The 135,820-nt window shown below is 47.3% G+C and overlaps 3 protein-coding genes, 1 long non-coding RNA gene and 3 pseudogenes across 4 annotated transcripts; 4 read left to right on the top strand and 3 right to left on the bottom strand.

Annotated features, from left to right (window-relative positions):
- The first annotated feature begins 3,388 nt into the window (after positions 1 to 3,388).
- Positions 3,389 to 4,022, top strand: LOC123160217 (uncharacterized). The gene has a single exon (XM_044578026.1). The coding sequence runs from the start codon at positions 3,515 to 3,517 to the stop codon at positions 3,845 to 3,847; it is 333 nt and encodes a 110-aa protein (XP_044433961.1). The 5' UTR covers positions 3,389 to 3,514; the 3' UTR covers positions 3,848 to 4,022.
- A 19,291-nt stretch (positions 4,023 to 23,313) lies between these two features.
- On the top strand, positions 23,314 to 23,674 carry LOC123156760 (uncharacterized). The gene has a single exon (XM_044574938.1). The coding sequence runs from the start codon at positions 23,348 to 23,350 to the stop codon at positions 23,672 to 23,674; it is 327 nt and encodes a 108-aa protein (XP_044430873.1). The 5' UTR covers positions 23,314 to 23,347.
- A 13,632-nt stretch (positions 23,675 to 37,306) lies between these two features.
- LOC123163037 (uncharacterized) lies at positions 37,307 to 39,356 on the bottom strand. Its single transcript, XR_006481680.1, has 3 exons — positions 38,958 to 39,356; positions 37,719 to 37,875; positions 37,307 to 37,530 (listed from the first exon to the last, which is right to left on the bottom strand). It is a non-coding gene; the product is annotated as an uncharacterized lncRNA (long non-coding RNA).
- A 472-nt stretch (positions 39,357 to 39,828) lies between these two features.
- LOC123158541 (uncharacterized) lies at positions 39,829 to 41,829 on the top strand (annotated as a pseudogene).
- Positions 41,830 to 42,549: 720 nt separating this feature from the next.
- Positions 42,550 to 84,883, bottom strand: LOC123158540 (AAA-ATPase At3g28580-like; annotated as a pseudogene).
- A 1,184-nt stretch (positions 84,884 to 86,067) lies between these two features.
- Positions 86,068 to 93,196, top strand: LOC123158539 (uncharacterized). The gene is made up of 9 exons (XM_044576482.1): positions 86,068 to 86,539; positions 90,045 to 90,186; positions 90,274 to 90,676; positions 90,754 to 91,191; positions 91,282 to 91,574; positions 91,653 to 91,917; positions 92,037 to 92,556; positions 92,678 to 92,865; positions 93,167 to 93,196. Exons 2-9 carry the CDS (start codon positions 90,047 to 90,049, stop codon positions 93,194 to 93,196), a joined length of 2,277 nt encoding a protein of 758 aa, XP_044432417.1. The 5' UTR covers positions 86,068 to 86,539; positions 90,045 to 90,046.
- Positions 93,197 to 127,935: 34,739 nt separating this feature from the next.
- LOC123158538 (AAA-ATPase At3g28510-like) lies at positions 127,936 to 132,905 on the bottom strand (annotated as a pseudogene).
- Between the last annotated feature and the right edge of the window lie 2,915 nt (positions 132,906 to 135,820).

Genomic DNA, 135,820 nt, shown 5'->3' with positions numbered 1-135,820 from the left:
GCCGAGGGGGCCGCGGGCGCCAACATCGGGGGCGACGGCGCCGCGGCTGTAGGAGGCGCCGCATGCGGGGGGGCGCACCTCAAAGCCGGGGGCGGGCCAAGAGTGGCGTGCGAGGGCCCTGGGAGAGGTGTCGAGGAGCCCGCGTCACCGATGGTGGGAGGAACAACCGGAGGTACCTGCTGAAACGGAAACACATGCTCATCAAAGTAAACGTGCCAGGAGGTGAACACACGGTGGGAGACGGGATCATAGCACCGATATCCCTTGGAGTTACAGGGCTAGCCGATGAAGATGCAAGCGACAGATCGAGGTGCAAACTTGTGAGAAGCAGTGTCAGCAGTGCTGGGATAGCAAAGACACCCAAAAATGCGCAAGTCGTCATAAGACGGGGGCGTACCAAAGAGAAGATGGTGAGGTGCGTAGTTCCACCGTGGGCGGCAGGGTCGAAGGTTAAGAAGAAGTGATGCAGTGGCGAGTGCGTCCGGCCAGAAATGAGGCAGCACGTTGGCATGAAACAGGAGCGTGCGAACGCAGTCATTCCGAGTGCGAAGGACGTGTTCGGCTCGACCGTTCTGCTGTGAAGTGTACGGGCATGTGAGGCGGAAAACGGTGCCGTGATGCGCCAAAAAAGTGCAGAAAGCAAGGTTGTCCAACTCTTTTCCATTGTCCGTCTGAAGCGCAAGGATGGGACGCCCAAATTGCGTGCGGACATAGGAGTAAAAAGCCGTCAAGGTAGAGAGTGCATCCGACTTTCTGCGCAAAGGAAAAGTCCACACATAATGAGAATAATCATCAAGAATGACCAGATAATATAAATAGCCCGAGTTACTAGGAACCGGAGAGGTCCACATATCGCTATGAATCAACTGAAAAGGAAAAGAAGCAATGGTGGTGGAATTATTAAATGGCAGGCGAACGTGTTTGCCGACTCGACAGGCATGACAAGTGTGATCCTCGATCTTATTGCAACTGAAACTGAAACTTCTAAGAATATGACGAAGTGTGACGGGGTTGGGGTGACCCAAGCGAGCGTGCCAGAGATCAACTCTAGCGGAAAGAGCGACCGGTGCGGTGGTGGTGGATGAGGGCGAATGCACCTGATAGAGCTCGTCAGGGCTGTCACATCGGTGAAGTACCATCCTGATTTGAGCGTCCTTGACACTACAACCAAACTCGTCAAATTCAACAGTGACAGGATTTTCACGAGTGAAATAACGAACGGAGATAAGATTCTTAATAAGATGAGGAGACGCGTAGAAGTAGAAGGAAAAGAAGTGTGCCCAACATGTCTGATCGGAAGTGTGGAACCGTCGCCGACAATGATGCGGCGGTCGGTGGAGACAGAAGTGAAGGAAGCAAGGTTATCAGGATGGGCAAACATGTGAGCCGTAGCACCGGTGTTCATGTACCAATCACCACCTCTGGTGTAGTTGTTCGGCGTAGGAGCGGCATGCAGCCCGGTGAGGAGCACCGGGTCCCAGGGCGCCGGCGGCAGGATCGACGACGGGACGGAGACGCCATGGGAAAACCGTAACCACCGCTCAGCTGCGGCGATGGGTACTCTCCATACGGCTGCGGAGCCGCGCAGTACACATAAGGCGCAGGAGGGGCGGGAGGCCCGTACGGTATGGATAGCAGCCCCGGCGACAACTGCGGTGCCAGGTAGACCAAATGGTTCACCGGAAAAACTTGCTGGCCATAGGTGGCGGCCGCCCCATACGGCGGCGGGGCCGCGCCATAGGGCGCCGGCGGCGGGACGGTAGAGGCGCCGGCGGACGGGCCGGTTGACGCCATCGCTGGTCTGACGGCGGCGGCTGGGCGGCGGCGGTCGGCGTGCAGGCAGCGGCGGCTAGCGACATAAGCGGCTTCGAGTGATCTGGCTGGATAGTAGGCGAGCAGAGAAGCAGCAGCGACGCAGACGAGCGGACGAGCTGGAAAGAGGTGAGCAGCCGAGGCGGCTAGCGACAAGCGATGTACGTGTAAGCTAGCTAGTTGGCTAGATGAAAGCAGCAACCGTACGAGGTGGATGGAAGCAGCAGCCGTACGTGGCTAGCTAGATGAAGGCAGCAGCAATACGTACGGCGCGTGGGCGAGTAGGCAGTAGCTGCGATGGGAGCTAGGAAAGCTACAGCGGCGACGCAGCTAGGTTTAGGAGCGGGCGCGACAGGGCGCTGGCGGAGGCGGCGGCGGTGCGGAAGAGACGCGCGGCGGCGGCAAGGCGGAAGCGAGGTCGTAACCTAAAAAACTGATACCATGTAGATTATGTGAATTGCACGATGTATTGTTCTTCGTGCATAGGCACGTATATATAATGTATAAAGATGAGCCACGGACCTCAACTATACAAGGAAGTAGGAGACGGACCCAATACACAGTATGCACATAACACATATATTCAACAGTCTGCATGGAGAGCATGAGCAGGAGCAAGTAAACCAAACCAACGGCGCTTGCAGTTTCACGGAGGCAGGATATTTCTCTGCTCCGGAGTGGTGCACCTTTTGACCGAGCAGAGCACTCACTCCAGCAGAGTCGCCGCCGCCATCACGGGAGTTAAAAGGCAGACGTGGATCCTCGCCTTTCCCTCGATCCTGTCCGTCGGCCAGCGCGGACCGTACGAATTTCACCCGCCGGGAGTTTTGGTACCCGATTCGGCCGGCGTCCACATCGCTCGATTCGTTCTGCCTATACAAAAAAAAACACGGACGTCCTTTCTCCCCTTGCTTTCGGCCGTATGCTTGCTATCCTTTTTTTTCTGTATGTATTTCCTCCGTTCCTAAATATAAGTAGAGATTTCGCTATAGACTACATTAGGATGTATGTAGATGCATTTTAGAGTATAGATTCGTCCATTTTACTCCGTATGTAGTCTATAGTAAAATTTGTACAAAGACTTATATTTAAGAACAGAGGGGGTATGTATGTATATGATGAGAATTGAGAACGTAAGTTGACGGAGCTACAGCGTGAGCATTAGATGTTGATCTGAGAAAAACAGGAGAGAAAAAAGTGTCGAATTGACGCTATCGTACTAACACAAAAGTAAAAGCATGTAATGAATGATGTTTGTCCAGAACGAAGGTGAGCTGCAGCTGCCAGCTAAGCTTCCACTGTTGTGACCGTTGCCACTGGTCAGCATCCTGTGCGCGCGAGACAGCTTGCACGAGGACCGACCGTTGCCATCGCCAACGGCTCCGTATCCCCGAGACGTCCTCCAAAATCCCCGAAACAACCCTCACGTCTGTCCGTCTAAGCACACGCGTGCGCTACGGCGACAGCGGCTTTGCTTGCTTCCCCGCGTCGGCCTGCGCGTCTCCCGCCATTCACGCGCCGTCGCTGTGCTCTGTTCTTATCCGTCTTTTTCCACTCTCCCTATTTAGCCCGGCCTTCCTTCTCCATCCAGCCATTGCCAATCCCCACCTCCACCTCCGCAGTCTCCTCACACACACACGACATATCTTCCCCCCACATCTCCAGCCTCTCTCAGCGCAACCACCCCAGTGCCAAGGCAGGCATGGACGCTGTAGAGTCCTCCTCACCATACTCGCCGCCCTCACTGCGCCACAAACTGCGGACCACGGTATGCGGCTGCTTCGGCTCGCCGTCCTCTCCAGGCAGCGGCGGGGCGAGGCCGCACACCGGCGGCGGCAGGCCCAGGTGGAGGAGGCCCGTGGCGGCCGCGGGGGAGTTCCGGTACGACCCCCTGAGCTACGCGCTCAACTTCGACGACGGCGGCAGCGATGACGGCGACGCCGACGCGGAGGACGCCGCCTTCCGGCACAGAAACTTCAACTCGCGCCTGCCTCGCTCGCCGGCGCCGGCCTCCCGAACCGTCTCAATCGCCTAAACTGAATTGTACTCTAGTAGCGATCGTCCTTTTTAACTTTTGTAGCTTCCGTCTCTCTGATTTTCCTTCTTCTCTGAGCGAGACTGAATCACTACGTCTGTAAAAGCAGTTTATACGGCATCATCATGTACTTATACATATAAGAATCAATCAGGTCATTTTAATTTTCCAACAATTCTCAATGCAAGGCGACAGATACATGTACACCGAGCTGATGAACAGTGCACGAAGTTTAACTTTGGCTTGTCGTGTGGGTGGAATCATCTGCCGTCGCCATCCACCGTCTGGGCTGCGCGTATCCAACCATGTACGTGGGTGAAATGGTGCTGCAAAGGATTTATTTTTTATTTTTTCGAGGGAAGGTGCTGCAAAGGATTAGGGAGTACTAGCGAACAGTCCAAAATATCGAACCATGCAACCACACACACACACCAGATGAATGTGAAGGAGAGCCTGCTCCACTAAACTATCCGCTTGCATAGTTTGTCACGGCTCACGGGTGGACCTTGCGCGCTAAGAAAAATCTTCCTCTGCACTTCCCTTTCTTTCAGAAAAACAAGGGCGAACCACGAGGACTATACAACCGGTCTCGGCCTCACCCCAAGTTGAGTTCGGCTCGGTCGCTGCACATGCACGGTATCATCTATGTTGTTTCGCAGAAACCACTCTTCCATAGGATTACACTGTCTTCTTTTTTATTTTTTTGAGAATCTCGGGATTGCACTGTCCGGTATCCAACCGCGAACAAGGATTCTGTAGAAGGACAAGATATGGGTTGTGCAATCGCGATATATAGATCGGTGCACCAGGCACGTATATATAAGTACAGAGGTGTTCCACAACCTCAACTGTACAGAGGAAGCAGGAGGTGGGCCCTATACACAAACATATGCGTACACAATATACTCAACACCCCCCGTCACTGACGCAGAGACTGGAACGAAACTCCTCGAAGGTGGAAGTCGGCAGTCCCTTCGTCATCACATCGGCGAACTGTTGTGCAGTCGGCACGTGGAGAACCCGAATACTTCCAAGGGCCACCTGCTCGCGCACAAAGTGAATGTCCAGCTCAATGTGTTTAGTGCAGCGATGATGAACGGGGTTGGCGGAGAGGTACACCGCAGAAACGTTGTCGCAGTAGACAACCGTAGCCTGGGAGACGTCGTGATGCAGCTCCTGAAGTAACTGTCGTAGCTAGGTGCACTCAGCAACAACGTTAGCCACAACTCGGTACTCAGCCTCCGCGCTGGAGCGCGAAACCGTGGGTTGTCGCTTGGACGACCACAAGACGAGTGAAGGACCGAGGTAGACGCAGTAGCCAGAGGTGGACCGACGAGTGTCTGGGCAGCCAGCCCAGTCCGCGTCAGAGTAGGCCATCATCTCCAGAGAAGGGACGCCGTGAGGGTGAGTCCGAGAGTCATCGTGCCTGATGTCTACTACACAACCTTCTTCTTGTAGACGTTGTTGGGCCTGCAAGTGCACAGGTTTGTAGGATAGTAGCAAATTTCTCTCAAGTGGATGACCTAAGGTTTATCAATCCATAGAAGGCGTAGGATGAAGATGGTCTCTCTCAAACAACCCTGCAACCAAATAACAGAGAGTCTCTTGTGTCCCCAACACACCCAATACAATGGTAAATTGTATAGGTGCACTAGTTCGGCGAAGAGATGGTGATACAAGTGCAAAATAGATAGTAGATATAGGTTTTTGTAATCTGAAATAATAAAAACAACAAGGTAACAAGTGGTAAAAGTGAGCGTAAACGGTATTGCAATGATAGGAAACAAGGCCTAGGGTTCATACTTTCACTAGTGCAAGTTCTCTCAACAATAATAACATAGATAGAACATATAACAAGCCCTCAACATGCAACAAAGAGTCACTCCCACTAGTAGATAAAGGGGCTTTTGTCCCGGTTGGTAAGGCCCTTTAGTCCCGGTTTTTGAACCGGGACTAAAGGGTCGTTACTAATGCCTCTCCCCTTTAGTCCCGGTTCTTAAACGAACCGGGACTAAAGGCCACGGCCACGTGGAGCTCCACCTTTAGTCCCGGTTGGTAACACCAACCGGGACTACAGGAAATTTTACGATTATTTTTTTTGAATTTTTTTTTATTTTTTTTATTTTCAAATTTCTGAATTATTTTAACCTCTAATCACCATCCCTCATCACTGCTCAATTTATTCTCTAATCTCTAATCACCCCTCATCATTCCAAATCATCTAACATCCCGAACGGTCACCCATCCTCCCACTCCCCCAGCCTGAGCATGCTTAACTTCCGGGTTCTATTCTCCCTCGTTTCCAAGTCTGCACTTGTTTTTTCCTGACAATAGTAAGATGTCAATCCTATTAACCTTCAGAAATTTTGCTTGAGCATGAAGTGACACATTTCACTGTTTGAGTTTGAAACTATTGTTTTAAAAAACAATAATTATTTAGTAACACTAATATTTCTTGAATAATTAGTTTGACCATTGTTTCACCATTGTTTGACCACAGTTTGACCATTGTTTGACCACAGTTTGACCAGATTTGACCAAAATTCAAAATAACTGAAATAATTATTTAGTAACACTAATATTGTAGAATAATTAGTTTGACCATTATTTGACCACAGTTTGAAATTTTTTCGATTTTTTCCACTCTAGATCTAAAAAGGCCCGTAACTTTTTTTTCTGTTAGGTTTTTGAGGATTTTAAATTTGGATGTAACTTTTCGAGTAGATGATTTTTTATATAAAAAACTTTTTCATCCGAGTTCGTATGCAAAAGTTATGCCCATTTTACTAAATTCTAGAGAGATTTTCCAAATAAATCGAAATTCATATTTGTAAATTTTCCCAACAACTAGACCATATATCACATGGGAAACTTATTTTCTTTTATTATTTTTTTTGACATTTTCATCATTTTCTTTTTTTTTAAACTGAAAAGGCGATCCAGGGGAGGAGGGGATGGAGTTTGAAAATGCGACCTTTAGTACCGGTTCATGCCATGAACCGGTACTATTGCCTCAAACCCCATTAGTACCGGTTCGTGGCACGAACCGGGACTAAAGGTCTAACCCTTTAGTCCCGGTTGGTGCCACGAACCGGGACTAATGGGCATCACACCCTTTAGTCCCGGTTCGTGGCACCAACCGGGACTAAAAGGTCCAGACGAACCGAGACAAATGGCCCACGTGGCCCCTGGGCGCACGAACCGGTACTAATGCCCCCATTAGTCCCGGTTCTAGACTGAACCGGGACTAATGGGCTAACCCGGGGTGGACCAAAGCCCTCTTTTCTACTAGTGTCCAAAGCCACTAATAGCGGAGAACAAACATAGAGATTATGGTCGGGTACGAAACCACCACAAAGCTATTCTTTCAGATCGACCTATAAAAGAGTTCGTACTAGAATAACACCTTAAGACACAAATCAACCAAAACCCTAATGTCACCTAGATACTCCATTGTCACCTCAAGTATCCGTGGGCATGATTATACGATATGCGTCACAAAATCTCAGATTCATCCAACCAACATAAAAGTACTTCAAAGAGTGCCCCAAAGCTACTACCGGAGAGTCAAGAACGTGTGCCAACCCCTATGCATAGGTTCATTGGTGGAACCCGCAAGTTGGTCACCAAAACATACATCAAGTGGCACATGATATCCCATTGTCACCACGGATAATCACGGCAAGACATACGTCATGTGTTCTCATAAAGACTCAATCCGATAAGATAACTGAAAAGGGGAAATTCAATTCATCACAAGAGAGTAGAGGGGGAGAAACATCATAAGATCCAACTACAATAGCAAAGCTCGGGATCCATCAAGATCGTGCCATAGAGGAACACGAGAGAGAACACGAGAGAGAGAGATCAAACACATAGCTACTGGTACATACCCTCAACCCCGAGGGTGAACTACTCCCTCCTCGTCATGGATAGCGCCGGGATGATGAAGATGGCCTCCGGTGATGGGATCCCCCTCCGGCAGGGTGCCAGAACAGGGTCGCGATTGGTTTTTGGTGGATACAGAGGCTTGCGGCGGCGGAACTCCTGGTCTATCTTCTGTTCTGGAAGTTTTAGGATACGTAGGTATATATGGGTGCAAGAGGTACGTCGGTGGAGCTTCGGGGGCCCCGCGAGGCAGGGGGGCGCGCCCCCCACCCTCGTGAGCAACTCCCGTATCTTCTGACGTGCACTCCAAGTTCCCTGGGTTGCTTTCCTTCCAAAAATAACTTCTCCAGTTGATTTCGTTCCGTTTTGACTCCGTCTGATATTCCTTTTCCTCGAAACACTGAAATAGGCATAAAACAGCAAATCTGGGCTGGGCCTCCGGTTAGTAGGCTAGTCCCAAAAATAATATAAAATTGGATAATAAAGCCCAATATTGCCTAAATGGTAGATAAAGTAGCATGGAGCAATCAAAAATTAAAGATACGTTGGAGACGTATCAGTGCCACGAATGTAAAGGAGGATCCGCTTCACGAGAGTCCAATGGGAGTCACGAGGGGCGTGCATGTGGAGACACACCTGCTGAACAACATACTGAAGATCCGTTCTGGTGAGAGTCAGATACTGAAGAGCACCAACGATAGACCGTTAGAAAGGAGCATCCAACGTTGGCGAGCCCTCAAGAGCAGAAACCTTGGCCTTCATGTCAACAGGAGTAGCAACAGGGTGACAGTTGAGCATGCCAACACGCTCAAGAAGCTCATGCGCATACTTCTGCTGATGAAGAAAGAACCCGTCCAGGCGCCGAACGACCTCAATGCCAAGGCGCGGGGAGCTTGCTTGAGCCCGTAGAGAGACCGGGACAGCATACACACATGGCCAGGAAGAGATGCATCGACAAAACCGGTGGGCTGCTCACAATACACCTGCTCCTCAAGATGGCCGTGGAGGAAGGCGTTGGAGACATCCATCTGATGAACTGGCCAGCCTCGGGACACCGCAAGCTGGAGGACGGTGCGGATCGTGCCCGTTTTGACAACCGGGGCAAACATCTCAGTGAAGTCAACTCCAACGCGCTGTCCAAAGCCACGAACCACCCATCGAGCCTTGTAGCGCTCAAGTGTACCATCCAAGCGGGTCTTGTGGCGAAAAACCCACTTGCCGGTGATGACGTTGGCGCGAGGAGGCCGGGGAACCAGTGTCCAGGTACGGTTCCGCTGAAGAGCGTCGAACTCTTCCTACATCACCGCAAGCCAGTGAGGATCACGGAGGGCTGCGCGAGCGGACGCAGGAAGAGGAGACGGCTCCGGGGTGGAGGCGGCGAGGAGGTACTCATCGCTCGAGTACCGGAGGCTCGGACGGCGAACGCCGGCTCTAGCCCGTGTAACAGGGCCAGTCGGCAACACCGGAGCGGCCGGCGAGGCGGGCGGCGAAGCCACCGGCGTCGGGGCCGGCGACACCGTCGGTGAAGGAGCCGGTGAGGCTGCGGCCGAGGCAGCCGAGCCTGCAGCGCCCGAGCCCGCGGCGCCCGAGTCGGGGGCGGGGGGTGAAGGAGGGGCGCCAGCCGTGGCGGCGCCCGAGTCGGGGGCGGCGGGTGAAGGAGGGGCGCCAGCCGTGGCGTCATGGTCGGCCGAGGAGGCCGAGGAGGCCGGCACCGGCGTGGGGGCGCGAGACACAGCTCGTCCCACGGCGCGAGGACCGCCAAAGCCCGGAGGTGGTCCAAGAGCCGGGCGGGTCCGTCCACCTGACGGAGTCGCTGAAGGGCCGCTAGTGGCCGATGGTGACGAGGCGACAAGGGGTACCTGCTGCTAAAACGGAAACACCATCTCATCAAAGTAAACGTGTCGGGAGGTGAAAACACGATGGGACACGGGATCATAGCAGCGATAGCCCTTAGTGTTAGGTGGGTAGCCGAGAAAGATGCAGGCGACGGAGCGGGATGCAAGCTTATGAGGCGCAGTAGCGGCGATGCTAGGGTAGCAAAGGCAGCCGAAGATGCGAAGCTCATCATAAGAGGGTGGTGCACAGAAGAGAAGGTGGTGAGGTGCAAAGTTCCCGCGAGTACGACATGGACGGATGTTAATGAGGAGTGAAGCGGTGGCGAGAGCGTCAGGCCAAAAGCGCGGAGGCACATTGGCAGGAAAGAGGAGAGTCCGAACGCAGTCATTAAGAGTGCGAAGGATACGTTCAGCGCGACCGTTCTGCTTCGAGGTGTACGGGCAAGTGAGACGAAAAGTCGTGCCATGTGTGGTGAGAAGAGTACGAACAGCTAGGTTGTCGAACTCCTTCCCATTATCTGTCTGCAACGCGAGAATGGGACGAACAAACTGCGTGAGAATATAGGAGTAGAAGGCGGCGAGAGTGGATATAGCATCCAACTTGCGGCATAACGGGAAGGTCCACACATAATGCGAGAAATCATCAAGTATGACAAGATAATAAAGAAAGCCCGTATTACTGGCAACATGAGAGGTCCAAACATCACTATGAATTAACTCAAACAGGTACGATGCAACATGAGAAGAAGCCCTAAATGGGAGACGAGCATGTTTTCCGAGGCGACATGCATGACACGAGTGATCCTCGTTCTTATTACACATGAAAGAAAAACTCCGAAGTATATGGCGAAGGGTGGCAGGATTAGGATGACCCAAGCGAGCGTGCCAAAGATCCACTCCGATGGCGAGAGCGACAGGGGCGACGGAAGTGGTGGAGGTGGCGGAGTGAACCGGTGTAGAGCTCGTCGGGGCTGTCACATCGGTGGAGCACCATCCGCGTGCGAGCGTCCTTAACAGAAAAACCACATTCGTCAAATTCAATGATAACAGGATTTTCACGTGTAAGAGAACGAACAGAAACAAGATTTTTAATAAGCTCAGGAGAAACTAAGACATTAGACATGGATATTGGAGTGGAGTTAGACGGAAAATATGCATGACCTATGTGGGTGATAGGAAGAGAGGAGCCGTCACCGACGATGATGCGGTTGGAGGTATGGACGGGATAGGAGGTGTGGAGGTTACCGTGATAAGCCGCCATGTGGGCGGTGCCTCTAGTGTCCATGTACCAGTCGCCGCTGCCGGTGTAGCTGGATGGAGAAGGGGCGGTGTGAAGAGCCGGGTCCCATGGTGCCGGCGGGAGAGGCTGTGGCGATGCCATCAGGGGCAGCAGTGGCAGCCCGCCTGGTTGCGGCTGCTGGCCATAAGGCGCCGCATAGGGCTGCGGCGCGGCGTAGAACGCCTGGTGCGATGGTGGCCGGGCGCCGAGAATACCCGGGGCAGGGGCACGGGAAAGTGGCATGGAGTAGGCGTGCACAATGCCGGTCGATGGGTTCTGACCTGCGTACCACGGGGCCGGCTAATAGGCCTGCTGCGGCGGGCGGGGTGCTTCTCCGTGAGTGCTTGCGCCCCCCTTCTTGTTGCCGCCGCGACGACCCCCCCATTGGCTACCGTCTGGGGAGGCGGGAAGGGAGCGACCAGGGCGGGCGGGAAGGCGGGCGGGAAGGCGGGCGCCGCCTACTGGGGCGGCGTCGGGCGCGGCGGTGGCGGGGCTTGCCCCCGCGGGTGCCGGCGACGAGGGCGGTGTGGGTTTCGCGAGTCCACGCCATCCGCATCCAGCGCTCCTCCAACTTGAGGTACGCCACCACCTTAGCGAAGGTAGGCTCCGGGATGAGGGTGAGGTTGGAGGCGGCGTTCCCAAGATCCTCGTTGAGTCCGGTGGTGAGGGTGCTGATGAGGAGCTCGTCGCCGATCGTCTCCCAGAGATCACGGAGCTCATCGGCAAGCTTCTTGAGGCGCATGCAAAAATCATCGATGGACGAGTCAAGCTGTTGGCACCCATAAAACTCGCCGTGGAGAAGGACCTTGCGCTGCAGCCTGTTGTCGGTGAAGAGGTTGTTGAGCTTGGTCCAGACTGCGTAGGCGTCATCGTCGTCATCCACCACGTTGTGGAAGAGGTCGCTGGAGATGGTGAGGTAGAATCAGCGGATGATGGTGGCGTCGAGGATCATCCGCTCCTCGTCGTTGATCATGAGCGCCGAGTCGACAGTGCCGTCCATGTGGCCATGCAGGAGGTACCACTACTAGGGAAAACCTTATACACAGAAACTTAGCAGCAGCGTGGCTCAAAAAGAAGCGCTACTGCTAATTAGCAGTAGCGCGTGCAACGAAAACCCGCTACTGACACAGCGTTAGCAGTAGCGCGCTTGGAACAACCCGCGCTGCTACAAATATCGACCGACAGTGTCCACCCACCTCCATTTAGCAGCAGCGTGTTGTCACAACACGTGCTACTGCTAAAGTTGTAGTAGTAGCGCGCTTTTTCTGAGGTCGCTGCTGCTAATTTTCAAATTGGGCACACTGTTGGTCCCGGTTAGCAGTAGCGTGTGTGTGGAAAGCGCGCTGCTGCTACTTTCTTATCAACAGCGCATTTTGGGTCCCGTGCTACTGCTAAGCCGTACCAACCCATCACCTTTCCCCACCCGTCCTCCCCTCCCCCATCTCCTCTCTTCCCTTTCCCCTACCTCCCACATCCTCCCTCTCTCACTCTTCTTCTTCCTCAATACTTCTCCCCCATTACTCTCCCTCTTCTACCTACCTTTCTCTCTCTTCATTACTCCTAGCTAACTACATCACCTCCATTAATGCATCTCCTTTCTTTTTTTCCTTCCCCCTCCACTAGTTGAAGTTGTCTCCTTTAAAATTAGCTAGCTAGGTAGATGTAGCATTTAGTTAAGTAACCTATTTGCCCCCTAACTAGACCTATCTTTGTCAAGAAGAGATTTGTGCACTTTTGATCTCCCTACATCATCATCTCCACCGTGTGCTCGATCTCGAGATACAGGTGATTAAAATTTCATGCTTTTGCAAAATGGAAATATGTTTATGTGTGTGTGATATGATAATTGGGAGATATGATGGAAATTGTGTGTGTGGCATGAGTTGACGCCAAATTGTGCTTTTGAGTTGCCTATGTTTTGCCAAAATGTCGATTTATTTCTGTTTCAGCGAATTCCGGGCAAATTTTGAGCGTGAAACTGTTAGGGACTACCTCTAAAACTTCATGGTACAGAATAAGGACCAAGAAATTGTCCTCGTACCTTATCATCCAAAGTAAGTCAGTTCCGGACAAGCCTTTCATAAATTTCAATCATTCCTTCTCGCTCATATGGAGAATAATTTGAGGTGTCTTTTCCCCACAGCAACGGGCGCGCCGTCCTTATCGTTCTTTACACGGGAGTGTCCCACTCCGTGTATTTTAACCCTTCCAGAGACTACGAGAAAAAGGACTACACCCACATAATGAATATTCTAGATGATGCTCTCCAAGGCTTCAACATTAGAGGTGGCCACATGCAGATCAGGAAACAAAGGAACAAGAAGACGGGTTTCATGCATAAAACTAACTTCTCCTGCATCCATGTCCCAAAACCAAGCAAGAAGGATGGATACTACATCGTCCATCTCATGATTGAGTTCAGCAAGGATCACCAAAAGCTTCACATGACAAGCAGAAATGATGATCATATCCACAAGTGTCTAGAATCTCATGGAGAAGCTGATTATAAACTTAGAGATGACTTCCTTCGCATCCAAAGAGACATTGTGACGATCATCATGAAAGAAGTCGTCGATGAGAAGGGGATGGTCCACCACGGCCCTATATCGCGAGCTGACGTCCGAACTCGCATAGGCATGCAACGTCTAGACCTCACGCCGTTTAAGAAGCTAGGGTCCATCCTCGATGATATGGAAGGATGGAACTTCTAGTGATTTACGATGCCGATGATGATGATATGTGTTGGTTGAACTTGTATACTTTCTGTAGCGATGAAACTTTGTGATGTCCACGGTCCCTGCTGAACTTGCGTAACGCTACTTCGTTAGTTTGCGTACGATGACCTGCGTACCTCTAGTTAATTAGTTTGCATACTGTATGTTGCATCTAGTTGCTAACCCTTTCTTTTTCGTGTTGTTCTAGCATATTTTGTTGCATATGATTGTACATCCTCTTCATGAAGATGCATCTCTAATAGGTACCTAGTTTCTTGATGGCGAGATGGTAGTGCTATGTCGTGTACAAAGGGAAGGTTCCGGGGGTGTACAACGAGTGTCCTGAGTGTCAGGCACAAGTGAATGGGTTCTCGGGCGCCAGCCATAAGGCTTCAAAAGCAAACAAGAAGGAGAAGCTAGTTACTTGAGGTTCACGCTAGCGCGAGAGAGGACTCGTAACCGCCACCTCATGTACCGCATAGTTCCGCTCTCACTCATAGTGATAGCTATTCTCGCGTATACCTTTGTTTAGATGGATGACGTTGTAGTTGCAAGTATTCGAGACTTGCATGTATCGCTATTTTCGAGATGATGACAAGATGCCACTTTGTGTTGGATGATGATTATGATGAGACTATTTGTATGTATATGCTATGATTACATGTGGTCTCGCAGGCATTTGTATGTGTATCATGATGACATTTGTATGTGCTAAAGATTCTTCTATAAAGCCTGTTCAAATACAAAACAAATATGCAGGAAAAAAAACAAAAACTACTAAAATTAGCAGTAGCGAGTGGAGAAAAGTTAGCAGGAGCGCCACAGTAACAGCAGCGCGACAGTAGAAACGCGCTATTGCTATTAGCAGTAGCGAGCTCCCGAGAAGAACGCCGCTGCTACACTTGTATATCAGTAGCACGGGAGCGCACGCGCTGCTGCTACGGGTTAGCTGTAGCACCTTATTAGTAGCGCCCTGTCCCGCGCTACTGATATACCTAGAACCCGCGCTGCTGCTAGGCTTTTCCCTAGTAGTGTACTCATGGAACACAAGCGAAAAATACCGCTTCCAAGCGGAGTAGGAATCGGTGTTTTGATCAAGCTTCACCGGGACACGCTCATGGATGTTGAGGTCGCGGACGAGGGTGACATCGGGACCGGCGAACGGGTTTGAGACGGTGGAGGAGGAGGAGCTCACGGCTAGGGTTAGGGTTCGGGTCGCGGGACGCGGTGCGGCTTGGAGGTGGTGTGCGCGGCGTTGATGGTAGGACGGGGTTCGGGAGAGAGGGCAGAGGCGGAAGCTAGCGGCGTTCGGCGGCGGCGGCCTCGGGAAGAGGCAGCATCGGCGGAAGGTGGGATGGTGGAGAGGGGCGGCGGTAGCCAGCGGCGGCGGCGGCGACCGGGAGGACGGTGGCGGCGACGGCGACTGATGGCGGCGGCGGGGAGTAGCGGCGGCGGCGGCGGCGCGTGGAGGCGCGGCGGCGGCGGCGGCTTAAGGTTAGGATCATGGTGCGATAGATACCATGTAGAAGGACAAGATATGGGCTGTGCAATCGCGATATATAGATTGGTGCACCAGGGACATATATAAGTACAGAGGTGGGCCATAACCTCAACTATTCAGAGGAAACAGTAGATGGGCCCTGTACACAAACATATACGTACACAATATACTCAACAGATTCAAACGAAGGAAATGGGCTGGTGGCCCAGCCCAAGGGGGCCATTCATCCACCAGCCGGGCTTGTAGGCCGCGAATGGGTACTAGCTGGTTGTAGAGAGGAGAACTTGGCGGAGAAGAAAGGTCATTCGGTCGGCTTGTAATCTTAGAACATACGTGAGAGAGCCAAAGAGGTTGGGCGGAATTCCTCTAAAATGCAAATCCTATCTTGAATTCAATCCACCATGGCTATGATCCTATTGCTTAACTAGTAGTGCTAACAATCTGGTATTCAGAGGTGTGTCCTGGCACTGCCGGGACACATCCACTACACCCGCCACAAGGTTTGCCGGCGGCGAGAGGCAATCAAGGAGTTGACAACGAAAGGAGGCGCATTCATGATCTGCTTCGGAGTGGCTTCGATGATGACATTGATTGCAAGCTTGAGGATCGGCGCAGTACGACCATCAAGGAAGTCCGCAAGATGTTTGACGAAAATTCATCTAAATGATGGCCTCTTCGCCAAGCTAGAAGGAGTTCATGACGATCTCAGTGTCGACATTGGCCAGATCCACATCGATGTTGATGTTGATCTCCCTGAGAGTGCTCGCAAAGACTTCAACTCCTTGGTCTTGCTCACGACCTCGGAGCTCTAGAAGCATAAATGGTTGCGTCTTTGATGTGCTACGCCCCTCCATCAGCTGACTAACCGAGACCGGAGCCAATGGGCTACTATGGGCTCGTGCCGGAGCCCATGGGCTACACAACATTGTTGGTATAGATTAATTTTTCGTCTGTTGGGTTGAGCAGCCCCATTTTTCTTGCTGCTAGGGTGTTGCACTTAACACCATCTTGTCGTGTGCATCCCTTAGTGTAATACCCGACCTTGTATTGCTTTCTACCTATCAATCAATGATACGCAAGATTTTCGTATTTATGAAAAAAGTATCCACATTGATGTTAATGCTGAAGCTCAAGGAGATTCAGCTAGCATGGGAGCGAGCCGACCCCTTCCGGTTTCGCCTTCCGCTGCGGACGCAGAAGTTGGAAGATTATATTTCCTTATCTGATGATTCTGTTACAGAGATTACAATATATCCTCGAGAGAGAGGGAGAGAGGACCCGAGAGAGTAGGCACGCAGGCCCAACGGGTCGGAGGAGATCCATAATTCTAGGATCAGACTACGTACAGTATATTACAACACTACAATGTACACTTTTCAATACCCCCCTCAGCCGGAACACCATTAGGAAGGGTGTTTAGGCTGGACCGAAACTCATGAAAACTCTATGAAGGAAGCCCCTTGGTGAACACATCGGCATATTGGGAGCTTGACGGAACATGAAGCACGCGCACCTCGCCAGGTGCCACACGATCCCGAACAAAATGCAAGTCTATCTCGATGTGTTTGGTCCTCTGATGCTGAACGGGGTTGCTGGCAAGGTATGAGGCACTGATATTGTCACAGTACACCACAGTAGCATGAGTCGGTGGCACCTTGAGCTCGAAAAGTAGCTGCCGCAACCAGCAAGATTCGGCCACACAATTTGCAACGCCACGATATTCAGCTTCAACACTCGAACATGAGATGGTGGGTTGTCATTTTGAGGACCAGGAGATAAGATTGGTGCCAAGATAGACACAGAAACCAGACGTCGACTTGCGGGTGTCCGGGCAACCTGCCCAATCCGCGTCTGTATAGGCCGTGAGATCCTTAGAGGGCGAACGAAAAATCTGTAGGCCGTAGTGAGAGGTGCCTCGGAGATACCGGAGAATGCGCTTCACAAGCTACATGTGGATATCACGGGGTGCATGCATGAACAAGCAAGCTTGTTGAACCGCATACGCAATGTCGGGTCATGTAAGAGTTAGGTATTGGAGGGCACCAGTCAGACTGCGGTAATAGGTGGGGTTGGAAAGAAGTTGCCCATCATGAGAGGATAACTTGGCGGTGGTGTCAACCGGGGTGGAAACCGGCTTGCAGTTGAGCATGGAGGCGCCCTCAAGAAGCTCTAGTGTGCACTATTGTTGACAAAGAAAGAGACCGGAGGCGTTGGTGGTGATGTTGATGCCTAAGAAATGGTGAAGAGCACCAAGGTCGGTCATAGAAAATTCCTTCTCGAGTGCGGTGATGACAGAGTGTAATGTGGTGGGTGTGCTAGCGGTAAGGATGATGTCATCCACATAAACGAGCAAATATGCAAGAGAGTTGCCATGATGCAAGATGAAAAGTGAAGAGTCGCTCTTGGAAGCACGAAACCCAAGGGAAAGCAACAAGGCTTGAAAGCGAAGAAACCAAGTCCGGGGCGCTTGCTTGAGACCGTAGAGAGACTTACGAAGGAGGCAGACATGGTCCGGCTTTGAGAAGGCAACAAAACCAGCCGGTTGTGAAGCATACACTATCTCATTGAGTTCACCGTGTAGGAAGGCATTTTTGACGTCAAGCTGATGGCTGGGCCAAGAGTGAGAGGTGGCAAGGCTCAACACGACCCGAATTGTGGCCGGCTTGACCACATGACTGAATGTCTCCGAGTAATCCAAACCTTCTTGCTGAGTGAACCCACGAACAACCCACCTTGCTTTGTACCGAGCCAAGGACCCATCAATGTTGAATTTATGGCGAAAGATCCACTTTCCCGTAACCACGTTTGCACCTGCAGGCTTAGGCACCAAAGACCAAGTAGAGTTATTCATTAAAGCATTAAACTCGTCGAGCATCGCCTGGCGCCAATGGGGATCCTTGAGTGTTGATTTGTAGGTGGGTGGGATTGGAGAGATGGGTGTGGTGGATGCATCAGCGAGGAATAAATGGCATGGCATGAGATAACCAGATTTTGCGCGTGTGGACATCTTGTGTGAGTTTTGGGGTGGCTTTACGGGAACGGCATGCTTCGGGAGAGGTGGCGTGGTGTTACTGGCGGGCGCGGAAGCGGAGGGGGATTCGGTGGGACCAGCAACATGTGCGGCAGGGCTGGTGGGCGGCAGATCCGAGGTGGATTGGGGGGCAGGCGTGTCGGGGTGGGAGACAGGCGAGGCAGGGGAGACCGGCGCGGCAGTCGAGCAAGATCATGCGGGCGAATCGGGAGAGGCAGGCGGCATGGGGGGCGTGGAGTGGGAGGGCGACCGGTCAGCGCCAGCTGATGGGGGTCCACCTGGGGATCCGGCGGGAGGATCCGCGTGGGGATCCAGGAAGGGGGGAGGGGCAGTTTGTGCATGAGGATTCTCTATGGACGTGGGGAGTATGTGGTCTGGTGGGTGTGTTGTGTATGGAAAAATTGTTTCGTCGAAAATAACGTGGCGAGACACTATGACACGTCAGGAGGTGAGGTCGAAACAGCGATAGCCTTTATGTTCGAGGGCATAGCCTAGGAAAATGCAGCGGGTAGAGCGCGGAGCAAGCTTGTGATCCATGGTGGCATACAAGTTCGGAAAGCATAGGCAACCGAAAACGCGAAGATGATCATAGGTTGGGGGTACACCATGAAGAAGAAAATGAGGTGTGTGAGGAGCTATAGCACGGGATGGCCGCCGGTTGAGCAGGTAGGTGGCGGTGTGGAGCGCCTCAACCCAAAAGGGAGGAGGTAAAGTGGCTTGTAGGAGGAGGGTGCGCACTATATCATTGGTCGTACGAACCATGCGTTCGGCCTTGCCGTATTGTGGGGACGTGTGAGGGCAAGAGAAGCGATATGAGATGCCATTGGTGGAGAAAAAGGTGCGAAGAGATGTGTTTATGAACTCGGCGCCGTTATCACATTGCATGCTTTTGATGACCGTGTGAAATTGTGTGTGAACAAAAGTGAAGAAGCGTTGAAGGACGGTGGAGGTGTCAGATTTGTTGCTTAGGGGAAACGTCCATGAAAAATGTGTAAAATCATCCAACACAACAAGATAATATTGGAATCCAGAAAAACTTACAACCGGAGAGGTCCACAAATCACAGTGTATTAAATCAAAAGGAGCTTAAGTCTTGCTAAGAGAGGAGGGAAAGGGGAGGCGTGGCTGGCAGCCTAGTTGGCATGCGCTACAAGGAGAGTGGGGTGCCTTATTACATTCACTAAGAAAATCTTTGGAGATGGAAGCAAGGGTTTGAGCGCCGGAGTGGCCGAGGCGACGATGCCACAAGTCCGAGGGAGTGGTGGCGAGGAGTGCAGACGCCCGAGCTGGTTTATTGCCGACAAAAGGATAGAGGTCGCCATGGCTAACGGAGATCATGAGAATTCTCCGAGTGCGGAGATCCTTCACAAGAAGACCACACGGGTAAAATTCGATAGAACAAGAGTTATCCTTAGTGAATTTACGAACAGAAATTAAGCTAGTGACAAACAGAGGGAGAAACAAGAATATTGGTAAGGCGAAAGTCGTGAGGAGGTAGAGTGGTAGAACCAGCAGCAGTGACTGGAATATGATGCCCATTACCAACAAGGATGCTAGACGGTAAATGCTTTAAGGAAGAACTAGACTTGGCAATGTTACCTTGAGTGCCGGTGACGTGGGAGGAAGCGTCGCTGTCGAGGTACCACTCGGGCGCCGGGGGAGCGAGGTAGCCACTGTTGCTGAAGGCGGCATTCAGCATGGCGAGATGATCCCACGAGGGCTGGGGCACAGAGTATAACGGTGCGGGTGGCGTCGGGGGCGTGTAAGCATGGTACGCCTGAGCATGGGCACCCGGGCGGGGGCCGAGCACGCCAGCCGCGTTGGGAGGGATCCAGCCGGAACACGGTGCCGGGAGCGCCAGGCCATAGGGGGCGAAGTAGCCGGTGAACAGAGAGAACGGCGCTGGAGAAGGCTGGCCACGCCCGCCGCTGTCACCACGGCCACGGCCACGCCCATGGCCGCGTCCGCGGCCACGATCACCACTGTCGCTAGAGCGATCGCCGCGCCCACGATCGGAGGCAGGAGGGGCCCCGTAGGGGCGCTCGTAGTTGGTGCCGGAAGACCGATCAGCATAGTCATTGGGGGCGCGTCCACCGGTGCCGAAAGGGCCGCTCAACGAGCCACCGCCCGGCATGGCGAAAGCCTAGGCGCTCTCCTCCGCCGCGCGCTGAGCCTGGGACTCCTCTGCCAGGATGACGCGGGAGAGGACGGTGTCGAAGGGGAATGTCTGATCGCCAAGAACGACCCGAATTGTTTCGAGGCGCTTGTCGAGTCCGTGCAGGAACTGCGTTGTGAGATCCACCTCTTTGACACCGTGGTCGATGTCGGCAAGGGTGTCGTTGAGCTGCTTGATGCGGCGCGCGTACTCCGAGACAGAGAGGTCCCCCTGCTTGAGATTGCGGTGCTGGCGGTTGAGGATCATAAAGCGGGCGGCGCAGTTGGTGAGGAAATAGTCCTTGATCTTGTGCCAGAGGGCGAAGGTGGTGGTGGCGCCGACGACATGATCACACATGGTGTCGGAGAGGGTGGCGTAGATCCACAAGACAACATGGGCATCCAGCTCAAGGTAATGGGACCGGGCGTTGGGTGGTGGCGGGGTCTCGATGAGGAAGGTGACGCCGTAGCGAAAGAGCACCATGAGGAAGAAGGTCTTCCATTTGTGGTAGTTGTGATCAGTGGGATTGAGGAGAAACTTTATGTGGTTGGTGATGTGGTCATGGAAGATGGAGCCGCGCGTGGTAGGAGCGGGTGGGTTGTGGGAAGGTGGGTTGCCGGAGTTGAAGAGGGGAGCGAATTGAGAACCAGAGGCGGCGGAGGAGTTGGAGAGGAACGAAGGGGCCGTACCGAAGATGAACGGCGGGGACGAGGCAGCAGAAGTGGCCAACGAGGTGTTGGCGGCCGGCGCAGTCGAGGTGGAGAGAGAGCCGGGCGATGTGGCGTCCGGCGAGGAGTCGTCGGAGAGGAGAGGCTGGGTGCCGGCCATGGGGAATCCTGGTGTCTGATACCAAGTTGGAAGATTATATTTCCTTATCTGATGATTCTGTTATAGAGATTACAATATATCCTCGAGAGAGAGGGAGAGAGGACCCGGGAGAGTAGGCACGCAGGCCCAACGGGTCGGAGGAGATCCATAATCCTAGGATCAGACTACGTACAGTATATTACAACACAAGTACAATGTACACTTGTCAAAATAGCAGAGGCTGGCACCACCAAAACTAGATTCAGTAAGGATCAACGAGGGAAGGTATATGCTTATATTCCTCCTCCGGTCAGAGGTGCGTGTGAGCCAAGTTACCCACAAAGAAATTCTCCCCATCTGGATCCCTTTCATAGATAGAGTTCTGATCAATTTGCCATTGCTCCGCCTCTGCGTGTTGAACTTCCTCGTGTTGATGGTAAAAATTCTTGTCTGTGGCAAAATCCATGTGAGAGCTATTTCCAACAATGGAACTCACCTTCTAGGCGGTGGATTTCACTAGCTTCTTCTCAGTATGAAGGACTTGCTGCCTATTGGCTTGAATCTGTGCAACCTCGTGCTCCAAAAGCCACATGGTCTGAATTATGTCAGCTTCTTCAGAGCAGGTTCGGCCGCTATCAACATCACGTACTCATTTGCGGAATGTTTCATATTAGAAGATTATGTTGAGCGACTCTCTGAATTATGTGATAAGTTATCTGCCTACGAGACAGCCCCTGATGCTTTGCACTATGTTACTTGCTTTTTGGCTGGGCTGCAAGCTGCAACAGTCTTTTCGTGTACAAGCTGCTCTTCAAAAACCAGCTGACTTGCACACATCATTTGAACGCTCTTGTTGGAGGCCAAAGAGGTTATGATAAAATGTGTAGCCCAGACTCTCCCAGGATATGTAATGGGAGTGTTCAAACTACTATTCTCAGTCTGTAACGAGATCTAACTTGCATGGTTAGAAACTTCTAGCAGGGGTCCAAAAATGGCCGAGCTTTTGGTATATTCTCCAAGTCTTCGACTTTGCAAAAGTATCGAGTGATTGATCAAATGTGCACAGCAGCATCGCCGGACTGATCAGATCAAATCAGTTGAGAACCCTATGATCGGACCGGTTGGATGTTGCCATCACGCAAAGCTGAAACATTCACGTGCTCAAGCCTGAAGGCTGAAGCACCGGCGGAGCTTCAGCAAGGCTCAATGGGCCCTGGCCCGCCCATGGCTGGAGCATTTTTTTATAGAACCTTGTCCACAACGCTGACCTACATGCAGAGCAGGATTGCAACAGCCTCACTGAAGCATCCGTCCGATCGTTCGTTCGTCGATAAAGGGAGGCACTCACAGAAGGAGCTCAGGGTCCGGCAGCGCACGTCAGCCGCCGGCTGCCACGGCGCTCACCACCGTTGTCGAATGTCATGGCTTATTTTGTGCTCTCTGGCCAGCCCAACTTTTCTTTTGTAGCTTCGCCACTAGGCTGAAGCTCGCCCTATCCTACTCTAGCATTGTACTCCTACTGCTGTACGATATACTATGTGCATTGGGCGCATGGAACACGCACGGGATGTCTTGTGCGTGTTGTGTTGGTTGCTTCCGCAGGCTACGTCGAGGGCCGTACGACACAAAACCTTTCACCCGGCCGGGAGGTTTGGCATCCTATTCGGTCGGCGTTCAAATCCATCAATTCGGCCGTGTCACTGCTTTTTTTGTTTTGAAGAAGTGTCAGTGCTTTTTATCATGTTCTTTTCTGCATGACGCGGACGTAGTATGTAAAATGGAGGCATAGCGTACATCCGCGTGAGCATCAGATGTTGATCTCCAATTCCAAAAGAGAAAAAAAGCACCAGCTGTTTGACACTTGAAAGCCAATCATGGTAAACAAAGGAAAAGGGAAAGAAGACCAAAGCCTGTCAGTGCACTGAAGCAGCTAAGCTGCCATTGTTACTGTTACTATCACGGTCAGCAGCTAAGCTACCACTGTTACTGTTACTATCGCGAGTCAGCTGTCTCTGGGCACGGAGACAACTTGCACGAACGACCGGCCGTTGCCATCGCCCTCCTCCCTCCCGAGCTTTGCTTGCTTGCTTCCTCGCGTCCGCGTCTCTTGGTGTTTACGCCCACCCTTTCTCTATCCGTCTTTTTCCACTCTTCCTATTTAGTCCCGCCTTCCTTCTCCGGCCAGCCAGCCAATGCCAATCCCCACCTCCTCACTTCCTCACTACTCTCACTCAAGACATCTCTTCTTTCCACGTCTCTGGCTCCTATCAATCAGCTCAACCACACTACCATGGACGAGGTGGAGTCGTCGTCGCCACACTCGCCGCCGTCGCTGCGCCATAAGCTGAGGACCACCGTGTGCGGCTGCTTCGGCTCGCCTTCGTCGCCGGGTAGCGGCGGGGAGGAGCCAAAAAGCGGGGGCAGGGCCAGGTGGAGGGGGCGCGTGGCGGCCGCGGGGGAGTTCAGATACGACCCGCTCAGCTACGCGCTCAACTACGACGACGGCGGCAGCGACGGCGGCGCCGAAGCGGAGGACTCCGCCTTCCGGCACAGAAACTTCAACTCCCGTCTGCCTTCATCGCCGGTGCCGGCCTCCCGAGCCGTCGCCATCGCCTGAATAGCGGTCCTTGTGTACCATTTGTCTCTCTTAATTTTGTTTTCTTCTCTAAGCGAGATCGAATTACCTCTGTAAAAGCAGTTTACAGCCGGAGAAATCGTGTAGCGAGGTAGTGGCAGACTGGCAGTAGCATCATGTATCTATTACATTACATGTAGGAAATCAAGCAATCAATTTTAATGTCCCATCGGCTCTCAATGCAAGGCAGCCGATACATGTACCGTGTGATCATCTGCGGTCGGGAATCATCTGCGGTCGACATCCACCGTGTGATCAACTGTGAACCAAGTTTACACTTGGGTTGGTGGTGGGTGGAATCATCTACCGTCGACATCCTCCGTGTGGGCTGCGCGTATCCAACGATGGTACTGCAAAGGATTAGCGAGTGGCGTTCGGTGGCGGGGAAACTCTGACCCCCGGGTCGGGCGGTGGCGGCGCGTTGGCGTCGTAACCTTCTTGGAGGCGCCGCCTTGCAGCTCACGGTTCGTCATATACGACTTCATCTCTTTACGGTGGCGTGTTCACGGTGTAGTCCCTGATTGCTCTTGTAGTGTTTGGGGTTAGGGCTGGACACGAACTGAGCCGAGCCGAGTTCAGTCCGAGCCTGACTTTGGCTCGCCTAAAATGAGCCAAGCTCGGCTCGGCTCGCTGGATGAACGAGCCTGTTTATGGAGGCTCAGCTTGTTTTGCCTCCGGCTCGGTCCAGCCCGATCAGCTCGTGTTCGTACTACTATGTGTGTGTACGGCTGTACGCCTGTGTAGTATGTGTGCTTGCGGGCGTCCGTAAGTAGCAGCGGATGCATACAGTATGCCTACTAGCAGCCGATGTGTCCGTGAGGGTGAGTGCGTGCAGTCTGTGTGCGCGCCGCCAACGCCGGCATGTAGTTGGGTGCCCGAGTCATTGCCAGAAGAGGGGGGCAAGGTCGGGAGTGAGCCAGGTAGGTCATACCTGCCTGTGCCTCCAAGTGAGCGACGAACGGCGGCAGGCGCTGGGGACGGCAGCAGAAGCTTGGCTAGGCACCATGTCAGCGAGGAACGGCGGCGTCCAACGCGGCCACGAAAGGGCATGTTCGTCGTCAGTCCGGACGTCCGTATCGAGCGCGGCGAGGACAACACCGGCAACGGGCACGACAACGAGAAGGACGGCTCCAGCCGCCACGGCAGAAACCCTAGCGGCATGGGACCGAGGAGGCCGGCTTCGGGTAGTCGAGGCAATGCTACGTAGTGGGCTTGGGCTACTCGCATTGGCTGCTGTCATTACACTGGGCTGCAAATTCCTAAAAATAACTAACTAGGCTATGAAAGGAGCCACCGAGCTGGACAGAGCGAAAAGAGGCTCGGCTCGCTCGGCGAACTGGCCGAAATTTGCAGCTCGGCTCGGTCTATTTCCAAATCGGGCCGAGCTGAAGCGAGTTTCGGGCCGAGCCAAAAAGCTCTCTCGAGCGTCTAGCCCTATTTGGGATGGTGTTGTTGCGCTCAGCGCCTATGTATCCCGTTTTGGGTGTGTGCGTATGTTGTCGTGGGTGCATTTTACTTGGATTGTGATGGTTCTTTGTTTTATATATAAAGCGGGGTGAAAGCCTTTTTCAGTATATGATGTCCTTTGTTACATTGGTCTAAACCTCAGTGATCATGAAACCGCTACATATAATTGTTCGAAAGAGAAAATTGGCATAGACCCAGATTTTCATAAGTCTTTGCCACTGACTTTTGTTGATCGTCATACTATAACACAAATGGACAGGAAATTGGCAGCAGCACTACGTGAATAGCCATTTAGTACTCGGTGCATTTAGAAAGATTCAGATAATACAACTGCATCTACCGATATTAGCCTCAGTAATAATATCACGCTTCCACCACTTATCATCATATACGCATCATGTATCTCGGCAACCTTCAAACGGAAGCTTGGCGAAGGTGTCGGTCACAGCCTGACTAACCACATGAGACCCTAGCCCCACCGAATACCCTCTCGCCAAGCCTAGTTATTGATCCAAATTTGTCAGAAGTATAACAGGTAAACCAATATTCAAACTAATTTCATTCGGTGGAAAATTATCAATGACTATAGAATGCAGAAACCATGGACGAAATGACAGATCAGCATTGCCAACATAATTAGTACTCTTTCATATAGTATCACAATTGGGAAATGCTCTGGAACAACCATGAACATGCTTGTAGACAACCTCATTAATATCAACCATTGTATTAGTTGGGCACACAATAGCAAGTTGTCCAAGCTAATCACTATCAAAATAGTTGAAGAAGAATAAATCGTACTCCCTCCATCGATATATATCCAACATGCCAAATATGCGAATATGCCAAATATCCAACATAAAAGCCTAACAAGTTGTCCAAATTTTTGTATAATTAAACTAAGTTCTTACTATGCATTGTTGTAGTATTTATTGATAAACTTGTCTATATGATTGATTTATTACATGTTGCATGTTGATTATTTTGTGTGATCTGGTTATTCTCTTATTTCCTTTAACCAATGTGAAGGAAATATACCCTAGAGGCAATAATAAAGTTATTATTTATTTCGTCATATCATGATAAATGTTTATTATTCATGCTAGAATTGTATTAACCGGAAACATGATACATGTGTGAATACATAGACAAACATATAGTCACTAGTATGCCTCTACTTGACTAGCCCATTAATCAAAGATGGTTATGTTTCCTAACCATAGACATGTGTTGTCATTTGATTAATGGGATCACATCATTAGGAGAATGATGTGATTGACATGACCCATTCCGTTAGCCTAGCACTTGATCGTTTAGTATATTGCTATTGCTTTCTTCATGACTTATACATGTTCCTGTAACTATGAGATTATGCAACTCCCGTTTACCGGAGGAACACTTTAGGTGCTACCAAACGTCACAACGTAACTGGGTGATTATAAAGGAGTGCTACAGGTGTCTCCAAAGGTACATGTTGGGTTGGCGTATTTCAAGATTAGGTTTTGTCAGTCCAATTGTCGGAGAGGTATCTCTGGGCCCTCTCGATAATGCACATCACTATAAGGCTTGCAAGCAATGTAGCTAATGAGTTAGTTACGGAATGATGCATTATGTAACGAGTAAAGAGACTTGCCGGTAACGAGATTGAACTAGGTATTGGATACCGACGACCGAATCTCGGGAAAGTAACATGCCGATGACAAAGGGAACAATGTATGTTGTTATGCGGTTTGACCGATAAAAATCTTCGTAGAATATGTGGGAGCCAATATGAGCATCCATGTTCCGCTATTGTTTATTGACTGAGAATAGTTCTAGGTCATCTCTACATTGTTCTCGAACCCGTAGGGTCCGCACGCTTAAGGTTTCGATGACAGTTATATTATGAGTTTATGAGTTTTGATGTACCGAAGGAGTTCGGAGTCCCGGATGAGATCGGGGACATGACGAGGAGTCTCGAAATGGTCGAGATGTAAAGATCGACATATTGGACGACTATATTCAGAGTTCGGAAAGGTTCCGAGTGATTCGGCTATTTTTCGGAGTACCGGGGGGTTACCGGAACCCCCCGGGGGTTATTGGGCCTAGATGGGCCATGAGGGAGAAGAGGAGGGCCGGCCAGGGCAGGCCGCGCGCCCCCTCTCCCCCTAGTCCGAATAGGACAAGGAGGGGGGGGCTTTCCTCTTTCCCCTCCCCCCTTTCCTTCTCCACCAAGGCAAGAGCGGGAGTCCTACTCCCGGTGGGAGTAGGACTCCTCCAGGCGCACCCCTTGGGGGCCGGTCGCTCCTCCCCCTCCCTCCTTTATATACGGGTCCAGGGGGGCACCCTAGAACACACAAGTTGATCTACGTGATCGTTCCTTAGCCGTGTGCGGTGCCCCCTCCACCATATTCCACCTCGGTCATATCGTCATGAAGCTTAGGCGAAGCCCTGCGCCGGTAGAACATCATCATCGTCACCACGCCGTCGTGCTGACGGAACTCATCCCTGACACTTTGCTGGATCGGAGTCCGGGGATCGTCATTGAGCTGAACGTGTGCTGAACTCGGAGGTGCCGTACGTTCGGTACTTGGATCGGTCGGATCGTGAAGACGTACGACTACATCAATCGCGTTGTCATAACGCTTTCGCTTTCGGTCTACGAGGGTACGTGGACACACTCTCCCCTCTCATTGCTATGCATCACCATGATCTTGCGTGTGCGTAGGAATTTTTTTGAAATTACTACGTTCCCCAACAGTGGCATCCGAGCCTGGTTTAATGCGTAGATGTTATATGCATGAGTAGAACACAAGTGAGTTGTGGGCGATATAGGTCATACTGCTTACCAGCATGTCATACTTTGGTTCGGCGGCATTGTGAGATGAAGCGGCCCGGACCGACATTACGCGTACTCTTACGCGAGACTGGTTTCACCGCTACGAGCACTCGTTGCTTAAAGGTGACCGGCGGGTGTCTGTCTCTCTCACTTTAGTTGAACCGAGTGTGGCTACGCCCGGTCCTTGCGAAGGTTAAAACAGCACCAACTTGACAAACTATCGTTGTGGTTTTGATGCGTAGGTAAGAACGGTTCTTGCTAAGCCCGTAGCAGCCACGTAAAATTTGCAACAACAAAGTAGAGGATGTCTAACTTGTTTTCGCAGGGCATGTTGTGATATGATATGGTCAACATGTGATGCTATATTTTATTGTATGAGATGATCATGTTTTGTAACCGAAGTTATCGGCAACTGGCAGGAGCCATATGGTTGTCGCTTTATTGTATGCAATGCAAACGCCGTGTAATTGCTTTACTTTATCACTAAGCGGTAGCGATAGTCGTAGAAGCAATAAGATGGCGTAATGACAACGATGCTACGATGGAGATCAAGGTGTCGCGCCGGTGACGATGGTGATCACGACGGTGCTTCGAAGATGGAGATCACAAGCACAAGATGATGATGGCCATATCATATCACTTATATTGATTGCATGTGATGTTTATCCTTTATGCATCTTATCTTGCTTTGATTGACGGTAGCATTTTAAAATGATGTCTCACTAAATTATCAAGAAGTGTTCTACCTGAGTATGCACCATTGCGAAAGTTCTTCGTGCTGAGACACCACGTGATGATCGGGTGTGATAGGCTCCACGTTCAAATACAACGGGTGCAAAACAGTTGCACACGCGGAATACTCAGGTTAAACTTGACGAGCCTAGCATATAACAGATATGGCCTCGGAACACGGAGACCGAAAGGTCAAGCGTGAATCATATAGTAGATATGATCAACATATTGATGTTCACCGTTGAAACTACTCCATCTCACATGATGACCGGACATGGTGTAGTTGATATGGATCACGTAATCACTTAGAGGATTAGAGGGATGTCTTTCTAAGTGGGAGTTCTTAAGTAATATGATTAATTGAACTTTAAATTTATCATGAACTTAGTCCTGGTAGTATTTTGCAAATTATGTTGTAGATCAATAGCTTGCGTTGTTGCTTCCCTATGTTTTTGATATGTTCCTAGAGAAAAATTGTATTGAAAGATGTTAGTAGCAATGATGCGGATTGGATCCGTGATCTGAGGTTTATCCTCATTGCTGCACAGAAGAATTATTTCCTTAATGCACCGCTAGGTGACAGAGCTATTGCAGGAGCAGATGCAGACGTTATGAACGTTTGGCTAGCTCAATATGATGACTACTTGATAGTTTAGTGCACCATGCTTAACGGCTTAGAATCGGGACTTCAAAGACGTTTTGAACGTCATGGACCATATGAGATGTTCCAGGAGTTGAAGTTAATATTTCAAGCAAATACCCGAGTTGAGAGATATGAAGTCTCCAACAAGTTCTATGGCTAAAAGATGGAGGAGAATCGCTCAACTAGTGAGCATGTGCTCAGATTGTCTGGGTACTACAATCGCTTGAATCAAGTGGGAGTTAATCTTCCAGATAAGATAGTGATTGACAGAGTTCTCTAGTCACCATCACCAAGTTAGTAGAACTTTGTGATGAACTATAGTATGCAAGGGATGACAAAAACGATTCCCGAGCTCTTCGTGATGTTGAAATCGACGAAGGTAGAAATCAAGAAAGAGCATCAAGTGTTGATGGTTGACAAGATCACTAGTTTCAAGTAAAGGGCAAAGGGAAAGAAAGGGAACTTCAAGTAGAATGACAATCAAGTTGTCACTCCCATGAAGAAGCCCAAAGCTGAACCAAAGCCTGAAACTGAGTGCTTACACTGCAAAGGAAATGGTCACTGGAAACGGAAATACCCTGAATATTTGGTGGATAAGAAGGATGGCAGAGTGAACAAGGGTATATTTGATATACAGATTATTGATGTGTACCTTACTAGTGTTTATAGTAGCCCCTGAGTATTTGATACTTGTTCGGTTGCTAAAAATTAGTGACTCGAAACAGGAGTTACAGAATAAACAGAGACTAGTTGAGGGTGAAGTGACGATGAGTGTTGGAAGTAGTTCCAAGATTCATATGATCATCATCGCACACTCCCTATACTTTCGAGATTAGTGTTAAACCTAAATAAATGTTATTTGGCGTTTGCGTTGAGCGTGAATATGATTTGATCATGTTTATTGCAATACGGTTATTCATTTAATATCAGAGAATAATTGTTGTTCTGTTTACATGAATAAAACCTTCAAATGGTCATACACCCAATGAAAATAGTTTGTTGGATCTCGATCGTAGTGATACACATATTCATAATATTGATGCCAAAAGATGCAAAGTTAATAATGATACTGCAACTTATTTGTGGCACTGCCGTTTGGGTCATATCGGTGTAAAGCGCATGAAGAAACTCCATAAAGATGGATTTTCGGAATCACTTGGTTATGAATCATTTGATGCTTGCGAACCATGCCTTTTGGGCAAAATGACTAAAACTCCGTTCTCCGGAACAATGGAACGAGCTACTGACTATTGGAAATAATACATACCGATGTATGCGATCCGATGAGTGTTAAGGCTCGTGGCAAGTATCGTTATTTTCTAACCTTCACAGATGATTTGAGCAGATATGGGTATATCTACTTGATGAAACATAAGTCTGAAATAATTGAAAAGTTCAGAGAATTTCAAAGTGAAGTGAAAAAATCATTGTAACAAGAAAAATAAAGTTTCTACGATCTGATCGTGCAGACGAATATTTGAGTTATGAGTTTGGTCTTCATTTGAAACAATGTGAAATAGTTTCGCAACTCACGCCATCTGGAACACCACAATGTAATGGTGTGTCCGAACGTCGTAATTGTACTTTACTAGATATGGTGCGATCTATGATGTCTCTTATCGGTTTACCACTATCGTTTTGGGTTTATGCATTAGAGACAGCTGCATTCACGTTTAATAGGGCAACATCTAAATCTGTTGAGACGACACCGTATGAACTATGGTTTAGCAGTAAACCTAAGTTGTCGTTTCTTAAAGCTTGGAGTTATGATGCTTATATGAAAAAGGTTTTCCACCTGATAAGTTCGAACCCAAATCGGAGAAGTGCGTCTTCATAGAATACCCAAAGGTAACTATTGGGTACACCTTCTATCACAGATCCAAAGGCGAGTTATTCGTTGCTAAGATGGATCCTTTCTAGAGAAGAAGTTTCTCTCGAAAGAAGTGAGTGGGAGGAAAGTAGAACTTGATGAGCTAATTGTACCTTCTCCCTTACTGGAAAGTAGTTCATCACAGAAATCAGTTCGAATGATTCCTACACCAAATAGTGAGGAAGTTAATGATGATGATCATGAAACTTCAGATCAAGTTGCTACCAAACCTCGTAGGTCTTCCGGAGTAAGATCCGCACCAGAGTGGTACGGTAATCATGTTCTGGAAGTCATGTTACTAGACCATGATGAACCTATGAACTATGAGGAAGCGATGATGAGCCCAGATTCCACGAAATGGCTTGAGGCCATAAAATCTGAGATATGATCCATGTACGAGAACAAAGTATGGACTTTCATTGACTTGCTCGATGATCAGCAAGCCATGTTAAATAAATGGATCTTCAAGAGGAAGACGGACACTTATAGTAGTGTTACTATCTACAAAGCTCGACTTGTCACAAAAAGGTTTTCGACAAGTTCAAGGTGTTGACTACAATGAGATTTTCTCAACTGTAGCGATACTTAAGTCTGTCCGAATCATGTTAGCAATTGTCACATGTTATGAAATCTGGCAAATGGATGTCAAAAATACATTCTTTAATGGATTTATTAAAGAAGAGTTGTATATGATGCAACCAAAATGTTTTGTTAATCCTAAAGGTACTAACAAAATGTGCAAGCTCCAACGATCCATCAATGGACTGGTGCAAGCATCTCGGAGTTGGAATATACGCTTTGATGAGTTGATCAAAGCATATAGTTTTATACAGACTTTTGGAAAGGCCTGTATTTACAAGAAAGTGAGTGGGAGCTCTGTAGCATTTTCTGATATTATATGTGCAAGACATATTGTTGATTGGAAATGATATAGAATTTCTGGATAGCATAAAAGGATACTTGAATAAAAAGTTTTTCAATGAAAGACCTCGGTGAAGCTGCTTACATATTGAGCATCAAGATCTATTGAGATAGATCAAGACGCTTGATAAGTTTTTCAATAAGTACATACCTTGTCAAGATTTTGAAATAGTTCAAAATGGAATAGTCAAAGAAAGAGTTCTTGTCTGTGTTGCAAAGGTGTGAAATTGAGTAAGACTCAAGACCCGACCACGGCAGAAAATAGAAAGAGAATGAAAGTCATTCCCTATGCATCAGTCATAGGTTCTATAAAAGTATGCCATGCTATGGACCAGACCTATTGTATACTCTGCCCTGGTTTGGCAAGGGAGTACAATAGTGATCTAGGAGTAGATCACTGGACATTGGTCAAAATTATCCTTAGTAGAATAAGGATATGTTTCTCGATTATGGAGGTGATAAAAGAGTTCGTCGTAAAGAGTTACATCGATGCAAGCTTTTGCACCGATCCAGATGACTCTAAGTCTCAATCTGGATACATATTGAAAGTGGGAGCAATTAGCTAGAGTAGCTCCGTGCAAAGCATTGTAGACATAGAATATTTGCAAAATACATACGACTCTGTAATATGACATACCCGTTGACTAAACTTCTCTCACGAGCAAAACATGATCATACCTTAGTACTCTTTGGGTGTTAATCACATAGCGATGTGAACTAGATTATTGACTCTAGTAAACCTTTTGGGTGTTGATCACATGACGATGTGAACTATGGGTATTAATCACATACAGATGTGAATATTGGTGTTAAATCACATGATGATGTGAACTAGATTATTGACTCTAGTGCAAGTGGGAGACTGAAGGAAATATGCCCTAGAGGCAATAATAAAGTTATTATTTATTTCCTCATATCATGATAAATGTTTATTATTCATGCTAGAATTGAATTAACCGGAAACATAATACATGTGTGAATACATAGACAAACATATAGTCACTAGTATGCCTCTACTTGACTAGCTCATTAATCAAAGATGGTTATGTTTCCTAACCATAGACATGTGTTGTCATTTGATTAATGGGATCACATCATTAGGAGAATGATGTGATTGACATGACCCATTCCGTTAGCCTAGCACTTGATCGTTTAGTATATTGCTATTGCTTTCTTCATGACTTATACATGTTCCTGTAACTATGAGATTATGCAACTCCCGTTTACCGGAGGAACACTTTGGGTGCTACCAAACGTCACAACGTAACTGGGTGATTATAAAGGAGTGCTACAGGTGTCTCCAAAGGTACATGTTGGGTTGGCGTATTTCAAGATTAGATTTTGTCACTCCAATTGTCGGAGAGGTATCTCTGGGCCCTCTCGGTAATGCGCATCACTATAAGCCTTGCAAGCAATGTAGCTAATGAGTTAGTTACGGAATGATGCATTATGTAACAAGGAAAGAGACTTTCCAGTAACGAGATTGAACTAGGTATTGTATACCGATGATCGAATCTCGGGCAAGTAACATGCTGATGACAAAGGGAACAACGTATGTTGTTATGCGGTTTGACCGATAAAAATCTTCGTAGAATATGTGGGAGCCAATATGAGCATCCAGGTTCCGCTATTGGTTATTGACCGAGAATAGTTCTAGGTCATGTCTACATTGTTCTCGAACCCGTAGGGTCCGCACGCTTAAGGTTTCGATGACAGTTATATTATGAGTTTATGAGTTTTGATGTACCGAAGGAGTCCGGAGTCCCAGATGAGATCGGGGACATGACAAGGAGTCTCGAAATGGTCGAGACGTAAAGATCGATATATTGGACGACTATATTCGGAGTTCGGAAAGGTTCCGAGTGATTCGGCTATTTTTCTGAGTACCGGGGGGTTACCGGAACCCCCCCGGGGGTTATTGGGCCTAGATGGGCCATGAGGGAGAAGAGGAGGGCCGGCCAGGGCAGGCCGCGCGCCCCCTCCCCCCCTAGTCCGAATAGGACAAGGAGGAGGAGGGGAGGCGGCACCCCCCTTTCCTCTTTCCCCTCCCCCCTTTCCTTCTCCACCAAGGCAAGAGGGGGAGTCCTACTCATGGTGGGAGTAGGACTCCTCCAGGCGCACCCCTTGGGGGCCGGCCGCACCTCCCCCTCCCTCCTTTATATACGGGGGCAGGGGGGCACCCTAGAACATACAAGTTGATCTACGTGATCGTTCCTTAGCCGTGTGTGGTGCCCCCCTCCACCATATTCCACCTCGGTCATATCGTCGTGAAGCTTAGGCGAAGCCCTACGCCGGTAGAACATCATCATCGTCACCACGCCGTCGTGCTGATGGAACTCATCCCCGACACTTTGCTAGATCGGAGTCCGGGGATCGTCATCGAGCTGAACGTGTGTTGAACTCGGAGGTGCCGTACGTTCGGTACTTGGATCGGTCGGATCGTGAAGACGTACGACTACATCAACCGCGTTGTCATAACGCTTCCGCTTTCGGTCTACGAGGGTACGTGGACACACTCTCTCCTCTCGTTGCTATGCATCACCATGATCTTGCGTGTGCGTAGGAATTTTTTTGAAATTACTATGTTCCCCAACACAATGTGTCACTATTATTCGTATCCACTCCTAGTGGAGTAAATATTGATATTTTATTCACATCCGAGCAATATCTGATCCACATTCGTATTCGTGAAAATTCATATTCGTGTTCATGTTTCTTTTTAAATATGAAAATGGAACTGATAAGAGCGCTCTTATCTATTTTCGTCCCTAAAGTGCATCTCCAACATGGACCCTCAAACCGTCCGTTTTATATCCGAACCGTGTGGTCCGGACGTGTTGTGTCATCCAACACAGGTCTGTATCGGTATACCGGGCAGACTGAACGCACTTTTTCCTGCAAACCGGAGACAAAGTGGGCAGGGGCTTTGCGGGCATCCGGACCACTGCCCACGCCCGCGTCTGACCACACTGGCCCACCCGAAACACCGACCCACGCCCGTGCGTGTTCTCGCCTAGCACCAGCTGCCCGCATTCATGCAGCTAGAAAGTTGTTGCTCCGCATTGACGTCGGCGCAGGACAGACTCAACCTCGCCCTCTCGGCATTGAAGCGGCGTGACGGCTGAGAGAGCGCCAACCCCGGTTGAACACGCCTCCTTGCCGCATTCAAACGGCCACATACTGCTCGCCTTCCTCCATTGAACCCACACGTGTGCCGAGAAATCTACTCTGGCCACAAGTCCGTCCACGGGACGCCCGTCATTAAACAGAACGCCGGTTGGCCCCGGTCGTCCTCCCGCTCAAAAAAAATCGCACCACACCACAGTCCGATCCCATCTCCTCCTTGCACCATTTTCTCCACAATGTCCATGGCATCGGACGAGCAGGAAGAGGAGTTCTCCGGCATAAAGCCTGACTATGTGGCCCATGAGATCACCGAATACGAGCCAGACAACTCTCTACTCCACCACCGCCGACGCTCCAAGGCAGCTCGCCGAGGAGCGACGTGTTGCTCTAGGCCGTCATGGGGGGAGCACGGCGGCATATGCATTGTGGCTGCCATCGACGACGCCTTGTCGTACCGCTCCTCCTGTGCGTGTGACCACGCTATCCGCCATCAATAAATCCGTAACCACACCCCGTCGACGGATAAAGAGCCGACTTCACGGAGATCGACGAAACAGTGGCCAGCACGTTCGCGCCAGCCACCATCATCGAGAAGTAGAACATGGGAGGCCTCCACCGCTTGGGTCCCATGAAGGACACTACCGAGGCGACGCCGACTGTAGACTAGTTTTACCTTAGTCTGGTATTATTTTTAGTTAAAAAACATTCAAAATGTAATGAATTCCATCTGGTTTATACAAAATTCGTCGTGATTGCATGAATTTCGTCCGGTCAATTCAAACAATAATGCTTGAAATGTATACATGCAACGTTGGATGGCCGGCTCCCGCATCTGTGTCCGCGTGTTGGTCCCCCTGTCTATGGATAGCTGCCGGAGCAAATTTATAGGTGAGCTTTGGAGATGCTCTAAGTCTCACACATAATTAAGGTAGCCACACACACCATAAAATATTGCCCCACGAATAAAGAACGGCCTTGGCAAAACGCACTGACAACTTCTAGTTACTTTGTTTTTGAGTTGGACCACTTCTAATTACTTTTATATAAAAAAAACCTAAATAATTTGGACAACGCTATAGGTTCATTTTCACAACAGAAATTGATCATTTGTTTTTCCATCGTGTTCAATTTTTCTATAGGTACAATTATTGTTCTGGCGCACTGGTCTTGTGGGGCATTAGCACGACGACTATTTGATTGTCTACTACAAGAAGTTTGGTCTAGCTCCGTTGAGAGATAAGCGATAACGGCGGTGCCTTCGGCTCGCTCGAGTACTTGTAGTCGTCGCTAAATGGTCTGTTGATATAAATGTAATTTTTTTTTGTGTTCTTTGTACTACTATGACATGATGAATAGATCGAAGCCAAGGAAATAGATTGAAAGTTCTATAGTAAAATGTTCAACTTTTCTATTTTAAGAAACGCAGTGGTTTCCTCAGTTGGCCCACGCTGTCAATACGAAGAGTGTGTGTCCCGTTCCTTACGTGTCAGCATAAGAAAATGATACGTGTCAGCATAAAAGAGGCCCCACATCATCGGAGCTGTATTTTGAAGTAAACATCATTGGAGCCTTGAAGCAGACTAGAAGGAAACACGCGCCTTGCTGCGCCATTTTTCTCCTTGTCGTTGTCAAATTGGTTCCACAGGCAATCGATCTAATTTATTCAACTATATGCTCCCTATCTTAATAGTGCAATGTCCTTTTTTTGCATCACATATATTGACCAAAACAAAAAAAAACTTTAGATTGTGATTCCATTTTTTACAGAACATTACTTCCCTCGCGCGGCAAATTAATTGTTCATAGGAGTGCGGATCAGGATGAAACATATTGCAAAGCCATCATTTAAACAACTCTTTTAGGCTCAACCAATCTACCAATCCTGCATTCCATCCCAAAAGAGGAACTTCAACAATATGTTGCCAAGAAATACTATTAGTCATCTTCAAACAGAAAACAGTTACTCCAACAAAGGAAAAGAAACTAATCATTTCAATAATAAATATGTTTTTTATTCATTCTCTTAGTACAGAGGAGATCATGAGACAATAATAGACTACAATAAATCAATCAATCAATCCATCATTTATTTGAAGGACAAAATACCAAAATGGAGGACATACACAATCACACTATCTTACTGCCATCATCAAGATATTCCTCTCCCCTTAACTTGCCAATTTTGCTTTAACTGATACACTCCTAAGCTTTCATTGCAGGCCAGGATTTATAATCCTCTTCTCCATTCTTCAATCAAAAGCCTGCTGATAAACAAGTGTATGGTCACAATAATGAACCAAAAGGTGCCCCGAAGTTGTTAACATTTGTTGAACTGTGTCATATTCATTAGCAGGCCTATGTCAAGAACATCTAGAAAACATAAGCTATTTCCAAGATGACCATTGTATACAGCAAGAGAAATTGTTCAGAGAAGAAATTTAGTATTCACCTATAAGCATGTCATCAGAATATCTCTTCCTTATCGGAGACTATTTACAAAAAAAAACATCAGCAGGCGGCATCGGTGTAACTATAGCGAAAAGGAAGAGTGATGCAATGTACAACTTCCCTAATTGTTATGCTTTAATGTTGATCCACCTATTTCCCTGCAAAAAAGCAAATGAGCTATAAAATGACAAAGATCCATGTGAGACAAATGAAAGTTGATCCTATTTCCTGCACAACAATACAGATGAGCCAAAATGGAATGTTAACACCCGAGTGAAGCCAATAAACAATCTTAGTATTCCATTCCATTACACTTTGCTTACTTAAATTTGCACAATATCACAACAGAAGCGTGGAACTATCGTTTAAAATGTCTGCAGCCATGGCAGTACTGAAGATCGTGGAGCATAGCTAGGTCCAAAATTTTGTGATTTCCACTGCCATTGATAGTAAATATATTCTTGTAATTTGAACCGACCAGGAGCCAAAAAGGAACCGAAGAATAAATCAATGTTTAAGGTAGTAACATTTATCCCGGCTATTTGAAATGATCATGACTTTAACTATTGCCGCTTGAAGAATCTACAGGTACGTGACCATGCAGCAAAACTGATTATCATCCATTGCCCAAATCACTTTAGCTCATAAGCATTGTAACTTTGTGTTCATATCTCCACAACACTAACTTCACTACAGGTTGTTCTGATTGAAATTACAAAGAGGAAGATCAGATTTTGGTGGTCAACATATGACATCAATGCGGCATGGTACTACCTAGTATTTGATCCTTGCAGCAAACATGTACAAACCATAGAAAGCTTAATTTTCTGAGCACAATTCTTTTGGACAGTTCTACTCTAAAACAAAATATATTCGACCTTAACGGAGGTTATCAACCGATAGTTTTCAAGCTTCTCTAAATTTACCTTTGCTACCTTCTGCCATGGATATATTAAAATCATCAAAGAATCAACATTCATAATAAATTCGAACATTCAAATCAACACTACTGCTCCAAAAATGCATTGTATTGTTGCAGAAATGCTCGGCATTGACAATGAACATTAACTAAATCGTACTACATCCAGTCAACTGTTACTTAATAGAAGGTGGATCCAGATGGGTCAAACTCTTACCTTAGCTTTAGTAATGCTTTTGCTAACCACTTTAAAAAACAGTTGGGGAACTGAATAAAAAGAAACATAGGATAGTGAAGAAAAAATCAAGGGAGAAAGATCACCTGTTACAGACTACGATGGCTTGGAGGAGTGGCAGCGGCGAGGAGGATTTGCCTTAAGACCTGAAACCCGCGGGAAGGGGAGTGACAGTGACGGGTTTGTGGAGGGGGCGAAGGTTGCCGCCATGGCCGTCTCGCCTGAGCCCGGCCAATTAATGCCGAGCCACCCCACGGCCGAATCCGCACAGGTGCCTCGGGGTGGTGATGGCCCTGCTGCTGCTCTTCTTCGCCGCCCGCGATGACATCGCGACCACGTCGCCTGTCTCACCGGCAGCCCCTCACAACATCAGCACCGGCAACCCAGCAGCCCAGCGAGATCCAACAGCTGTTCCGCAGAGGATGGCGCAACCAGGGTCGCCCACCAGATTTTTTCTATTTTCCACCGTGCACGGTACGTCTCCCCTCGGCAGAAAGCGGTAGTCAAAGCCCGTTGTACGCAATGCCTGGACACGAAAGCACAGCAGCTGGAGCCAAGCGGTTGGGAACGTCATTTCTCTCCATCTGACAGGTGGGGACATGGCAGTAAGAAAAACACAGATAGTTGTGAGCTCGCTATTTCTCGAGAGCTTAGGTGTGTTTGGTAGGATGTGTGAAGGGTGCATGAGAGCAAAAGTTCCTTTTTTAACCCATTTTTTTCTGTTTGGTAGAGTGTATGAAGGGTGCATGAGTCCACACTAGCTTAACACAAATATACAAGAAGCATGCATGAGGAGAGCATGCATGAAAAGGAGTACTGAGATGAGCATGCATGAAGAGAAAGCAACTATGCTGAGATGAGAATGCAAACAAACACACCCAGTAACTGAGAGATACATCATGAGTCAAAAAATAAGCTTTTCTTTTTTTCTCCTCTGTTCTGGCGGGGGAGGCGGCGATGGCTGCGTGGGATGCGGCGGGCCGGTGGTCCGCGCTCGGTGCCGTTGCCTTCTTTGACGTGGGCGCCAACGCTGGGGTCCTCTCAGCGTAGGCGCCCGTGGGCCGCTGAAGCCCCTGCACCGTCCTCCTCGCCGGCGCCGTGCTACCTCCCCATGTAGCTTGCCGGCACCGGGGTCACGTCGGCCCCACTCCTGCTCATGTACTTCTAGATGTTGCTCGCCGCGCGGCGCGCAGGCGCAGACCTTCCTGAATATGGCCGATGTCGTCCCCGCTGTCGAGAACTTCCCTGACCACGGTGGCACCGTCAACGGCATCGTGAAGGTAGTGCCGTCCTGATTCCCCTCGCTGGCTTTCTTTCTTACTCTGCTAAGCAGTATTCAGTCTCTGCTCTGCATCAGTACCTAATGATGTGATTAATTAGACCTATAGCCATTCATGCTACAATACAACCATGTGAAGTCAAAAGGGCCACATCCTCTTCTTTGACTGTGAGGAATCAAAAATCAGAAGAACCACGTGTTGTGATTTATTGGACTTATATTATAGTAATTCATACATACAGTATAAGCATGATGGGAATTCTTGCTCCCTGGGAGACAGCATCGCTGGTTCTAGAACAAGAGTACAATTGTGTAGGTGCAATCACTGTTTCATTATAATGTGTTCTGGCCTAGAGAAACTAATGCAGCCTTCTTTTGCTGGTCTCATCCATTCAGCACCATATTTGCTGGGTGGAGCTATCATTTGCGTTAATTGCACAAATTTTCAGCGTTATTGTCTTGAGTTTTCACCTAACTACATTCGCAACTTTGATGATGTGAACGTGTGTGGATCCAACATTCCACACGCTTTGCTCAATGATCCTAATCTGCACTCTGTTTCTTGACAACGTAGCAAACTAGCAATCATAAGGTGCGTTTATTAGGCAGTGTATCATGTTTTGTCTCGTTACACAATTACAGACATGGCATACTCCTTCATATGGCATTAAACCATCTATACATGGTTTTCTGGGCTTGAGTGCAGCAACACTGGTTCAGGTACAGTGCACTCTCCATAGTGATCCTGGCAGTTTCATACTTATGCTAGAGATATTACCCACAACCATCGCATTGCTGCTCATGTATTTTGTCGATGTCCACAACGCTCATCGGCGGTAGAACAAGAAGTTCCTTGATGCCTTCTCTCTCATGGCCGTTACTATTGCTGGGTACCTGAAGGTTGTCATAATCTGCAACCAAGTATTCATGATAAGTTCAGCTGGACAGAGTGTTTGCTTCGTGATACTCCTGCTGTCTCCAGCAGTTTTTTCTGTAAGAGTTCAGAAGACGGAATCGAAACAGCGAGAAGAGCCAGCTCTAGCACTGTGCTTGTTGGATCTGGTCAGGACATGTCGCCGCACAAAGAAAACCTGAATGTGGTGCTGGCCATGTGTAAACTCAACTTCTGGCTGCTCTTCCATGCGATGGCCTGTGGGATGGGATCGGGGCTAGTCATGGTGAACAACGTCAGCCTGATAAGGGGCTCCCTTTGGCTACACAAGCAGGGAGACCAGCACCCTGGTGTCTCTCTGGAGAAGCTGGAACTTCTCGGGGAGGTTCGGCGCAGGCTACGTCTCCAATCACTTCCTCCAGTCCCGAGGAGTAGGCAGGCCTTTTTCATAGCAACGACGCTTCTGGTCATGGGTGTAGGTCATGCCATCATCTCCTCTGGTTTCCACGCGTAGCTCTACGTCGGCTCTAGTTTTCAAAGGCACTTCTATGGCAAGGAGTCGCCACAAGGTGAGTTTGCCTGCGCCGGTAAGCACTGCTTCGCACTCCACTGCCTGATTATGGCATGTGTGTGTTTCCGGGTCTGCCGTAGCATTTGTATTGTTCATCAAAACAAGAAGTTTTATAGGTGAGTTATATACACCAGACTGATGTCTTTTCTAGAGAGTAAACGTAAATATATGCAAACGACACTCAGTATCATGTTAGCATTTGGTATTATAGCATAATGTACTAGTATGTAACAACATTATAATGGCTACTTCATGTCTGAATTAATAGTTGAGAAGATGAATGATACATATTTTATTTAAACAAGCACTGCATCTGTTTGTGTTTGTAAGAGAGCACTAACACGCTTACTCTGCTCCTCTCACTTCACTCGTCACCTTGTTTAATGACTCCTTTAGATTCCACTGATGTTGCACCCTTCCCGTCGTCTTTCTCCTTTTCTTTCTTCTCCTTTGCTCCTCTTTCTCCTTAGCTTTCTCCACTTCTGCCTCCTCTTCCTCAGTCGCCTTTGCCTTCGCCGCTGCCGCGTCTTCCTTGGCCTGCTTGAGCGCCTCAATGAGGCCTGATAAACACTAATTAGGGCCCCTCTTCTTCTTCGTCCACATTGGCATCAGGTTCCCTGCCACATCGGTGGGTGACATGTCGGTCTCCTCGAGCAGCCGTTGAATCTCCCCAAACAAACCAGCAGCCGTTGAATATCCCCAAACAGACCATGCTCCACGATGTCCAGGTAGTTCTTGGCGAGCACCTTAAACCCCTCGAAGAGGCAATAGGACATCTCGATATGCTTGTCCATCATGCCCTGTCGGATCAGCGCCGGGTCCATTTTCTCCTTGTGGTTCGTCGTGAAGACGATGATTCGCTCACGGCCGGATGCTGCCATAGCTTGTCGATGAAGTTAAGCAGGCACGAGAGAATCACCTTGCTTTCATGGTTCTTTAGTGGGTTATGTTAGCATTTTGTATTGTTGCATGCTTTAAATGTAGCAGCATTACAAGTGAGATCACTGCATTTTTCTTTTGCAAGGGAGCACTAGTGAACAAGCGCACTCTTTTTCCTTTCACTTGTTGATATCTCCATGGTGCTTTGTCCTTTCCTTTGTCTTCCTCCTTGGCTTTCTTCGCCTCTGCCTCCTCTTTCTCCTTGGCTTTATTTGTTGCAGCCTCCATGGCCTCCTCTTCCTCCTTCACCTTGGATGCCGCCGTGTCCTCTTTGGCGTGCTTGAGCACCTCGATGAGGCATGTCAAGCACTCGCTGGGCTCCTCTTTTTCTTCTTTGACATGGGCATCAGGTTCCCTGCAACATCGGCAGGCGACAAGTCTGTCTCCTCGAGAAACCGCTAAATTTCCCCACAGAGCTCGTGCTCGATGACATCTAGGTAGTTTATAGCGAGCACCTTGAAGCCCTCGACTCGATAATAGGACATCTTGATGTGCTTGTCCACTCTACCCCTCCGGATCAACACCGAGTCCAGCTTCTCCTTGTGGTTGTGTAACATCCCGATTCTCGGAATGTTTAAGAAAAAGTTTTCCAAAAATCAGGGCGAGAAAATTTCGTTTGTTTTATTTGTTAATAGAATATTAAATTAAGTTTTTTTATAATTTGGAGGATTTAATTTGATCTAATGCGAACTTAAATTAAATTGAGTTATGTTCTTTTCTTTTAACTAGTTTTTAATTTGTCCTCAACATATTTAAATATGTGAGTTTGCATTTTCTTGGATCTCTCAGTTCGTTTGATTTGTGTTCAAGCTTTTAATTCCTTTTTAGATTTTCCTTTCCTAAAAGGAAATCGTTTCTTTTCCTCTCTATCAAACTATGGGCAGAATCACCTACGCCCAATCTGCCTCATTTTTTATCTATCTTTCTTTTTTCCTTACCTGCATAATGGGCCAAGTCCATCTCTCTTTGCATTTTCATTTTCTTTCTCTCCTGGGCCGCAGCCCAACTTCTCTCTCTATTTTTTTGTTTCCCTTCCTATGGGCCACCTCTCCAGCATCAAGCGAGCCCCTCCTCTCCTTCCTTTCTCTTTACGTTCACAACCATGAAGAGAAACAGCCACCACTTACACGTGCAAATAGGAAAGAGAACTGCTATACACACGACGGCATCTGGCCGATTTATGCACGATAGTGTTAATCACACCGTTGGTGTGAGGAAGCAGCATCCAGAACAGCGTCCGATTATGCATCGTCTGTAAATTGTCCACCTACCGTCGTGCACAAAGTAGTTTCGAATAGGAAACTGCTCCACCCTCCTTTAATTCCCTCTCCACTTACCTATTTTCTACCGCCTGGCCCCAAGCGCTTCCTCCTCCTCCACGCACACCGGTACAGAGAAGACCAAACCTACAGCCATGAACCTGTCCTCCTTTTAACTCCCTCTCCCTTGGCTGTTTCCAAACACCGAAGGCATCTTCCTGTGCGCCTGAACCTCCTCTCCCAACCCTTGCGTTCTTATGCCCTTTGCCTTCCATATTCTCCCAAGAACACTTTCCGAAATATTGGTGCTCTATGGATGCCGGTTCTCGATTCCGGTGACTCGGACCACCCCCATCCATGCCCTTGCGCCAGAAGGTTCCCCTCGAGGCAGTGAATCCATTCAGGAAAGAAGGCACGCATTCCGTCTACCACACGCGAAGAATTTTACATGTGCGTGTACATTGTTCGTCAAGTTCACCACACCGTTCCGTCCAACTCGGCGAGCCTCTATCAAATTCCTTTTGCACATGTACTTGTCATCATCTACTATATCATGTAGACAACATCTTTCATCCTATCTATACCCTTGCTCGCGTCGATGCATGAACGGATGCCATCGACATGTTGGCGTATTTTTTTTAATTCCTCGGATGATCTTGTGTTCAATATATGAATTGTTTCCCATGCCGATAGTAGCCCCATGGCAGAGTTAGATCGCTAGTCTCGTCAATAGGATTTTTAGTATAAATTTTGTTAAAGTCGTTCTTGCCCAAGATAAAATGGGGTTTGTTCATCGATTAAATTTTGTATTGATATGTTATTGTTTATATGTCTGCGGTATGCCTAGGGTGCATCCTATTGGTCTCATAATTTTTGCATGTGACAAATGACTTATAGATTTATTTGTTTACCGATTATAGTTTTGTTGTCGCAAGTAGACAATATTTTGTTTGTATTGTTATTGTCTTGTGTTAGACATATCGATAGATTTTAATATAGTTTTCTATGGTTTCATGTATATAAAGCATGCCTAATTGTAGTAGTGTGTTACACTTTTGTTTCACATTAGTTCTTGCGATTTATTAACACACATAGTAGTTGATCGGTGAACTTTTATGTTAGTATGATATTTGTATGTTCGTTATATGCCTAGGAGTCGCTCCTAATTATTCCATAAATTCTAGGAGTTAGATGCGATTGAATGGATTTATTATAAGTATTTTTTTTATTTATTTATTATATACTTGTACGTTGTCTCATGTGATATTTTTGCGTAGCATGTAGCGCTATCTTATGCATGCATACAATTTTTGTTGAATGTTCCCCATGCTTATAATTCCATAGGATTAATCTAGGCTATGCTTTGTTCACTGAATCATGAATTACTTTATGTCTTGATTATTTTAATTTTTGCTTAGCATGGAGATATCTTAGAACTAGTTTACATATTCATTTCCATCCATGTCACATGTTGTTTTATTTGTTCGAAATCATTGTCATGTCTATCATGGGTGTTTATATATTTTTTTGTACGTATTGTTGCATAGTTTCTTTATGCTAGACGTCAAATGAAATGCTTTACTATTGGGAACTAGTATATGGTAGTTGTTGCATAGCTCATGGTTGCCAAGTGGTTCCTCTTATTTTGTAGACATGCAAGATTGCATGGTTTGATGATTTATGTCATGGTCGTATTTGTATTCTCATATTTAGAATTTATTCACGTTGCATATAACTTAGTTTCTTACATCGTGGCAACTATAATGTGTGTTTATTTTTCTTAGTTTATTACCATGCCATGTTTGCAATTTCTTAAAGTAGAATGCATTCTTTATTGAATGTTTCCCATGCATGTCTTATATCCTCGCTAGTTTATACTTTATGATCACGCATATGGTTAGTCTTTGCTTGGTAGAGATACATGCTAGTAGTGAATGATTCCTCTTGCTTGGTCAATACCATGTCATGATGTTCGATTGTATAACTAGATTGCATAGTGTGGATATAGCAATCGTGTATCGAATCATGACTAGTTGACTATCCTATGTTGGTGCAAGTGTAAGTTGTACTATATAACAAATGCATGACATTTCTGTTATTCTTGCTTTGTTATTTCATTGCTTGATTTCATTGATGTAATGGCCTTGATGTTTACTTGCTTAGTATGATTTATCCCTTGTGCTTCTAAGGCACAACTAGCATGATAATGTTGTGTGCTAACGGCATGCTTGATGTTTGGTTAGCGTATATCAACTAAGTTGTGCTGTTATTATGAGTGTATTATATTTGTAGCATAGCGGGTAGCTTATGTAATGATATTGCATGCTTATGGGTATATATCTAGTCGTTGCATTGTTATATGCCTAGACATCTTTCATGCAAGTGATGTTTCATGTCTTATTATACTACCGTGTGTTATAGTTGTTTCAACAGTCCATCTCATGTTCAAGATATTTTACCTTTCATGTTAGTTGAGTTGTGCCTTCCTCATATGCTTAACGCGCATAGTTTGCTCTGTTGTTTAAGCATGTGTGGGTAATCTTGTTACTAGTAGGTCATTGGATATTGTTCTTTCTTACTTAAAGAGCATGTCCTAGTTTAAGTGTCTTCTCATGGTCACTCATATGTTTAATTCTTGTGTTATTAGATAAGACCTCTTCACGATTCTATACTCACATGCCTTGAATGATGTGTCTGGTTATTTAATTTTCCAATTAGTTTTGTGATAGCATTGGTTTGTCTTTTGTCATAGAAATGCTTGCTAATAGTTGTTATGATTGGTGTTTAGTCTTTACCTATTGTTAACCATTATAAATATTTGGATACATCCAAATATTTACTTGTGGTTGATTATTAATCTTAATCATATCATGCCTGGATGGTACTTCACTCTTTTGTTCCATGTCTTGTATAGTTTCTTGTTAATTGTTTGACAAATGACTTGGTTTGTTATAATAGAGTTGATCATATTTCATATTAATAATGTTATAGGGTTAGACCTAGGTCAATTCGAATCATGTTGTTGAGTGATTTTGATTGCTTAAGTAGTATGGTTTGTAATGTTTGCTCGTTTGTCTTACGGAACTATTGCCTTTTGAATTATTATATAGTTGATGTATATGTTTGACTACTATTGACCATTATAAATATTTAGATTCTACCTAAATATCTATTTGTGGTTAACTATTACCTTCATCATGTCATGTTGTAAACTGTGTGGTTAAATGCATAGGATGGTTCCTTTTCATGTGTGTTGATGCCATTGTGTTTGTTAGATAGTAGTTTCCTATATAGTTTGTCGAGATGGGTAGTGGGCACTACTAGTGTTTAATTGCATATTCGTATTGGAACGTTAGTCTTGATCACCAAGTATTTCTTAGTTGTGTCAACCTCAAACATGTCACTTCAATGAATCCTCTCTCTTACATCCAATCGTGCTACCTCATTTCGGAGTCTCCATCTTGATCAATATCTTGCTATCCACCCACTCTTAATTTGTTTTGGATGTTATTTGGATTTGTTATTGCTTTGGTATTTATTTGTTTATCTTTTGCTACATTACGACGAGTAGGGAGTGACGACGGCGTTGGACATGGACAGAAACAGGTTACCGAAGAAGGACTCAACAACGAAGGCATGCCTCCTTCTTTGATCATATTTATCCTATGTTTACAAAATTGCATTGTGTTTTATGGTTACTATATGCATGCTATTTTAATTCTTGTAGCTAGCCTGTCGATTGACACATTACCTTGATCCGCTTGTCGCCTATTCAATTGACACCTGAGTAGAATTATAGTATTCCGGTAGAGTAGAAATGCTTAGCCATGCTTATCCTATAGGTGCTTTGTTGAATGACCTCTGAGTCATTGACAGTTGAAACGTATCGCTGAGCTAGGCCAGTTGGCCCTTGTTGATCTCCTCTACTCTCTTCTACTTTGGGTGAAACTTACCATCTGAATACTGGTGCGGGCGACAGCTGAATCAAGGATTGAAGGAGCGATTGGCCGCCCTTCACGTGTTGAAGGGGGCAATCAGTCGTCCGTGCCGCATGAGGCCTAATAAGTCTTGGATTTGAAGATTGTGATAACAGTACAACCACATGCTATATGGGCACTGGCTTGGTTAATTAGTTAGTTCACTCTTATTGTCGTCATCGCCGTACCGCAGATGGGATAGCTGCCTTGCGAGGAGTATCCTCGGCACAAAAGGGGGCCCGGACTGTGAACTGCGGTTACTTCCGTGTTGAAACCTAGTGGGCTTGGCACAGTAAGTTTGGTCTAATGAAAGACCTTGTCACAATCTCCCTGCCGGTATACCAAATGGTGTACTACGCCAGCGGCCACTGGTGGCAACAAGTCGGGATTGTGTCGTGTGGGTAAAGTGTACAACCTCTGCAGAGTGTAAAACTATTCGAATAGCCGTGTCCACGGTCATGGGCAACACATGAATCTTTCTTGACATACATGACCTGTCTTGCTTATTCCCTCTTTACCCCTATTCTTGAAACCTATGAAGGACGTGAGTTGATCGAGGATCCTCACTTGAAGAAAGATATTATTCTGGAGATAAAACATGTTTTCATCTAAAACTGCTATATTCAACTACTTTATTTGTCAAACAAAATTAGCTTTATGCAAATGAGCCATACAACCTTCCTTTGAAGCCACATGTAGCTATTAGGTCCTTCCCCATGGGAGGCATGTTGAGTACGTAATGTACTCATGGCAATACTTTTGTTGAACAACAGAGTTTCATGAAGACGAAGGTGATGACTATGACAACTATGGCGATCCGTAGGAGTGAGGTCACGTGGACTACATCGACTGCCTGTGGCTGAGATGGAGTCGCTACGCATTGTACTTTCCGCTGCTTTCTGATTGTAATAAATGTCATGAGACATTTCTCTATGTATGCCTTGTGGCAAGATATATTTGAACTTGTAATACCTTCTACGCATTGTGCGATGATATCATTTCGCTGTGTTGTCAATAATGATCCTGGGGTTGACAAATATACACATGAGGGTCTGGAAGTTAATTCCGGGTTCTCACAGGTTGGTGGTGAAGATGATGATCCACTCACCTCTGCAAGAAGACCACCACCCGTCAACGAAGATAAGCAGGCCTGAGAGCGTCACCTTGGTGACATCATCCTTCTTGGCATCTACGGGTGGCTCGGGCTTGTCATCATTGTTAGAGTCCTTGTTGCTTGCGTTCTTCTTGTCCTTGCGGTGTTTTCTGGTGAGGTTGACAAAGTAGTCAATGTCCTCTATGACGATGGTGGACTTGCTTGTGGTCTCGATGAAGAGCTTCCGCAATTCAATGTTATTCTTTACCATCGTGAGCTTGAGGTCGTAGATGTCGTAGTCAAGGAAGTTGGCCATGGTGGACTTGTCGGTGCCGGGCAGTCCATAAAGGAGGAACCCACGCCTTGCTGACCTTGCCGTAGTATTTCTCGCTCTCCTAGAATGCCATGAGGTCGTCGATGACGGCCTCCTTCTCATCAAGGTGCATGGCGAGCGTGTTAAAGGTCGTGGGGTGCTCAAGTGGGACGGGGCTCGAGATGCTTTTGCCACGGTAAGGGTTCGAGCTGCCGCTTGCATTGTTGGTGGAGGCGGCACGAGCGGTTCTTGATGGTGACAGCTTCACCCTCGCCGAGGATAAAAAAAGGTAGGAGTCCCAGAGAAGTCGTCAATGATCTTCTCATGGCCGTCAACGGAGACCCGGAGGTCCTCGTTGTCCTCGCTGAGCTCGGCCTTGAGCTTGCGCATGTGGCGGTCGCAGGCATCACTGAGGTAGGTTTTGACAGCGGGAAAGAAGTCACTGCACTGGAAGCGCTCGGCGCTGTACTAGGACTAGGAGATGGTGATCTGGAGGTAGGGGTTGAAGCATGCGGTGAGCTTGTCGGAAGGTGGGGGCAGGGGGGGACGCAGTTCTGCACCAAGGAACAGAGGAAGATGATGGTCGCCACCACCGATCCGAGCCCCACCCACCTCTCCAGGATCGCCGCCATCGCTGGACCTAGAGCTCCTCTTGGTATCGTGTGTTGATAGAAGGCCGTAGTGACCTGGAGACTGGATTTTGTCCACATGATGAAACAATTTGAGACCAAACAAGTCCAATCCAGTATTTTATAAGATCCAAACAACACCAAATTGATTTAGATTCTCAGCCCATTTAAACCAACCAAACAAAATCTAATAGGAAACCTAACCGAAACTAAGGTTTCAGTCCAAACTATTCCCAGGCTTACTGGACTGGACTCTATATGCGCGCACATGTTGCGTATATAATGCCAATGATTCATGTCATGATTTTCTTAGGTTGAAGCTAGTAACTAGCCAAGCCTCGTCTTCGTTGGCACCGGAGCAGGTGGGGAGGAGCTCTGACGAGAACCGGTCGAGCAGGTTTGCTGTTTTTTTGAGGAACAAGAGTAACCACGTTAATCTTAAGACAACATATAGTCGGCAGCTAACACTGCATTCAGGTCATCCGGGATTACCACAACCCTCTGCATGTCTTCCAGTCTTCGAACACGTGCGGCGAGAGCATGGGCTAGCTTGTTTTGACATCGGCTAGCATGTATGACCTGGGATTCACTGAACCTCTGTAGTTCCTTTTTGATGTCGGAGAAAACTGACCTCCAGGGGGAGCTGTTGCTGGCGCCCGGCCGAAGTGTTGGGTTTCGTAGTAATTTCAAACATTTTCCTACGCACACGCAAGATCATGTGATGCATAGCAACGAGGGAAGAGTATTGTCTACGTACCCTACGCAGACCGACTGCGGAAGCGATGACACGACGTAGAGGAAGTAGTCGTACGTCTTCACGATCCAACCGATCAAGCACCGAAACTACGGCACCTCCGAGTTCGAGCACACGTTCAGCTCGATGATGATCCCCGGACTCCGATCCAGCAAAGTGTCGGGGAAGAGTTTCGTCAGCACGACGGCGTGGTGACGATCTTGATGAACTACAGCAGCAGGGCTTCGCCTAAACTCCGCTACAGTATTATCGAGGAATATGGTGGCAGGGGGCACCGCACACGGCTAAGGAATCGATCACGTGGATCAACTTGTGTCAACTTGTGTGTTTAGAGGTGCCCCTGCCTCCGTATATAAAGGAGCCAAGGGGGGAGGGTGCGCCGGCCAAGAGGGAGAGGCGCAGGAGGAGTCCTACTCCTACCGGGAGTAGGACTCCCCCCCCCAATCCTATTCCAACTAGGATTCCCAAGGGGGAAAGAGGGAGAGGGGTGGCCGGCCACCTCTCCTAGTCCTAATAGGACTAGGGGAAGGGGGGAGGAGCGCAGCCCCCTTGGGCTGTCCCTTTCTCCTTTCCACTAAGGCCCATGAAGGCCCATATGGCTCCCGGGGGGTTCCGGTAACCTCCCGGTAACCCGGTAAAATCCCGATTTCACCCGGAACACTTCCGATGTCCAAACATAGGCTTCCAATATATCAATCTTTACGTCTCGACCATTTCGAGACTCCTCGTCATGTCCGTGATCACATCCGGGACTCCGAACAACCTTCGGTACATCAAAATGCATAAACTCATAATATAACTGTCATCGTAACCTTAAGCGTGCGGACCCTACGGGTTCGAGAACAATGTAGACATGACCGAGACATGTCTCTGGTCAATAACCAATAGCGGGACCTGGATGCCCATATTGGCTCCTACATATTCTACGAAGATCTTTATCGGTCAGACCGCATAACAACATACGTTGTTCCCTTTGTCATCGGTATGTTACTTGCCCGAGATTCGATCGTCGGTATCCAATACCTAGTTCAATCTCGTTACCGGCAAGTCTCTTTACTCGTTCCGTAATACATCATCTCACAACTAACATATTAGTTGTAATGCTTGCAAGGCTTATGTGATGTGTATTACCGAGAGGGCCCAGAGATACCTCTCCGACAATCGGAGTGACAAATCCTAATCTCGAAATACGCCAACCCAACATCGACCATTGGAGACACCTGTAGTACTCCTTTATAATCACCCAGTTACGTTGTGACGTTTGGTAGTACCCAAAGTGTTCCTCCGGTAAACGGGAGTTGCATAATCTCATAGTCATAGGAACATGTATAAGTCATGAAGAAAGCAATAGCAACATACTAAACGATCGGGTGCTAAGCTAATGGAATGGGTCATGTCAATCAGATCATTCTACTAATGATGTGACCTCGTTAATCAAATAACAACTCATTGTTCATGGTTAGGAAACATAACCATCTTTGATTAACGAGCTAGTCAAGTAGAGGCATACTAGTGACACTCTGTTTGTCTATGTATTCACACATGTATTATGTTTCCGGTAAATACAATTCTAGCATGAATAATAAACATTTATCATGATTATAAGGAAATAAATAATAACTTTATTATTGCCTCTAGGGCATATTTCCTTCAGTCTCCCACTTGCACTAGAGTCAATAATCTAGATTACACTGTAATGATTCTAACACCCATGGAGCCTTGGTGCTGATCATGTTTTGCTCGTGGAAGAGGCTTAGTCAACGGGTCTGCAACATTCAGATCCGTATGTATCTTGCAAATCTCTATGTCTCCCACCTGGACTAGATCCCGGATGGAGTTGAAGCGTCTCTTGATGTGTTTGGTCCTTTTGTGAAATCTGGATTCCTTTGCCAAGGCAATTGCACCAGTATTGTCACAAAAGATTTTCATTGGACCCGATGCACTAGGTATGACACCTAGATCGGATATGAACTCCTTCATCCAGACTCCTTCATTTGCTGCTTCCGAAGCAGCTATGTATTCCGCTTCACATGTAGATCCCGCTACGACGCTTTGTTTAGAACTGCACCAACTGACAGCTCCACCGTTTAATGTAAACACGTATCCGGTTTGCGATTTAGAATCGTCCGGATCAGTGTCAAAGCTTGCATCAACGTAACCTTTTACGATGAGCTCTTTGTCACTTCCATATACGAGAAACATATCCTTAGTCCTTTTCAGGTATTTCAGGATGTTCTTGACCGCTGTCCAGTGATCCATTCCTGGATTACTTTGGTACCTCCCTGCTAAACTTATAGCAAGGCACACATCAGGTCTGGTACACAGCATTGCATACATGATAGAGCCTATGGCTGATGCATAGGGAACATCTTTCATATTCTCTCTATCTTCTGCAGTGGTCGGGCATTGAGTCTTACTCAATTTCACACCTTGTAACACAGGCAAGAACCCTTTCTTTGCTTGATCCATTTTGAATTTCTTCAAAATTTTGTCAAGGTATGTGCTTTGTGAAAGTCCAATTAAGCGTCTTGATCTGTCTCTATAGATCTTAATGCCTAATATGTAAGCAGCTTCACCGAGGTCTTTCATTGAAAAACTTTTATTCAAGTATCCCTTTATGCTATCCAGAAATTCTATATCATTTCCAATCAGTAATATGTCATCCACATATAATATCAGAAATGCTACAGAGCTCCCACTCACTTTCTTGTAAATACAGGCTTCTCCAAAAGTCTGTATAAAACCAAATGCTTTGATCACACTATCAAAACGTTTATTCCAACTCCGAGAGGCTTGCACCAGTCCATAAATGGATCGCTGGAGCTTGCACACTTTGTTAGCTCCCTTTGGATCGACAAAACCTTCTGGTTGCATCATATACAACTCTTCTTCCAGGAATCCATTCAGGAATGCAGTTTTGACATCCATTTGCCAAATTTCATAATCATAAAATGCGGCAATTGCTAACATGATTCGGACGGACTTAAGCATCGCTACGGGTGAGAAGGTCTCATCGTAGTCAATTCCTTGAACTTGCCGAAAACCTTTTGCGACAAGTCGAGCTTTGTAGACAGTAACATTACCATCAGCGTCAGTCTTCTTCTTAAAGATCCATTTATTCTCAATCGCTTGCCGATCATCGGGCAAGTCAACCAAAGTCCATACTTTGTTCTCATACATGGATCCCATCTCAGATTTCATGGCTTCAAGCCACTTTGCGGAATCTGGGCTCACCATCGCTTCTTCATAGTTCGTAGGTTCATCATGATCTAGTAGCATGACCTCCAGAACAGGATTACCGTACCACTCTGGTGCGGATCTTACTCTGGTTGATCTACGAAGTTCAGTAGTATCTTGATCTGAAGTTTCATGATCATTATCATTGGCTTCCTCACTAACTGGTGTAGGTGTCACTGAAACAGTTTTCTGTGATGAACTACTTTCCAGTAAGGGAGCAGGTACAGTTACCTCGTCAAGTTCTACTTTCCTCCCACTCACTTCTTTCGAGAGAAACTCCTTCTCTAGAAATGATCCATTCTTAGCAACGAATGTTTTGCCTTCGGATCTGTGATAGAAGGTGTACCCAACAGTTTCCTTTGGGTATCCTATGAAGACACATTTCTCCGATTTGGGTTCGAGCTTATCAGGTTGAAGCTTTTTCACATAAGCATCGCAGCCCCAAACTTTAAGAAACGACAACTTTGGTTTCTTGCCAAACCACAGTTCATAAGGCGTCGTCTCAACGGATTTTGATGGTGCCCTATTTAACGTGAATGCGGCCGTCTCTAAAGCATATCCCCAAAATGATAGCGGTAAATCAGTAAGAGACATCATAGATCGCACCATATCTAGTAAAGTACGATTACGACGTTCGGACACACCATTACGCTGTGGTGTTCCGGGTGGCGTGAGTTGCGAAACTATTCCACAGTTTTTCAAATGTACACCAAACTCGTAACTCAAATATTCTCCTCCACGATCAGATCGTAGAAACTTTATTTTCTTGTTACGATGATTTTCAACTTCACTCTGAAATTCTTTGAACTTTTCAAATGTTTCAGACTTATGCTTCATTAAGTAGATATATCCATATCTGCTCAAATCATCTGTGAAGGTGAGAAAATAACGATATCCGCCACGAGCCTCAATATTCATCGGACCACATACATCGGTATGTATGATTTCCAACAAATCTGTTGCTCTCTCCATAGTACCGGAGAACGGTGTTTTAGTCATCTTGCCCATGAGGCACGGTTCGCAAGTACCAAGTGATTCATAATCAAGTGGTTCCAAAAGTCCATTAGTATGGAGTTTCTTCATGCGCTTTATACCGATATGACCTAAACGACAGTGCCACAAATAAGTTGCACTTTCATTATCAACTCTGCATCTTTTGGTTTCAACATTATGAATATGTGTATTACTACTATCGAGATTTAGTAAGAATAGACCACTCTTCAAGGGTGCATGACCATAAAAGATATTACTCATATAAATAGAACAACCATTATTCTCTGATTTAAATGAATAACCGTCTCGCATTAAACAAGATCCAGATATAATGTTCATGCTCAACGCTGGCACCAAATAACAATTATTTAGGTCTAATATTAATCCCGAAGGTAGATGTAGAGGCAGCGTGCCGACCGCGATCACATCGACTTTGGAACCGTTTCCCACGCGCATCGTCACCTCGTCCTTTGCCAGTGCCCGCTTATTCTGTAGTCCCTGTTTCGAGTTGCAAATATTAGCAACAGAACCAGTATCAAATACCCAGGTGCTACTGCGAGCATTAGTAAGGTACACATCAATAACATGTATATCACATATACCTTTGTTCACCTTGCCATCCTTCTTATCCGCCAAATACTTGGGGCAGTTCCGCTTCCAGTGACCAGTCTGCTTGCAGTAGAAGCACTCAGTTTCAGGCTTAGGTCCAGACTTGGGTTTCTTCTCTTGAGCAGCAACTTGCTTGCCGTTCTTTTTGAAGTTCCCCTTTTTCTTCCCTTTGCCCTTTTTCTTGAAACTAGTGGTCTTGTTAACCATCAACACTTGATGCTCCTTCTTGATTTCTACCTCCGCAGCTTTCAGCATTGCGAAGAGCTCGGGAATAGTCTTGTTCATCCCTTGCATATTATAGTTCATCACGAAGCTCTTGTAGCTTGGTGGCAGTGATTGGAGAATTCTGTCAATGACGCAATCATCCGGAAGATTAACTCCCAATTGAATCAAGTGATTATTATACCCAGACATTTTGAGTATATGCTCACTGACAGAACTGTTCTCCTCCATCTTGCAGCTATAGAACTTATTGGAGACTTCATATCTCTCAATCCGGGCATTTGCTTGAAATATTAACTTCAACTCCTGGAACATCTCATATGCTCCATGACGTTCAAAACGTCGTTGAAGTCCCGATTCTAAGCCGTAAAGCATGGCACACTGAACTATCGAGTAGTCATCAGCTTTGCTCTGCCAGACGTTCATAACATCTGGCGTTGCTCCAGCAGCAGGCCTGGCACCCAGCGGTGCTTCCAGGACGTAATTCTTCTGTGCAGCAATGAGGATAATCCTCAAGTTACGGACCCAGTCCGTGTAATTGCTACCATCATCTTTCAACTTTGCTTTCTCAAGGAACGCATTAAAATTCAACGGAACAACAGCACGAGCCATCTATCTACAATCAACATAAACAAGCAAGATACTATCAGGGACTAAGTTCATGATAAATTTTAAGTTCAATTAATCATATTATTAAAGAACTCCCACTTAGATAGACATCCCTCTAATCCTCTAAGTGATCACGTGATCCAAATCAACTAAACCATATCCGATCATCACGTGAGATGGAGTAGTTTCATCGGTGAACATCATTATGTTGATCATATCTACTATATGATTCACGCTCGACCTTTCGGTCTCCGTGTTCCGAGGCCATATCTGCATATGCTAGGCTCGTCAAGTTTAACCTGAGTATTCTGCGTGCGCAACTGTTTTGCACCCGTTGTATTTGAACGTAGAGCCTATCACACCCGATCATCACGTGGTGTCTCAGCACGAAGAACTTTTGCAACGGTGCATACTCAGGGAGAACACTTCTTGATAATTTAGTGAGAGATCATCTTATAATGCTACCGTCAATCAAAGCAAGATAAGATGCATAAAAAGATAAACATCACATGCAATCAATATAAGTGATATGATATGGCCATCATCATCTTGTGCTTGTGATCTCCATCTCCGAAGCACCGTCATGATCACCATCGTCACCGGCGCGACACCTTGATCTCCATCGTAGCATCGTTGTCGTCTCGCCAATCTTATGCTTCCACGACTATCACTACCGTTTAGTAATAAAGTAAAGCATTACATCGCGATTGCATTGCATACAATAAAGCGACAACCATATGGCTCCTGCCAGTTGCCGATAACTTGGTTACAAAACATGATCATCTCATACAATAAAATTCAGCATCATGCCTTGACCATATCACATCACAACATGCCCTGCAAAAACAAGTTAGACGTCCTCTACTTTGTTGTTGCATGTTTTACGTGGCTGCTACGGGCTTAAGTAAGAACCAATCTCACCTACGCATCAAAACCACAACGATAGTTTGTCAAATAGACTCCGTTTTAACCTTCGCAAGGACCGGGCGTAGCCATACTTGGTTCAACTAAAGTTGGAGAGGCAGTCGCCCGCAAGCCATCTCTGTGCAAAGCACGTCGAGGGAACCGGTCTCGCGTAAGCGTACGCGTAAGGTTGGTCCGGGTCGTCTCGTCCAACAATACCGCCGAACCAAAGTATGACATGCTGGTAGGCAGTATGACTTGTATCGTCCACAACTCACTTGTGTTCTACTCGTGCATATAACATCAACATCATTAACCTAGGCTCGGATGCCACTGTTGGGTTTCGTAGTAATTTCAAAAAATTTCCTACGCACACGCAGATCATGTGATGCATAGCAACGAGGGAGAGTATTGTCTACGTACCCTACGCAGACCGACTGCGGAAGCGATGACACGACGTAGAGGAAGTAGTCGTACGTCTTCACGATCCAACCGATCAAGCACCGAAACTACGGCACCTCCGAGTTCGAGCACACGTTCAGCTCGATGACGATCCCCGGACTCCGATCCAGCAAAGTGTCGGGGAAGAGTTTCGTCAGCACGACGGCGTGGTGACGATCTTGATGAACTACAGCAGCAGGGCTTCGCCTAAACTCCGCTACAGTATTATCGAGGAATATGGTGGCAGGGGGCACCGCACACGGCTAAGGAATCGATCACGTGGATCAACTTGTGTCAACTTGTGTGTTTAGAGGTGCCCCTGCCTCCGTATATAAAGGAGCCAAGGGGGGAGGGTGCGCCGGCCAAGAGGGAGAGGCGCAGGAGGAGTCCTACTCCTACCGGGAGTAGGACTCCCCCCCCAATCCTATTCCAACTAGGATTCCCAAGGGGGAAAGAGGGAGAGGGGTGGCCGGCCACCTCTCCTAGTCCTAATAGGACTAGGGGAAGGGGGGAGGCGCGCAGCCCCCTTGGGCTGCCCCTTTCTCCTTTCCACTAAGGCCCATGAAGGCCCATATGGCTCCCGGGGGGTTCCGGTAACCTCCCGGTAACCCGGTAAAATCCCGATTTCACCCGGAACACTTCCGATGTCCAAACATAGGCTTCCAATATATCAATCTTTACGTCTCGACCATTTCGAGACTCCTCGTCATGTCCGTGATCACATCCGGGACTCCGAACAACCTTCGGTACATCAAAATGCATAAACTCATAATATAACTGTCATCGTAACCTTAAGCGTGCGGACCCTACGGGTTCGAGAACAATGTAGACATGACCGAGACATGTCTCTGGTCAATAACCAATAGCGGGACCTGGATGCCCATATTGGCTCCTACATATTCTACGAAGATCTTTATCGGTCAGACCGCATAACAACATACGTTGTTCCCTTTGTCATCGGTATGTTACTTGCCCGAGATTCGATCGTCGGTATCCAATACCTAGTTCAATCTCGTTACCGGCAAGTCTCTTTACTCGTTCCGTAATACATCATCTCACAACTAACATATTAGTTGTAATGCTTGCAAGGCTTATGTGATGTGTATTACCGAGAGGGCCCAGAGATACCTCTCCGACAATCGGAGTGACAAATCCTAATCTCGAAATACGCCAACCCAACATCGACCATTGGAGACACCTGTAGTACTCCTTTATAATCACCCAGTTACGTTGTGACGTTTGGTAGTACCCAAAGTGTTCCTCCGGTAAACGGGAGTTGCATAATCTCATAGTCATAGGAACATGTATAAGTCATGAAGAAAGCAATAGCAACATACTAAACGATCGGGTGCTAAGCTAATGGAATGGGTCATGTCAATCAGATCATTCTACTAATGATGTGACCTCGTTAATCAAAAACAACTCATTGTTCATGGTCAGGAAACATAACCATCTTTGATTAACGAGCTAGTCAAGTAGAGGCATACTAGTGACACTCTGTTTGTCTATGTATTCACACATGTATTATGTTTCCGGTAAATACAATTCTAGCATGAATAATAAACATTTATCATGATTATAAGGAAATAAATAATAACTTTATTATTGCCTCTAGGGCATATTTCCTTCACGAAGCTCATTCACAACGAAACTGCAGTCAGTTTCAGCGATGATTGGCCCCCTGTACAGAGGTGATAGGGCCTGCAGGCCAGCAAGTAAGGCCATCGCTTCGGCTTCCTCCACTGCAGAGCACCAACCAATTCCTTTGGACAGAGAGACAACGACGAGCCCCTCATGATCCCGCGCGACAGCGCCCACTTGCGATATGCCACTATCGGCTAGAAAAGCTGCATCTGAGTTCAGTTTGACATTTCCGGCCACTAGGAGACACCACTGATTTGCTGTATGGCCCTGATAGGTCTCAACCTGCAAGTCTGTCGCCCCTGACAGAAAATCCAAGGGTATTCTCCTGCCCAAAGCATGCCTAGTGTTGGGGAACGTAGCAGAAATTCAAAATTTTCCTACGTGTCACCAAGAACTATCTATGGAGAAACCAGCAATGAGGGGAAGGAGAGTGCATCTACATACCCTTGTAGATCGCTAAGCGGAAGCGTTCAAGTGAACGGGGTTGATGGAGTCATACTCATCGTGATTCAAATCACCGATGATCAAGTGCCGAACGCACGGCACCTCCGCGTTCAACACACGTACAGCCCGATGACGTCTCCCACGCCTTGATCCAGCAAGGAGAGAGGGAGAGAGGTTGAGGAAGACTCCATCCAGCAGCAGCACAACGGCGTGGTGGTGGTGGAGGAGCGTGGCAATCCCGCAGGGCTTCACCAAGCACCATGGGAGAGGAGGAGGAGGGAGAGAGGCAGGGCTGCACCAAGAGGATAAGTTCTCATGTGGTATGGGCAGCCCCAGGGCTCTATTTATATAGGGGAGAAGGGGGCTGCGCCCCCTTTAGGGTTTCCCACCCCAAGGGGTGCGGCCAGCCCTTGATGGGACTTGGAGAGGCGGCCAAGAGGGGGAGAGAGGGGAGGCGCCCACTAGGTGGGCCTTAAGGCCCATCTGGACTAGGGTTTGCCCCCTCCCACTCTCCCTTGCGCCTTGGCCCCCTTGTGGGGGGCGCACCAGCCCTCCTAGGGGCTGGTCCCCTCCCACACTTAGCCCACGCAACCTTCTGGGGCAGGTGGCCCCACTTGGTGGACCCCCGGGACCCTCCCGGTGGTCCCGGTACATTACCGATATCGCCCGAAACATTTCCGGTGACCAAAACAGGACTTCCCATATATAAATCTTTACCTCCGGACCATTCCGGAACTCCTCGTGACGTCCGGGATCTCATCCGGGACTCCGAACAACATTCGGTAACCACATACAAGCTTCCTTTATAACCCTAGCGTCACCGAACCTTAAGTGTGTAGACCCTACGGGTTCGGGAGACATGCAGACATGACCAAGACGTTCTCCGGTCAATAACCAACAGCGGGATCTGGATACCCATGATGGCTCCTACATGTTCCACGATGATCTCATCGGATGAACCACGATGTCAAGGACTTAATCAATCCCGTATTCAATTCCCTTTGTCTATCGTATGTTACTTGCCCGAGACTCGATCGTCGGTATCCAATACCTTGTTCAATCTCGTTACCGGCAAGTCACTTTACTCGTTCCGTAACACATCATCCCGTGATCAACTCCTTGGTCACATTGCGCATATGATGATGTCCTACCGAGTGGGCCCAGAGATACCTCTCCGTTTACACGGAGTGACAAATCCCAGTCTCGATCCGCATAAAACAATAGATACTTTCGGAGATACCTGTAGTGCACCTTTATAGTCACCCAGTTACGTTGTGACGTTTGATACACCCAAAGCACTCCTACGGTATCCAGGAGTTACACGCTCTCATGGTCGAAGGAAGAGATACTTGACATTGGCAAATCTCTAGCAAATGAACTACACGATCTTTGTGCTAGGCTTAGGATTGGGTCTTGTCCATCACATGATTCTCCTAATGATGTGATCCCGTTATCAACGATATCCAATGTCCATGGTTAGGAAACCGTAACCATCTGTTGATCAACGAGCTAGTCAACTAGAGGCTTACTAGGGACATGGTGTTGTCTATGTATTCACACGTGTATTACGATTTTCGGATAATACAGTTATAGCATGAATAAAAGACTATTATCATGAACAAAGAAATATAATAATAACATATTTATTATTGCCTCTAGGGCATATTTCCAACAGTCTCCCACTTGCACTAGAGTCAATAATCTAGTTCACATCACCATGTGATTAACACTGACAGGTCACATCACCATGTGACCAACATCCAAAGAGTCTTGGGTTTGATCATGTTGCTTGTGAGAGAGGTTTTTAGTCAACGGGTCTGAACCTTTCAGATCCGTGTGTGCTTTACAAATATCTATGTCATCTCCTAGATGTAGCTACCACGTTCTATTTGGAGCCATTCCAAATAACTGTTCCACTTGGAGCTATTCTAAATTGTTGCCCCATTATATGTATCCGGTATCTCTACTCAGAGCTATCCGGATAGGTGTTAAGCTTGCATCGACGTAACTCTTTACGACGAACTCCTTTACCACCTCCATAGCCGAGAAAAATTCCTTAGTCCACTAGTTACTAAGGATAACTTTGACCGCTATCCTATGATCCATTTTTGGATCACTCTTGTACCCCTTGACTGACTCATGGCAAGGCACACTTCAGGTGCGGTACACAGCATAGCATACTGTAGAGCCTATGTCTTAAGCATAGGGGACGACCTTCGTCCTTTCTCTCTATTCTGCCGTGGTCGAGCTTTAAGTCTTAACTTCATACCTTATAAATCAGGCAAGATCTCCTTCTTTGACTGATCCATCTTGAACACCTTCAAGATCATGTCAAGGTATGTGCTCATTTGAAAGTACCATTAAGTGTTTTGATCTATCCTTATAGATCTTGATGCTTAATGCTCAAGTAGCTTAATCCAGGCTTTACATTGAAAAACACTTTCAAAATAACCCTATATGCTTTCCAGAAATTCTACGTCATTTCTGATCAACAATATGTCAACAACATATACTCATCAGAAATTCTATAGTGCTCCCACTCACTTCTTTGGAAATACAAGTTTCTCATAAACTTTGCATAAACCCAAAATCTTTGATCATCTTATCAAAGTGCACATTCCAACTCCGAGATGCTTACTCCAATCCTTAGAAGGATCGCTGGAGCCAGCATACCTTTTAGCATCCTTAGGATTGACAAAAACTTTCTGATTGTATCATATACAACCTTTCCTTACGAATACTGGTAAGGAAACTCGTTATGACATCCATCTGCCAGATTTCATAAATTTAGTTAATGCTAACATGATTCCGACGGACTTAAGCATCGCTACGAATGAGAGATTCCCATCGTAGTCAACTCCTTGAACTTGTCGGAAAACATCTTAACGACAAGTCGAGCTTTCTTAATGGTGATATTTACCATCATCGTCCGTCTTCTTTTAAAATCCATCTGTACTCAATAGCCTTACGACCATCAAAGTCTATACTTTGTTTTTATACATGGATCCTATCTCGGATTTCATGGCTTCTAACCATTTGTCGGAATTTGGGCCCACCACCGCTTCTCCATAGCTCGTAGTTTCATTGTTGTCTAGCAACATGACCTTCAAGACAGGATTACCGTACCACTCTAAAGTAGTACGTATCCTTGTCACCCTACGAGGTACGGCAGTGACTTGATCCGAAACTTCATGATCACTATCATAAGCTTCTACTTCAATTGGTGTAGGTGCCACATGAACAACTTCCTGTGCCCTGATACACACTGGTTGAAGTGATGGTTCAATAACCTCATCAAGTCTCCACCATCCTCCCACTCAACTCTTTCGAGACAAACTTTTTCTCGAGAAAGGACCCGATACAAGAAACAATTGCTTTCGGATTTGAATTAGGAGGTATACCCAACTATTTTGGGTGTCCTATGAAGATGCATTTTATCCGCTTTGGGTTCGAGCTTATCAACCTGAAACTTTTCACATAAGCGTCGCAGCCCCAAAATTTTAAGAAACGACAACTTAGGTTTCTCTAAACCGGTGTCATCTCAACGGAATTACGTGGTACCCTATTAAAGTGAGTGCGGATGTCTCTAATGCCTAACCCATGAACAATAGTGGTAATTCGATAAGAGAAATCATGGTACGCATCATATCCAATAGGGTGCAACTATGATGTTCAGTCACACCATCACACTATGGTGTTCCAGGCGGTATTAATTATGAAACAATTTCCACAATGTCTTAATTGTGTGCCAAAACTCGTAACTCAGATATTCATCTCTATGATCATATCATAGACATTATATCCTCTTGTCACAATGATCTTCTACTTCACTCTGAAATTACTTGAACCATTCAATAATTCAGACTTGTGTTTCATCAAGTAAATATTCTCAACATCTACTCGAATCATCTGTGAAGTAAGAACATAACGATATTCACTGCATGCCTCAGCACTCATTGGACTGCACACATCAAAATGTGTTACTTCCAACAAGTTGCTATCTTGTTCCATCTTACTGAAAACGAGGCTTTCAGTCATCTTGCCCATGTGGTATGATTTGCATGTCTCAAGTGATTCAAAATCAAGTGAGTTCAAACGGTCCATTTGCATGGAGTTTCTTCATGCATATACACCAATAGACATGGTTCGCATGTCTCAAACTTTTCAAAATGAGTGAGTCCAAAGATCCATCAACATGGAGCTTCTTCATGCATTTTATACCGATATGACTTACGTGGCAGTGCCACAAGTAGGTGGTACTATCATTACTATCTCATGAACATGTGTATCACTACGATCGAGATTCAATGAACCATTCATTTTAGGTGCAAGACCATTGAAGGTATTATTCAAATAAATAGAGTAACCATTATTCTCTTTAAATGAATAACCGTATTGCGATAGTCATAATCCAATCATGTCTATGCTCAACGCAAACACCAAATAACAATTATTCAGGTTTTAACACCAATCTCGATGGTAGAGGGAGCGTACGATGCTTGATCATATCAACATTGGAAACATTTCCAACACATATCATCAGCTCACCTTTAGCTAGTCTCCGTTTATTCCGTAGCTTTTATTTCGAGTTACTAACACTTAGCAACCGAACCGATATCTAATACCCTGGTGCTACTAGGAGTACTAGTAAAGTACACATCAACACAATGTATATCCAATATACTTCTATCGACCTTGCCAGCCTTCTCATCTACCAAGTATCTAGGGTAATTCTGCTCCAGTGGCTGTTCCCTTCATTACAGAAGCACTTAGTCTCGGGTTTGGGTTCAACCTTGGGTTTCTTCACTAGAGCAGCAGCTGAATTGCCGTTTCATGAAGTATCCCTTTGTTCCCTTGCCCTTGTTGAAACTAGTGGTCTCACTGACCATCAACGATTGATGCTCCTTCTTGATTTCTACTTTCGTGGTGTCAAACATCGCGAATATCTCAAGGATCATCACATCTATCCCTGATATGTTATAGTTCATCACGAAGCTCTAGCAGCTTGGTGGTAATGACTTCGGAGAAACTATCACTATTTCATCTGGAAGATCAACTCCCACTTGATTCAAGTGATTGTTGTACTCAGACAATCTGAGCACAAGCTCAACAATTGAGGTTTTCTCCTTTAGTTTGCAGGCTAAGAAAATCGTCGGAGGTCTCATACCTCTTGACGTGGGCACAAGCCTGAAATCCCAATTTCAGCCCTCAAAACATCTCATATGTTTCGCGATGTTTCAAAAACATCTTTGGTGCCTCAACTCTAAACCGTTTAACTGAACTATCATGTAGTTATCAAAATGTGTATGTCAGATGTTCGCAACATCCATAGACAATGTTCGAGGGTCAACACACCGAGCGGTGCATTAAGGACATAAGCTATCTACTGTCCGCATAATCGCTACTTTCAACTTTCAACTATATTTTCTCTAGGAACATATCTAAACAGTGGAACTAAAGCGCGAGCTTATGACATAATTTGCAAAAGGTCTTTTGACTATGTTCAGGATAATTAAGTTCATCTTATGAACTCCCACTTAGATAGACATCCCTCTGGTCATCTAAGTGATTACATGATCCGAGTCAACTAAGCCGTGTCCGATCATCACGTGAGACGGACTAGTCATCATCGGTGAACATCTTCATGTTGATCGTATCTACTATACGACTCATGCTCGACCTTTCGGTCTCCGTGTTCCGAGGCCATGTCTGTACATGCTAGGCTCGTCAAGTTAACCCTAAGTGTTTTCGCTGTGTAAAACTGTCTTACACCCGTTGTATGTGAACGTAAGAATCCATCACACCCGATCATCACGTGGTGCTTAGAAGTGACGAACTGTAGCAACGGTGCACAGTTAGGGGAGAACACTTCTTGAAATTTTGTAAGGGATCATCTTATTTACTACCGTCGTCCTAAGTAAGGAAGATGCATAAACATGATAAACATCACATGCAATCAAATAGAGTAGTGACATGATATAGCCAATATCATATAGCTCCTTTGATCTTCATCTTCGGGGCTCCATGATCATCTTGTCACCGGCATGACACCATGATCTCCATCATCATGATCTCCATCATCGTGTCTTCAGGAAGTTGTCATGCCAACGACTACTTCTACTTCTATGACTAATGCGTTTAGCAATAAAGTAAAGTAGTTTACATGGCGTTCTTCAATGACACGCAGGTCATACAATAAATAAAGACAACTCCTATGGCTCCTGCCGGTTGTCATACTCATCGACATGCAAGTCGTGATTCCTATTACAAGAACATGATCAATCTCATACATCACATATATTCATCACATTCTTCTTGGCCATATCACATCACAAAGCATACCCTGCAAAAACAAGTTAGACGTCCTCTAATTGTTGTTGCATGTTTTACGTGGCTGCTATGGGTTTCTAGCAAGAACGTTTCTTACCTACGCAAAACCACAACATGATATGCCAATTGCTATTTACCCTTCATAAGGACCCTTTTCATCGAATCCGTTCCGACTAAAGTGGGAGAGACTGGCACCCGCTAGCCACCTTATGCACCAAGTGCATGTCAATCGGTGGAACCTGTCTCACGTAAGAGTACGTGTAAGGTCGGTCCGGGCCGCTTCATCCCACAATACCGTCGAAACAAGATTGGACTAGTAACGGTAAGCATATTGAACAAAATCAACACCCACAACTACTTTGTGTTCTACTCGTGCAAAGAATCTACGCAATAGACCTAGCTCATGATGCCAGTGTTGGGGAACGTAGCAGAAATTCAAAATTTTCCTACGTGTCACCAAGATCTATCTATGGAGAAACCAGCAACGAGGGGAAGGAGAGTGCATCTACATACCCTTGTAGATCGCTAAGCGGAAGCGTTCAAGTGAACGGGGTTGATGGAGTCGTACTCGTCGTGATTCAAATCACCGATGATCAAGTGCCGAACGCATGGCACCTCCGCGTTCAACACACGTACAGCCCGATGACGTCTCCCACGCCTTGATCCAGCAAGGAGAGAGGGAGAGGTTGAGGAAGACTCCATCCAGCAGCAGCACAACGGCGTGGTGGTGGTTGAGGAGCGTGGCAATCCCGCAGGGCTTCGCCAAGCACCATGGGAGAGGAGGAGGAGGGAGAGAGGCAGGGCTGCACCAAGAGGAGAAGTTCTCATGTGTTATGGGCAGCCCCAGGGCTCTATTTATATAGGGGAGAAGGGGGCTGCGCCCCCTTTAGGGTTTCCCACCCCAAGGGGTGCGGCCAGCCCTAGATGGGACTTGGGGAGGCGGCCAAGAGGGGGAGAGAGGGGAGGCGCCCACTAGGTGGGCCTTAAGGCCCATCTGGACTAGGGTTTGCCCCCTCCCACTCTCCCTTGCGCCTTGGCCCCCTTGTGGGGGGCGCACCAGCCCTCCTAGGGGCTGGTCCCCTCCCACACTTAGCCCACGCAACCTTCTGGGGCTGGTGGCCCCACTTGGTGGACCCCCGGGACCCTCCCGGTGGTCCCGGTACATTATCGATATCGCCCGAAACTTTTCCGGTGACCAAAACAGGACTTCCCATATATAAATCTTTACCTCCGGACCATTCCGGAACTCCTCGTGACGTCCGGGATCTCATCCGGGACTCCGAACAACATTCGGTAACCACATACAAGCTTCCTTTATAACCCTAGCGTCACCGAACCTTAAGTGTGTAGACCCTACGGGTTCGGGAGACATGCAGACATGACCGAGACGTTCTCCGGTCAATAACCAACAGCGGGATCTGGATACCCATGATGGCTCCTACATGTTCCACGATGATCTCATCGGATGAACCACGATGTCAAGGACTTAATCAATCCCGTATTCAATTCCCTTTGTCTATCGGTATGTTACTTGCCCGAGACTCGATCGTCGGTATCCAATACCTTGTTCAATCTCGTTACCGGCAAGTCACTTTACTCGTTCCGTAACACATCATCCCATGATCAACTCCTTGGTCACATTGCGCATATGATGATGTCCTACCGAGTGGGCCCAGAGATACCTCTCCGTTTACACGGAGTGACAAATCCCAGTCTCGATCCGCATAAAACAATAGATACTTTCGGAGATACCTGTAGTGCACCTTTATAGTCACCCAGTTACGTTGTGACGTTTGATACACCCAAAGCACTCCTACGGTATCCAGGAGTTACACGCTCTCATGGTCGAAGGAAGAGATACTTGACATTGGCAAAGCTCTAGCAAATGAACTACACGATCTTTGTGCTAGGCTTAGGATTGGGTCTTGTCCATCACATGATTCTCCTAATGATGTGATCCCGTTATCAACGACATCCAATGTCCATGGTTAGGAAACCATAACCATCTGTTGATCAACGAGCTAGTCAACTAGAGGCTTACTAGGGACATGGTGTTGTCTATGTATTCACACGTGTATTACGATTTCCAGATAATACAGTTATAGCATGAATAAAAGACTATTATCATGAACAAAGAAATATAATAATAACATATTTATTATTGCCTCTAGGGCATATTTCCAACACCCAGCCCGTAGCTCCTTATGTTTGATATTTGTGTCAGTTTCCAAAATAGTGCCGCTACACTTCAGCTCTTCCTCGTACTGCTCCAAGAAATGGGCCGACCGGCTAACAGACTCCTTACCTGCGTTGTGCGTGCAGTCATCCCTGAGAAACCAACAACGCCAAAGAAGAAGCAGTGTCTTAGCTCTTGTCTCGGGGTTGCAAGGGTTGATGAGGTTCTGTAACCGATCCACCCCAGTGTGTCTGAACTAGGATTCACTAGGGAAATTCCAGATTTCTCTCATCTCATGCCTCAGAGCCTTGCTTTTAGTGCATGAAACTACAGCATAAAATTCATCTTCCTCTTCAGTACCACAAATCTCACACACACTGTCCACTTCAAGTGTACGTTTCCATTTATTCTTCTTTGTGGGCAAGGTGTTCGTGGCAACCCTCCAGCCGGAAATCTTAATTTTCTCAGGAACTTTTGCTTTCCATATGATGTCCCAAATGCTTCGGTTGTCGGCGTCATTCGTAGAGCTCGAGGCTGGATTTTTGGACTGCTTTTGGAGGGAGACCGCTAACCTGTACGCATTTCAAACAGTGAAAATGCCGGATTTTTCAAAGTGCCAGGCAAGGGTGTCCTCAGTTTTAGTACTAGGAAGCCTTATACTGCATATAGCCTCAGCGTCAAAGTGGTAGAACAGTTGGTGCACCTTCTCCGTGTCCCACCCAGTACCGTCAGCCCTTAACAACTGGTTTACCCATCTGAGTCTAGACCGACGAATGAAGCTTGCTGGTTTGAGGCCCTCTTTACGTGGGATCCAATTGTCTCTCTGAATATTTACCTTCCTCCCATGCCCTATTCTCCACACAAGACCGGCCTTGAGCAGTTCGAGTCCATATTCTATTCCACGCCAAACAGGGGAGGCTTCCGATGCAAAAACCGTGTCTATTAGCTCCCCGTGCGGGTAATATTTTGACTTTAGAACGCGTGCACATAAGCTGTCCGGCCTCTGAATCAATCTCCATGCTTGCCTGGCGAGCAGAGCTTGGTTGAACAGCTTCATGTCTCTAAAACCAATACACCCTCCTCTCTTTGGCCTAGTCATTTGCTCCCAAGACATCCAATGAACCTTCCTATGGCCCTTTTCCTCACCCCACCAAAAATCATGGATTAGTCTTTTATACTTATCACAGAAACCTTGTGTCATCTTGAAGACCCCCATGCAGAAAGTGGGAAGGGCCTGCAGGATCGATTTCACTAGGACCTCCTTAGCTGCATGAGACATGAATCTCTCTGACCAGTCCGAACATCTCTTAATAAATCTTTCCATGATAGGCTGAAATAAAGAATCCTTCATGCGACCTTCTGGCGTGGGGAGCCCTAAATACTTGCTCTCAAAAGTAGAGGACGTGATCTGCAACTCCGTCATGACCCCTTGTTGGGTCGCCTCTGGACACAGCTCACTGAAGAGAATTGAACACTTGTTGTAACTCAGTAGTTGGCCTGAACCTTTCTAAAAATTGGCAAGTACTTGCATGATGCACTCTGCCTCCTCTTTGCACGCCTTGAAGAAGAGTAAGCTGTCATCGGCAAACAACAGGTTGGAGATCCCGGGACTGCCTCTAGCAATCTTCAGGGGGGTGATTTTTCCTCGACGAACCTCCTTGTCCAGCAAGCATGAAAGCCCTTCAGCCACGAACAGGAAGAGATATGGGCTCAACGGGTCACCCTGCCGAAGCCCTCTCGAGGGGATGAAAGGCTCGAGGAGCTCCCCATTGTATTTGACTGTGTATCTCACGGATTTTACGCAGCTCATCACCCAGCCAACCCATTTTTGCTCAAACCCAAGCTCCAGGAGAGACTCTTCCATAAAACCCCAGTCGACTCTATCATATGCCTTTGCCAAATCCAACTTAAAAGTACAGTGCGTATTAGCTGGCTATTTGGAATGCTGGATTTTGTAGAAGCACTCGAAAGCAATCATGGCGTTGTATGTGATCAGGCGGCCAGGGATAAAGGCACTCTGTGTCTCAGAAATCAGATCATCCAGAAGGGGTCTCAAGCGATTCACCATGCACTTGGAGATCACTTTATATATCACGTTGCACAGACTTATTGGACTATAGTCTTTCAGGTGCTCTGCATTATTCTTCTTTGGGATGAGAATGATTACTGTGTCATTAATTCCCTCCGGCATGATACACTCCTGGAAAAATTCCAGAACCGCATTCACCACGTCCCTCTTGACAGTACTCCAATTCCTCTGGAAAAACCTTGCTGGAAAGCCGTCGGGGCCTGGAGCTTTCAAAGGGCCAATTTGGAAGAGTGCGTCGCTGATTTCCTTTTCCGTGAAATCCTTAACCAACGACGCATTCATCTATACAGAAACTCTTTCATTCAGGCAGTCCACTATAACCTTAGGATCGACCTCGTCTTCTTTAGTGTACAATTGTTTGAAGAAGCTTGTGGTCATTTCCAGTAACTTGTCCATTTCTTCCACCCAAACACCATCCTCATTTTTTAACTTACTGATTGTATTCTTTTTACGTCTCCATGAGGCCTTTCATTGGAAGTACTTGGTATTTTTATCTCGTTCTCTCAGCCATAACGCTCTAGATCGTTGTCTCCACATCATCTCCTCCCAGTGCAAAACCTCGTCCAAATTCCTAGATACAGCCTTAATCTCCCTGTCTCTGGCAGCCGACGCTTGTTTCTTCCACAGGCTATCCAATTGCTTCCTGAGCGAAGCAGTTTGCTTTATGATTGAGCCAAAGTTGTTGCCCATGTGTTTAGGGAGCGTTCCAGACCTGCAAGTTTCTGTGATATGTCAGATAGGTTCTCAGCTGTCCCTTTCTCCTCCCAAGAGTTCAAAATTGTTGGGGAACGTAGCAGAAATTCAAAAATTTCCTACGTGTCACCAAGATCTATCTATGGAGAAACCAGCAACGAGGGGAAGGAGAGTGCATCTACATACCCTTGTAGATCGCTAAGCGGAAGCGTTCAAGAGAACGGGGTTGAAGGAGTCGTACTCGTCGTGATCCAAATCACCGGAGATCCTAGTGCCGAACGGACGGCACCTCCGCGTTCAACACACGTACAGCCCGGTGACGTCTCCCATGCCTTGATCCAGCAAGGAGAGAGGGAGAGGTTGAGGAAGACTCCATCTAGCAGCAGCACAACGGCGTGGTGGTGATGGAGGAGCGTGGCAATCCTGCAGGGCTTCGCCAAGCACCGCGGGAGAGGAGGAGTACTTGGGAGAGGGGGAGGGCTGCGCCAGAACATGTGGTGTGGCTGCCCTCCCACCCCCCCACATATATATAGGGGCAAGGGAGAGGGGGGGTGGCCCCTCAGATCCAATCTGAGGAGGGGGCAGCGGCCAAGGGGGGGAGGAGTGCCTCCCAAGTCAAGTGGAGGCCCTCCCCCTTAGGGTTTTCCCCTTCCCATGTGCATGGGCCTTGGGGGGGCTGGTGCCCCTGGCCCATTAAGGCTAGGGAGCCCCCTACAGCCCATGCTACTGTATTGGACGTGGTGGAACAATTTCCGGACCTCCGGACCCCTCCGGAATCCTCCGGAACCTTTTGGAAGCTTCCCGGTACAATACCGAAAAAACCCGAACTTTTTCCGGAACCCGAACAACAACTTTCCATATATAAATCTTTACCTCCGGACCATTCCGAAACCCCTCGTGACGTCCGGGATCTCAGCCAGGACTCCGAACAACATTCGGTAACCACATACAAACTTCCTTTATAACCCTAGCGTCATCGAACCTTAAGTGTGTAGACCCTACGGGTTCGGGAACCATGCAGACATGACCGAGACGTTCTCCAGTCAATAACCAACAGCAGGATCTGGATACCCATGTTGGCTCCCACATGTTCCACGATGATCTCATCGGATGAACCACGATGTCAAGGACTCAATCGATCCCGTATACAATTCCCTTTGTCTAGCGGTATTGTACTTGCCCGAGATTCGATCGTCGGTATACCGATACCTTGTTCAATCTCGTTACCGGCAAGTCTCTTTACTCGTTCCGTAACACATCATCCTGTGATCAACCCCTTGATCACATTGTGCACATTATGATGATGTCCTACTGAGTGGGCCCAGAGATACCTCTCCGTTTACACGGAGTGACAAATCCCAGTCTCGATTCGTGCCAACCCAACAGACACTTTCGGAGATACCTGCAGTGCACATTTATAGCCACCCAGTTACGTTGTGACGTTTGGTACACCCAAAGCATTCCTACGGTATCTGGGAGTTGCACAATCTCATGGTCTAAGGAAATGATACTTGACATTAGAAAAGCTTTAGCATATGAACTACACGATCTTTGTGCTAGGCTTAGGATTGGGTCTTGTCCATCACATCATTATGATCCCGTTATCAACGACATCCAATGTCCATGGTTAGGAAACCGTAACCATCTATTGATCAACGAGCTAGTCAACAGAGGCTTACTAGGGACATGGTGTTGTCTATGTATCCACACATGTATCTAAGTTTCCTTTCAATACAATTATAGCATGGATAATAAACAATTATCATGAACAAGGAAATATAATAATAACTAATTTATTATTGCCTCTAGGGCATATTTCCAACAGTCTCCCACTTACACTAGAGTCAATAATCTAGTTCACATCGCCATGTGATCAACACTCACACGTCACATCGCCATGTGACCAACTTCCAAAGAGTTTACTAGTGTCATTAAACTAGTTCACATCATCATGTGATTAAGACTCAATGAATTCTGGGGTTTGATCATGTTTTGCTTGTGAGAGAGGTTTTAGTCAACGGGTCTGCAACTTTCAGATTCATATGTACTTCGCAAATCTCTAGGTCATTCTGTAAATGCTGCTTCCATGCTCCACTTGGAGCTATTCCAAATGGGTGCTCCACTATACGTATCCGGTTTGCTACTCAGAGTCACTCGGATAGGTGTTAAAGCTTGCATCGACGTAAACCTTTACGCCAAACTCTTTATCACCTCCATAATCGAGAAACATGTCCTTATTTACTCCAAGGACAATTTTGACCGCTGTCCAATGATCCATTCCTGGATCATTCTTGTACCCCTTGACTGACTCATGGCAAGGCACACTTCCGGTGCGGTACACAACATAGCATACTATAGAGCCTACGTCTGAAACATAGGGGACGGCCTTCGTCCTTTGTCTCTCTTCTGCCGTGGTCGAGCTTTAAGTCTTAACTTCATACCTTACAACTCAGGCAAGAACTCCTTCTTTGACTGATCCATCTTGAACACCTTCAAGATCATGTCAAGGTATGTGCTCATTTGAAAGTACCATTAAGCGTTTTTGATCTATCCTCATAGATCTTGGTGCTCGATGTTCAAGTAGCTTAATCCAGGTTTTCTAATTGAAAAACACTTTTCAAATAATCCTATATGCTTTCCAGAAATTCTACATCATTTCTGATCAACAATATGTCAACAACATATACTCATCAGAAATTCTATAGTGCTCCCACTCACTTCTTTGGAAATACAAGTTTCTCATAAACTTTGCATAAACCCAAAATCTTTGATCATCTTATCAAAGTGCATATTCCAACTCCGAGATGCTTACTCCAGTCCATGGAAGGATCGCTGGAGCTAGCATACCTTTTAGCATCCTTAGGATTGACAAAACCTTTCTGATTGTATCACATACAACCTTTCCTTACGAAAACTGGTAAGGAAACTCGTTTTGACATCCATCTGCCAGATTTCATAAATGCAGCTAATGCTAACATGATTCCGACGGACTTAAGCATCGCTACGGATGAGAAAATCTCATCGTAGTCAACTCCTTGAACTTGTGAAAAACTCTTCGCCACAAGTCGAGCTTCATAGACGGTGACATTACCGTCCATGTCCGTTTTCTTCTTAAAGATCCATTTATCTCAATGGCTCGCCGATGAACGCGCAAGTCCACCAAAGTCCATGCTATGGATCCTATCTCGGATTTCATGGCTTCTAACCATTTGTCGGAATTTGGGCCCACCGTCGCTTCTTCATAGCTCGTAGGTTCATTGTTGTCTAGCAACATGACCTTCAAGACAGGATTACTGTACCACTCTGAAGTAGTACACATCCTTGTCACCCTACGAGGTACAGCAGTGACTTGATCCGAAACTTCATGATCACTATCCTAAGCTTCTACTTCAATTAGTGTAGACGCCACAGGAACAACTTCCTGTGCCCTGCTACACACTAGTTGTAGTGACGGTTCAATAACCTCATCAAGTCTCCACCATCCTCCCACTCAATTCTTTCGATAAAAAGTTTTCCTCGGGAAAGGACCTAATTCTAGAAACAATCCCTTTTGCTCCTGGGACTGAGACTGGAGGTATACCCAACTGTCTTGGGTGTGCTATGAATATGCATTTATCCGCTTTGGGTTCGAGCTTATCAGCGTGAAACTTTTTCACATAAGCGTCGCAGCCCCAAACCTTTAAGAAATGACAGCTTAGGTTTCTCTAAACCATAGGTCATACGGTGTCATGTCAACGAAATTACGTGGTGCCCTATTTAAAGTGAATGTGGTTGTCTCTAATGCCTAACCCATGAATGATAGTGGTAATTCGATAAGAGACATCATGGTACGCACCATATCCAATAGGGTGCAACTATGATGTTCGGACACACCATCACACTATGGTGTTCCAGGCGGTATTAATTGTGAAACAATTTCCAGAATGTCTTAATTGCGTGCCAAAGCTCGTAACTCAGATACTCATCTCTATGATCATATCATAGACATTTTATCCTCTTGTCACGATGATCTTCAACTTCACTCTGAAGTTATTTGAACCATTCAATAATTCAGACTTGTGTTTCATCAAGTAAATATACTTAGTATCTACTCAAATCATCCGTGAAGTAAGAACATAACGATATTCACTACGTTCCTTAGCACTTATTGGACTGCACACATCAAAATGTATTACTTCCAATAAGTTGCTATCTTGTTCCATCTTACTGAAAACGAGGCTTTTCAGTCATCTTGACCATGTGGTATGATTTGCATATCTCAAGTGATTCAAAATCAAGTGAGTCTAAACGATCCATCTGCATGGAGTTTCTTCATGTGTATACACTAATAGACATGGTTCGCATGTCTCAAACTTTTCAAAAACGAGCGAGTCCAAAGATCCATCGACATGGAGCTTCTTCATGCGTTTTATACCAATATGACTTACATGGCAATGCCACAAGTAAGTGGTACTATCATTACTATCTTATATCTTTTGGCATGAAAATGTGTATCACTACGATCGAGATTTAATAAACTATTCCTTTAGGTGCAAGACCATTAAAGGTATTATTCAAATAAATAGAGTAACCATTATTCTCCTTAAATGAATAACCGTATTGCGATAGACATAATCGAATCATGTCTATGCTCAACGCAAACACCAAATGACAATTATTCAGGTTTAATACTAATCTTGATGGTAGAGGGAGCGTGCGATGTTTGATCACATCAAACATGGAAACACTTCCAACACATATCGTCAGCTCACCTTTAGCTAGTCTCCGTTTATTCCGTAGCTCTTTTATTTCGAGTTACTAACACTTAGAAACCGAACCGGTATCTTAATACCCTGGTGCTACTAGGAGTACTAGTAAAGTACACATTAACATAATGTATATCCAATATACTTCTATCGACCTTGCCAGCCTTCTTATCTACCAAGTATCTAGGGTAATTCTGCTCCAGTGGCTGTTCCCCTTATTACATAAGCACTTAGTCTCGGGTTTGGGTTCAACCTTGGGTTTCTTCACTGGAGCAGCAACTGATTTGCCATTTCATGAAGTGTCCCTTCTTGCCCTTGCCCTTCTTGAAACTAGTGGTTTCACCAACCATCAACAATTGATGCTCCTTCTTGATTTCTACTTTCGCGGTGTCAAACATCATGAATACCTCAAGGATCATCATATCTATCCCTGATATGTTATAGTTCATCACGAAGCTCTAGCAGCTTGGTGGCAATGACTTTGGAGAAAACATCACTATCTCATCTGGAAGATCAACTCCCACTTGATTCAAGTGATTGTTGCACTCAGACAATCTAAGCACAAGCTCAACAATTGAGCTTTTCTCCCTTAGTTTGCCGGCTAAGAAAATCGTCGGAGGTCTTATACCTCTTGACGTGGGCACGAGCCTGAAATCCCAATTTCAGCCCTCGAAACATCTCATATGTTCCGCGATGTTTCGAAAACGTCTTTGATGCCTCAACTCTAAACCGTTTAACTAAACTATCACGTAGTTGTCAAAACCTGTATGTCCGATGTTTGCAACATCCACAGACGATGTTTGGGGTTCTGCACACTGAGCGGTGCATTAAGGACATAAGCTTTCTACTGATCGCATACTCGCTACTGTCAACTTTCAACTATATTTTCTCTAGGAACATATCTAAACAGTGGAACTAAAGCGCGAGTTTACGACATAATTTGCAAAGATCTTTTGACTATGTTCAGGATAATTAAGTTCATCTTATGAACTCCCACTCAGATAGACATCCCTCTAGTCATCTAAGTGATTACATGATCCGAGTCAACTAGGCCGTGTCCGATCATCACGTGAGACGGACCAGTCATCATCGGTGAACATCTTCATGTTGATCGTACCCTCCATACGACTCATGCTCCACCTTTCGGTCTCTTGTGTTCCGAGGCCATGTCTGTACATGCTAGGCTCGTCAAGTTAACCTAAGTGTTTCGCGTGTGTAAATCTGGCTTACACCCGTTGTATGTGAACGTAAGAATCTATCACACCTGATCATCACGTGGTGCTTCGAAACGAGAACTTTCGCAACGGTGCACAGTTAGGGGGAACACTTTCTTGAAATTTTAATAAGGGATCATCTTATTTACTACCGTCGTTCTAAGCAAATAAGATGCATAAACATGATAAACATCACATGCAATCAAATAGTGAAATGATATGGCCAATATCATTTTGCTCCTTTTGATCTCCATCTTCGGGGCTCCATGATCATCATCGTCACCGGCATGACACCATGATCTCCATCATCATGATCTCCATCATCGTGTCTTCATGAAGTTGTCTCGCCAACTATTACTTCTACTACTATGGCTACCGGTTAGCAATAAAGTAAAGTAATTACATGGCATTGTTTAATGACACGCAGGTCATACTATAAATAAAGACAACTCCTATGGCTCCTGCCGGTTGTCATACTCATCGACATGCAAGTCGTGATTACTATTACAAGAACATGATCAATCTCATACATCACATATATTCATCACATTCTTCTTGGCCATATCACATCACATAGCATACCCTGCAAAAACAAGTTAGACGTCCTCTAATTGCTGTTTACGTGGCTGCTATGGGTTTCTAGCAAGAACGTTTCTTACCTACGCAAAACCACAACGTGATATGCCAATTGCTATTTACCCTTCATAAGGACCCTTTTCATCAAATCCGTTCCGACTAAAGTGGGAGAGACTGGCACCCGCTAGCCACCTTATGCACCAAGTGCATGTCAGTCGGTGGAACCTGTCTCACGTAAGAGTACGTGTAAGGTCGGTCCGGGCCACTTCATCCCACAATACCGTCGAAACAAGATTGGACTAGTAACGGTAAGCATATTGAACAAAATCAACGCCCACAACTACTTTGTGTTCTACTCGTGCAAAGAATCTACGCACTAGACCTAGCTCTGATACCACTATTGGGGAACGTAGCAGAAATTCAAACATTTCCTACGTGTCACCAAGATCTATCTATGGAGAAACCAGCAACGAGGGGAAGGAGAGTGCATCTACATACCCTTGTAGATCGCTAAGCGGAAGCGTTCAAGAGAACGGGGTTGAAGGAGTTGTACTCGTCGTGATCCAAATCACCGGAGATCCTAGTGCCGAACGGACGGCACCTCCGCGTTCAACACACGTACAGCCCGGTGACGTCTCCCATGCCTTAATCCAGCAAGGAGAGAGGGAGAGGTTGAGGAAGACTCCATCCAGCAGCAGCACAACGGTGTGGTGGTGATGGAGGAGCGTGGCAATCCTGCAGGGCTTCGCCAAGCACCGCGGGAGAGGAGGAGTACTTGGGAGAGGGGGAGGGCTGCGCCAGAACATGTGGTGTGGCTGCCCTCCCACCCCCCACATATATATAGGGGCAAGGGAGAGGGGGGATGGACCCCTCAGATCCAATCTGAGGAGGGGGCGGCGGCCAAGGGGGGGGAGGAGTGCCTCCCAAGTCAAGTGGAGGCCCTCCCCCTTAGGGTTTTCCCCTTCCCATGCGCATGGGCCTTTGGGGGGCTGGTGCCCCTGGCCCATTAAGGCTAGGGCGCCCCCTACAGCCCATGCTACTGTATTGGACATGGTGGAACAATTTCCGGACCTCCGAACCCCTCCGGAATCCTCCGGAACCTTCTGGAAGCTTCCTGGTACAATACCGAAAAAACCCGAACTTTTTCCGGAACCCGAACAACAACTTTCCATATATAAATCTTTACCTCCGGACCATTCCGGAACTCCTCGTGACGTCCGGGATCTCATCCGGGACTCCGAACAACATTCGGTAACCACATACAAACTTCCTTTATAACCCTAGCGTCATCGAACCTTAAGTGTGTAGACCCTACGGGTTCGGGAACCTTGCAGACATGACCGAGACGTTCTCTGGTCAATAAAAAACAGCGGGATCTGGATACCCATGTTGGCTCCCACATGTTCCACGATGATCTCATCGGATGAACCACGATGTCAAGGACTCAATCGATCCCGTATACAATTCCCTTTGTCTAGCGGTATTGTACTTGCCCGAGATTCGATCGTCGGTATACCGATACCTTGTTCAATCTCGTTACCGGCAAGTCTCTTTACTCGTTCCGTAACACATCATCCCGTGATCAACCCCTTGATCACATTGTGCACATTATGATGATGTCCTACCGAGTGGGCCCAGAGATACCTCTCCGTTTACACGGAGTGACAAATCCCAGTCTCGATTCGTGCCAACCCAACAGACACTTTCGGAGATACCTAAGTGCACCTTTATAGCCACCCAGTTACGTTGTGACGTTTGGTACACCCAAAGCATTCCTACGGTATCCGGGAGTTGCACAATCTCATGGTCTAAGGAAATGATACTTGACATTAGAAAAGCTTTAGCATACGAACTACACGATCTTTGTGCTAGGCTTAGGATTGGGTCTTGTCCATCACATCATTCTGCTAATGATGTGATCCCGTTATCAACGACATCCAATGTCCATGGTTAGGAAACCGTAACCATCTATTGATCAACGAGCTAGTCAACAGAGGCTTACTAGGGACATGGTGTTGTCTATGTATCCGCACATGTATCTGAGTTTCCTTTCAATACAATTATAGCATGGATAATAAACGATTATCATGAACAAGGAAATATAATAATAACTAATTTATTATTGCCTCTAGGGCATATTTCCAACAAAAATAGCATCTGTCAATGACTCCATTCTTTCCCACATATACTCATATCGGAATCCCTTGTGCAGGGGTCTCCATTCTTTCCTTGGACCGAATCTAAGGAGCAGGGGAAGATGATCGGATCTAGATGAACAAATGTGCTCGATTGAAGCTTCAGGGAAGATAGAGCTCCAGTGTTGGTCAGCAACCCCGCGATCGATTTTGCCTTGACATTGTCCGCACCCTTTTGTTTATTATCAAAGGTCCATCTTGGACCGCTGAAATCGAGGTCGACCAACTCACAGTCGACCAGAACAACTCTGAAACTTTCCATGTTCTTCTCGTTTCGAGGTGTTCTAGAAAGGTGTTCATGTTGCCAAGCAGTTTCATTGAAATCACCCAGCATGAGCCATGGTTCGTTTGACATCGGCCTGATTCTGCATAAGAGATCCCACATGTGATGCCTCTCACTAGCTTTTGGCTCTCCATAAACAAAGGTACCCCGCCATTGCCGGCCATGGGGATTTAGGCGAACCAACACATCGATGTAACGCAGGCCAATAGCGAGTTCTTTTATTTCAACTTGCTCATCATAGAAGAGAGCAATACCTGCACCCTTTCCCTTTCCGACATGGGAAATGCAATGCTTGAGACCTAGTCTCCTACGCAACTTACGTAATCCTCGCTTTTCCTAGTTTCAGAGATAAAGACCAGAGAAGGCCGGTAGGTGAGCACTAGGCACACCAACTCTTCAACTGTTCGGGGTTGCCCAAGCCCCTGGCAGTTCCAGCTTATTATCATCATGGCTCCTGGTGGGTGCCGTCCATCGCACCCACCAGTTGACCGAGAGCCCCCGGCTCGGTTGCTTCTTGTCCACCATCCTTGCCCTTGCTCCCCTGCCTTGTGCCCTTCTTTTTCTTGTTCTGGTCAGAGACAGAACCCATCTCTTCAGTACCTGCTCTCTCTGAATCATCCTGCCCACGAGTGTCTCTCTTTCCAAGGACCGATCCAGAGTGAGTTGTGCCCTTCCCGTTGCCCTTGATGCCAGCCAAGTCCCGTGTAACTCTGACTTTTTCTTCTGCATCTACATCCCCACCCTTGCCCAGACTCTCAGTTGGTGCAGCCTCCACATGTCCTTCGTTCTGTACTGGATTTGCAAGCACCTTCATAGCTTCGTCCTCCTCTGAAACTTTCTCCTTGATTTCATCCTGGCTGGCAGTCTCCAGTGCACCAGTGGACAGAGCAGGGCTCGGCCTATGAGCATCGGTGATAGCCGGACTGGCTATGCCTCCATAGAGCGGGGTGGGCCCAAAGCCCGGCGGGTGGCTGGGAACCGCAGAGACCTCGGCCCAGACGCCCGCTGAACCGCCGCCGCTTCCAGCCGAGGGCAGAGCCGCCTCCATCACAGTGCCCTCAAAGGAAGCCGTGTTCTGGACTTTGCTAGATGTGGCCTCTGTAACCTTCAGATTTGTGTCAGTTTCCATGCCGTCACCCACTGAGAGACGAGCTACAACCTCCCGCATTTGTTCCATTTGGGTCGACACAGTCTTGTCATGACTGACAGGCATTGGAGCACGCCACAGGGACTGTGATGACTGGCAAGCCTGTTTTTGCCCCATCTTCTCAGGCAGGAACCAAGCACGAGGGTCGTCAAAGTGCACTGGAAGCACAGTGAGCTCCTTACTGTACCTCAGTTTCTTCTCTTCATTTGGGATATCACACCTCGCTTCCATATGTCCTATATATCCACAGAATAAACAGAAATTTGGCAATCTTTCATACCTCAGGTAGACTGTAACCTCCTCCTCTGTGATCTCATCAGCCAACGTAATCTCCTTCTGCAGCGCCGAGTACAAAGGCAGCTGTACTCTCACTCTGAGAAATTTGTCACAAATGTTTCCCCTCGAGTGCGGATCGATCATCACCACCGGCCCTACTTGGTCCCCAAGGTTGCGGGCAAGCTCCTTGGTGAGTAGGTAGAAGGGGATTCCCCTAAACTGAACCCACATCGGCATATGGGAGAATATAGCCGAAGTAGGATCAGCTTCCTTCTCCAAACCGACGACGAGGAACACATCGCCCTTGTATTGCCACGGCCCACCCTTGATGGCGTGTTGCCGGTCTCCCTCTTCTGAGAACTCGAGGATGAATTTGCGCCCTTCCTCTGCAGCAAGTTCATGGTCACCCAGTTCGCCACGAACCTTCCATACCTTGTTCATGTGGTCGATCAGTTGCCTGGAGTTCACCAGCAGGACAGACAGGAATAGTCCGACCGCCCGGAAGCGCGTCTGCACCGCCTTTCGAGCCCCGGTCATGTTGATGACCAGGGTCTTCTTCACAGGTTCCGCACAAGTCTTGGCTATCTCCTTCCCTGGGTGCTGGATGTTGGTGGGGAGGGTGCAGTCGGCGTGCAGCCTAACCGAGCTCCTGGCTGTAGGCACAGCCTCCATCGCCCTCGCAGCATCAGGACCCGCCGCCTCCTGGAGGCTCTTCATCCCCTCCATCGTTGCCCTCAGGGAAATACACGAACACCTTAAGTGCGTGGGTAGAACACAAAACTGGATAAGTGGAGCTTGGGATGGATTCTGCAAAGGTAGCCTCCCTCTAAACAGCAAATCATCCATGGCCTTGTTAATTCCTCCTTTATTCTCCGCCTTAATCCCTGTAAATGACAGCGTTTCCTCCTCATCAGGGAGAAACGGCACCCATGAATTGCCGTGTTCTTCATGTCCCTTAATGGACGAATTAGTTCTGGCCTCCGTTGATTGCGCCCGTCCTGGGTCAGGCGGCTCTTTCCTCTCATCCTTAGAGAGAAGGAACACACGAGATCTGGCTCTTGCCCTCTCCAATATAACTCTCAAAAAAGCAATGTGAATCTTCAGGCTTCCGATGACTCTTGTGGTATATCCGAGAAGGTCTTTGACAGTGGCGAAGGAATTGGGATTTAGTTGGATAGGATTGTAGAGGAGAGTCTCAGGATTGGTTTTCGTGGGGCTTCGGTTTTCAGCGATTATCCATCGGCGATTTCTGAAGGAGAAAAGGGGATCGCCTTTCGTGGGTTGCGGGAGAGGAACAGATGCGGGAGCCATAATAAGCTGGTTAGGTTTGCTTTTTTTTTTGAGCAGGTTAGGAGGTGGCCCAGCGAGCGCTTAGCTGCTGCTGGCCGAGACGAGCACACCGCTCGGTTCGCCGGATATTTTTTAGTACCACATCGCTCGCGTTGGAGGCTACTTCGCGATCTAAATAGCCTGGTACTGACTCACGTATCGCCGATGATGCAAAGCATATACACCAGCTTGCTGATCCAGGGTCTGTCGAGGCAAAAAGCAGTCATCACATACTTCTGGCCGGGTCAGGCCGTGGGCCTGTCACCTTAAGTTGCTATAAAGTCGTGCACGAGGGGGGTTAGAACTATGGATTGGCGTCAGTCTTTTTTTTCCTAAGCCTTCATTTTTATTTTTTCAAAATATCAACATCGACTGTGAAAATGGCCGGCGCACACCGGCCGGCCCGGTCGTGCCGTAGCCATCAGATGCGACTTGCGTGGGCCGTTCGATTTGCTGAAATGGTTTTCGCTCAGCTCCCCACATCATGGCCAGTATCGCGGATCCCGTTGTCCTCGGCCGCGGAACAGCGCCATGCCGGTCCAAAGCACCGCGCCTCGCCGGGGCCACCACCCTCGATTGCGGCATCCATGGATCCCGCCGCACCGACACTCGCAGCCTACACTTGCACTGGTTCTAGCAATGATTAGAACTATGGATTGGCGTCAGTCTTTTTTTTCCTAAGCCTTCATTTTTATTTTTTCAAAATATCAACATCGACTGTGAAAATGGCCGGCGCACACCGGCCGGCCCGGTCGTGCCGTAGCCATCAGATGCAACTTGCGTGGGCCGTTCGATTTGCTGAAATGGTTTTCGCTCAGCTCCCCACATCACGGCCAGTATCGCGGATCCCGTTGTCCTCGGCCGCGGAACAGCGCCATGCCGGTCCAAAGCACCGCGCCTCGCCGGGGCCACCACCCTCGATTGCGGCATCCATGGATCCCGCCGCACCGACACTCGCAGCCTACACTTGCACTGGTTCTAGCAATGGCGTGGTGTGGTTGCAACATCTCACCACAGGCCTCGAAGCTCGCCGGCTCGCCGTGGTGACATTGTAGCTTGTCGCGGCAACAGTTCTAGCAAAGCCAATTCACGGTTGCAGCACCTTGCTGCCACGGTTCTAGCTCGCTGCGGTGACCTAACGCAGCTCGCCACGGTTACCGGTTTGACTCCGTCACGCCTTCCGGTCGAGGTAGTAACAAAATAGTAGCCGGTTGCAGCAAAAAAGCCAGTTCCAGCAAAAATTGCCCCACCATCGCTGGGTTAAATAAAAAAATTCCGTCGGCGTTGCCGGCTTGAAGAAAAAAAAATCTTCGGTTTGAACAAAAAAAGAAGCCAATTCCAGCAGGGTCAAAACCGAGGGTTCACCATCTAACGGAACCTGCGTGTGAACAATTACGCCACGTCACCATTTGCAGGTCTAATCTGTCATAATCATGATCAAAAGGGTGTAAGCCACCAACCCGTGTTTTGTGCAAAAAAAAGAGTAGACGTAGAATTTGGTTTTTGGCACGAATGTGTAAACTTGTGTTTTCTGCAAACCTAGCCTTCGTTGCCGACGGTTTTTGCAATTCACTCCCCTGGTAGGGGCTCTAGCTGCCGTTGCCTTTGTTGGAGAAGAGGCTGGCATTGTTGGTGAAGAGACGGCGTTGGTGGTTTTTGCGTGACCCTTGCGAATGACAAAGGGCAGGTATGAGTCGACGGCGAGGTCGCAGTGCCACCGATGGAAGACAACCCGTTAGAAGTGCCTCTCGTCCTCATCATGGTAGAAGCTAATGACGTTAGCCAGTTGGAGGCATACCACCATACGGCGGTCCTTGAGAACTCGCCCGTGACCTGCTGATGGTCATCGACGAAGACATGGAGGTTCTTGCTTTCTTATTGAGCTCGGCCTTGAGCTTGCACGCCGCAGCCGCATGCGTCGCTGAGGTAGGCCTTGACGGCGAGGAAGAAGTCGTTGCGCTAAAAGCACTCTGCGCCATACTCGGAGATGGTGATACCGAGGTAGGGGTTGAATCAGGCGGTGAGCTCGGCGGTCCAGGTGGAGAGGTAGAGCCGTAGAGGCAGAAGGTCGGGGGACGTGGAGTAGAGGAAGATGACGATCGGGAGTGCCGATCCGAGCCCCGCCCACCTCTCCACCACCACCGCCGCCATGGCCGGTGGTGGAGCTCCTCTCGATATCGTGTGTTGATGGAAAGCCGTAGTAACCTGGACTAGACTGGACATGCGTGTAAGTATTGCGTATATAATGCCAGTGACTGTGATTCGTGTGGTGATTTTCTTAGGTTGAAGCTTAGCTAAGCACGTGTAGTCGTCGTTGTTGGCGCCGGAGCAGGTGAGGAGAGAACCGGCGGGCATGGATGCAATGGCAAATGCAGAGTTGGCTAGCTCAGTTTGTAGGCAACCAGATGCGTCAAGATTCCGATTGTCAATTGCATCTTGTCACTTTTTTAGATGATTGATTGGTTGCATCTTGTCACAATAGGTAGTATAATTAATTTGCATGTGTATAATACTAAGATAGTAGCTTTGAAAGTGATGAGGGATCGATGCATGAGGTCGGCAGGTGACATGCATGGTGCTCAGTCGTCGGCGAGACGAAGCATGCAATACTTTTCTTCGTGTATGTTTATTGTCTAGAGATAGAAGACGACATGCAGAGGCAGAGATGACTTGATGGCACGACGGCGGCGACGACGGAGATGGTTCAGGTTTGCTGCGCGTAGGATTTGCTTGGAGTGGTTTGGTCAGGGGACGCGATGGAGGAGTTGAGGGCTGAAGAGGAGGTGGCCCAGCGAGCGTTTAGCTGCCGCTCGGCCGGGAACGAGCACACCGCTCGGTTCGCCGTGTGCGTTTTAGTACCACACCGTCCTAGAGCAAAATTAGTACCACACCGCTCGCATTGGAGCGTACTTCGCGGTCTAAATAGTCTGGTAGCGACGCACGTCTCGCCGATGACGCAAAGCATATACACCAGCTTGCTGGTCCAGGGTCTGTCGAGGCAAAAAGCAGTCATAACATACCTCTGGCCGGGCCAGGCCGATTTTTTTTCAAAACTATGTTATTTTTTGTAGCAATTTCGGAAACTATAGCGTAGAATGAAAAAAACGCAAAACTAGTAGCCCGTCGGCCAGGAGTGGGCCGAAAAGGCAGTTTTCGGCCAGGGTGTGGCCGAAGTAGGCTTTTCGGCCGCGGTTGGGCCGAAAACTCGTTGTTGGCGGGGGGGCCGGCCGAAAATAGTAGCTTCGGGTGCCAGGAGGCCGAACTGGGCCGTTTTCGGCCCACCGGTGACCGAAGCTAGCCTTTTCGGCCAGGCTTCGACCGAAGAGGTTTTCGGCCAGGTGTAGGCCGAAAAGGTGCGGATAAGCACCGTTCGCCCCTGCGCTGCTGTTCTTCGTTTCCCTTTCTCTCTCTCTCAGTTCTTCTCTGTAGAACTCCCCCCCGCGCCGATCTCCTCCATTTGCCACACATTTGCAAATCCAACCCACAGAATCGGTAGATCATAGCAATCTCCACCGGCCTACGGTGTTATTTTTTGCTATGGGATAGTTTTTGATGTGTAGAGGAGCAGCCATGGTGGGGAGGAGGAGCCATGGTGGAGAGGAGGACGGGTAGTAGGTGGTGGTGACTAGTAGCAGCAGCTGCAGAGGAGGAGGTGGTGAGGAGGAGGAGCAGGTTGGGGGCTGACCGGAGTTGAACCTCCGGTCGTCGGGGGCGGCGTTGTCGTTCTCCGGTGGTGCAAGTACTTCGCGAGGTGGCCGGTGCCGCTGAGTCAAAGAGAGAAGCAAGAAGCGGACACACACTTCGAAGGTATAATCACGTCGTCACAAATATTATGTAAATATTAGCGCATAGTTCGTGTAGCGGATAATATTAGTGTTCGTTGTGAATTTCAGTGTTAATTTAATTTAGGAGGCATTTTAGCGCATAGTTCGTGTAGCGGATAATATTAGTGTATATCATGAATTTTAGTGTTATTATATTTTTGGAGGCATTTTAGCGCATAGTTCGTGTAGCGGATAATATTAGTGTATATTGTGAATTTTAGTGTTAATATATTTCTGGAGGCATTTTAACGCATAGTTCGTGTAGCGGATAAAATTAGTGTATATTGTGATTAATATAGTTTAGTTAGTGTATATAAGTCATATTATGAATTTTAGTGTTAATATATTTTTGGAGGCATTTTAGCGCATAGTTCGTTGTGATTAATGAGAAGATGGCAATGTCTGACAGGTGAAAATGTCTGAATCAGTAAATCTGAATGTTTACTACGGCGCTGGTAATGTTCGATATAATGAGTTGGGGGTTGATCTTAGCGAGTTTAAAAATGGCGTTATGACACTAGCTGACCCGGACAGACTGGACATTAGACAGTTGAAGTACTGGTTGACAACTAGTTTCGGTCTGGATCCTGAAGTATGTTCCGTCAGTATTCATGCATTGTGGACCAAATCTTGTAAAAATGTCAAGTGGGAGTTGATGCCGGTAGATAGGAGCCAGCATTGGTTGTCCCTGTTAAGACGCTGCCGAGACCGAAGAATCCACCCATATGCACTTGTGCAACCTGTGCCGAAGGAGGAGAATACCGTACAACTCCACAGGGGGTATGAACCCGGCCAAGGCAGTGAAGTGGCTAACGAGATTGTTTTATCCGGGTCACAGCCACAAGATGTGGATGCTAGCCAACCGGAGAAAGAGTCAGACTACGTGCCACACAATGTTTGTGGTCCTGATACTGGGCAGAGTAGCCAGTCGATAATATTAGCTGTTTCTGGTTTTGCTGATGGGGATGAGGAAGGGGATGAAATGCAGAGGGTGATGGAGGAAGAGGACGAGGATGGATTGGTGGAGGAACTGGATTCTGAAAATTCTGAGGATGAAGTTGAGGTACCGATTCCTTCTGCATGGGAGCAGGACATATCCACCGGCCTTACGGTGAACGATGGCCATGAGACTCCATGGCAGTATAATCTGAACCAAGTACAAATAGGGGCTATGTTTGATACAAAGAAAAAATTGAAGTATGCGGTGATAAAGTGGGCTATGTCTACGCAGAGGGTTTTCAAGACACACATATCAAGTCCAACAAACTATACCGTGAAATGTGTTGTAACAGGTTGTCCTGGGAAGGTGCACGGTCACGTGCCGAAGTATGACATCCACTGGGTTGTCACCATTGTCGTCCCACATAATTGTGTGAGGACGAACCTGCTGGTGAAGCATCCGAACCTGACTTCAAGTCTCATTGCGCAACTCATGTATACTGAGATAGTAGAGAAGAAAGATATGGAAGCAAAACACATCCAGACAGCAGTGAAGGTCAGATGGAATTATGTCATTGCTTATGGGAAGGCTTGGAGGGCTAAGCAGAAGGCTATGGAGGAAAGGTTTGGGACGTTCTTCGACTCATATGATAATGTTGTCCGTCTCCTGGGCATACTGAAGGAGAGGAATCCGGGCACTTATGTGAACGTACAACACATGAGGTTGCTGAGTATACCAGATTTCAAGGTGTTGAAACGAGTGTTCTTCTCATTTGCTATGTGCATCGAAGCTTTCCGGCATTGTCCTCCTGTTATGTTTGTGGATGGTACATTCCTGACCGGTCAGTATAGAGGGCAAATCCTGACTGCTATTGGTGTGGACGGGAACAATCAAATCATCCCACTTGCCATGGCATTTGTGGAGGGTGAGAACTTTCTCAGCTGGGTTTGGTTCTTCCGCCAAGTGAAAATTGCCATCGTGAAGGACCGACCAAACGTGTGTGTCATTCATGACAGACATGCTGGTATATTGAAGGCCGTGAAGACACTTCGGAATCCAGCAGATGACGAACCAACACCTTGGAGGGACTTGCAGAGCCGGTGGTGCATGCGCCATCTTGGGGCTAATTTTTTCTCACAGTTCAAGAACAAGCGGTTGATGAACTTGTTCAAAAAATTATGCAAGCAGAGCCAGCAGCGGAAATACGAATTTATTTGGTCAAAACTAGATGAGTTTACTAAGAAGCAGGTCCGTGCAAGGAAGAAAATGGAAGAAGATCAGGTTAAATTAGCAGCACTCATCGCGGAGCTAGAGGAGCCAGTTGGTCTTTGTGACTTGCCAGCAATTGACCCTCCTAATACTAAGAGAAAGAAGGGAAGGGCAATAAAGAATTTTTCTGAGTGGATAGAGAAAGAGCCTCCAATGAATTGGTCTTTGCTGCATGACACACATGGAGCTAGGTATGGCCACATGACAACCAATCTTGCAGAGGTGTATAACTTTGTGCTGAGAGGGAATAGAGCATTGCCACTCACAGCTATTGTGGAGGCTGTATTCCATGGCACTTTGAGATATTTCAGAGAAAGGCACGAGTTAGCAAAGAAGCATATTGAAGATAATCAGAACACACCTTATTGTAGCCGTGTCATGGAATACATGGCAAAGAAGATAGAGAAAGCAAAGAAGCACAGTGTCAGACTCATAGGGAATCAAGAAAGGAGGTATGAGGTTCAGCTTCCTACCGATGGTTTTGGTTCTGGAAATGAGGTGAAGACACACGAGGTTAAAATTGGAACGGAATTTTATCCAACGTGTGAGTGTACATGCAACAAACCGAAGTTGCTGCACCTACCTTGCTCTCATGTGTTGGCTGCCTGTGGCCAGATTCAGTTGGATGCTATATCCTTCGTGTCCCCATACTATTTAAAAGAGGCAGTGCTCAACACCTGGACAGGCGAGATGACAGGGTTTAGAGTCGTCGGCAATTTCAACAAGGTAAACGACGGTGAGAGAGTATACATCCCGCATCCAGACCTTCGGCGAACAAGTAGGGGCAGACGAAAGGCCCGTCGCATCCGGAACGATATGGACCAGTCTGAAGCTGGTGGAGCAACCAGACAATGTTTGTTATGCGCGGCTTATGGGCATAGGATGAAATATTGTCCCGACCTGAACAAAGATGGTGCTTCCGCATCGACGAGTGCTTCCACATCGACGGCTGCGACAACAGGAGCAAGAGGCGGACGTGGTCGTGGCAGTCGAGGCCGAAGGGGCGGACGAGGAAGAAATAACTCACAAGCTATATAATGTGCCGTAGTGGGTTTTAATATGTAATATGTCAGGACTATGTTTTAATTTGTAATATGTGAGGACTATGTTTTAATTTGTAATATGTGAGGACTATGTTTTAATATGTAATATGTCAGGACTATGTTTTAATTTGTAATATGTGAGGACTATGTTTTAATATGTAATATGTCAGGACTATGTTTTAATTTGTAATATGTCAGGACTATGTTATAATTTGTGCGGATAATTTGAATTGCAGATATGTCTTCGTATCCGTTGCTTAATGGTAACATCGATAGAAAGCACCGGGGCGCTCTTACGGAAGCGGGCAACAACTTAGACGTGTTGGTCACTCGTACCCCAAAGACTAACTGGCTGATACACGATTCATGGGTTGATAGGTATGTGTGCATATAATGGAGACCATATAATGACTTACTATGTTTGACATACTTTTCATAACCGCTAACAATCTCTTTATTTTGTAGGTTAAGTTGGGCTGGACTTCTACCCTTGGCACGGCTGGTTGAGGGTACATTGGATGAGTGGATTGATGGTCCGGACTTAGATGAGGCAGGTGAACCATTGCAGTTACACAAGAGGCAAGTGAGACGTTTCTCTTACGACAAGTCACTCCTTACCTGCTTAGTAGATAGATGGAGACCAGAAACACATACGTTTCACTTTCCTTGGGGAGAGATGGCGCCTACTTTACAGGATGTGTCTTACTTGTTGGGATTACCTCTGGCCGGTGCTGCCATAGGTCCCTTAGAGGCAGAATCTGGGTGGCAAGCAGCGATGCAGACCCGTTTTTTGGCTGCAGTCCCGACTGCTAGGGCTATAGACAACGATCCTCATGGACCTCTTTTTAGATGGTTGAGCCAGTTTCAGGTAACCATCACGGCCACTTAAACAAATGTTGTTTTTTAGTTGTCTGATGTTCATACAATTATTACGTTTCTATGTAGATTGTCTCGTTAGGACATCCCGACGTTCAGTTGTCGGAGGCTCAGATTGACCGGTCCCTAGAGGCATATATTCTTTGGCTATTCGGCAAGACAATGTTTACGGAGAACCACGTGACCACTGTCGATGCACGACTCATCGGTATTGCACGAGAGATAGCTGACGCACGTTGCCCTGCGGATATTCTACAGAGGAGTTTTGGTTCTGCTGTGTTGGCGGCTACGTACAGAGGCCTGTGCAAAGCTTGCTTGTTGAAGTCTAGAAAATCTAGTCTTGTTGGATGTCCATTATTGTTGCAGCTTTGGTCATACGAGAGGTTCCCTATTGGACGACCCTATGTCTACATTGATAAACCTTTTGGTTTGGAGGACTTAGCTGGGACTTATGTGCCTGCTATCGGCGACTTACCTACTATGGGATCTGTTTGGACACGGCGAGAGGTACTTTTATATTAAGTAACAATTAATTCAATTATTTCTTGCCATTCAATAGTATTACTAATGCTTATTTGTTGTCATGCACAGAGACAGTTTGCGCATACTCAGGTTAGGGGATGCTACCCGTCCTTCATGGCGCAGTTTGATAGTTTGCACGAGGATCAAGTTATTTGGGAGCCATACTCGCCTCAGGCTATATCATCGAGGTACCCAGTTGGGATTTCTGGATTGTGCACTAGAGATCGGCACTTTTGGATGACCAAGGCCAAGTTGGTGTTCGACGTGACGGTTGAGGAGATGTCTCTTCATAGGGTGATGAGACAGTTCGGTCTATATCAAGAGCCTGCGATTCCAGATATTCCACACTTGCCAGACCACGTGCACAAGTAAGTACTAATACTATTTTAGTTGGCAGCTCTGCATTCATAATATACCTAACCATGTATCGCGCATGTCAATCTCAGGGACAGTCGCCTAGGAGGAAACAAGTCCATGACTTATTGGCTTGAGAGCATTACCCCTTACGTTGACGAATGGACTACCGCTGCGACAAATATCTGGGGTGAGGTTCGGCCCTTTAACTGGGAAATGTTTGGGTTGTATCTGCAGCGTTACCGGCATACAACGAGGATCTACTTGGTTCCATCAGCTGCTACTGATCAGATCGAAGCCCCTCTCACCAGCGATATGTACCCAACTGCCTCTGTTGTGGGAACCAGACACCACGCGGTAAATGCCTTGGTTCTCATATGTTAAGTCTTTTGTTAATCTGGACATATTCGCTTGGTTGTCTATTCGTGGTGTCTATCATACAACGAGCATATAATTGGTTCATTCTTTGTGTACAGGGTGACTTGACAGTACAGGCGCGAGAGGAGGTTTCCGCTTTAATGCGGCGCTTTCAGAGGGGAGAAACTATCCCACCGCGAGAGGGCGTCTCATGGTTGAGGCGTCTTGATGACAAGCTACGCGGGATTTACGCAGCTGTTACGTGTAGACGGACTTCGGATGTTGCACTTCCTCCTCCAGCACATCGTCCGCCACGTCCCTCTGTACAACATTCAGAACCACGACCCTCTGTGCACCGTTCAGAACCACGACCCTCTGTGCATCGTGCAGAACCTCATCCTTCACAGCCAGGGAGATCTTCCTGGCATGAGCCACCTCCTTCACAGCCAGGGAGATCTTCCTGGCATGAGCCACCTCCTTCACAGCCAGGGAGCTCTTCCTGGCATGAGCCACCTCCTTCACAGCCAGGGAGCTCTTCCTGGCATGAGCCACCTCCTTCACAGCCAGGGAGCTCTTCCTGGCATGAGCCACCTCCTTCACAGCTAGGGAGCGCTTACTGGCATCAGCAGATGAATCTAGGTAACACTACTCACTACATTCTTTTGAACAGTGTAGTAATCGTTCTTGCATTCTCAGCAGTCACTGATGCTTACTGGTGGTGCTTCGTTCATGCATTTGTATCAATTTTACTTTACCGCAGGCGGCAACCAGTCGCAACCGTTCATGCATTCAGAGCAGTCACCGATCCTTAGTGGTGGTGCTTCGTACTTTGAGGGCGACCGCGAGGATGATGACCAAGCTACAAACATTTATGGCTTCTCGCAGACAGTGTTTCACACTCCACCACCACCACCACCGACGCAGGAGACACAGACCGTGACAGACGAGGTTAACTATGGTCGTGGTTATCGCGAGCCTCGTCCACCGCCTCAGCGCTTATCGCCTTCGGGTCCTCGCCCGAGGAAGACCCAGACTCGTCGTCGTCCCCCGCAGTGATATGCTTATCTATCTATGTATGACTCATTATCTATGTTAGTTTCAGACTATTCGCAGCTGTGTGTCAGTATTTATGTATGAGACATGCTTCATGTATGTGTTACTATCGCACTTGCTTCTATGTGATCAGGAGACATATATTGTTTTATGTATGCGAGACACATATTACTATTAATTCGCATTCTTATTTCAGTTACACTTCCAAATAGACTACAACCGATAATTAAGATACAAGTACATCTGAATTAAACGGTGCGGCTGAACTTGTGCAATACATCTTACATACTACAAAATGAAATTCAGATAGAACATAATGCCCTACAATAATACAATACAAACTAATAATGCAAATACATCTGAATGAAACGGTACAACTGGAATACATCTTACATACTACATGAAGTCATCATCGTCATCCTCCGTTGATGCAGCCCTCTTGCCCTTCGACGATGCGCTCTTCTTGCCTTTCGTCGATGCAGAACTCTTGCCCTTGGTCGATACAGAACTCTTGCCCTTCGCGGATGCATAACTCTTTCCTTTGGACGATGCAGAACTCTTGCCCTTCGACGATGCAGAACCCGGAAGCGGCGGCATGAAGATATCATCGTCGTCCTCGCTCTCCTCAGTCCATAAAATGGATGCTTTTCTGCAGTCCTTCTGAAAGTTTCACTCTTCGGCTCCACCACCTTCTTCCACCTTTCATGCAACCTAAGAAGTTCTTGACGTACCTCCTCATAGGTCCTTTCAGGCCACCCAGACCTACGTAGTTGGTGAGCCAACTCATTCATTATGGTGTCACTACTGGTGAGTTCGTCCCATGGAACTATCCTATTGTCCATCCTGAAATCGGTAGCTAGACTCAGCAGAGTGCTGCTCATCTTAGGGTGAAAACTACGATCGAATGGATAATGGGACATCTCAACTACACTACACTGGAATGCTTATCCACCTCCGCCTGAAGGGGGTTTTATAGATACAGAGGAGAAAATGGCGGGAAAGAATAACTGCGGTATGGCGGGAAAGGGTTGGCGGGAAGGGATTGGCGGGCAAATAAGGCGGGAAGGGATTGGCGGGAAAATAAGGCGGGAACGGATTGGCGGGAAAATAAGGTGGGAAGGGATTGGCGAGAAACGGGTGGCGGAAACATATGACGGGAAGGGGTTGGCGGGAAACGGGTGGCGGGAAGGGGTGGGCGGGAAACGGGTGGCGACAAAATACAATTCAGCATGAGCCATGCAACTTCGGCCTAGGGTTGACCAAAAAGTGACTTTTCGGCCTAGACTTGACCAAAAGTCTATTTCGGGCTAAGTGTGGCCGAAAAGTACTACTTCGGCCTAAGTGTGGCCGAAAAGTACTACTTCGGCCTAGCTATGGCCGAAAAGTACTATTTCGGCCTAGTTGTGGCCGAAAAGTACTACTTCGGCCAAAGATTGGCTGACGGGCTATTAGTTTTGGTTTTTTTTCATTCTACGCTATAGTTTCCGAAATTGCTACAAAAAATAACATAGTTTTGAAAAAAATTCGGCCAGGCCGTGGGCCTGTCACCTTAAGTTGCTGTTAAGTCGTGCATGAGGGGTGCCAGAAATATGAATTGGCGTCAGTCTTTTTTATTTTCTAAGCCTTCACTTTTGATTTTTCAGAATAACAAGATCTATTATAAAAATGGATGATGCTAAGCGCCACGGTCACTGGTTCCACTCTATTGCGCCTGCTGGTCGAGATAGTAACAAAAATAGTAGCCGGTTGCAGCAAAAAAAAGAGCCAATTCCAGCAAAAATTGCCTTGCCGTCGTCGGGTTGAAGCAAAAACATTCCGCCGGCGTTGCCGGGTTGAAACAAAAAGTTTGGTTCGTTCGAGCAAAAAAAAAGTGTCAGTTGTAGCATGTCGACTCCACGCCACCAGAAACGCACCTTGCTCCAGCATCGGTTGCTGCCGGTTGCAGCTCATCAGACCGCCATCTCCAATAATGGCGTCTGCCGGGGTTGCAGCATGCAGCACCGCGTCGGGGGGCGTAGCTCATAACCTGTGTCCTCGAGCTCGTTGGTGCTTGTTGTGCTTGCGACAAGGCCGGGGGAGCACGCGGCGAGCGCGGGGTTGGTCGCAGCAAATCCAGCGCCTGAGGGAGTAGGAGGTGGGCGGTCGTCGACGCTCGACGCGCGGGAGTAGGAGGCGGTCGTCGGCGTGGGAAAGATAGAGATGCGGGTGAGAGAGATAAAGCTAATCGGTTGTGGAGATAATAAGATAGTAGTTGTCAGACACATGATTAGTTTGGATCGAGCAGCCAACCCAAACTTGGGCTGGTGGGCCGTATGCAAATGTTTTCCTACAAAAATTCATCGAAAGTACAAAGTATCTCAAATGTAGTAAGTATTACATCATGGTCTTTGGACCATCGAATCACCAAACATCGCCAGAACGACCCACTGAAACGCCAACTACCCCTCTCCTATGTAAGCCTTTCCTTCTTTTTCAAATGGTTGAACTTCAAGTTCCTAATCACATTAGCTTGAGCAAATTGACGATGCTTCCATAAGCCAGCCTTAAAGACATGCGTGTATGTGTTGCGTATATAATGGCAATAGTTCCTGCGGTGATTTTGCTGAGGTTGAAGCTTAGCTAAGCACTTGTTGTGGTCTTCGTTGGGGCCAAAGCAGGTGAGGAGCTGTACTTTCGATGTAATCCTATATACTTAGAAAGTTCATCCTCACTATGGCATTTATCTTAACATGCAAGCTAGCCACGTCATCAACAGTCCACCTCAGCATCAAGCAAACCTCAAAAACAAATCTTTTCTTTTTGTTACGCTCTTCGTTCCCTTTCCATCTTCTGTAACCTAAGAAACGTATCGTAGTGAAGAGGGCGACACATCTTTCCATAAGATCAGTCCGTAGTGGTTTTCACCGTAAGTATAGGATTTTTGTTGCCCGACCGACCGAGCGCTCACTCTGGCAGCTCCGCCGTCGCCCCCACGAGAATCAAAAGGCAGGCGTGGGTTCTTCCCTCGATCCTGTCCGTCCGTAGGCGTGGGCCGTACGATATGAACCTTTGACCCGGGTGGGAGGTTTCGCATTCGATTCGGCCGGCGTTCACATCCACCGATTCGGCCGTTTCAGTGCTTTCTTTTTCTTTTTTCTTTTTTTTTTGGCGGAAACCGTGTCAGTGCTTTCTATCATGCTCTTTTTCTGTATGATGCGAACGTAGTACGTGAGCCATAGTGTACGCCCGCGTGAGCATCAGATGTTGATCTCCAATTCCAAAAGAGAAAAAAGCACCAGCTGTTTGACACTTTGAAAGCCAATCATGGTAAGCAAAGGAACAGGAACAAAAAATCAAAGCATGTAAGTGCGCGGAAGCAGCTAAGAGCATCTTCAGCCGCGCCCCTAACAGCCCCCCCCCCCCCCCGGCGAATTTTTAGCGCCGGTGGCCGAAAATCGGCCCACTCGCGCCCCCAGGATCTCATTTAGCGCCGGTTTGGGCAAAATTCAGAGCTGGCGATCCCGCCCCGAACCCAAGCGGTCGGGTGTAGTTTGGGCGCGCCGGCACAAGCGAAAAGCGGCGTGGGGCCGCTCTGTCGGCGACAGAAAGCCCTTTTCCCGCTGTTTCCTCCCGCTTCCCCCCCCCCCCCCCCTAGGCTTCCCTCTCTTCTCCATTCCTCCCGCCAAACCCCCGCCTCCTCCCTGCCCTTCCGCCTGCCATGCCGCTGAAGAAATACGTGATGTCGCGTGCCGCGACAGATCCCACAGCCGCCGCAACCGCCCAGCCGAAGCAAAGCAAGCCGAGGGCGCCGCTGTCCAAGCCACCCGGCATGAGCAACGCCGAGTGGAAGGCGGATGTGGAAAGCTGAGAGGCCGTCACCGCCGACAGGCGCAACAGGGCCAAGAAGGCCAGGAAAAAGCGGCGCACGCTGCGGCTGCGGCGGCGGCGGAGCATGCGGCCGAACAAGCGGAGGCGGTGCGCGCGGCGATGATGAATCCACCCGGTGGGCACCGGTACGCGGCCTGGAGCCAGCAAAGCGTCGGCTCTCCGACCGAGTTCTCGTCGTCACCGCACCCATGGAGCATGCTGTCGCCGGGCTATGCCGATGGGGACGCCCATGGTGGCTTCAACCCCAACATCACCTTCCCCCATGGGCGTCCAGTCCAGCGCACGCCCTCGCCTGCTTTCGCCGGCGTGCAGTACCCGCCGTACACGTACTCGCCGCCGGACTACGCAGCCTCACCGACGCCACCTCTTCGCCGCGGCCTCTACTCGCAAGCCACTTCCTCGTCGCATCTCGGCGACGCCGACGCGACGGAGGCTGACATGGAGACATCATCGCAGCCGGCTCGGCTGCCGCCGCCGCTTCCCCCGGATTCACTACCCAGGATGGCTCGCTCGACCTCGGCGACATGGACGACGAGCTCGACTACGGCGAGGAAGAGCCGGAGGAGGAGGAAAGAGGAGGGGGATACGGCGCCGACGAGGAAAGACAAGAAGAAGAAGAAGAAGAAGAAGAAGGCCAAGCCCGGCGAGCCACGCATCAAGCGGGTGTTCAAGGAAGAGGAGTGCCTCGCTGAAGCGTGGAAGGTCGACTGCCTCGACCTGGTCACCGCCACGAACCTGAGCATCGAGACGTATTGGGACTGTATCAAGGCCGAGTTCGACGAGCAGACCCCTACTTCAAAGGCGTGCACATGAAGCGTGGGTCGAAGGCGACGGCGAACCATTGGGGGCTCATCCAAACGGCGTGCAACAAATGGCATGGGATCGTCGAGGAGGTCACGGCTCGCCCGGAGAGCGGCACCAGCGTCAAGGATCAGGTATCGCACACCATCCTTACTACTGCCTTTCGTCGTGTGCGCGCTCTTTCGCCGTGTGCGCTCCGTGCGCGCGGTCTTTCGCCGTGTGCTCTCCGTACGCGCCCTGGCGCGCGCTAGCGCCGACTGATGTTCTTTTCGTTGGCGCAGCTGCTACGCATGTTCGCCATGTTCCCCGATGACAACAGCGACGCAGAGTTCAAGTACCTCCACGTCTTCAAGCGGATCGACAAGTGCGAGAAATGGGCGGCCGTCCGACGCACCCTCGCCAAGGCCAAAGAGACGTACAAGCCGGACTCGCCGACCGCGGGCGCGGCCGACGGGCGCCCGGACGGCAATAAAGGTGCCAAGAAGGCGAAATACGCTGAGTCGGCTGCCGCGCGCGTGCAAGAGTCCATCGAACACCGCCTCGCCGACGCCAAGACCAGGGCCGCCCAGCGAGAAGAGAAAACTGAGGCGAGGTGGGCTGTTTTGATGACGAACAGTGCCATCAAACTCGACTTGCTCCGGACCAACGCCGCTGCAAAACTCAAAGCTCAAGACGCCAAGAAGAGGAACAACGACCTCGCCTTCTTCATGGGCGGCGCTGACATGCTCCAGAGTGGCGATGAGAAGCTCAAGGCGTGGTTCTTGGCGGAGCGCGGCCTCATCCTGAACCAGACCAGCAACGCCGACGCCGCCGCCCAGCCCGACTGATGATGATGCCTCCGCGACTCCCAGCCCCACCAACGATACCTTCGCCGCGCCCAGTAGTAGAGAAGCCACGCCGACCAGCCCGGAAGCCGCGCCGACTCCTCCCAGCACGCATACGCCGATGACAACGCCGCCGAAGGTTGAGCTCGATGTTTGACGTACTTCTTTCCGCGCCCTTCCTTTTTTGTACGCCGAACTACTGCATGTCCTTTTATTTGATCGCCGAACTGTGGCACCAAATCGCAGAACTATTGCGATGATCGCCAAATCACCGAATTATTGCGATGATCGCCGGTTTGTTGTTTTTTTTAGCGGGAACGGTGGAGTTCGAATATGGGGCGTCTTGGGGGGCGGCACCTGGGAACGTGGCTGGGGAGAAACGAACCCCAGGGGCCGATCTAACGCCGGCTCGCCCCTAGGCCGCTCTTTTTCGGCGTCCTGGGGGCCCGAACAGCTGGAGATGCTCTAAGCTACCACTGTTACCGTTACTAGCACAGTCAGCTGTCTCTGTGCACGAACGACCGGCCTTTGCCATTGTCCTCCTCTCTCCCGTCCCAACGGCTACGGAGCTTTGCTTACTTGCTTCCTCGCGATCTCATGCCCTTTACGCCGTCGCCGTCCGTATCCGTCTTTTTTCCACTCTTCCTATTTAGTCCCGCACACCTCCGCTTCCTTCTCCACCCAGCCAGCCATTGCCAATCCCCACCTCCTCACTACCTCAGTGCTCACTCACACTATCACACAAGGCATCTCTTCCTTCCACGTCTCCGGCTCCTACCAATCAGCTCAAGCACACTACCAAGGCAGTCTCCATGGACGCGGTGGAGTCCTCGTCGCCGTTGTCGCTGCGCCACAAGCTGCGGACCGCCGTGTGCGGCTGCTTCGGCTCGCCGTCCTCACCAGGCAGCCACGGGGAGAGGCCGCAAAGTGGTGGCAGGGCCAGGTGGAGGAGGCGCGTGGCGGCCGCGGGGGAGTTCAGGTACGACCCGCTCAGCTACGCGCTCAACTTCGACGACAGCGCGGAAGGAGAGGATGAGGCCTTCCGGTACAGAAACTACAACTCGCGAGCCGTCGCCATCGCCTGAATACCGGTCCTTGTGTAGTTTTTGTCTCTCTGAATTTTGTTTTCTTCTCCCAGCGAGATCGAATTACCTCTGTAAAAGCAGTTTATACAGCCGGGGAAATCGTGTAGCAAGGTAGTGGCAGCCGATACATGTATGTACGTACTGAAAAATTGGTTTGGTCGGCAATCATCTGCCGTCGCCATCCACCATGTGACGAACTGTGAACCAAGGTTACCCTTCAATTGGTTGGTGGCGGGTGGAATCATCTCCCGTCGCCATCCTTTTTTTTTTTGCATTCAAACCGAGAGCTTTATTCAACAAAAGAACTCCTAGCATCATCAGCCAAAAGGCTAGTGAGCAGGAAAGGTGGCCTATCATCACTCCAGCTTTCGGTGACCGTCAATGTGCTAACACGCTTTGCACAAAGATGGGCCGGTACATTGGCTGATCTCATTACATGTTGAATACAAAAATAATCAAAAGAGGAAGCTAGCTCTCCAATTTCTACTAGTACCGGTGCCACAACAGACCGATTATTGTGACGAGAATTCTAGAGGTTCACCACCTCTAGGCAATCGGTTTCCATTATCACATGTGAGAAACCATGAAGCTTGGCAAAGATGACACCATCTCTTAACGCTAGTGTCTCGCCAATGAAAGAATCCGTGACCCCAAGGTGGGGTTTACACCATACACCCAGCAAACCGGTGTTGGAACGGGCAACTCCTCCAGCACCACATTTGTCCGAATCCATGCACATCGCCGCATCAGTGTCGATCTTAATCACACCTGGATCAGGGGGTCTCCATCCATGGCCTGGCAGAACTGCAGCACACGATTGCGGTATCTCCAGGATAGCCAAGTCTTCCTTGATGCGTCGAACAGTAGTAACCGGGTCTAGCCTCTCGCCGTCATGTGTAATTCTATTCCTGGAGTGCCATATCGCCCACATAACGGTGATCATATGCGACCTCTGTACATCCGTGTACTTGTCATCACACAATATGTCTCTCGACCAAGTTCCTGGGTGGAGACATGGCCGGCCTACACCCAACCATGAATACGCCTCAGCCCATAACATCTTTGCGTGCGAGCAATGCACTAAAGCGTGCATTAGATCCTCGTCCATAGCAAAAAAAAACTTTGCATCTTCCAAGTTCTTGCATATGCCTATGCCGTAAGGTGCACTCATCCGGGAGAATTTGTCGTACGACTCTCCACCAGAATACCCGTACTTTAGGCAGAACATTGAGCTTCCAAAGAGGCTTCCACATCTGTCCGTCAGTATTTGAGGTGCTAAGAACCACCCCTTCCTCTAGAGCTAAACACTCGTTGCGAGTCACGAGAGCACGGTACGCAGATTTGACAGAGTAGTTGCCGTTCCTTTCATGGGCCCAAGCAAAAAAATCCTCTCCACCAAATGATGGAGTGGTATATTGAGAATAGCATCAGCTTCTGGAGGGATAAAAACATTCCGAATCAGCTCCCGGCGCCAAGTCCAATTCTCATCATCAATCAACTCGCCAACAGTAGCAAGTGTAGTCCCTCCCGGCATCACCGAAGGACTCAAAGAGTCAAGACCAGGGATCCACTTATCTTCCCAAATCGATATACTCTGGCCGGTACCAACTCTTCTCACTAGCCCGGTCTGTAAATCCTCCCGACCTGCAACGATTGCCCGCCAAACCGCCGATGAGGCTCTCGGCACTGAAGCCTGCATGAACTCACCATCAGGGAAATAACGACCTTCCATGACACGAGCACATAGGGAGTCTGGATTAGTAATGAATCGCCATCCATGTTTCCCTAGAAGAGCCAGATTGAATAGTTCTAAGTCACGAAACCCCATTCCACCCGAAGATTTAGGAGATGCTAGGTTATCCAAGATACCCAGAGCAACGACCGTCTATCAAGAGATCCACTCCACCAAAATTTTGCCATACAAGACGTCAAGTTCTTGCAAACCTTCTTAGTCAGACGACAGCAACTCATGCTAAAAGTGGGGATGGCTTGAATGATAGATTTCAAAAGAGTCTCCCTCCCTGCACATGGTAGCAAGCGCTCGGCCCAACCATACATTTTACTCCTTGCTCTCTCCCCCATGTGTTCAAAAGTTCCGCTGGTGATCCTCCCAACTGCAGTGGGGAGACCCAAGTATCTCTCTGTGAACACCTCCACCAAAATCTGCAGAACTTGTTTCACCTGCACCCTCCTGACTGAAGGTGTATTAGGGGAGAAGAAAATTGCACTTTTATCACGGTTAACTGCCTGCCCAGAGCATGAGGCATAAATGAGCAGAATTTGGTTCAAACGTTCTGCACTTTGCGTTGTTGCACTGATGAAGATGAGACAATCATCAGCAAACAATAAATGATTTACCCATGGCGCTCTGAAGGAAACACGAATCCCTCGATCAAGATGTGGCCCTCCATAGAACTTGACTAGAGACGTAAGTCCTTCTGCGCAGAGTAGAAATAAAAAGGGCGACACTGGGTTCCCTTGCCGAAAACCCCTCGAGGGAGTGAAATATGGTAGTAGCTCGTCATTGACACGGACCGTGAACCAAACCGAAGAAACACATTTCATGATTAGACGAACAAAGTTCAAGCTGAAACCAAGTTTGACCATGATTGCTTCCAGATAATGCCATTCTACGCGGTCGTAAGCTTTCATCATGTCCAACTTGACTGCGCAAGAGTATCCTTTCTTCCTTCTGTTCATCGCATGAACACTCTCGAATGCAACAAGCACATTGTCAATTATCAGGCGACCGGGAATAAAGGCACTTTGCTCCTCTCCCACCACTGTGTCCATCCACTCTTTAAGCCGGTTAGTAATCATTTTGGCAGCAATTTTATAGGGCACTGGACACAAAGAGATGGGACGATATTGTTTAATGGACTGGGGATGTCGTACCTTTGGTATTAACGTAATTGACATATCACTAAACCTTGGTGGAAGTTCCCCTCCATTTACGAAATCAAGGATGGCTGGAACCAGATCATCCTGAATGAGTTCCCAATGCCTCTGGAAAAAACCTGCTATAAATCCATCGACTCCCGGAGCTTTGGACGGCGCCATCTGAAACAAAGCTGTCCGCACCTCGTCGGCCACATACATCTTGTCCAGGGAGCTATTCATCTCCTCGGACACCCGTTCCGGGACGTACTGAAGTAATGTATCCATAGGATTAAAACCTTGGGAAGTATACAGATCTTGATAAAATGACTGAACCTCGGCTTTGTCATCTTCATCCGTCGCACAAATAGAACCATCCTCTCGCTGAAGGTGCGCAATCCGGTTCATCCTCTTCCGTTGAGCTGCTTGAGCCTGGTAGTACTTCGTATCTCTGTCGCCCTCGCGCAGCCAAGGCACTCGTGATCTCTGTCGCATCCACACCTCTTCCTGGCAAAGCGCTTCGCGAAGCTTAATTAGAGTAGCCTTCTCTTCATCAGACGGCCCCCTTCCGACCACCTGTGCACGCAGCAGCTCGAGCTTTTTCTGAAGTTTTTTTTACTGTTTTCGCCAGACACCTAAACTCGCGTGCCCCCCATGTACCCAGCTCCACTTGCATGCAATGCAAAAGTGGCTGATATAGATGCAAGTCCTGTCCTGTATGATTTTGTCGCCACAAATCTGCAAGAATTCTATCATAATCAGCATGGGATTGCCACACGCTTTCATAACGAAACTGTCGTGGTCCTCTTTTATTAATTGCATCACGAGTCTCCACAAGCACAAAGCAATGATCTGATTCTATGGCACTTATATGACGTACATGTGCTAGCTCAAAGCGTTGTAAGAATTCAGAATTAGCTACACCTCGGTTAAGCCTAGCTTTTACATTAGCAGTACCCGCCTGCCTGTTATCCCAAGTGTATGGCACACCTGAATAACCCAAGTCCTGCATGGCACAATCATCCAACACCTCTCGAAATGCACGCATTTGGCTCTCTGATCTAGGTGATCGACTGAAGTGCTCGGTGCCATACAAAGTTTCATTGAAATCGCCCACACACAACAATGTCTGATGTTGGATGGCATGTAGTGTGTGGAGACACCGCCAGCTATGATGTTTGTCCTCACTCCGCGGGGCTCCATAGAACCCAGTAAATCTCCATTCAGGAGAGTTTTGATCAGCTTTCCGGACCATCACATCGATATGTCCCGAACTGAAGTTTTTTAACTCAACAACGACTTCATTGGACCAAAAAAGTCCAACTCCACCACTGAGACCAACACTATCCACTGCAAAACAACCCGCCAAACCAAGAGTATGATGTAGACCTTCCACCCTCTTCACCCTAATCTTTGTCTCCATAACAAAAACTAAGGCAGGCCCTTCTTGCTTCACTACCTTGCGAAGCTCTCGAACTGCCTCGGGGTTCCCAAGCCCTCGGCAATTCCAACTTAGACAATTCATTGGCTCTGGCAGGGCTGACTAGCAGCCGCTGCCGAATTTTCAGACGACGGAGGGGTTGGTTTCTTCTTCTTCAGATCAGGCTCGACTAGAGCTGCATCACCCCCTTCCCCTGTTCCATTTGAGTGTCCTTTCCCTGTGGCTTTGAACACCACCATATCAGTAGTAGTAGCTGCACCTATAGCTGTAACTCCTTCTGTATTTGGTAGGTCCAGTGTCTCTACTCTATGATACACTTGATTCTGATGTGGTCCTCCCTTTCTTTTATTCTGATTATCCTTCCTTTAACTGGGGAGTTGACCTCATTGCTAGCACCTGCCTTATTGTTGGGAGGAACTGTATCTTTCTTTCTGTATCTTTTTTCTGTTATTCGAGCTTTGTGGTTCCTTCGACGAGCCCTCACCTGAGGCACTAGGCTTCCTATCCTCCGGCGCACGCAGACTTGTCTTGAAAGGCCAATCTCCGTTTTCATCTCGCGTACTGGGTGTAGGGCACACCATATCCGAGTGGCCAAGCCGATCACACGAAAAACAAAAGTTTGGAACCTGTTCGTACTGAACATCATATGGGTCCCGACTTTTCCTTTTTGCTGAGTCAATCAATATCCATCTTCTCAATGGTTTCGTGACGTCAATTGTGACTCCAGCTCTCAAAAAAAAAACAATGGGATCAAACTGGACCGAGGTGATATTCTTGTCAATTTGCTTTGCAACCTCTAGCCCTCGAACTGTGTTTTGCATATTGAATGGTAGGTTTGAAACCCTAGCCCATAATTGTAATCTGTCAAACCTAAGCTCCAATGGTTACATGTAATCCTCAAACTCAGTGAGAATCACCGCGTGCCGACTGACATGCCACGGAGATCCATCTCGCACCCGATCGCGATCACGGCGATTCTCGAACTCCGCCACAAAAACATTCTCGCCTGCTGGCTTGAAGCTCAAACCTCTAGGGTTTCCCCATGCCGGCTTTAGAGCACTCTCAATCATCTGGACGTGGAACACCTTGCGGTGGAGAACCTTGCCCGCAATCACGCACTTCTGCTGCGCTTCCTCTTCTAGATCATCGACCACCAAAGGGGTGGCCTCCTCTTCCGTGAGATCTAATCTGCCCATCGCCTCTTCCATCTGGGCTCTAGCCACCCTCGACGATGCAGATCCCGTCTTCCCCGTACTAGGAGCAGTGGATGTGGACATCCTCCGCCCTAACCTCGCGCGCCTTGCCGGCGAGATGCCGACGAGCGCCGCGTGTCTCCACCGAAACCCTAATCGCCCTTCCGAGAGCTCTCTGTTTTTCAGGGAAAAAACCCGATGTATTTACGCTCATTCGCCATCCTATTCGGCTATTCCTCCGCGAAAGTGTGGGCTGCACGTATCCAACTATGTACGTGGGTGAAAGGGTGCGGCAAATAATTAGCGAGTAGCCAACAATCAAAATCTTTTTTTTTTGACTTGGGAACAATAAAAAATATCGAGCCAGCTCTTTAATTTTTTACAATCCGCTTGTATAGTTTGTCACGGCTCACGAGTTGAAAATTCCTCCTTTGCACCTTATTTCTTGCTTCAGAAAATCAAAAATCTCCCTCTGCACTTTTCTTCTTCTTTTCTTTGAGAAAAACAGGGGCGAACCAAAGGTTGACAGTTATAGAGGATCTATAGTATACTAGCAGTGCAGAAGCAACGCCGCGCCTGTCTGAACCCATTGTTCACTGAATTATAGCTTAGCGATGCGGAAGCAAGCTACAAACTTCAAGCAACCACAAAGTTCTAAAACAAAAGCAGAGCGGAAAAACACATTACAAAGAAGGCAAAAAAAAATACCACCTATACGCCAAGGGGAACACCAAGTCGATCACCTGACGGAGAAACACATCAAACGGATATCCTTCTTGTATAGGATGTCTTTTGTTGCATTGATCGTAACTCAATGATCACGAAACTGCTACATATAAATTTTCGAAAGAGAGAAAATTTGCATAAACACAGATTTTTATAAGTCTTTGCCACTGACTTTTGTTGATCGTCATGCTACAACACAAATGGACAGGAAATTGGCAGCGGCACTATGTGAATAGCCATTTAGTACTCGGTGCATTTGGAGAGATTCAGGTAATTAAACCACATCTACCTTTATTAGCCCCAGTAATAATCTCATCTCCCCGCCGAATACCCTCTCGCCAAGCCTAGTGATCAGTAGACATGTACAATTGCAGAGTCTCAGTGATCGATTCATATTTGTCAGAAGTATAACAGGCAAACCAATCTTCAAACTAATTTCATTCCGTGGAAAATTATCAATGACTATAGAATGCAGACCATGGACGAAACGACAGATCAGCATTGCCAACATAATCAGTACCCTTTCATATAGTATCACAGCTGAGAAATGCTCTGGGACAACCATGAACACGCTTGTAGACAGCCCATTAATATCAACCATTGTATTAGTTGGGCACACAATAGCAAGTTGTCCAAACTAATCACTATCAAAATAGTTGAAGAAGAATAAATCATACTCCCTCCATCCATATATATCCAACATGCCAAATATGTCAATATGCCAAATATCCAACATAAAAGCCTAATAAGTTGTCCAAATTTTTGTATAATTAAACTTAGTAATTACTATGCATTGTTGTAGTATGTATTCATAAACTTGTCTATATGATTGATTTATTACATGTTGCATGTTGATTATTTTGTGTGATCTGGTTATTCTCTTATTTCTTTAACCAATGTGTCACTATTATTCGTATCCACTCCTAATGGAGTAAAGATTGATATTTATCCGCATCCGAGCAATATCTGATCCACATTCGTACTTGCAAAAATTCATATTAATGTTCGTGTTTTTAAAAAATATGAAAACGAAACTGATAAGAGCACCCTCGTCTATTTTCGTCTCTAAAGGGCATCTCCAACGTGGACCCTCAAACCGCCCGTTTATTATATCTGGACTGTGTGGTTCAGACGTGTTGTGTCTATCCAACACAGGTCTGTATCGGTACACCGGGCAGCCCGGACGCACTTCTTCCTGCAAACCGGAGACAAAGTGGGGCAGGGGCTTTGCGGGCATCCGGACCGCTGCCACGCCCGCGTCTGACCACCCTGGCCCACCCGAAACACCCACCCACGCCCGTGCGCGTTCTCGCCCGGTGCCAGCTGCCCGCATTCATGCCGCTAGAGAGCTGTTGTTCTGCATTGACATCGGCGCAGGACAGACACAACCTCCCCCTCTCGGCACTGAAGCGCGTGACGGCCAAAAGAGCGCTGCCCCCGGTTGAACACGCCTCCTTGCCGCATTCAAACGGCCATAGACTGCTCGCCTTCCTCCATTGAATCCCCGCGTGTTCCGAGAAATCAACTCCGGCCACAAATCCATCCGGGAGCCGCCCGTCATTAAACAGAACGCTGGTTGGCCCCGGCCGTCCTCCCGCTCGAAAAAAATCGCACCACACCAAGTCCGCTCCCTTCCCCTCCTTGCACAATTTTCTCCACAATGTCCATGGCATCATACGAGCAAGAAGAGGAGTTCTCCGGCATAAAGCCCGATTGTGTGGCCCATGAGCCCACCGAATACAAGCCAGACAACACTCTACTCCACCACCGTCGACGCTCCAAGGCAGCTCGCCGAGGAGCGACGTGTTGCTCTAGGCCGTCATGGGGGGAGCATGGCGGCACATGCATTGTGGCTGCCATCGACGACGCCTTGTCGTACCCCTCCGCCTGTGCCTGTGACCGTGCTATCCGCCGTCAACGAATCCGTAACCACGCCCTGTCGGCGGATAAAGAGTCGGCTTCACGGAGATCGATGAAACAGTGGCCAACACGTCCGTGCTAGCCACCATCATCGAGAAGTAGAATATGAGAGGCCGTCACCGTTTGGGTCCCACAAAGGACACTACCGAGGTGACGCCGGCCGTAGACTAGTCTTACCTTAGTCTGGTATTATTTTTAGTTAAAAAACGTTCAAAATGTAATGAATTTCATTCGGTTTATATAAAATTCATCGTGATTGCATGAATTTTGTCCGGTTAATTCAAACAATAATGCTTGAAATGTATGCATGCAACGTTGGATGGCCGGCTCCCGCATCTGTGTCCGCGTGTTGGTCCCCTGTCTGTGGACAGCTGCCAGAGCAAATTTATAGATGAGCTTTGGAGATGCTCTGAGTCTCACACATAATTAAGATGGCCACACACACCATAAAATATAGCCCCGCGAATCAAAACGCACTGACAACTTCTAGTTACTTTGTTTTTGAGTTGGACCACTTCTAGTTACTTTTATGTAAAAAAAACTAAATAATTTGGACAACGCTATAGGTTCATTTTCACAAAAGAAATTGATAATTTGTCTTTCCATCATGTTTAATTTTTCTATAGGTACGGTTATTGTTTTGGTGCACTGGTCTTGTGGGGCATTAGCACGACGACTATTTGATTGTCTACTACAACAAGTTTGGTCTAGCTCCGGCGAGAGATAAGCGATAATGGCGGCGCCTTCGACTTGCTCGATTACTTGTAGTCGTCGCTAAATGGTCTGTGGACATAAATGTATTTTTGTGTGTGTTTTTTTACTGCTATGACATGATGAATAGAAAGGAAATAGATTGAAAGTTCTATAAGAAAAATGTTCAACTTTTCTATTTTAAAAAATGCTGTGGTTTCTTGTCAGTTGGCCCACGCTGTCAATACAAAGAGTGTGTGTCCCACCTGTTGTTCCTTACGTGTCAGCATAAAAGAGGCCCCACCTCATCGGAGCTGTATTTTGGAGTAAACATCATTGGAGCCTTGAAGCAGATATACATCATGAGCCAAAAACTAAGCTTTTCCTTTTTCCTCCTCTGTCCTAGCGGGGGGAGGCGGTGATGGCCGCGTGGGACGCGGTGGGCCGCGCTCGACGCCGTCGCCTTCTTCGACGTGGGTGCCAACGCCGGGGTCCTATCCGCGTAGGCACCCGTGGGCGGCCGAATTCACTGTTTTAACCCTTTTTGTAAACTTTAGCGCGATCTGACCCCGGTCTGAAAAAATTTCGTGATCTGACCCTTTTCCTACCGCCAACATCCTTGGCGGTAGGGTAACACAGCCTACCGCCGAGGGCTATGGCGGTAGGACTTGACTGTGTTGTCACGGTCGTTCGAGGTTGAAAATACTCTATCGCCATAGTCCTGGGCGGTAGGGTCTCCAAGATATAAATCAGGTGTGCATTAAGTAGTAGTGAAGCACTTTTGTGGAAAGTTGGCTAGCGCGTGCAGGTTTAACTGAGGAGGTCTTTGGTTCGAGCCTTTCTGTTGCTTTTTTTTGTTTCTTTTTATTTTGCATAACAAAAAGTAAACGATTTGTCTAATTAATGTTAGCATATGAATTATTGATAAAAAAATATTTTTACGAGCATTACTATTGCCTTTTTTTTGTTTCTTTTTATTTTTCCCAATAAAAAGTAAACAATTTGTTCAATTAATATTAGCATATGAATCATCTTCAGGCCTTTGCTCCATCATCTCCTCTTGCCCTCAATTATTCCTTGTCCTTAGACCTTCGTTTCCCTCTGAAGCACTACTAGATTAGGAAACTCCCTTGCTCAGCAGCAGCGGCTAGCTTACACTTTATCAAGGTGAATGTTGTAGCTCCTCGTAAACTGCTCAACGCTTTTGGAATCAGTCGGTTTAACTGAGGAGGTCTTGGGTTCGAGCCTTTTTGTTGCTGTTTTTTTGTTTCTTTTTATTTTGCACAATAAAAAGTAAACGATTTGTCCAATTAATATTAGCATATGAATTATTGATAAAAAAATATTTTTACGAGCCTTACTATGGCCTTTTTTGTTTCTTTTTATTTTGCCCAATAAAAATTAAACAAATTGTTCAATTAATATTAGCATATGAATCATCTTCAGGCCTTTGCTCCATCATCTCCTCTTGCCCTCAATTATTCCGTGTCCTTAGACCTTCTTTTCCCTCTGAAGCACTACTAGATTAGGGAACTCCCTTACTCAGTAGCAGGGGCTGCTAGCTTACACTTTATCAAGGTGAATGTTGCAGCTCCTCGTAAACTGCTCAACGCTTTTGGAATCAGTCGGACTTCTAGTTTGAAGTTTGTATATGTTCTTTTGAAACTTGTGTTCTGACACTGGAACCTAAGAAAGGATGAAATACGCTCTATGACCATTTATTTATCCTCTTCTATATCCACAAATAATTTGTTTACCCAGGGGTTGTACTACTTCCTGCAATTTTCTTATTTAGTTTAAAGTTCGGAAGACCTTTGGACACCATGATTTGTATCACAGAATTTTATAAAATAGTTACATATAAGTAACAAAAAATAGTTTTATAAATAATCCATACCTTAACATTAATTGGGCAAATTGTTCATCCCATCATATTGGTTTATATCTTTGCGGAAATTTCATAAGATAGTTACAGATAAGTAAAAATATTTTTTATCAATAATTCATATCCTAATAGTAATTGGACAAATTGTTTACTTTTCATTGGGCAAAATAAAAAGAAACAAAAATTAGCCTCTGTAAGGCTCGAACCTGAGACCTACGCAGTTAAACATGGTAGCCAACCAACCACTAGAGTTATTGTGTAGTACTAGACACGGCACCTAATTTATATCTTCCGGACCCTACCGCCAAGGACTATGGCGGTAAGGTATTTTCAACCCCGAACGACCGTGACGGCGCAGTCAAGTCCTACCGCCATAGCCCTCGGCGGTAGGCTGTGTTACCCTACCGCCAAGGACGATGGCGGTAGGAAAAGGGTCAGATCATGAATTTTTTTTGGACCGGGGTCAAATCGCGCTAAAGTTTACAAAAAGGGTCAAAACAGCGAATTCGGCCCCCGTGGGCCGCTGAAGCCCCTGCATCGTCCTCCTCGTCGGCGCCGCGCTCTGCACCGCCGGGTACCTCTCCATCGTCCTCCTCGCCGACCCCGATCCTGCTCGTCTGCCTCTACATGCTGCTCGCCGCGCAGGCGCAGACCTTCCTATAGTACGGCCGGTGTCGTCTCCGCCGTCGAGAACTTCCCCGACCGCCGCGGCATCGTGAAGGTACTGCCGTCCTGATTCCCCTCGCTGGCTTTCTTTCTTACTCTGTAAGCAGTATACAGTCTCTGCTCTGCATCATTCAGTACCTAAATGATGTGATTAATTAGACCTGTAGCTATTCATGCTACAATACAACCATGTGAAACCAAAAGGGCCACATGCTCTGCTCCAAAGTTGGAACCAAAAAATTAAAAAAAAAAGTTGGAACCAAAAATCAGAAGAACCATGTGTTTTGTTGGCATTCAGTTCCTTTCTTATGTGCTGTGACTGCATTCAGAATCTGTTTTGGTGGCATAGCACAGTATGCAGATGATGTATATGCTGAAAGTAGCAGAAAAATACATACAAACAGTTCTGGAAAAGTACAGTCATGGGATTTATTAGACTATAGTAATTCATACATACTGTATAATGTGTTCTGGCCCAGAGACACCATAGAGGCAGTATCCCTGGTTCTAGAGGAAGAGTACAATTGTGTAGGTACAGTCACTGTTTCATTATAATGTGTTCTGGCCAAGAGACACCAGAGAGGCAATAACGCAGCCTTCTTTTGCTGGCCTCATCCTTTCAGCACCATGCTTGTTTCCTGAAATCCTGTATCTACCACACTGCATGGGTAGAGCTATCATTTGCGTTAATTGCACAAACTTTCAGTGTTATTGTCTTGAGTTTTCAGCTAACTACATTCCTAACTCTGACGATGCAAACGTGTGTGGATCCAACATTGCAAACACTTTGCTCAATAATCCTAACCCGCACTCTGTTTCTCGACGACGTAGCAAACTAGCAATCGTAAGGTGCATTTGTTAGGCAGTGTATCATGTTTTGTCTCGTTACACAATTACAGACATGGCATACTCCTTCATGTTAAACATATCTTGCGTCACAAGTATATGAGATAGAGATAGGTTTTTTGTTATCTGTTTAAACTACTTTATCTCTTCTTCTCTATCTCCTTATGTATCTCCCTTCGGTTGGCCATCTCCACCGAACCCTATAATCCTCTCGATCTACAACGATCGTTCAATCAATATATACATGCGGGCTCTCATGTATGAGGGTTGAGACGCTTCTATCATTCTCCACATGGTATACAGAGCAGGCTCTTCCGATTGCATCTAGCTCGTGCCTCCTACCTCTCGACACCTACCCATCTCCTTCGTCCCCAACCTACGCTTCTCTCCTCGCCGCCACCCATCCCCTCCACCATGTCTTCCTCCAGTGCTGCCTTCTCCTCCACCCTCAATTACAACACCTCTGAACCCCTGACCAAGACAAACTACGTTCTCTGGAAAGCTCAAGCCCGATCCCAGATACTGGGCGCTGGCCTCTATGGCTACATCGACGGCACCATCGTCGAGCCTCCCAAAACCCTCACCACCAAAGACAAAGACGGCAAAGATCAGGTCATCCCCAACCCTGCCCATAACCCCTGGCTCGTTCAGGATCAACAGATGGTCGCATATCTCTTGCGCAATCTGTCCAAAGAAGTTCTCATCCAAGTTGCTTCCCTTGAGTCCTCCCACGCCATCTGGACTGCCTTGGCCACCATGTTTTCCGCTGTCTCGCTGTCTCGTGCCAACAATCATCGCGCTGCACTCACCAATGCTCAGAAGGGCTCCATGTTCGCCTCTGCCTACTTTGGCCAGATGCGATCTCTCTCCGACGAGCTCACCGCGGTGGGCAAACCCCTTGGAGACGGGGAACTCATCTCTTTCATCGTCGCCGGACTTGACATGGACTATCAACCCATCATCTCCGCTCTCGACGTCCGTACCAAGCCCATCACCGTCGACGGTCTCTTCTCCCTTGTGTCAAACTTCGATCAGCGTATGGAGATGTTTCACGGTGCTGGCAATGGCGGTTTCAAGTCCTCCACCAACATCGCCTCCCGGGGCCGTTCTGGTGGTGGAAACGGCGGCTACCGCAAAGGAGGGGGTGGTGGCTCTCGCGGCGGTGGCGGCGGCGGCTACAACGCTGCTGCTGGTGGCTCCGGCGGCGGCGCTCCTGGCGGCTACTACATGGCGGGCGGTGGCAGCGGCCATCCAAACCCTAACTCTGGTGGCGGCTATGGCGCACACCAGAATGGCGGGGTCATCAGGGGGGTTCTGGTGGAGGCGGCGGCTACTTTCACCAGAACTAGAACCCCTCTGGTGGTGGCGGCTACAATCGGCGCAACAACAACAGCAATCGGCGCCCTTTTCAAGGGTATGAAGGGTATGAAAACAAGTGTCAAATTTGCAAAAAAAAAACAAACCACATTGCAAAAGACTGTGATTGGCGCTACGCCGATGACAAAAACTCCCAAAAAAAGAAAGTTGCAGCTGCAGCCGACGTGTCCTATGGCGTTGATACCAACTGGTATATGGACACGGGTGCCACCAACCACATCACAGGCGAGTTGGACAGGCTGACTATGCATGAGAAATATCGTGGCCATGATCAAGTCTACACTGCGGCAAATGGTGCAGGTATGGAGATAAGTCATGTTGGTCAGTCCTTTATCAAAACCCCACACAAAAATCTCAACATCAATGACATCCTATATGTTCCTAATGCCTCCAAAACTTTGTTATCTGTTCATCGTATTGCTCTTGACAATAATGTGTTTCTAGAGTTTCACCCATTCTTCTTTTTGATCAGGATCAGGTCACGAAGAAAATTCTCCATAGGGGTGTCTGTATCGAAGGCCTCTATGCTTTGCTTCCCAAGTATTGCCAGAACAATAAACAAGTGTATGGTGCCATCAAGCTTTCTGCTGAGAGGTGGCACAATCGCTTAGGTCATCCTTCTTTTTCTACTGTTCATCAGATCCTTAGTAGAAATAAACTCCCAGTTGTTGGTGAGAGGAACTTAGAAACCATTTGTGATTCATGTCAACGAGCAAAAAGTCATCAATTGCCATATCCTGTATCTACTAGTGTTTCCACTAAGCCTTTGCAGCTTATTTTTTCTGATGTGTGGGGTCCTGCCCCCACCTCTATTGGTAGACACTCTTACTATGTAAGCTTTATTGATGATTACACCAAGTACACATGGATATATCTCCTTAAGAAACGTGCTGATGTGTTCCAAGTTTTCCACAACTTTCAAGCTCTCGTTGAACGCAAACTTGATAGCAAAATTATTTCTGTACAGTCGGACTGGGGGGGGTGAGTATGAGAAACTGAATTCTTTTTTTCAAAAGATAGGTATCTCACATCACGTCTCTTGCCCACATGCGCACCAACACAATGGCTCTGCTGAACGCAAGCATAGGCACATTGTTGAAGTAGGTCTTGCTCTTTTAGCTTCTGCTTCAATGCCACTAAAATTTTGGGACGAAGCCTTTCTCACTGCCGTGCATCTCATCAACATGTGGCCTAGTCGCACTATTTCCAACGAAACTCCCACTGAACGCCTCTTTCATCTCACACCAGATTACACCACACTTCGAGTTTTTGGGTGTGCCTGTTGGCCAAATCTTCGTCCCTACAACACCCGTAAGCTTAGTTTTCGGTCTAAGCAATGTGTTTTCTTTGGGTATAGTGCTCAGCATAAGGGGGTCAAGTGCTTAGATGTTTCCATCGGACGTGTGTATATCTCACGTGATGTTGTGTTTGATGAAACTCAATTCCCTTTTACAACACTCCATCCAAACGCCGGCGCCCTTCTCCGAAAGGAAATTCTTCTCCTTCCTCCGCATCTATCTGGCGTTCCGCGTGAGGGTGATGATATTTGTACTGACCCAACTTTGACTAATCCATCACCTGTTGCACCTGAGTTTTGTATTTCAGCAGAAAATGGTGAAAAAAACACTGCTTCAGCAGCAACAGAGGAGGAAACAGGCGATCCAAGAGAATCTACATCGGGATCAGTGCCCCTGACTGCGTCAGCCCCGACCGTATCCTCCTCGGGATCGCTGCTGGGCCAGTCCCGCCCGGTCGCGTCACGCTCCCCCACCGCACCAGCCTCCCCGCGTGCGCCGCACCAATCGGCTGCAGGGGGCAGCCCGACCAGGCGACCTGCGCTGGACCCCCCAGGCGAGGTGCGCCAATCACCTGACGAGGCCAGCCCGACCAGGCGGTACCCGCCGGTCCCGCAGGTCTACTCCAGGCGGGCTCCTGTGACAGGCTCGGCTGGACGCGGCGCGGTTCACGTGCCCGACCCGCCCGGATCTTCTGCGGCCGCCTCTGCTGCTCCTTCCACTACAGCTGCCACAGAACATCCCGTGCTGTCGTGCGGATCTGCCTCGGGATCACCAGAACCGCGTCCGTTGCCGTCGCTCGGATCTTCTGCCTAAAGGAAATATGCCCTAGAGGCAATAATAAAGTTATTATTTATTTCCTTATATCATGATAAATGTTTATTATTCATGCTAAAATTGTATTAACCGGAAACATAATACATGTGTGAATACATAGACCAACATAACGTCACTAGTATGCCTCTACTTGACTAGCTCATTGATCAAAGATGGTTATGTTTCCTAACCATAGACATGTGTTGTTATTTGATTAGTGGGATCAGATCATTAGGAGAATGATGTGATTGACATGACCCATTCCGTTAGCCTAGCACTTGATCGTTTAGTATGTTGCTATTGCTTTCTTCATGACTTATACATGTTCCTGTAACTATGAGATTATGCAACTCCCGTTTACCGGAGGAACACTTTGGGTGCTACCAAACGTCACAACGTAACTGGGTGATTATAAAGGAGTACTACAGGTGTCTCCAAAGGTACATGTTGGGTTGACGTATTTCGAGATTAGGTTTTGTCACTCCGATTGTCGGAGAGGTATCTCTGGGCCCTCTCGGTAATGCACATCACTATAAGCCTTGCAAGCAATGTAGCTAATGAGTTAGTTACGGAATGATGCATTACGTAACGAGTAAAGAGACTTGCCAGTAACGAGATTGAACTAGGTATTGGATACCGACGATCGAATCTCGGGTAAGTAACATACCGATGACAAAGGGAACAACGTATGTTGTTATGCGGTCTGACCGATAAAGATCTTCGTAGAATATGTGGGAGCCAATATGAGCATCCAGGTTCCGCTATTGGTTATTGACCGAGAATAGTTCTAGGTCATGTCTACATTGTTCTCGAACCCGTAGGGTCCGCACGCTTAAGGTTTCGATGACAGTTATATTATGAGTTTATGAGTTTTGATGTACCGAAGGAGTTCGGAGTCCCGGATGAGATCGGGGACATGACGAGGAGTCTCGAAATGGTCGAGACGTAAAGATCGATATATTGGACGACTATATTCGGACTTCGGAAAGGTTCCGAGTGATTTGGGTATTTTTCGGAGTACCGGAGAGTTACGGGAATTCGCCGGGGAGTATATGGGCCTTATTGGGCCATACGGGAATAGAGGAGAGAGGCCAAAAGGAAGGAGGCCTGCGCCCCCCCCCCCTCTGGTCCGAATTGGACAAAGGGGGCAGCCTACTTTTCCTTCTCCCTCTCCTCCTCTTTCCTTCTCCAACAAGGAAAGGAGGAGTCCTACTCCTCCTCTTTCCTTCTCCAACAAGGAAAGGAGGAGTCCTACTCCCGGTGGGAGTAGGACTCCCCCCTTGGTGCGCCTCCTCCATAGGTCGGCCACCTCCCCTCTTGCTCTTATATATATGGGGGCAGGGGGGCACCCCAAAGACACAACAACAATTGATCCTTGAGATCTATTAAACGTGTGCGGTGCCCCCCTCCACCATAGTCCTCCTCGATAATATTGTAGCGGTGCTTAGGCGAAGTCCTGCGACGGTAGAACATCAAGATCGTCACCACGCCGTCGTGCTGACGGGGCTCTCCCTCGACGCTCGGCTGGATCGGAGTTCGAGGGACGTCATCGAGCTGAACGTGTGCTAGAACTCGGAGGTGCCGTAGTTTCGGTGCTTGATCGGTCGGGCCGTGAAGACGTACGACTACATCAACCGCGTTGTGCTAACGCTTCTGCTTACGGTCTACGAGGGTACGTGGACAACACTCTCCCCTCTCGTTGCTATGCATCACCATGATCTTGCGTGTGCGTAGGAAATTTTTGAAATTACTACGTTCCCCAATACAGGCATCCGAGCCTAGGTTTTATGCGTTGATGTTATTTGCACGAGTAGAACACAAGTGAGTTGTGGGCGATACAAGTCATACTGCTTACCAGCATACCATACTTTGGTTCAGCGGTATTGTTGGATGAAGCGGCCCGGACCGACATTACGCGTACACTTACGCGAGACTTGTTTTACCTCCGTGCTTCGCACACAGGTGACTAGCGGGTGTCTGTTTCTCCAACTTTAGTTGAACCGAGTGTGGCTATGCCCGGTCCTTGAGAAGGTTAAAACAGCACTAACTTGACGAACTATCGTTGTGGTTGTGATGTGTAGGTAAGAACGGTTCTTGCTCAGCCCGTAGCAGCCACGTAAAATTTGCAACAACAAAGTAGAGGACGTCTAACTTGTTTTTACAGGGCATGTTGTGATGTCATATGGTCAAGACGTGATGAGATATAAGTTGTTGTATGAGATGATCATGTTTTGTTGAAGTTATCGGCAACTGGCAGAAGCCCTATGGTTGTCTTTTTGTTGCATAAGATGCAAATGCCAAATAATTGCTTTACTTTATCGCTATACGATAGCAATAGTTGCAAGAGCAATAGTTGGCAAGACGACCATGTGACGACACATTGATATAGATCAAGATGATGAAGATCATGGTGTCGTGCCGGTAACGATAGAGATCATGACAGTACTTTGGAGATGGAGATCACAAGCACAAGATGGTGATGGCCATATCATATCACTTATATTGATTGCATGTGATGTTTATCTTTTATACATCTTATTTTGCTTAGTTTGACGGTAGCATTTTAAGATGATCTCTCACTAAATTATCAAGAAGTGTTCTCCCTGAGTATGCACCGTTGTGAAAGTTCTTCGTGCTGAGACACCACGTGATGATCGGATGTGATAGGCTCTACGTTCAAATACAACGGGTGCAAATCAGTTGCACACGCAGAATACTCAGGTTAAACTTGACGAGCCTAGCATATAACAGATATGGCCTCGGAACACATTGACCGAAAGGTCGAGCGTGAATCATATAGTAGATATGATCAACGTATTGATGTTCACTGTTGAAACTACTCCATCTCACGTGACGATGGGACATGGTGTAGTTGATATGGATCACGCAATCACTTAGAGGATTAGAGGGATGTCTATCTAAGTGGGAGTTCTTAAGTAATATGATTAATTGAACTTAAATTTATCATGAACTTAGTCCTGATAGTATTTTGCAAATTATGTTGTAGATCAATAGCTTGCATTGTTGCCTTCATATGTTTATTTCGATATGTTCCTAGAGAAAATTGTGTTGAAAGATGTTGGTAGCAATGATGCGGATTGGATCTGTGATCTGAGGTTTATCCTCATTGCTGCACAGAAGAATTATGTCCTTAATGCACCACTAGGTGACAGACCTATTGCAGGAGCAGATGCAGATGTTATGGACGTTTGGCTAGCTCAATATGATGACTACTTGATAGTTTAGTGCACCATGCTTAACGGCTTAGAATCGGGACTTCAAAGACGTTTTGAACGTCATGTACCATATGAGATGTTCCAGGAGTTGAAGTTAATATTTCAAGCAAATACCCGAGTTGAGAGATATGAAGTCTCCAACAAGTTCTATGGCTAAAAGATGAAGGAGAATCGCTCAACTAGTGAGCATGTGCTCAGATTGTCTGGGTCCTACAATCGCTTGAATCAAGTGGGAGTTAATCTTCTAGATAAGATAGTGATTGACAGAGTTCTCTAGTCACCATCACCAAGTTAGTAGAACTTTGTGATGAACTACAGTATGCAAGGGATGACGAAAACGATTCCCGAGCTCTTCGTGATGTTGAAATCGACGAAGGTAGAAATCAAGAAAGAGCATCAAGTGTTGATGGTTGACAAGATCACTAGTTTCAAGAAAAGGGCAAAGGGAAAGAAAGGGAAACTTCAAGTAGAATGTCAAGCAAGTTGTCACTCCCGCGAAGAAGCCAAAGCTGGACCAAAGCCTGAAACTGAATGATTATACTGCAAAGGAAATGGTCACTGGAAGTGGAAATGCCCTGAATATTTGGTGGATAAGAAGGATAGCAAAGTGAACAAGGGTATATTTGATATACAGGTTATTGATGTGTACCTTACTAGTGTTTATAGTAACCCTTGAGTATTTGATACTTGTTCGGTTGTTAAATATTAGTGACTCGAAACAGGAGTTACAGAATAAACAGAGACTAGTTGAGGGTGAAGTGACAATGTGTATTGGAAGTAGTTCCAAGATTGATATGATCATTATCGCACACTCCCTATACTTTCGGGATTAGTGTTAAACCTAAATAAATGTTATTTGGCGTTTGCGTTGAGCATGAATATGATTTGATCATGTTTATTGCGATACGATTATTCATTTAAAGTCAAAGAATAATTGTTGTTCTATTTACATGAATAAAACCTTCGATGCTCATACACCCAATGAAAATAGTTTGTTGGATCTCGATCGTAGTAAAACACATATTCATAATATTGATGCCAAAAGATGGAAAGTTGATAATGATAGTGCAACTTATTTGTGTCACTACAGTTTGGGTCATATCGGTGTAAAGCGAATGAAGAAACTCCATAAAGATGGATTTTTGGAATCTCTTGGTTATGAATCATTTGATGCTTGTGAACCGTGCCTTTTGGGCAAGATGACTAAAACTCCGTTCTCCGGAACAATGGAACGAGCTAGTGACTTATTGGAAATAATATATACCGATGCATGTGGTCCAATGAGTGTTGATGCTCGTGGCGGGTATCGTTATTTTCTGACCTTCACAAGATGATTTGAGCAGATATGAGTATATCTACTTAATGAAGCACAAGTCTGAAACATTTGAAAGGTTCAAATAATTTCAGAGTGAAGTGGAGAATCATCATAACAAGAAAATAAAGTTTCTGCAATTTGATCGCGGAGACAAATATTTGAGTTACGAGTTTGGTCTTCAATTAAAACAATGTGGAATAGTTTCACAAACTCATGCCACCTGGAACACCACAATGAAATGGTGTGTCCGAACGTCGTAATCGTACTTTACCAGATATGGTGCGATCTATGATATCTCTTATCGGTTTACCACTATCGTTTTGGGGTTATGCATTAGAGACAACTGCATTCACTTTAAATAGGGCACCATCAAAATCCGTTGAGACGACGCCTTATGAACTGTGGTTTGGCGAGAAACCAAAGTTGTCGTTTCTTAAAGTTTGGGGCTGCGATGCTTATGTGAAAAAGTTTCAACCTGATAAGCTCGAACCCAAATCGGAGAAGTGCGTCTTCATAGAATACCCAAAGGTAGCTATTGGGTACACCTTCTATCACAGATATGAAAGCAAGTTTCGTTGCTAAGATGGATCCTTTCTAGAGAAAGAGTTTCTCTCGAAAGAAGTGAGTGGGAGGAAAGTAGAACTTGATAAGGTAATTGTACCTTCTCCTTATTGGAAAGTAGTTCATCACAGAAATCAGTTCCAGTGATTCCTACACCAATTAGTGAGGAAGTTAATTATGATGATCAGGAAACTTCAGATCAAGTTGCTAGAAAACCTCGTAGATCTTCCAGAGTAAGATCCGCACCAGAGTGGTACGGTAATCATGTTCTGGAGGTCATGTTACTAGACCATGATGAACCTACGAACTATGAGGAAGCGATGATGAGCCCAGATTCCACGAAATGGCTTGAGGCCATAAAATCTGAGATATGATCCATGTATAAGAACAAAGTATGGACTTTGATTGACTTGCTCGATGATCAGCAAGCCATGTTAAATAAATGGATCTTCAAGAGGAAGACGGGCACTGATAGTAGTGTTACTATCTACTAAGCTCGACTTATTGCGAAAGGTTTTCGACAAGTTCAAGGTGTTGAATACAATGAGATTTTCTCACTCGTATCGATGCTTAAGTCTGTCCGAATCATGTTAGCAATTGCCACATTTTATGAAATCTGGCAAATGGATGTCAAAACTGCATTCCTCAATGGATTCTTTAAAGAAGAGTTGTATATGATGCAACCAGGAGGTTTTGTCAATCCTAAAGGTGCTAACAAAAATGTGCAAGCTCCAGCGATCCATCAGTGGGCTCGTGCAAGCATCTCGGAGTTGGAATATACGCTTTGATGAGTTGATCAAAGCATATGGTTTTATACATACTTTTGGAAAGGCCTGTATTTACAAGAAAGTGAGTGGGAGCTTTGTATCATTTCTGATATTATATGTGCAAGACATATTGTTGATTGGAAATGATATAGAATTTCTAGATAGCATAAAAGGATACTTGAATAAAAAGTTTTTCAATGAAAGACTTCGGTGAAGCTGCTTACATATTGAGTATCAAGATCTATTGAGATAGATCAAGACGCTTGATAAGTTTTTCAATAAGTACATACCTTGACAAGATTTTGAAATAGTTCAAAATGGAACAGTCAAAGAAAGAGTTCTTGCCTGTGCTGCAAGGTGTGAAGTTGAGTAAGACTCAAAACCCGACTATGGCAGAAAATAGAAAGAGAATGAAAAGTCATTCCCTATGCCTCAGTCATAGGTTCTATAAAGTATGCTATGCTATGAACCAGACCTATTGTATACCTTGCTCTGTGTTTGGCAAAGGAATACAATTTTGATCTAATAGTAGATCACTGGACAGCGGTCAAGAATATCCTTAGTGAGGACCAAGGAAATACTTCTCGATTATGGAGGTGATAAAAGAGCCCATCGTAAAAAGTTACATTGGTGTAAGCTTTTACACCGATCCAGATAACTCTAAGTCTCAATCTGGATACATATTGAAAGTGGGAGCAATTAGCTAGAGTAGCTCCATGCAGAGCATTATAGACATAGAATATTTGCAAAATACATACGGCTCTGAATGTGACAGACCCGTAGACTAAACTTCTCTCACGAGCAAAACATGATCATACTCTAGTAAACCCTTTGGGTGTTGATCACATGACGATGTGAACTATGGGTGTTAATCACATACAGATATGAATATTGGTGTTGAATCACATGATGATGTGACCTAGATTCTTGACTCTAGTGCAAGTGGGAGAATGAAGGAAATATGCCCTAGAGGCAATAATAAAGTTATTATTTATTTCCTTATATCATGATAAATGTTTATTATTCATGCTAAAATTGTATTAACCGGAAACATAATAAATGTGTGAATACATAGACCAACATAACGTCACTAGTATGCCTCTACTTGACTAGCTCATTGATCAAAGATGGTTATGTTTCCTAACCATAGACATGTGTTATTATTTGATTAATGGGATCAGATCATTAGGAGAATGATGTGATTGACATGACCCATTCCGTTAGCCTAGCACTTGATCGTTTAGTATGTTGCTATTGCTTTCTTCATGACTTATACATGTTCCTGTAACTATGAGATTATGCAACTCCGTTTATCGGAGGAACACTTTGGGTGCTACCAAACGTCACAACGTAACTGGGTGATTATAAAGGAGTACTACAGGTGTCTCCAAAGGTACATGTTGGGTTGACGTATTTCGAGATTAGGTTTTGTCACTCCGATTGTCGGAGAGGTATCTCTGGGCCCTCTCGGTAATGCACATCACTATAAGCCTTGCAAGCAATGTAGCTAATGAGTTAGTTACGGAATGATGCATTACGTAACGAGTAAAGAGACTTGCCAGTAACGAGATTGAACTAGGTATTGGATACCGACGATCGAATCTCGGGTAAGTAACATACCGATGACAAAGGGAACAACGTATGTTGTTATGCGGTCTGACCGATAAAGATCTTCGTAGAATATGTGGGAGCCAATATGAGCATCCAGGTTCCGCTATTGGTTATTGACCGAGAATAGTTCTAGGTCATGTCTACATTGTTCTCGAACCCGTAGGGTCCGCACGCTTAAGGTTTCGATGACAGTTATATTATGAGTTTATGAGTTTTGATGTACCGAAGGAGTTCGGAGTCCCGGATGAGATCGGGGACATGACGAGGAGTCTCGAAATGGTCGAGACGTAAAGATCGATATATTGGACGACTATATTCGGACTTCGGAAAGGTTCCGAGTGATTCGGGTATTTTTCGGAGTACCGGAGAGTTACGGGAATTCGCCGGGGAGTATATGGGCCTTATTGGGCCATACGGGAATAGAGGAGAGAGGCCAAAAGGAAGGAGGCCTGCGCCCCCCCCCCTCTGGTCCGAATTGGACAAAGGGGGCAGCCTACTTTTCCTTCTCCCTCTCCTCCTCTTTCCTTCTCCAACAAGGAAAGGAGGAGTCCTACTCCTCCTCTTTCCTTCTCCAACAAGGAAAGGAGGAGTCCTACTCCCGGTGGGAGTAGGACTCCCCCCTTGGTGCGCCTCCTCCATAGGCCGGCCACCTCCCCTCTTTCTCTTATATATATGGGGGCAGGGGGGCACCCCAAAGACACAACAACAATTGATCATTGAGATCTATTAAACGTGTGCGGTGCCCCCCTCCACCATAGTCCTCCTCGATAATATTGTAGCGGTGCTTAGGCGAAGTCCTGCGACGGTAGAACATCAAGATCGTCACCACGCCGTCGTGCTGACGGGGCTCTCCCTCGACGCTCGGCTGGATCGGAGTTCGAGGGACGTCATCGAGCTGAACGTGTGCTAGAACTCGGAGGTGCCGTAGTTTCGGTGCTTGATCGGTCGGGCCGTGAAGACGTACGACTACATCAACCGCGTTGTGCTAACGCTTCTGCTTACGGTCTACGAGGGTACGTGGACAACACTCTCCCCTCTCGTTGCTATGCATCACCATGATCTTGCGTGTGCGTAGGAAATTTTTGAAATTACTACGTTCCCCAACACTGCGGCCCTCCGCTGCTGCCTCGTACGCGTCTACAGGCAGGCACTATTCATCCTGTCAATTATAAAACTAAGTATGGTTTAGCTGCCTCCAGTGACTCCGCAGGTGAACCTCGCACTGTCACCGATGCTCTTGCTGATCCCCGCTGGAAACAAGCTATGGATGAAGAATTTCGTGCCCTGCAGAATAACAACACATGGCATCTTGTTCCCTATCATCCACGTTACAACATCATTGACTGTAAGTGGGTCTATCGCATCAAACGTTGATCAGATGGCACCATCGATCGCTACAAAGCCAGACTCGTTGCTAAGGGGTTTAAACAAAGGTATGGAGTTGATTATGAGGACACTTTTAGTCCTGTTGTTAAAGCTGCCACCATTCGCCTTGTACTGTTTGTTGCTGTGTCTAGAGGTTGGAGCCTCCGTCAGCTTGATGTTCAGAATGCGTTTCTCCATGGTGTTCTGGAAGAGAAAGTTTACATGAAACAACCTCCTAGGTATGAAAATCAACACAAACTATCTCATGTTTGCAAACTTGATAAGTCCTTCTATGGTCTCAAGCAAGCTCCTAGAGCATGGTATTCACGTCTGAGTTCCAAACTGATAGCTCTTGGGTTTATTCCCTCCAAGTCAGATACATCACTGTTCATTTACAAGAAGTCACAGACTGTTATTTTTGTGCTCATTTATGTTGATGATATTATTGTCACAAGTTCCTCTGATAAGGCCATAACAGCTTTGTTGCAAGATTTGCATTCAGATTTTGCACTAAAGGATCTGGGAGATCTTCACTTCTTCCTTGGTATTGAAGTAAAGCGGAACAGTGATGGTGGTCTTCATCTTTCTCAGGAAAAGTATGCGACTGATCTTTTGACCAAGGCTGGGATGAGAGATTGTAAACCATCTCCAACTCCACTTTCCAGTGCAGAAAGATTATCTCTTACCGAGGGTGCACTCTTGGATCAAGCTGATGGCACCAAGTATAGAAGTTTGGTTGGAGCACTTCAGTACTTAACACTTACACGACCTAACATTTCTTTTGCAGTTAATAAAGTGTGTCAGTTTCTGCATGCACCTACCTCAGCTCACTGGACTGCTGCTAAGAGGATTCTACGATATGTGAAGAATACCATGGGTGTTGGACTCACCTTCAGCAAGTCCTCATCCACTCTTGTTAGTGCTTTTTCTGATTCTGACTGGGCAGGTTGCTTGGATGACAAACGGTCCACTGGGGGTTTGCAGTTTTCTTTGGACCTAATCTTATCTCTTGGTGTGCCAAGAAGCAAGCAACAGTGTCACGGTCAAGTACTGAGGCAGAGTACAATGCACTGGCCAATGCAACAGCTGAGATCATCTGGGTTAAGGCCATGCTAAAGGAACTTGGAATATATGCTCAAACACCATGTCTCTGGTGTGATAACCTTGGTGCCACATATCTTTCTGCCAATCCCGTGTTTCATGCAAGGACAAAGCACATTGAAATTGATTATCATTTTGTAAGAGAAAGAGTTGCAAGCAAGGAGTTGGACATTAGATTCATGCCTTCAAAAGATCAAGTTGCAGATGGATTCACAAAAGCTTTGGCCACAAGACAGTTTGAAGAGTTCAAGCGTAATCTAAACTTGAGAAGTTCAGATTAAGGGAGGGTGTTAAACATATCTTGCGTCACAAGTATATGAGATAGAGATAGGTTTTTTGTTATCTGTTTAAACTACTTTATCTCTTCTTCTCTATCTCCTTATGTATCTCCCTTCGGTTGGCCATCTCCACCGAACCCTGTAATCCTCTCGATCTACAACGATCGCTCAATCAATATATACATGCGCAGTGGCGGAGCGTGAATCAAATATTAGGAGGGGCCAAATGAATGTATACGGCATAAAAAAGGCTAGGATGATCAGAGAAGCCGGACGATTAGTAGAGCAATTAGCAGATAAGTAAGTGTATTTGGTAAATTTTCCTCTCGGAAGGGGGGGCCAGGGCCCGGAATTGTCCCCACTACGCTCCGCCACTGTACATGCGGGCTCTCATGTATGAGGGTTGAGACGCTTCTATCATTCTCCACACTTCATATGGCATTAAACCATCTATGGCCCTATTTGGATCATGGGGTTAGAGTTAGTTTGGGTTAGTTGGGGGCTCAAATAACCTAAAAGTATCCAAACAGGAAGGGTTAGAGTGGGTTAGTTTCATCTAACCCAACTATCCCAGTGGAGAGGTGCTTATTTGAGTTAGTGTGGGTTAGAAAATAACTCTAACTCTAACTATGTTAGAGTATCCAAACAGGGCCTATACATGGTTTTCTGGGCTTGAGTGCAGCAACACTGGTTCAGGTACAGCACACCCTCCATATTGATCCTGTCAGCTTCATACTTATGCTAGAGATATTACCCACATCCATCACATTGCTGCTCATGTATTTTGTCGACGTCCACAGCGCTCATCGGCGGTACAACAAGAAGTTCCTTGATGCCTTCTCTCTCATGGCCGTTACTGTTACTGGGTACCTGAAGGTTGTCATAATCTCCGACCAAGTATTCATGATAAGTTCAGCTGGACAGAGTGTTTGTTTCACAATACTCCTGTTGTTGATCATGTCTCCAGCAGTTATTGTTGTAAGAGCTCAGAAGACGGAATCAAAACAGCGAGAAGAGCCAGCTCTAGCACTGTGCTTGTTGGATCTGGTCAGGACACGTCGTCGCACAAAGAAAACCTGAATATGGTGCACGCCATGTGTAAAATTGACTTCTGGATGCTCTTCCTTGCGATGGCCTGCAGGATGGGATCGGGGCTAGCCAAGGTGAACAACGTCAGCCAGATCAGGGGCTCCCTTAGGCTACACGATTAGGGAGACCAGCAACCTGCTGTCGCTCTGCAGCATCTGGAACTTCTCGGGGAGGTTCGGCGTAGGCTACGTCTCCGATCACTTCCTCCAGTTGCGAGGAGTGGGCATTCCTTTCTTCATCGGAGCGACACTTTTTGTCATGGATGTAGGCCACGCCTTCTTCTCCTCCGGTTTGCACGCTTCGGTCTACATGGGCTCCGGTTTCCAGAGGCGCTTCTATGACAAGGAGTTGCCACAAGGTGTGTATGACACTCAGTTTTTGTTTTGTTCTTACAACAATAACATGTTAGCATTTGGCATTATAGCATAATGTACTAGTAGTATATAGCAACATTATAATGGCCACTTCCTGTCTGAATTAGTAGTACAAAAGAGAGACCAATATTATTTTATTTCAGTTGAGTGATACATATTTTATTTAAACAAACCCTGCGTCTGTTTGTGTTTGTAAGAGAGCACTAACGAGCTCACTCTACTCCTGTCACTTCACTCGTCACCTTGTTTGATGTCTCCTTGAGCTTCCTCTGGTGTTGCACCCTTCCCGTCGCTTTTCTCCTTTTCTTTCTTCGCCAGTGCTCCTCTTTCTCCTCGGCTTTCTCTGATTTTGCCTCCTCTTTCTCCTTCATCTTCGCCTTTGTCACTGCCACGTCTTCCTTGACGTGCTTGAGTGCCTCAAATGAGGCCTGATAAACACAAATCAGGGTCCATCTTCTTTTTCGTTGACATTGGCATGAGGTGCCACATCGGTGGGCGACATGTCGGTCTCCTCGAGCAGTCATCTAATCTCTCCAAACAGCCCATGCTCCACCACTTCCAGGTAGTTCTTGGTAAGCACCTTGAAGCTCTCAAAGCGGCAGTAGGACATCTCGATGTGCTTGTCCATCCTGCCCTGTCGGATCAGCGCCAGGTCCAGCTTCTCCTTGTGGTTTGTCGTGAAGATGATGATTCGCTCATGGCTGCATGCTGACCATAGCCCGTCGATGAAGTTAAGCAGGCCTGAGAGCATCACCTTTGATGTCATCGTCCTTCGGTTGATCCGTGTTAGCATTTTAATGCAGGTAAAGCGTGTAGGTCTTGTTAGCATTTTGTATTTTTGCACGCTTTATATGTAGCGGCATTACAAGTGAGATCACTGCATTTTTCTTTTGCAGGGGAGCACTAGTGAACAAGCTCATCTTTTTCCTTGGCTTCCTGGCTTGAGATTAGTTCACCTGTCAACTTACTTGATCTCCATCGACTTCCTCCGGTGCTCTGTCCTCCCCTTTGTCTTGCTCCTTGGCTTCCTTCACCTTTGCCTCCTCTTTCTCCTTGGCTTTCTTTGCTGCAGCCTCCCAGGCCTCCTTTGCCTCCCTCACCTTGGCTGCTGCCACGTCCTCTTTGGCTTGCTTGAGCGCCTCGATGAGGCCGGTCAAGCACACGCCGGGGTCACTCTTTTTCTTCTTCGGCGTGGGCATCAGGTTCTCTGCAACGTCGGCGCGCGACATGTCTGTCTCCTCGAGCAGCCACTGAATTTCCCCAAAGAGCTTATGCTCGATGACATCTAGGTAGTTTTTGGCGAGCACCTTGAAGCCCTAGAAGAGGCCGTAGGACATCTCGATCTGCTTGTCCATCCGGCCCCTCCGAATCAACGCCGGGTCCAGCTTCTCCTCGTCGTTCGTGGCGACGATGATGATCCACTCACCTCCACAAGCAGACCACATCTCGTCGATGAAGTTAAGCAGCCCTGAGAGCGTCACTTTGGTGACGTCGTCCTTCTCCGGCTCTACCGGTAGCTTGGGCTTGTCATCAATGTCGGTGCCCTTTGTCGCTTGCGACCTTCTTGTTCTTGTGGCATTTTCCGGTGAGGTCAACGGAGCAGTCAATGTCCTCAATGATGATGATGGACTTGCCCGTGGTCTCCATGAAGAGCTCTCGCAACTTGGTGTTGTTCTTGACCGTCGTGAGGTCGAGGTCATAGACGTCGTAGTCGAGGAAGTTGGCCATGGCGGCGACCATGGTGGACTTGCCGGTGTCGGGTGGTCCATATATAAAGGAGGTACCCATGCTTCCGCGCCTTGCCGACCTTGGCGTAGTATTCCTTGCTCTCCTGCAATGCCATTGAGGTCGTCGATGACAGCCCTTCTCATCATGGATCATGACGAGCGTGTCAAAGGTGGTGGGGTGCTTGAAGGGGACGTGGCTCCACACGCTTTTGCCCCGGTAGGGGTTCGAGCTGCCGCTAGCATTGTTGGTGAAGATGCGGCGTGGGCTGTTCTTGACGGTCACAACGCGGCCCTCGCCGAGGATGAAAGGAAGGTAGGAGTCCCAGAGAAGTCGTCAATGACCTTCTCGTGTTCGTCAATGGAGACCTGGAGGTTCTTGTTGTCCTTGCCGAGCTCGGCCTTGACCTTGCGCACGCGGCGGGCGCAGGCATTGCTGAGGTAGGCTTTGACAGCTCGCCACCACCAATCCGAGCCCCGCCCACCTCTCCACCATCGCCGTCATTGCCGGACCTGGAGCTCCTCTTCATATCATGTCTTGATCACTGTTTTAAATAGCCCGCTATAGCTTCACTATAGCACGCTATAGCGTTTATAAAAGGTCTTGCGCTAAAAGACTTTGGTCCAAACAAATTAACAAACATTCTAAATAGCGCGCTATAGCTCCGCTATAGCACGCTATAGCATTTGAAAGAGGTCCGCCGCTAAGATGCTTAGCGCGCTATTTAAAACTATGGTCTTGATAGAAAGCCGTAGTGACCTGGATTGGACTGGATATGCCAATGATTCGTGTGGTGATTTGCTTAGGTTGAAGCTTAGCTAAGCACGACACCGGAGCTCCGAGGAGAACCAGTTGAGCAGGTTAGCTGTTTCTTTTTTTTTTGTTTCTTTTTTTTGAGCAGCTTAGCATTTTTTTAGCAGGTTAGTTTTTTTTAAGGGTAGGTAGGTTATCAGGTTAGCTGGTGAGCGGAAGAGGAGGTGGCCCAGCTAGCGTTTAGCTGCTGCTGGGTCGGGAACGAGCATACCGCTCGGTTTGCCCTGTGCGTTTTAGTACCACATCGCTAGTGTTGGAGCCTCCATCGCGGTCTAAATAGTCTAGTAGTGACCCCCATATCGCCGATGACGCAAAGCATATACACCGGCTTGCCGGTCAGGGTCTGTTGAGGCAAAAAGCAGTCATCACATACTTCTGGCCGGGCCAGGCCGCGGGCCTGTCACCTGAAGTTGCTGTTAAGTCGTGCATGAGAGGGACCAGAAGTATGGATTGGCGTCAGTCTTTTTTATGAGCTTTCACTTTTCTTTTTTCAATGTACCAAGACCTATTATAAAAATGGGGTTCTAGCTCAAAACCATGCCGGCTGTAGCATGTCGACTCCACACCACCAGAAACGCACCTCGCTCCAGCACAGGCTGCTGCCGGTTGCAGCTCCTATGACCGCCATCTGCAGCAACGACGGCTATCGTTGTTGCAGCACTGCGTCGGGGGCGTAGCTTGTAAGTTGTGGCCTCGAGCTCGTTAGTGTTTGTTGTGCTCACGACAAGGCCGGGGAGTACACAACGAGCGCGGGGTTGGTCGCAGCAAATCCGGCGCGCGGGGGCGGCTTAGTGGGTGCGACGCTGGAGAGCAGGAGGTGGGGCCATTGACACGGGGGAGTAGGTGGTGGGCGGCCGTCCGCGTGGGGGAGAAGGAGGTGGGCGGTCGTCGGTGCAGGGAAGATCGAGATGCGGGTGAGAGAGATGATGCGGATCGGCTGAGGAGATAAGGTAGTAGTTGTGAGATGCACGATTAGTTCGGATTGAGCGACACACAAGCGGCCGGCGCAAACTTGGGCCGGTCCGCCGTATACAAATGTTTCCTGATAAAAATTTGACGGAAGTAGAAAGTATCACAAACGTAATAAATATTAAATCAAGGTTTTTGGACCATCAAATGACCAACCGTCGTCAGAACAGCCAACTTCCCCTCTCTTATGTAAGCATTTGCTTCTCTTTCAAATGGTTGAACTTCAAGTTCCTAATCACATTAGCTTGTGCACATTGATGATGCTTCCATATGCCAGCCTTTTCTCGCAGCTTGGTGTCTCCTCCTCTTTCTATGCCAGCTCTCCCTTCAAGTTGCCCACTGAATTTGTCCAGCTAGCCATCTTCTCCTATTCATTGGACCTCTTAAACTGCTGGTAGTTGAACTCCATGGCCATCTGTTCCTGGGCATCCAAGAGGTAGTTGACATCGACAACTAACTTCTGATAGTTCTTCTCTAGTTTGCTTTTCTCTCGTTTCAGATTGTGAACTTGAAATGAACTCCCCAGATCGTCCCTTATCCTATATGTCTTGCTCTCTTAACGGGGCCAGTGCCTTCTCCATTGAGTCTGGCCACTCTAAACCAATCCACTAAATTACTCCACAATTATTCCTTCCTGCAAAATTATGAAAAAAACATGGCAATAAGCTAAATGACTTAGATATGTTATAGTAAACTAGAGGAGAACAGATAAGTTATAAAAAATGACAAGGGCAGTTGTTTTGAAACTTGGTATAAAAATATGACTAGTTGAGCACCATCTGACAGTTTCCATATTCACTGACAAACTAAATGATAACTATTGACCTGGGCAATTATTTGCAACATGGTTAATTAAGCACCGCCAAAAAATGAGCATTGAAATTCAGCAAAAAACAATGATCAATATACAATCAACACTAAAGAATTAACACAATACAATCTCAATGAGCAATGAACAATTAACAACGACCACTTCACAGTTAGCCACCTTATTAAACTAATGAACTATCTAAACAACAAAACACTGAAAGTCAAGCACTAAGCATGTAAACAATTAGCAAAGTATAAATTTTAATTAATTAATAACTACATGATTGCAAACATGCAACAAATGAACAGTACAATACAGATACCAACTAATTAAACTAAGACCACACTTAGCAAATTTCTAAGCACACTTAACAAATATAAATGAGCTTGAATTAGCACAGCTTCTCAGCAAATGCGAGGAACCTCCTGCCTGTGAGAATCCATTCAAATGCAATGCATCTCTCCGAGGGCTTGCCTTGGTCACACAAGACACTCGGATATGGGTCACTGCCGGTGGAATTCACATCATGCATGGTAGTAGGGATCTATACAAGCAAACAACATGAAAAGATAGGAAGGAACAATTGAGATAGAGCTCCTAGTGAAAATCCCCGAAATCAGAATACCCTAGCCGTAGCAAACTAACCTTGAGGATGTCATCGTGGGAGGAGGAAACATGCTAGATGGAACCCTCGTTGGTTTTTTCTCTTAAGTCATTCCAAGACACCATGATGCAGCATGGCATCGGCCGGCGGTCGGGCGACGGCTGTGAAAAGAACAGAAAGAGAGTTCACGATTGGAGAGGGCTCGCGCGAGAGGGGGGGGGGGAGTGAGTAGGGGTTTGACCCTATAACGATTCGTTCGGTTTTTACAAAAATGTTTCGGTCGGTGGCCTTATAGTGGAGCCTGCGCATGAACAGTTATACTACGTCACCATTTGCAGGTCCCAATTGTCATAGTCACGCTCAAAATGGTCTAACCCACCAACCAGTTTTCCCTAGAAAAAAAATAGGTGCAGAATTTGAATCTTGGCACAAAAATGTAAACATGTGTTTCCTGCAAACCAAGCAGGCATTCTTTGTCGATGGTTTTTGCTATTCACTCCCCTAGTAGGGGTTCCAGCTTTCATTGGCATTGTTGGTGAAGAGGCGGCATTGGCGGTTCTTGACGGTGACAGAGCGGCCCTTGCCGAGGACAAAAGGGAAGTAGGAGTCCCAGAGTAGTCGTCAATGACCTTCACATGGTAGTCCCAGAGAAGTCGTCAATGACCTCCTCGTGGTCGTCAACATGGTCATCAACAAAGACCTGGAGGTTCTTCTGTCTTTGCCGAGCTAGCTCGGCCTTGAGCTTGTGCGTGGCGCGGGCGCAGGCATTGCTGAGGTAGGCTTCGACGGTGGGGAAGAAGTCGCTACGCTGGAAGCGCTCGGCGCCGTACTCGGAGATGGTGATCTGGAGGTAGGGGTTGAAGCAGACGGCGAGCTTGGCGGTCCAGCTGGTGAGGTAGAGGCGAAAGATTGGGGGGCACGTAGTTCTGCACCATGGACCAGAGGAAGAGGACGGTTGCCACCGCCGATTCGAGCCACGCCCACCTCTCGACCACCGCCGCCGCCATGGCCGTTCCTGGAGCTCCTCTTGATATCGTGTGTTGATGGAAAGCCGTAGTCACCTGGACTGGACATGCGTGTACGTGTTGCGTGCCAGTGACTGTCATTCGTGTGGTGATTTGCTTCGGTTGAAGCTTAGCTAAGCACGTGTAGTCGTCGTCGTTGGCGCCGGAGCAAGTGAGGAGGAGCACATATCGTCGTCGTTGGCGTTGTTGGTGCCGGAGCACGTGTAGTCGTCGTCGTCGGTGAGGTAAACCGGCGAGCATTGATCCAACAGTCCATGGAAATGAGATTACTTAATTGATGCAGAGTTGGCTATAGCTCAGTCTGTAGGCAACCAGATGCGTCAGGATTCCGATTGTTAGTTGCATCTTGTCATTTTATTTAGACGATTGATTGCATCTTGTCACAACAGGTAGTATAATTAATTTGCATGTGTATAATACTACAATAGTAGCTTTGAAAGTGATATGCACGGTGCTCAGTCGTCGGCGAGACGAAGCATGCAATACTTTTCTTCGTGTAGCTGCTGCTGGGCCGGGAACGAGCACATCGGTTCGCCGTATGTCGCCGTATATCGCCGTATGTTTTTAGTACCACATCGCTCGCGTTGGAGCCTACTTCGGGGTCTAAATAGTCTGGTAGCGTTGCATGCTTCGCCGATGACGCAAAGCATATACACCAGCTTGCTGGTCCAGGGTCTGTCGAGGCAAAAAGCAGTCATCACATATTTCTGGCCGGGCTAGGCCGTGGGCCTGTCACCTTAAGTTGCTGTTAAGTCGTGCATGAGGGGGGCCAGAAGTATGAATTGGCGTCAGTCTTTTTTTTTCTTTTGTGTACTTTCAAAATACCAAGATCTGTTATAAAAATGGCCAATGCGACTCATGTGGGCCGTTGATTTGCAGAATTTGTTTCGGCTCAACTCCCCACGGCCCCTTCCCCATGCCGCATCTCGCCCAGTACCGCAGATCCAGTCAGCACCTCGCTGCCATGGTTCCAGCTCGCCGTGGTGACCTAACGCAGCTCGCCATGGTCACCGATTCTGCTCCGTCGCGCCTGCCGGTCGAGGTAGTAACAAAAATAGTAGCCGTTGTAGAAAAAAACAATTCCGGCAAATATTGCCCCGCCGTCGTCGGGCTAAAGCAAAAAAATCCGCCGGCGTTGCCGGTTTGAAGCAAAAAGTTTCGTCGGTTCGAGGAAAAAAAAGCCAATTCCAACAAAATTGCCTCGCCGCCGGCGGCCACAACAAAAAAAAACTCATCGGTTCCAGCAAAAGAAAAAGGCGATTGTAGCTCAAAATCATGCCGGATGTAGCATGTCGACTCTACGCCACCAGAAACACACCTCGCTCCAGCGTCGGCTGTTGCCGGTTGCAGCTCTTGTGACCGCCATCTCCAGCAATGGTGGCTGCCAGGGTTGCAGCAAGCAGCACCGCGTCGGGGGCGTAGCTCGTAACTTGTGGCCTCGAGCTCATTGGTGTTTGTTGTGCTCACGACAAGGCCAGGGGAGCATGCTGCGAGCGTGGGGCTGGCGTCTCTGCGGGGGAGCAGGTAGGCGGTCGTCGGCGCGGGGAAGAGGGAGATGCGGGTGAGAGAGATGACACTGATCGGCTGAGGAGATTAGGTAGTAGTTGTGAGACGCACGATTAGTTTGAATCGAGCAGCCGGTGTAAAGTTGGGCCGGTCAGTCATATACAAATGCTTTCCTATAAAAATTCATAGTATCTCAAACATAATAAGTATTACATCAAGGTCTTTGGACCACCGAACGACCAAACGTGGCCAGAATGACCCACCGAGATGCGAAGTTCCCCTCTCTCATGTAAACCTTTTCTTCTTTTTCAAATGGTTGAACTTCAAGTTCGTAATGACATTAGCTTGAGCACATCAACATTCTATATGCCAGCCTTATTGACATGCGTGTAGCGTGTTGCGTATATAGTGCTAATGGTTGGTGTGGTGATTCTGCTGAGGTTGAAGCTTAGCTAAGCACGTGTTGTCATTGTCGTTGGGGCCATAGGAGGAGAGGAGAAGCTGTACTTCCGATGTAATTTTTATTATGTTTGGGATGCTTTGTATTTCCGATGAATCTGTATAGTAGATCTGATATTTTCGTAAAAGAAGCTCATACCAATACATCAACAATTTTATATTTGGTGACTCTAATTGGTGGGCGAATTATATATCAGGCTTGCCGATTGGGCTAATCTTATCAGTTAATCATATTTTACAACCTCAGATAATGTGTAAAAGTACCGGATAATCCACATCCGATGGATATTATCGATACCATATCCGTTGGATATCCAGTTGATCAAAATCCGTATCTATATCCATATCCGACGGATTCGTGCAAGTGCAGATGTGAATACTGATCCGGAACAGGAATTATCGGTACCATTTACATCCCTAAGGGTAACCCGCGCTTGTGCGGCTAGATTTGTTTTACCGTTATAAAAATATGTTTTACATATTATTATTTTCAAAGTTAATGTGTTCAGATACCATTATATTCACATAGGTTACAGAAAAGTTTATAGCAAAAAAAAGCCTATTTAGCGACCTAGAATGATTTTCTAGTGTTCCTCGTGTTAGACTGTATATATGTAGCCTCTGTATTGTAACATTGTATTGTACCCCTTGGATACCTCTATATAATGAGATAGCCACACCCCGGTTAGGGGTGTCGTGCAGTTCCCAAAATACCTTGTTTTACATGGTATCAGTTTAGGTCACGATCACGATGTCTTCCGCTGCTGCCGCCGCCGCCGCCGTCGCGCCGACCTCCGTCGCCGCAGCCGCCGCCGCGCCGGTCCTTGCCCCTTCTTCGCCGTTCCTCGCCTCTGGGCCTCTCGTGGCGGCCTATGGGGCCCCGCCGCCGCCTGGGTCCCCGATCCAATCTCGCCCGCATGGCGAGACCTCGG

Source organism: Triticum aestivum, chromosome 7B, assembly GCF_018294505.1.
Source record: "Triticum aestivum cultivar Chinese Spring chromosome 7B, IWGSC CS RefSeq v2.1, whole genome shotgun sequence".
Classification (NCBI taxonomy): domain Eukaryota; kingdom Viridiplantae; phylum Streptophyta; class Magnoliopsida; order Poales; family Poaceae; genus Triticum; species Triticum aestivum.
The sequence above is the reverse complement of the archived record's forward strand: the minus strand, read 5'-3'. Positions and strand labels throughout refer to the sequence as shown.

Coding starts and splice junctions, on each gene's coding strand:
- LOC123160217 (XM_044578026.1), top strand. CDS start 3,515: ATGGACGCTGTAGAGTCCTCCTCACCATACTCGCCGCCCTCACTGCGC.
- LOC123156760 (XM_044574938.1), top strand. CDS start 23,348: ATGGACGAGGTGGAGTCGTCGTCGCCACACTCGCCGCCGTCGCTGCGC.
- LOC123158539 (XM_044576482.1), top strand. CDS start 90,047: ATGTCTTCGTATCCGTTGCTTAATGGTAACATCGATAGAAAGCACCGG. Junction 91,918..92,036: donor TGGGAACCAGACACCACGCG/GTAAATGCCTTG, acceptor CTTTGTGTACAG/GGTGACTTGACAGTACAGGC. Junction 92,557..92,677: donor GCATCAGCAGATGAATCTAG/GTAACACTACTC, acceptor ACTTTACCGCAG/GCGGCAACCAGTCGCAACCG.